This window comes from Acomys russatus, chromosome 18 (genome assembly GCF_903995435.1).
Source record: "Acomys russatus chromosome 18, mAcoRus1.1, whole genome shotgun sequence".
Taxonomy (NCBI): domain Eukaryota; kingdom Metazoa; phylum Chordata; class Mammalia; order Rodentia; family Muridae; genus Acomys; species Acomys russatus.
Window position 1 is genome coordinate 10470846 of NC_067154.1, and position 144179 is coordinate 10615024.

General features: G+C 43.7%; 4 protein-coding genes across 4 annotated transcripts in view; 2 read left to right on the forward strand and 2 right to left on the reverse strand.

Moving 5' to 3' along the window:
- Positions 1–4660: 4660 nt before the first annotated feature.
- Cdca2 (cell division cycle associated 2) lies at positions 4661–44115 on the reverse strand. The gene is made up of 15 exons (XM_051160757.1): positions 44005–44115; positions 43704–43767; positions 43441–43614; positions 41727–41881; positions 35390–35543; positions 33520–33707; positions 31753–31828; positions 27530–27717; positions 26075–26147; positions 25278–25510; positions 24211–24286; positions 22591–22676; positions 21356–21493; positions 8226–8397; positions 4661–6328 (listed from the first exon to the last, which is right to left on the reverse strand). The coding sequence occupies exons 2-15, from the start codon at positions 43765–43767 to the stop codon at positions 5169–5171; spliced, it is 2937 nt and encodes a 978-aa protein (XP_051016714.1). The 5' UTR covers positions 44005–44115; the 3' UTR covers positions 4661–5168.
- A 1003-nt stretch (positions 44116–45118) lies between these two features.
- Kctd9 (potassium channel tetramerization domain containing 9) lies at positions 45119–73977 on the forward strand. The gene is made up of 12 exons (XM_051160759.1): positions 45119–45167; positions 54990–55111; positions 56855–56898; positions 59221–59317; positions 59929–59987; positions 60181–60309; positions 66034–66101; positions 66192–66287; positions 67032–67181; positions 70499–70604; positions 71229–71362; positions 73208–73977. The coding sequence occupies exons 1-12, from the start codon at positions 45120–45122 to the stop codon at positions 73322–73324; spliced, it is 1170 nt and encodes a 389-aa protein (XP_051016716.1). The 5' UTR covers position 45119; the 3' UTR covers positions 73325–73977.
- A 3785-nt stretch (positions 73978–77762) lies between these two features.
- Gnrh1 (gonadotropin releasing hormone 1) lies at positions 77763–81545 on the forward strand. Its single transcript, XM_051160760.1, has 3 exons — positions 77763–78568; positions 80061–80156; positions 81455–81545. Exons 1-3 carry the CDS (start codon positions 78428–78430, stop codon positions 81494–81496), a joined length of 279 nt encoding a protein of 92 aa, XP_051016717.1. The 5' UTR covers positions 77763–78427; the 3' UTR covers positions 81497–81545.
- Positions 81546–88233: 6688 nt separating this feature from the next.
- The window catches only part of Dock5 (dedicator of cytokinesis 5), a 186693-nt gene continuing 130747 nt past the window's right edge, over positions 88234–144179 (reverse strand). Inside the window, 29 exon segments of the mRNA XM_051160588.1 lie at positions 88234–88680; positions 89266–89366; positions 90370–90508; positions 91434–91602; positions 95484–95650; positions 96525–96662; positions 97475–97558; positions 99110–99286; positions 102682–102768; positions 103516–103600; positions 104217–104298; positions 105566–105707; positions 107120–107224; positions 109175–109264; positions 111763–111882; positions 116225–116315; positions 116880–116920; positions 118520–118679; positions 121175–121260; positions 122318–122472; positions 122862–122920; positions 125885–125985; positions 127802–127880; positions 129413–129507; positions 133000–133098; positions 137295–137390; positions 139945–140081; positions 142731–142837; positions 143389–143459. Coding sequence (XP_051016545.1) covers positions 88576–88680; positions 89266–89366; positions 90370–90508; positions 91434–91602; positions 95484–95650; positions 96525–96662; positions 97475–97558; positions 99110–99286; positions 102682–102768; positions 103516–103600; positions 104217–104298; positions 105566–105707; positions 107120–107224; positions 109175–109264; positions 111763–111882; positions 116225–116315; positions 116880–116920; positions 118520–118679; positions 121175–121260; positions 122318–122472; positions 122862–122920; positions 125885–125985; positions 127802–127880; positions 129413–129507; positions 133000–133098; positions 137295–137390; positions 139945–140081; positions 142731–142837; positions 143389–143459 — 3168 coding nt within the window. The 3' untranslated portion in view covers positions 88234–88575.

Genomic DNA, 144179 nt, shown 5'->3' on the forward strand with positions numbered 1-144179 from the left:
CCTGAGAGCTGAACTCTGCTGCCAATTTGAGAGAAACACACATCCAGGTTTAGGGAATCTGTTGTGTTTGTTTTGGCTATGACATAGGGCAGAACGGTTTCCATCCCATTCGAATGCATTCAAGAGAGTTTGAAATATTGCACAATAAAAGCCATTCATTATATCTGTCTCCTTTCCCTTCCAAAAACAAAAATGGCTGCCCAGTTCCAAATCGACACAGGGGGCAGGAAGGAGGAGGCAGAGGGTCACTGGAAACCACCCAAGACTAACACCAGGTTTTCAGGTTTGAATCGGGGGAATATTCTTAAAGCTTTCATTCTCAGTTTTTAACTTTAAAACAAGACAATTCTGGCACGAACGACGGAAAATAGACATGCAGTATTTGCTCAAATGTCAGGTAGAAAACCATACAGCTTACCTTCTGGAAAAAAAAAAAAAGCCATTCGCTCAGTTTCTGTTAGGAAACTTCAACTGTCTGATGTCAGTTTTATACTGAAAAAATTATTCCACTATTTGAGACAGACATTTGGAAGAATGGTTTTGTAAACACCTAAGGTACCTTCAGAGAAGGAAATGCCATTTAGCTTTGTTTACCAACAGATACCCAGGATATCAGAACACTGGAGATGCAGTGAGGGTTTTAAATGATTGTGCCCGATCAAAGCTGGTAAGATTATGAAATATCACAAAGCAGCAGAAAAACTTAAAGTATATTTAAGTAGGGTGACTAAGACTACAAAAATCAACGACTAGTAGCTTCTTTGAAATTCCAGAGATCAAAACCTTAGGTTTACACATAAGGCCTTGGAAATCTCAACTGTCCTTTACCTTTTCATATGTCATCATGCTTAACATACTAAAACACAGAAACTTCCAGAAAATACCTAAATCCCAATCTCTTCTCTAATACATTTTTGGAGTCTGACCTCAGTTGAAGAGGTAGAAAAAAATGTTCATTCAATGACAGGAATTATTCATCTCTTTAATTCAGCAATTAGGCTACTGCTGAATCAAAAAAAAAAAAAAAAGGATTAAAAAATGCCCACTGGACACACTTGAAGGTGTTAGGCCCTAGCATGCTATAGTCAGTCTATACAGCCAAATCAAAGCCATGCATGCAATTCTCCAGTGATTTTAAGAAAAATTCTGCTCTGTGCTCGTGCACAATTACTTATTTGAATTTAACAGCAACTTCACTTGCTCTAGGCCTTCAAACCCAGCAAGAAAGAATAAGACCGCCTGAGACAGAGCGCAGGCAGCAGGAGACTTACAAGGTGTATGAAGTCGAGTCATGCCTTTACATGTTTGTTATGCTCAAATCAGTACTAGCAGCAAGCGCAGAAACGTGTGCCTATAACCCCAGCACTCAGGGAGGCAGGTGCAGGCACATCTCTAAGTTTGAGACCAGCTTGGTTTACAAAGTGAGTCTAGGACAGCCACAGCTACAGAGAAATCCTGTCTTGAAAAACCAACCAACCAACCAACCGACCGACCAACCAACCAACCAAGCAAGCAACCAACCAACCAAATCCCAACAATTCAGTACTAGTCTTTCAAATTTATGCCTCACCAAGAGGTACTCACTGGTTAAAGCATAACAGAAGGGGGAAAAAAATACACAACACACACCTACAGGTGATGAAGCCACCTACACACACAGCTTCCAACCACTGAGAGTGAAAGGGCATTTGTACAGAATGTGCCTTTTCAAGACCTCCTGGGAAGCACAGCAGCCTTGCCCCATGGAGACTGACTTGGGGATTGCCTTTACCAGCCTGCCCTACATCGTCAATATGCTTCTCAGAGAAACAGAGCATCCAAATACTTAGAAACAATGTCTGCATACAGTAGTTGCTGAATAAATGGCTGGTCAGTGATTAATAGTTTTCCTACCTGGATGATTTGGTGCAGAGAAATTTGCCTATGTTAAGAAACAATTCTCAAGTCTTGGGGTTACATTTTGAGCCCGGAAAGACAGTTTTATAGTCAAGCACAGCAAACTTTCACTGGGCTCAGGAACTGACCCAGGGCAGTTGGCCTCCCACCCTTTCCCTGGATGCTTTTACTGCTGCCTCATGTCTCCAAAAGGGAGCATGCTTTGGGTAAGGTGAAGGCCCCAGAGAGATTTGGTTAACCCTTTGCTTCAGATGGCTTCTAGTCTGTCCCCATCCCCATAAGGAACCGGTGATAAAATTCACAGCCAAAAGGGAAGAGCCTTCAAAATGTAGTGACGCTGGGGACCAACAGACCCAGATACAGACTCATACGATTTCAACAAAGGTATCAACACAAGTCAATGAATAAAATAGGCTTTTCAACAGACGATGCTGGCTGACTTCCACTTAAAACAAACAAAAGGCCACTGAACCTCTATGGCACACAGAAACTAACTCCAAGTAGATGGAAAATTGAATCAAGAAATATAACCATGAAAAGTCTAGAAAATCTTTGAGCCTGGGAAATATTTTTTCTTTTGGCTCTTTGAGACAGATCAGAAAAACCTGGATCTCACTAAATGTCCTAGGCTGCCTTTGAACCCACAAAAATCCTCCTGACTCTGCCTCCCCAGTGATGGTATTATAGACGTGAAACACCAGGCCAGGCTACCCCTAGCATACAAAAGCCATGAGCCATTGAAGAAAAGAAAAAGTTAACTCTAGTAAGTTGTTTTACTTTAATAAACTGAACTTTAAAAAATAATGCTTTCAATATAAAGTGTGAATCAGGCATTATCGACCACACTGTCCTTGCCCTGCCGACTCAGAGCTGCGCCCTCGTCCTGACGCTCCAGTCAGAGCAGACGAGTAAGGAAGAATACGCACAGAGTGTATCATGTGGGATGGGAGAAAATGAAAGGCCAAGATGCCAGCTGTATATCAGAGGAACTTTCCAGAATCCACACAAGAGGACACGGCCATAGATATACAAATATATAATTCCACAAAGGGCTGAAAGGCCGAGCCTAGGGCTGTCTGCAGTGAGACTGACAGTCATGGACTCTGTAGCACAGATGCTGCAGAATGGTCTAGGTATCAACCACACCTGCACAGCAATCTAGAAGCACGGCAGCTGAGTTTCTCTATACAGAATACTGCTTATACTTCATCTCAATGTGCTCTCTGCTTTCTCCACATACCCTCATAAATTCCGGATAAGAACTCAGTAAAAATATTGGGAAGTTCAAGCAACAGCAGGTACAAGTAACCCTGGGCCACAGGGTTGCACGTGGAAGGAAAACCGTAGGAACCACACTGCCATCTTCTGGAAGAAATGAGAATCTGCAAGGACAGAAGCAAGGAAGACATTCCAAGTTAAACATCCAGGGTTAGATTTCTAGAAAAAAAAGAGTAAGGCAGGAAAGTGCTTTTCATTTTACCATTGATGAAAAGAAGCAGGAGAGGGGTAGAGGCAGCAAGCATAATCAAACACAGAAGTGAACTTTACAATAAGCCTCTGATACAGGTGAGACATAGATTATGTCTAAGGCTCTCAATCTGTGGGTCATGACCCCTCTGAGAGGGAACCACCTTTTCACAGGGTCACCTAAAGCCACTAGAAAACACATATTTATGATTTATAACTAGCAAAATTAGTTATAAAGTCACAACAAAAATAATTTTATGCTTGGGGCAGTCATTACAACACGAGGAACTATATTAAAGGGTTGCAGCATTAGGAAGGTTGAGAGCCACTGTTCTAAGGGATGCCTATAAACACCAAGCATTTATAACCACACATTTTGGAACGAATCTAATTTTAGGTTTAATGTAGAAAATTAGGTTTAATGTAGAAAATGAGACCAAGTATTCATTAACACATGAATCAATCAGCCCGCACTTTATGAGAACTCGGTGTGTAAACAGTTGTCCATCAGATGCAGCTCAGTTAGCGATCAATAGCTTTCGCGCTTTATCTCAAACAAGAGCAAAATAAACCCAAGACCATTTAACATGGTTCTAAGCTTGTGTGTTTGGGCCTCCCTCCTCCCCCTTAAAAAGTTACCCAACCTGAAAAGTTTCCAAACTAGTTAATTCTTCATCTTTTTGGTCAGTGGTACTGACCTAGTGATCACATACATGGGAAAGAAAAGTCCACAAATGATTTACATGTAGAGATAAAAGAAGTTTTGGACAATTCACCATTGAGCAGAAGAAATTGGGGATCACTTTGCCTGTTAATGTAAAATACATCAGTCCTTCTCAGCGGGGTCTCCAGACCTGGCGGTGCCAAGGCGGTAACAAATAGCTCCACCTCTGAGGGGGAAATGGGCCGCCCAGCAGGAGCTTTCTCCCCTGGTGGGTTATTTATAGGGAGCTCTATTTGTTAACATGTTTCTGCTATCAGGCTGAAGGACAGCTAGTGATTTAAAGGATTTCTGGGACCATTGTTTAATGATAAGACGATTTATGTCCATTTGCAGATTCCATAAAATGGTGGTTTAGATTTTTAAATAGTGGCCACCAGGACTAGGGGGCTGCTAAGGCTTAGCTCAAAGGGACCAGGCAAGCGACAATATTCAACTGCTGGAAAGTGCTCTTAAATCAGTGACCAACACCATGATTTATGTTGGTAAACAAATTTTCTACAACACTTCTAAGTTTCTACTTTTCAAAAATAAATTTAATAGGACCATGAATTAAATTCTAAATTACCTGTGACTCGTTTGAACAACCCGAGAGAATGATTACAAAGTTATTTCTAAGTACATACTCATTTATAACAACGGATCTGGTCACTGAAGAAAATTTTCAATGTAGGGCCTCACTTTCCTTTAATTACCAAAGGAAAATTTTGATTTGAGGTAGACGACCAAGTCATCAAAGTGGGTCTTCAATTTAACCTAAAGAAAAGAAAAAGTCGTTCTAAAGGATGAGTTCCAGAACAGTCAGCCTTCAGTGGTAAATGGGTACTTACAACAAAGAAAAATGTAGAAAACACACTGTTGGGTCTAGAAATGAATGCTCTAACAAGAGACTAATAAACATACTAAGCATTTGGAGGGAGAAGAGACGAAACTCACAACTCAAATGATTTTTATTAGAAACGTGCAGGGCAGTGCAGTTGAATAGGATGGACAAAGCAAGGAGGAAGCTGGGATCCCTTCCTCTAAGGACCAATGCCAGGTCAAATTGTCAGTTCTTGCCTTGGTTCTCCTGTGCCCAGGTCCCTCAGGGTAATTGACAGCTTTCTCCCTTCTTGAGAGAGGGTCTTCTTTTGCAGCGTGGTAGCTGTGTTGTACTCTCAGTGTCTGTGAGTGTCGGCACACAGAAGCTCTTCCTCCTCTTCCCAGGCAGCGTGGAAGAAGCAACACCCTGGCTCTCACTGCCTGAGATGGATGGCAGGGCACCTGGCTTCTGTTCTGAGGATACTGTCTCTTCTGTGGAGGATGTACTTTCAAGTCCTCTGCTGTCAGAGGTACAAATCGTCATTCTCCTTTTGGTTTTCTGGAGAATGGGAGGACTTGGAGTCAGCCATACAAGGCCTGTACTTTCCAGGTCTTTCTGGAGTCTCATGCTGCGCCTCACTTTGGCTTGCCCGCTTGTTCTCTGAAAGCTCTGCTCTATGGTGTCAGGCAGATCGTCAATCAGTTGGGAGCTTTCTGAATGTATTTCTACAGACTTTCCCCCACCATAGAAAGATGAAGGGGTTCCGCTTTGTTCCAGGCCTGAACTCTGACCCTCACAACAATACATAGTGTGTCTTCTTCGTTTCCTTTCTCTACCACTCATGACGCTGTCATTTTCTGTACATTTTCTCCCTACATTCTCACTGTGGCTTGTGGATGCTTTTATATTTTCAACTTGGATATCTTCTGAACAATTATGTTCCCTTTGTGAGTCAGGTGTGGAAGGGCTGCACTGTGGACTCCCCTTTGGAGCCACGTATTCACTCTCCTCTTCACACATTATATTCACACTCTCTAGAGCTGCAAGGGTCTCACAAGAATTTTCTACATTTTCACCAGCCTTGAAAACATCCTGGAACTGAGGACTGCATGGAGGCTCCGGATCACTGGACACGGTGTGTTCTTGGGTCTCAGAAGCACAAGGCACAAGGCTGCTTTCGGTCTTGCTCTCAATTTTTGGCTCCTTTGCACTTTCTACTCTGGTGCTATTGTCACTGCCTGTGTCCCTGGCACTGGCATTCGGCCCTCCCTCAGAAGCAGCAGTGAATGGCAACGGGCAGCTGCACAGTTCAGACACTCGAGGCTGAGCCAAAGCTGGATCCAGCTCAGGGGCATCCTCCTTCTGCGGTATCAGTCTCTTTCTTTTCACAGGAATTCCAAGAGAGAGCGCTTCTTCCAGCTCACCACTTCCGCTGATGTCATCTATGGGCATATAAACACACGTAAATTCAATTATGAAGGAACAGTGCAGGAGCACTAAGTAAGCACTGTTTGGCTTATATAAATGTGCTCTCTGAATACTGTCTTTTAAGCTTTCAGAACTTACACGGCCTACAATTCACACTGGTCTTGTTGTCATCTGTCATTCTTTGTCCTTGTTTCTGCCCCAGTCCATAGGTTAAGAAAACAAGTGTTCAACGTATGAATTAATAAAGCGCACAACTGCAGACTACAAAAGTGAGACTGCTGTCTTAAAACAGTTTCCTTTTCTCTAATGCGCTTCCTATACGACAAAGTCTAATAGCGTGAGACATTTCCTATTCAGCTGAAAAGATGCACATCACACTTTCCAAATTCTATCAATGATTTCCTGAAACAAGGTGATAAAAATAAGAATTCTGGGTAATTTGAAGTGTGTAGCTGTCACGTTTTCTAAGAATTCCCATATAATATATTGCAGACAGAGTCTAGCCCTTGGCCCTCCTTTCTGACTAAGTAAGCTTCATCCTCCAGGCAAGAACATCACATGTAGCTTTGTGTGTTTACAGTACTTCACAGGTGAGCAAATCACTAGTAAGGTTTGAGCTCGACAAGGAGCATGCTCTAGATCAGTAGTTCTCAACCTTCCTAATGCTGTGACCTTTTAATACAGTTCCTCATGTTGTGGTGACCCCCAACCGTACAATTATATTTGTTGCTACTTCCTAACTGTAATTTTGCTGGTCATGAATTGTAATATAATTATCTGTTTTCTGATGGTCTTAGGCAACCCACATGAAACAGTCATTTGACCCCCAAGGGGGTTGTGACTCACAGGTTAAAAACCACTGTTCTAGAGGAATTCAGTCCTTATAATTCTAAGTCAATGCTGTTAGATTCCATCTCTCCTATTACCCAAGATAATGTTTTTAGTTGGTCATTCAAGTGACATGTTTTAAATTAGGTCAAAGCTGAAAGATACATATAAAACATAGCTAAGCCTAAAGTTAAAAAAGTCTAGGGCAGCCAAGACTACACAGAGAAACCCTGTCTCACAAAAACAAAACAAAACAAAACAAAACAAAAAAACAAACAACAACAAAAAAAACCTTAGACATTATAGGGGCTGAAGATGGCTCAGTGCTTAAGAACACTTGGTGCTCTTGCAGATGTTTGGTTTCCAACACCCTATCACAGCTCACAACCATCTGTAACTCCAGTTCTGGGGATCTGATGCCTTCTGGCCACAGCAGGTGCCAGGTATACATATGGGTCACATACATACATGCAAGCAAAACATCCACACATAAAATGAGTAAATCTTAGGGTATAATCAACCTGGTCTTGGCTTGTTAAAGCAACTTTTAAGATACTCCAGCTCAACTCATAAATGTTTCTAGATTACAATCCTGAGGAAACGTTACAAGGCAATGCTTTCTGCTTTGCCATCTCTGGTGTTAACTCTTCGACTCTACATATTAATAAGCAAGCATTTATCCGCTTTCTGTGTACAACCAAATATAAGTCACTGTGACAAAATGCTTTAAGGACCAAAAAGTAGATGAACAGAAATCATCTTCCCAAGTTACATGCAAATCTTATGTCTGAATTTGTCTGACAAAAATGATGAGAATTTTATCAGATTCTGAGCGTCTACACCCCTCACAGGCTACAGACTACCAGTCCTTTACTGGCAGCAAATTCATAAATTTATAAAAACGAATGGGAAAAGGGAAGAGAAAAAGAGTACAGTGGTAACAAAAGGGGTGAAAGAGAGAATAAGCTAGAGGTATGTGTGTGTGTGAGAGAGATAGAGGGGGGCGAAGGAGGGAGGGGGGAGGGAGGGAGGGAGAGAGAGAGAGAGAGAGAGAGAGAGAGAGAGAGAGAGTGTGTGAGTTACCTGAACATGTCCTCTGTGTGCAGTCATTCAGAGGTGTTATTTCAGAGACTTCAGGCAACTCAGGAATAGGGCTCAGGAGTGGCTTCTTGGATGCAATGTCTCTTTGCCCATATAAGCATTTATCAACACCTTTTCCTGCCCTTCTTTTCTTTTTTCTGTACTTTTTAAAAACCTGAGAAGATATGTATTAAGATATTGTAACTTGAGATTGATGTTAGGTTAGGCCCATTCATGTCTAAGTTAAACGTTTTTTTAAAGTTTGTGGTTTTATTTTTAACAACAAACTTTAAAATCAGTTACTCCATTTAAAAAATTACTCAAATGCCAGAAAGGTAACTTATATAAAGTCAGATAAAATATGAATCCAAACTCAATAAAGTACAGAATTTATTTCCATTGAGAATTTGCTGAAATAAAATGGCAGACTAGATGCTATGGAGTTGGATAAAGCCAATTAATGAGATTTGTAACCAGGCATGATAACCCAAGAGTAATCTAGCATAGAGGGGCTCAGGAGATAGCTCAGAGATTAAGAGCCCAAGCTGCTCTTCTCTGAGTAACGCTCTTAAATTCCCAACATCCATGGTGGCTTCAGTCCCAGGGTGTCCAATGGCACCAGGCACACATGTAGTCATACAAACAGGCAAAACACTTATGGGGGCCGGGGGGGGGGGTTGATCTAGCATGACTGTCTACTCAAGTGCTATGGGAGGCTGCGCTCTCCTACGCCCACTGAGGAGACAACAGGTGCCTACCCAACACTGAAAGGGAACAGAAATCTGAATGAACTAATACAAACAATACACAAATTAGTCATGATTAAAGAGATCACATAGGCTTAGGATGGATACAGCATGCAAAAGGCTTTATTTAGGTTTGAGCTCTAGTACTGTAAAAGAGGCCACTCCCAGCACTTGGGAGGCAGAGGCAGGTGAATCTCTGTGAGTTCCAGGCCAGCCTGAACTACAAAGGGAGTCCCAGGACAGCCCGAGCTACACATAGAGAAACCCTGTCGTGCAAAACCAAAAAAGAAAGAAAAAAGGCAAAAAGGCTACAATAAGACAGTAGACTTATAAAAAATGTTAATATCCATAAAAACTTTAAAAAGTGGCCTAACAACTTATGGAATGCAGGATTATATTTAATTCTGAATGCCCTACCAGCACTGAGAAGTAGTTTTGTTTAAAAATGTTCCACATGGAAAAAAAACTTTAGGCAAATTAAAACATTATACTGAAACTCAAGCAAGCTGCTTACTAACAATAGGAATGAAAGATACTCGCAGACTTTCAATAGAAAACATGTTTTGAGCTGGGTGGTGGTGGCGCATGCCTTTAATGCCAGAACTTGGGAGGGAGAGGCAGGTGGATCTCTGAGTTTGAGGACAGCCTTGTCTACAAAAGCAAGTCCAGGACAGCCAGGGCTGGTACACAGAGAAACCCTGTCTTGAAGAAAACAAACAAAACAAAAATGTTTGACAATTAATACTTCCAGAAAGTGAATTCATGTGAAGCCAGTTGATAACGTGCTGTGAGAACTAAGAGTAACCAAGATGTGGTCTTTAAGGACTCCAGGCTTAAAAGCAAGCTGTCACCACAGCAGACAGCACATCCGACTGCAGGCACAGAGAAGACAGCATCCTGCTGACAAGCCTTCAAGACAAAATGCACAGAGAGCACAATGCTCCACACTAGCCTCGTAGTGAAAGGAGCAGTATTTGCAGGTACTCAATATAGACCCTCGGTGGCCACTGACATATGCAGCCCTGCGAGAAGAGCAGCTAACACGGGCCTTGGATAAGACAGGGGATCCAGTAAAAGCAGTGCTTCCTGCATGCTAAGGCTAGCAGACACACCTGTGACCATACCCTGACGAGCCTACAAGAATTAGGTGAAATTAATGGTATAAAGGATGAGACTCAAAAACGCAGAAGTGGTACAAAACTGTGTGTTTTTGAGATATCTATAGATAACTTGTAAAAACAAAACCAAATACAACATTCCATGCAAAAATAATTTTAGAATGCTACAAGATGAATGTTTCCCTTGGCAATATGCAATATACATCGAGCATATAATTTGGTGAGAAGCTTTCAGCATAAATACTCTCTAAGCACATAAGGAAAGTGCTGGGTTAAATATTTTTCCATTAAACTTCCTTTTTTATGGAACATCTGTTGACAGTTCACGGACTAGATGAGGAAATGCTGGCTTGGTCAGTGGATGTAGAAGCCAAGAGAAAAGAAATATTTTAAGGTGGGGTTCACAGATGTGTTGCAGAAGAGAAACATTTGGCCTCTGGGTTCAAATTCTATCATTTAACTGCCAAGTAATGTCAACTGAATACCCCATTGTCCTCTTGTGCAGAGTGGGAGTCACTGTAGGGTACCCCAAATAAGGCTACAGTTATCAAGACAGAGCCCACAAAACCTGCAGGAGTTTAAGCCAGCAAACATCTCAGCATGAAGGAGGGAAAGTGGGCAAGTCCCACCTCTAGGCAGGAAGCTGTTTGTAACTGACCAGTCGTGGGGGAGGGAAAGTCAGTTTTCTTTAAGGACAGTGGGTGTTTAAACCACAAGGGAGGCCTCATGTTCAGATGCAGAGGAACAGCACAAATCAGACTCTGTGTTTTTAGTGGCTTTTTCTTTTCTTCTTTTTTTTTTAAATTTAAGATTTAAAATTGAGAGAAAAATTCTCAAAGAATAAATAGTAAGAGGAGCTCAAATGCGAATTGAGCCATACCCAGAGCTAGGTGCTGGCTATTCTAATTCTTCCAAACTCCGATTATTTTGAGAGAGGAAAAGTATTATTGTAAGGAAAATTTAAATTGTTAAATAAATAAAGTTATCTATGGTTTATGTTTTGATAACGTATATTGTATGGTATGGCTCCGTCAAGCTAATTAGCTGATCCATGACCTCATATATTTTAAAAACATCAATGTCAAAGAAGATAAACTCGTTGAGCTTACCTTAAATCTGCTCAGTGTGAACATACTGGCTAGCTTTATGTCAGCTTGACACAAACTTAAGTCATCTGAGAGGAGGGAGCTTCAGTTAAGAAAATGCTTTTGGAAGAGGCAAGCTGTAAGGCATTTTCTTAGTGATCGATGGGGGAAAGCCAAACCCACTGTGGGTGGTATCATTCCTGGGCTGGTGGTCCTGGGATCTATGAAAAAGCAGGCTGAGCAAGCCATATGGAGCATGGCAGTAAGCAGCACCGCTCTGTGACCTCTGCATCAGCGCCTGCCTCCAGGTTCCTGCCCTGCATGAATTCCTGTCCTGACTTCCTTTGATGATGAACAGTGACGTGGAAGTGTAAGCCCAGTGAATCTTTTCCTTTCCAAGCTACTTTTTGATCATGGTTTCATCATAATAGAAATCCTAACTAAGACATGTGAGTAAGGCTTACCAGCAAGACGATAAGAGGTCTGTCCTAACAGTGCATCTAAGCAGCTATCTTACCCATGAGATCACCTGATCTAAAAACTGGCCCCAAATTGGAATCTACTTAAATATATATGTGTGCATATGCCTTCCTTATAGCACAGGAACGAAAATGTACCCAACCCTGGGGGAAGCCATGTGACCTGGGAACAGCAAGGTTGGTTCAGCTTCTAGGCTCCTGGCTGCATTCACATACTGGCTGTTCTTTTATTAGTTTTTGTCAAGAGTCCTCATTAAGGAGAACTAGATCCTTGGGACCCTTCCTTATTCCTTACAACAGCGTGTTTCTAAAAGTAATCTCAAAGTTAAATACCCACAGCTTAGCAGTTTTCCCTGTCTCCTTCGTTTGAACTTCTCTAGCTGGTCGTCACTACATACCCTCCTACTGCTGCTCAATTTAGGGTCCCAATCAAGCCTAAATACAACCTACTTGGTAAAGCTCTGAGTTTCTCTTACTCTGTTGGGTTCTGGTGGAAGGACCTTAAAATACCACTTATTTGAGAGTAAGTCTCATAGAAGTATCTGAAGTCTGGATTTCGGTGACTGTGGTCATGGTGTCTATGGTCACAAGGTCCCCGAAGACTGATTAGACTAAGTTTTGACAAGCATTAACAGGTACAATCTGTGTAACTGACAAATTAAAACCACACTTTTTTTTTTTTGGTTTTTCGAGACAGGGTTTCTCTGTGTAGCCTTGGCTGTCCTGGACTTGTTTTGTACACCAGGTTGGCCTCGAACTCAGTGATCCACTTGCCTCTGCCTCTCAACTGCACCACCACGCCCAGCTACAATGTAATTTTTTGACATATACATCCATATTGGGGCTGAGTCTGGTGCTATGCACTCTGATGCTATTACTGGCCCCCAAGATGTGGCTGCTGTCCAGACAAGCACATTCTCAAGTATGTCTGTCTTTGCTGTATGAACCCTTGCTCTACCTATTTAAAGCTGATTGGTTAACTATAAATGTAGAAGCTTGGAATTTTGCAGGAGAGAGAGAGAGAGAGAGAGAGAGAGAGAGAGAGAGAGAGAGAGAGAGAGAGAGAGAGAGATATTGAGGTTAGAGGGTTAGAGGGCTTTGGAGACAGGAAGCTCTTGTGAAAGAGACAGGTACAGGCAGAGAAACCAGGAAGAGGAGGTCAAGATGCGTTAGCATGGAGAGAAGCACATGGCCGGATCGGCTTGGATGGAGAAAAGCAGCCCAGATGAAGAACATTACCAAGTATTTTGGGATTACGGACGGGAAGTAGCACAGATAGGAATGATTAAAGCAGATGGCCTGGGATGGGGGCTGGGAGTGATAAGGGTGGTTTAGAGGGTTACTCTCTGCTTAGTCCCAGGTCAAATGAGGCTATTCTACAGTAAAACAGGTGTGTCTTTTATTGTTTGATAGGGGTTAGGTAATGCTGCTGTAATAATTACAGACTATTTTTATAGTAAGCAGTATTAGATAGATTTTCTATTTTCTACTGCACATATATCTTACAACGATTAAATCAAACTAACAGATCTGTTACATACTTTCTTTGTTGAGAACATTTAAGCTGTGATCAGGAATTTCCAAGTTGCTCTTTACCATGGAAACCTTGTGTGGTTTACTTCAGAAGACACTCCTACTTCCTTTCAGATTGGACCTCAGTATAGTTGTGGCAATCTCCGTGCCTCAGTCCAAGTGCTGGGATTAGAAGTATGTTTCGCTATGCCTGGTAAACAGTGCCCAGTCGACACTAACTAAACTACAGCCTTCACACACAGCACCATTTGACTCACTACTTCTGATTCGGATCTTTTAAAATCCCATGCTAGACACTGCAATAGTTTCTCTGTGTCTGGCTAATCTCAATTAGCACAACATCACACAGGCTCAACGCATGCTGCTGCAAACAACAGCAGCTCGTGAGCAGACAGTATTGCATGGTGTCCAAATACATCTTCTTTCTCACCCGTCCTTCCAGGTATACGAAGGCTAACTACATGTTGGCCATTATGACAAAACATAAACTTGGAAGCACAGCTATCCCCTTGACAAGCTGACTTTATTTCTTAGAATCAGAAGCAGGACTGCTGGGCCACATGTCTTCCACAATGGCTACCTTTCTTTAGATTCTCAACAGAACCCACTGTCACTCTACAACACCCAGGCCAACAGGTGTGATGTGGCAGCTCATCATTTTGAGTACCCTCTCCCTGACAATTAGTACTACTGGGCACCATTTCATGTATCAGTTGGCTGTTTGTGTACACTCTTGTGGGACGCAGTATCCAGGTCCTTTGCCCATTTTTAAAGTTGGGCTTATTTCTTGCTTTTGGGTTCCTTAAATATTTTGCGGATCCTTTATCATATGTAGTCTGAATATATTTTTTCCTACTCTACAACACCTCATCTGTTGCTGAATCTTGCTTTTGCTGTCCCATCAATTTATGTAATTATTTTAGCAGGTCTCATGACCATTTCTCACTCATGAGGTAAAAACTCAACTATTTTATTTACCTGAAGTGGAGCTTAGGCTTTATTCTCCATTTCCAGAAAAGTGAACTGGAATGACAGTGCACTTCTAAGACAACACATTATTACACATGTACACAATTCTCCCTACCTTGCCCTTGTGTTTCAGCGTTCTGTAAGAACAGTCTTCTTTAATAAGGCCCCAGTTGTATGAGCTTCCTTGACTGCACTTGAGTACAGACCCAGGCTCACTTTCTACATGTTGCTGTCACTTTGAGAATCCTTTTCTCCATGGGACTCAAGTCTCTTTTAACTGGCAGGTAGGCATGGCAGTGGGGGCAGGGATACTTGGTCTTCTTGATTATCAATGGGAAGGGCTAGAAAATTCTTTTCAATAACAAATATCAATGAAATCATACTGATACTTCAACTTCAAATTTTCTACCCTACTCCCCCAGACAGGGTCTCTGTGTAGCCCTGGCTGTCCTGAAACTTGCTTGATAGACCAGGCTGTCCTGAAACTCAGAGATCTGCTTGCCTCTGCCTCCAGAGTGAAAAGTGTGTGCTGCTGCCACCACCACCGGGCTCCAAATTTAGTTTTAAAAGCTCTGATCTACAATCTTTTGTCTTATAGAGAAGTTTCAGTTCTTAGTGACAATAAATATTGTTTATACTTATCAATGAATATTTCAAAGTTTCTTTATAATTACTGTTACTCTTTAAGTATATAGTAACATATTCAAATTTCTAGCTTTAAAAGCTTTTTAAGGAGGTTAAGCCACAAAGCTGATACAGCAAAATTGCTTCATTTTGATTGTAATTTTTAAAGAATTCTCTTGATTGTAGCCATGTATAAAACGTGCATAGTTCCAAAGTCAAAACTAAAAATTAACATGCATTTTCCTATCCCAGTTACCAGTCTCTATAGGATAGAGAGCTTACTTTTTTTTTTTTTTTTTTTGAGACAGTGTAGCCTGGGCTGTCCTAGACTTTGTAGACCAGGCTGGCTTTGAACTTAGAGATCTGCCTGCCTCTGCCTCCCCATGCCTAGCTCATTTGTTTCTTTTAAATTAGAGAGAGAGAGAGAGAGAGAGAGAGAGAGAGAGAGAGAGAGAGAGAGAGAGAGAGAGAGAGAGAGAGTGTGTGAGTGTGTGTGTGTGTGTGTAGGCTAACAGACCACTCTGAGGGGATTGATTTTTGTCTTCCCCAGGTCCCAGAGTGTGGTGACAAATGCTTTCATCCAGATAATTTGTTTTTGATTTTTTTTTTAAAAGAAATTAACACTTTGTTTTGCATGTTTACATAAATATATACACGTTCTTGTTTTTTTAGATAACTGTTAGAACCAACCTACCAAAGTTACCAAAGGCTGAGTGGTATACAGGCTTAATAGGAATGGCCCCCATAGACTCATGTGTTGGAATGCTAGGCGCATGGGGAGTGACGCTATTAGGAGGTGTGGTCTTGCTAGAGTAGCCATGGCTTGTGGGAGAAAGTGTGTCACTGCCAGGATGTGCTTTGAGCTCTCAGGTGCTTAAGCCCAGGCTCAGTAGCAGACAGTGCTTTTCCTACTATCTGCAGATTAGATGTAGACCTCTCAGCTACTCCAGCACCTTGTCTGCCTGCACGCTGCCATGCTTCTAATAGACTAAACCTCTGAAACTGTAAGCCAGTCCCAATTAAATGTTTTCCTTTATAAAAGATGCCATAGCCATGGCGTCTTTTCACAGCAATGGAAATCCTGACTAAGACAGCTAGCTAACTTTATTTTTGCTATTTTGGAAGCTTGGAATTCGAGATGAAGGTGCTGGCTGGTTTATCCTAACTCTCTGCTTTGCAGATGGCCTCCTGAGTCCTCACATAGTCTTTCCTTTGTGCACAAGCATCACTGGTGTTATATCCAAATTTTTATTTCTCATAAAAACAAGTTAGATTGATTAGAGCCCATCCTCAATGACCTCATTTTGACTTAATCTCCTCTATGAGACCATTTCAAATGCTACTTGAAAATGTGACTTCAACAGAGAAGCAATAGCTATTTCTTATACACAGTTTATAACTTACCTTTTGTGCTAAGTATGTGAGTATATTCTGGCATCACTCCATAGCAGCATATGGAAGTTTTCTTCACTATTTTCTACAGCTTTGTCATATTACTTACTCGTGGACAGTCTACTTTATCAGTCAAGCCTCATATTGGATGACACTGGGTTTCTGCCTTACAGTGATATGATAAATGACCTTGGACACATACCTTTTTGTATTTTTGTCCTTGGATCTTTGAGACATTCCTAAAACCAGGAATGCTAAGTTAAAGGGTAAATGAATATTAGATTCAGCCAGATCTTCTCAAATTCACCTCTGCACAGATCTGCATCACCCAGAGAAAACTGAGTGCACCTTTTTGTCCCATTAGCAACGTATGCTACCAATTTCTAAATCTCTGTTGACTCCTGCCACAGAGAGACATTTTATTTTTTATTTTTTTTTAAATTATGATGATCAGGTGGTCCCTGTAAGTACAGAATGAGTATCCTTCCATGCCCAAGGAACATTTTAATTTCTGAGAAATCTGATGTCACTTGAACTGTCTCTTTCTAAGCAAAGCCCACTCTTCTTTCCTATACTCTTTAGTTTCACACTGACATCCCCGTGCCCTGCCTTTCTAATGTACCAGGTTTGGTTATTTGAATGAAATGTCTCTTGTAAGTCTCAGATTTTGAATACATAGTCCCCTGTTGGTGGCTGTTTAGGGAGGATTAGGAGGTTAGGCCTTACTGGAGAAAGAATGTCACTGGGGGTAGGTTTTGATGTTAAAAGGACACACATCCTTTGGACTTAGCTCTCTCTGCTTCCTGCTTGCAGATGGAGATGTGAACTCTTGGTCTCTAACTGCCTGCCACCTTGCCTTCACTCCACCATCTATCTTAAATTCTAACCCCCTGGAACCTAGGACCAATAAAGCATTTTCCTAAGTTACCCTGGTCACGGTGTTTTATCACAGCAACTGAGGAGGAACTAAGACAGTACGTAGTCTCAGGCTCCTTCAGTTTGAAAAGCCCTCTCTTCAATTTTGAGAAGTGTTATCTATATTTCTTCTATTAAAATTTCCTCCTTTCTTTCTGAGCTCTAGTGAAATCTCTTGGATTGATTATCCAACTCTCCTATGATAAGTTTTTCTTGTACTCTATTTTTTGGAAATTCCTTTATTCTCCAGTCTAACTACAGTTATATATTGCACATGTGCACTTACATATATGTGGGGGAGGAGTGTGGTGGAAACGGATTTGATCTTTAAAGTAAACAACTCCAGAATGGGTTTTTCTCAACCAATGATGACCAATGAACAATGAAACAAGCACAAAAACATACTGATGTATTCCCACAACCTGCCACCTACCATTGTAGATATAATGGACAGGACTCAACAACTACAAAGCCTTTCTCCCTATTACTTTTCTGCTGTTGCTCTTTTAAAAAGCCAGATCAGAGTGCAGACACCCATTAAACCATCTGAGATGTACCATGATGGGTTTGAGATGTGGCTCCTGGACATTATAATGAGAGACAGTAACATGAAGACCTGTATCAGAAGATGCCACTGTAGCCAACCCTGGTGTCAGGAGTCAAGGCAGAAGACATGAATTCTCCCTTTTTTAATGCCTTCTATAGTGATTCTTTGTTGCTTTCCTTTAGATGTAGTCTTTTAGATTTTTTTCCCCTTCTTTAATAGCTATTTCCTATTTGCTATATGATGGCACAGTCATTGCACTAGACTAGCCCCCAATTAAGGCTCAAATGTGAACAAAATGAAAAGGGAACATGACTTAAATGAGGAAAGACAGAACAAGAAGTCATGGTATCACTCTTACGAGGACTCTGTGGCCAAGTTTGGAATTCTACAAGCATTTTGCTTGAGAAAAGGTCAAGGACTCAAGCACCACCTGTATCTTTGCGCCCAATACTTGCTGGACAGTTGCTCTCAAGGCTGGCATGTTTGTGTTCCACCCAGCCTGATATCACATGCCAGGTTCCTTACTGGAACCCCATTAAGGCTTTTTCCAGACAGCTGTTCCTGAGCTTACCAATGATCTGCAGGCCAATCGCAATGGGCTTCTTCTACGTTAGGGGACTCCAAAGCTCATCAGCTAGATGCAGATTTTCACAGATGCAAGCCCTTAAGAGGCCTAAGAGCCCACAAAACCAGAAATTGTTTTTGCTGATAGCACTGGCTGTGGTGGTTTGCATGAAAATGGCTCCTACAGGGAGTGGCACTGTTTGAAAGTAGTAGGCCCCTTGGCCTTGTTGGAGGAAGTGTGTTCCTGGGGGTGGGCTATGAGGTGTCAAAAGCTCGAGCAAGGTCCAGTGTCTAGCTATTCCTGCTGCCTGCTGCCCCGGATGTAGAACTCCTAGCTATTCTGAAGTACCATGTCTGCGTATCTGCTGCCATTCTCTTGTCATGATAATGGACTAAGCCTCTGAAACTATAAGCCAGCCTCGATCAAATGCTTTCTTTTATAAGAGTTGTCTTGGTCATGGTGTCTCTTCACAGCAACAACAGAGACTAAAGCAAAGCCCATCCTCTTGACCCTGAGGAAACAGTGCCTTTACCTGTAGTTGGGAATCTGCCTGCTGGAAGTATACAAATGTATCAGGACTAAGATGCAGCATTCCCCTGAGTTGACAGCATTCCATGCAACACTGGAGGGGCTGTTCTAAATCTAGGGGAATGCCAGCATGTCTGCTGTGGCGTGGGTGACACACAGTGAGCATTGTGGCCATTTGTTTTCTTACAAGGCCAAGGTATAGACCCCTTGTGGAGATCAGTAGCTCAGTAGGGCCATGAGAAGTCAGATTAAGACTGAGCACCACTTGCAACCCCTTACATTTCCACTTTTACAATTATTCTTTCTGTTCTCTTTTTATAGAATCCGTTCCTTAATTTCTCAAATCTAACCAAGTATATGTATTTCTTCTAGTCCATAACTGACTTCTCCGAGGCCAGGTTTTCGTTTTGTTTGTAACTTATTAGTATTGCAGTAATAATAATAATCTTATAATCCGATTCTTAATTAACAGACAGATTGATGATATCAGTTTCCTGTATGCTCTAGCTCAGTCTCCTTGCTGGATGGAAATTTTCCTTGAGAACTTCATGTGTGGTCAGGTGGGGTGGGGCAGGGCAAGGCTGTGCAGTGTTAAGAGTCTCAGTTGTTAGGCTTTGTGTTAGGACAAGAGACGGCTGTCAAGATTGTGGGAATTTACAAATGCCAGAATGGGGTTTAACCTAGATGGCAACATCTGGTCTGAACATCAGGCTGGGAAAGGGGGATAGCATGCCAACTGGTGCAGACTGTTCCATGTATAAGACTTCAATTAATCTTTTTTTCAGTACTGCTCCTCACGCTTCTCATCCATTGTACCTGCCAATTCTGGGCCAGAGTCTCTTGGGATTCCCACAAGCAGGCTGGTTCCCAGATCCCTCTAGTTCCTTCCCTAGCACATTCTGAACTGTAAATCTTTCCACCTCTTCTACCCGTCAACATGTTCCCATCTGCCTCGTCTTCTAGAAATTCATTGAAGGCTGTCATCTGTTGCTTAACACCCTTCCTTCCTCATTGCTATTCTACCTCTATTGCTTATATTATATCAATTACATTAATCAAGTAGGGTCTTGGAAGGGATTAGGGCAATCTAATGTTGAGACCTTCCTGAATGTTCTGGCCGCTGATTTGCTAGGAAGATATATATATATATATATATATGCATTACTTATAACTGTGCTTCTTAAAGCTATAGGTATAGGTAAAAAAAATTTTTTTCAACAAATGATATGCATACCTTTGAACACAAATATACTTTTAAAGCAAGATAATCTTTCATCCTTTCTCTAAGTCTTAGAAAATAAATCAGGAAAACTTACAATGTCTTCTGAATTTCATAACTTAGTGGTATTTGTGCCAATTAAGGAAAAGTAGCCCTTTTTGTTTTGTGGAATAAGAAAGAAGTTCCTGGAATGTTTTATGTGGGTTTCCTTAGGGGTGAAACTGACTAACTTTGGAAATGTTGACTTAAAGGGTTTTAGAAGATATGTCCAATAGGCAGATGGATAAACTTACAAGTCAAGAAGACTTGGTTTTAAAACTTGGTCATTAATAACCATGGTGCTTATGAAGTCACCAGAAAGCATATTATTTAAAAGAGCAGAGTGTAGAATTCTAGGGACTATATATGCTAAGATGTGTGGCTAGCTAACTGGTTAACTGTATGCTAAGCCCACAGTGACACACCTGAGGGAGTGGCTTTCAGTCTTTTCTTTAGACACAGAGACGAGACTCTGTGGCAAGAAGTCCACTAGCAGCTGGCTCACCCATCATCCCTCTACGAGATGACCATTTGCAAGCAGAGTTCAAGGACGCAGGGGCTGAAGGCACCCTCTGTGTCAGGCTGCTAGCATCATGCTGGCAAGGTACAGCTGTAAACTCTGGAGCAGCTCCGAGCGCAGGAAGCATGTGGACTCCTCCATAGAAGATTAGTCCTGCAGCCATTTATTTCTGACAGCCATTTTGTCATCATTACAAATAACAGGCAAAGTTTGGTGAATGTTTGCTTAACAGATTGGCTAGTATGGCTGGACCTGACCTGCGAGAACTAATAAAGCAACCAGAGTGAAAACAAATAAATTGTTGGTATTGAATAGTTATCGGTTAACCAAGCCTAGAACCCATGCCTGAAAGAGACCTACAGCTGAAGATGGAGCCATCCTGTGTTTTGGATCATGGCTCTCACAATGACAAAACAAGATACCCATGCAACTTTCTTCTCAGAATCATAAGCATTAATAAAAAAGGTATGAATATCCATGAAGGATTTTAAGAGTTGGGCATGACACTTAAATTCCCAGCACGGGGAGACTGAGGGACAAGATGGTGAATCCAAGGCCAACCTGGGCTACATAGTGAAACACGGGGGAAAAGGGGATAAAGGAGAGAAAAGAAAAAAGGTAGACTACTTCAGATGAGAAGCAGTTCCAGGTGTCTATTGTGTACTGAGCTGGGTGCACATTAAAGATGAAGCAGAGGCAGGCCTAGCCTCAGCTAATTAGGAGAGCAGAGCTCCTCCTATGTTCCTCTGACCACACAAAGAAGACACGGACATATCACTACTTCCACGCTTCCTTACCACACACTGAGGAAACAGGGCACACCATGTATATTACACTGTGAAAATCAGCCTTACCTGTTTCTTTTTAGGAGGTGCTTTGCTTGTACACTTTCGTTCTTGACATTTCCTCCTGTTCGAGTTCTTCTCTTTACAGGGCTTAGCTCCTGCAGCATATGAGTTGCAAATGTCCTCTTCTGCAGAGCTCATCAGCTGCTATGAAGGAAATCAAAGCAAGGACACATAAAGCATGGTAGTCCCCTTGCATTCCACAGCCCAGGTTTCACTTTAGCCTTTCTTCCTAGGATAGGCCCTTCCTGCCTGGCCCCACCTTTAGCGCTCAGTGTTAACAGCCAGATAGTGCCTGTTCTATCACTGAGCCACACCACCTACCTACTTATACATGTTCCATTAGAGGTACATTAACCCAAATTAAAAGAGGGAATTATCACTGCTCAACTTATCAAGCATAGATTCAGAAGGATATTGTATTAGGAAGGTAAGTGATTTAAGAACTAGTAGCTTATTAATTCATCAGGCATTTACTTAACTGTTACTACCTTATAACAAGTCATGGACAATAACTTAGGCTAGAATACAGGATTTTCATCCACTCAGCCAGGTGAATGCCCAACAGTATACGTATGCTGACATACAAAGCAATAGACAAAAATCCAATTACATGTAACTTAATAAACAAAACAAAAGAGCTGTAGTCAATGGAAGTGATACAATTTAAGTTGAATGCCACCACTGAACACAAACTAAAGCATGGTTCAAGAAAGCTTGTACTAGCTGGGCGGGGGTGGTGCAGGCCATTAATCCTAGCCCTCAGGAGGCAGAGGCAGGTGAGTTCAAGGCCAACCTGGTCTACAGAGTGAGTTCCAAGACAGCCAGGGTTATACAGAGAAAGCCTGTCTTAAACAAACAAACAAACAAACAAACAAACAAAACAAGACCAAAAACAAAAAAAAAACAAAAAACAAAAAACAAACACACACAAAAAGAGAAGGCATGTACTTTGTTACTTTTTGGCTCTTAATTATATGCACATCTTTTCCACATTTACAATAAAATTCAGCCATATAGATCCAAAACTAAGTTAACAAAGTAGCTTGCCTTCCATAGTAACACAATTCTGAAGAGAAGCTCTTGTTCTAGTGGATGTCCTTCTAGTAGAATTAAAATCAAACCAGCAAGACATGACTCTGGGTTACACCCAAGTAAGACAAAGTATTAATTCTTAAAGGCACTCATCAGAGCAAGATTTTTCTCCATTACCATGAACATGAAAAATTAATATAAGTACTTACCTGTCTTTTGTGAGAAGTCTGTGTTGGTCTACCAACACCACAGTTTTTTTCTTTGTGGTTATTTAAAGTACTGCATGTGTCAGTGCCTAATAACCAAGAAACAAGCAAAATTAGGGTCTTGGTACAAAACTAACACAAATCACATGGTTAAAGACTGCATACTGTTTTTTAAGTCACTGTTGCTTTTAAATATAATTAGATAAAATTAACAAGAGCAATGAATCCAGAGCAATGTTTAGAAGACTTCACATTACTAAATATAACAAAATGAGTACAATAATAGAATAAACACTAAGGAAACAAGTGTACCTTAGACATGTCTTGACGTTTTTAGTGACACAAATGAAGGGCAGTGTAATATGTTCAGAATTTAGAACATGGTAGACTACTGTAACTCAATAATTTACAGCTTTAGATTCTATGCTCACAGACCCAGGCTGTACCAATAGGAAGACATCAAAGGGTCTCAGAAGGGAGGACACATGAATAAAAGTTCATAATCCACGTACTCACACTATGGCTTTGTCAGCTTAGTCTGGTATGTCACAAAAATCAGGAAAAAAAAATCTTTGTCGTATCATGATTGTAAAAAACATATACTTGGGAGGTATATGCACTGCAAAGGCAAGGTAATGGTGGGTAAAACTTGTAGCCATTTAGGAATGGTCCTTACAATCCAAATTATGTCAGTTGTGCAAATATAGATAGAACTCTATTATTGATCCTTAACACGCTAAAAGATCAACAGCACTGTGTGTATCAACTTGAAGGAGAGAAAACCAAGTTAAATGTGGGTGATTATCAAGTATGAGGCTTGCAACAGAAAGAAGTGGTAATTTCTCACATAATACTATTTGGTTTTCTTAAAATCAAGAACATATGGTTACACCACATATAAAAATGTAAGAATGAAGAGATTAAGTGTTATGTGCGAAAAACAAGAATTAAGGGGCTAGGAAGGTAGCTCAGTGGTAAAGTGCTCATTGAGCATGAGGACCTGAATTTGGTCTCCAGAACCCATAGAAAAAAGCCAAATATTGGGGGTGGAGAAATGGCTCAGCAATTAAGAATATTTGCTGCTCTTACAGGGAACCCAAGTTCAGTCCTTAGCACCCACATTGGAAGGCTTACAGCTGCCTGCCCAGGGGGAATCTGCCATCCTCTTCTGAGCTCTGCAAGTACAGCATGCATGTGGTATACATATATAAACACAGGCACATATATATAAAATAAGTAAATCTAATGTAAAAATAAAAAGAACAAGTTTTAAAAGAGATATAATGCCAGTGCTAGGAGGCAGAGCTAAACAGATTCCTAGAGTTTGCCAGACAACTATCTTAGCTTAAGGAGCAAGCTCTATACTAATGACAAATGTCTCAAAAAAGCAAAGTAAACTCTAGGCAAGGCTGTGCGCATGCCTATAATCTCAATGCTATGGGAGAGTGGAGGCAGGAGGATTACTAGGGCTTTCTGGACACCAGCCTAGCTTCAGATTCAGTAAGAGATCCTGTTTCAAAGGAGTAACGACAGAGAGTGACAGCACAGGACAGATAATGTCTTCTCATCCCCTGCGCGCGCACGCACACACACACACCAACAAAATGTAAGCACAAATAATACCTGGAAGAGTATCAGAGAATGAAGGTTTAGAAGGACTCAGAGTTGCAATCGGTGTCTGAGGTGGTTCTATGTTTTCCTAAGCAAAGGAAAAAGGACAAATTAGATACCCTTAAATCCAATGAATATGTAAATGATGTGTCCTCTTTTTTTAGGAGGAATTTTAGCATAAAATGAAAATAAAATCAATAGAAAATGAAAAGGTCTAAGAAACAAAGATAACTTTCTAGCACTGAATGGTCACAATGCAAACATATTTGCCAATTGCAGCCAGCCCCAGTAAGGGGTCATACTAACCACTGACAAACTACTTTCAGCTTATTTAAAATCCCACTGTCTACAAAGCAAATTAAAGAAAATCGTCAAGAAACACCATCTAGTTATTACGATGTTTTTCAATGAAATTTATGGTAAGATGACAAAACAAGTAAGATTTCAAAGCCTTCCTACATAATCGGCAGGGAGATAGCAACTACTGTTCATTCACAGAAAAAAATGACCATTTGAGGAAATTGCCTCTTCTTACCCATTTGCCCACACTTTATTGGAACAAATGCATTCCTGCTTGACTGATGGTTGGTGGTCTTTGTGTTTCAAAGATTGTATCTGGTTTTTCTGAGCTGCTAAAATGACAGCATGAGTTGTTGATGAGGCACTACTGTCCTTGAACACGTTTCAGTAAATGGTAATGTTATCTCTCCTTACTGACTCTGGTCATTTTTCATTCTCTTTTTTTTTTTTTTTAATTAATGTGTTTGAAGGTTTACTAAAACGTGTCTACCCCTGTGTGTTTTTTTCCCCAATCTTACAAATACATTATTTCATTTCCAAGATTGCTAATTTTCATACATTAATGTCTTAGACAGCTGAGCATTTTTAGTGATACAAAAAGTTATATCTTACAGCCAACAGCGCTAAGAGCCCATGAAAGTACTAAATGTAATTGATAAAAAAATCTTTTTTAATGTACATGAGATTGAAACGTGCTATGTCCTCTGGCCTACCTCATAATTTCAAGTAACAATTTTCATGTAAATACTGTGAACCGTACTGGAAACAGAAGCACTTACAAGATTCTCCTCCTGGTCATCAAAGTTCGGCTGCAGTAACTGCAAACCAACTGGTGACTGCAGGGGACTAGGAGCATTTACGCTTCTTTGCCGGGCAGGTGTTCCTCCTTTACACAGCGGTGTATTGGGTGGTAAGGATTCATCAAACACTTCAGGGCTTAAATCCTCTCCAAAAGTAACTCTCTTCCTCTTCCTCTGACTCAGATAATCTGGTGTTTTAGAGTTTTCCTTACCTATAAACAATAAATGAGAAAATGTTAAAAACAACAAACAAAAAAGCAAAACAAAACAAAACAAAAACCAAAACCTAAGCTGTTATTCTTATCAAGAAGGCATTTACTAGCATGTTTGAATATGGGATATTCAGCTGCTATTTGTATAATAACGAAACTTGTAGAGAATATTCAAATGGAAGAAAACCACACTCTCAACTAAAACAGTACTGACTTTGTTAATAAAATCGGAGCATCTGAAGTTCTCTTCAAGTTGCTGTTGAGTAAAACTTCGCAGGCAAAAAGACATCACTTCTCTCTGTGGCTGTGTGGTGCTGGGGGTTAAACCTAGGCAGGACCCCATCCATGTCAGGGAGTTCATCTACCACTGAGTCACACACTCAGCCCCAAATCAATCATGAGCCTCTCCAAGGACACCTGCCCACCTCCTTACCCTCTTTCCACTGCCAAGGAATCTCAGAAGCAGTGAAGCAACAGCAGACCGGCAGGAACCCGATGCACTATATATGGCTTCCGAGAACAAAATAATACCCTTAGCTTAAAAACAAACCCAAAGTAACACACCTGTTCCTTGTTCTTCACAGTAGCTGGAAGGACTTGGGAGTAGACGAGCCCCACCGTCGCAGAGGTTGTGTTCCTAATCAAAATAATCACCAGTCAAAGATTTTCCTTTTTTCATAATACACAAAGTCACTAAAAAGAATAAGACTGCTGAAAACGTTTTTATAGAGTACCTTTATTTTCTTAATTGTTTTGGTTTAGAACACCATGCTGAAAAGGCCCAAGGGAAAAAAACCAGGTTCTCTCATCTTTTATTATTTCTTAAAATATTTATTTTTATTTTAAGTGTATGAATGTTTTGCCCGTGTGTATATACGTGTACCACGTGTGTCAGCTGTCTACTGGACCCCCTGGAGCTGCCACATAGGTGCTGAGAACTGGATTTAAGTCCTCTTTAAGAATAGGACGTGCTCTTAACTGTTGAGCCATCTCTCCAGCCCCAGCTTGTAGATTTTAATAAACAGTATTGTAGGGAAAAATTCAAGAAATCTCTGAGTATGGGTGAAAGTCACCTAATGTTTGAGCTAAGAAAGATTCAAGTACTAAATTTCTACTGTATTTTATCAGGTGGCAGATCAGGCCCGAGCCTGAGGACTGCACTAACATAAAAAGAACACGAAGTAAATGATATGAACCAGGGGCTTTGCCTGAAGTATGAGACCAGCCCCTTTAATAAGCATGGACATTCCTGCCTAGTGACCATATTCTTGAGGAAGAACTAAGAAGGAAGTCTGTGTCTGTGTATATCCAAAAGACTACAGAGGACACAGTACAGAGAAGGGATGGGATAAACTCATACCTGGCAAGAGAGGCAGGCCTGCAGTGGATCTAAGTGCTCTGTAGTCACCGCCTACACTCCAGCCTCACGCAGAGCCCCTTGCCAGGCCGTGGTGTTGAGCCCGCTCAGATTCCACACTATAACTACCCCAAGAACTGCTCTGAGTAGCTCTGCCCCAAACAAGCCTCCTAATCAGCACCTAATCACAGAGTTGGTCTTCCCTCCAGGGAAACACACATTCCCTCGCCAGAAGGGTGGATATGGACAACAAACAACACACTATTACTGTCTACATGCCAAAGGTACTGAGGAAGCACTCAAGCAGGCCACCCAGCAGCCCCCTCTTGTCTTGGGTTGCAGCACTCACAGAAAGATGGCTGGTTCAAGAGAGGAGTTAGACTTAAGTGTTTGGAACAGATAGGTCACAGGCTGAGGCACTCATCACAAACTAATTTGGTAATGCAGTTAATTATACTTTACATGAACTTTTAGACTTGTATCATCTCCCTACATTGAATTCTGAATACTACTATAACAGTACATGAAAATAGGACCAATCCCAGAATAGTACCGTGAGTAATGCATGTTCCTGTACACACTGTGATGGTGAGTCTCAACTACTGGTCTAAAGCAAACAAAAAGGACTCTGCACTCTTTACTTTAGGAAATGGAACTCTTACCTTTCTGTTCTCTGGGAACAGCTTACCAGGTTTCTTCAACACAGAACGAAGAACAAAGGTCTTAGCAGAGGGGCTCCCTGGAGACCTGGTGACAGGGGCTGGGTCTGAGCTCAGCTCTGCTGCAGGTGTGTCAAGTGGAACAGTGACAACTGATCTTGTGCCCTCTACACAGTCAGCCACTCCAAGTCCTTCAGGGGAAACAAGAGCGGAAAACTCAGAAATTTGCTTCTTCTAGGCACAAGATACTCAGCACACTGGCAGAGATTGACGCACGGAATTTAGAAAGCCTACCAGTAAGCCCGGTGCTCAGGAGACGGAGGCAGAGGATGGACAATTTAAGGCAGCTGAGGCTACACAGTGAGACCCTGTGTCACAAAACCAAGCACTAGTTGTAGAGCTCAGTGGTAGAGCACTTTCCTAACGGTTCAAACCCTAGCAATAGAAACTGAAGGAGAAAGAAATTCAGTCCTAACACTCCCTGCTCAGACACCTCATCTGGTCATGAACAGACGACAGAGAAGTAGCACTGGCCACACATTTTAGTACATGTCTATCGCAAGTAGAGAGGATAAGAGGTACTGGCTCCCACAGTAATCTGGGTCAGAGGGTGGGGAAAAAAGGTCAGGAGTGAGCCTTGTACTGCTAGCATACCTATTACTTGCAACATGAAACTAACCTAAGCCAAACCCTGATAAAGAGCCATTTTATTATTCAAGATGGACACAGTGGGCAAGAGAGGAAGGGGCGGGGGGAAGGAGAGAGGATCAGCTCACACAGAAGCTGCCCCCCTGAATGTGCAGGCTCCACATTGGCAAATGCAAGGAGTCTAATTAAATACGAACTCTACCCAACAGTGAAGCAGGCACATCTGACCATAAAGGGAAAACCCTGTGTGGCGCACACACCAAGACATCCTTTGTGCTGTAGAAACATGCTCTAACCACCTACATCAGTGGTTCACAGCCTTCCTGATGCTGCGACCCTTCAATATAGTTCTTCAAGTTGTGAGGACCCCCAATCACACAATTATTTGTGTTGCTATCTTAGACTGTAATTTTGCTACTGTTAAGACTGGCAAGGGAAGAAGATGTGTTGCAGCCTGATTGATAAGGGGAGGTGCTGGTGTGGAGTGACTAAGTGGCAGCGCCACCTAGCATGGAGGACAGAGAGCTACTTAACAGGACTTTCAGCCAGAGGGTCAAGATGCAGGAAGTGGGGAAATCAAGGAAAACAGGTGCATCATATAGGCTGCTTCTTTTTTAAAAAGATTGTTTAAATTTGTGTTTGTGTCTATGTGTGTAAGTGCACATACGTGTAGGGGTTTGCAGAGCCAGGAAGTGCCAGACTGCCTTGAAATTCAAGTTATAGGCAGCTGTGACCTACTCAATATGGTGCAAGGAACCATTGGAGCCTCTGTTAGATCAGCAATCGTTCTTACTGGCTGAGCCACCGTACCAGTACCTAACAAAGGGCCTTCTAACCCATCTGACCCATGGGTAGGTTTATCAGATGACCAGGCAGTTTAAAATAGTAGACTACATTAGCAAAATACCATTGCTCACAGCATCCCCTTCCCCCCAGTTCACCCCAGCACTTCTGGGCAGGTCAAACACAGTGCTTCAAAGGAACATTGGTCCTTATTATGGTGCTACCACTTCAGACGGACTGTAGAGTAGGGCATCACGAAGCCTCATGATCACTGGGCAGATAACAGCCAAGAAGGTGGTGGTACCTTGTTTTATCTAGGTGGCAAACATGTAATCTGGCCCTGTGCCTTATCTGTCTAAGCAGAAATCTACCCGTCCACCTTAGAATCAAAATTAAAATCCAGGAGAGATATTCACTACAAGAAAGGCAAAAGAGTTCATTTTGAAGGCCAGAGAGAAATTTAAATCATTAAGAATATAAACAAACAAAAAATGAGAGAACAGAGTAGAAATAGCTGTATATGTTCAGTAAATATAAAAACCACTTCTTCTTAACTTAAATGAAATGTTTGATGGCTTAAAGCAAAAATGGTAACAGGCAAGGGGTTACAACCACTGTAAAAGTCACAGGAAGGAAGAGAGGACACCAAGCCACAAGATATGCAAACCTGTGTTTTATGTACTGCTGTACATATGGCCACTCAAAGGACTGAGAAGAACATGTGCTGGAATCCCCGAGCAAGCGAACAGGGGAGAATGAGGTATAGCTTTAAAGATAGCAAATACTATAGATTTTTATATAAATGTGTTAGTTCGTAAGTGTGTTCTTTTATAACTCCAAATCTACTGCATGGCATGCATGGCCACAGTACTGTACACACACACCCACATACACGCACAGACACACACACACACCCACAGAATATATATGCCCTGATATAGTTTGAATAAATGTGTCAAAAGTCTGGCGATAGGGTGGTGCTCTTGTGATGTTCTTAAAGGTGGTTTTACCTTTGAGAAGTAGGGTCTGATAACCTTTAGGAAATGGGGGCACCATTTAGAAGGATATTAGAGGACCTGACTCTTAAGTCTCCACTCTCTGACACATGTGAGTACTTTTCTCTGCCAGACATTTCCACTGGAACATGCCTCTGTCAGTAGACACCCAAACAATGGGGCGTCTGGACCTTGGCAAGAAGTGAGAGTGCACAAAAATAAATCTTTTCCCTTCCTTAAAAAAAGCAAACAAAACATTATTCTTAAACAAATGAAAAGAATGCATTTGACAGAATAGTAGATATAAATCAAGCCCTATCAATAGTTACTTGAAACCTTAATGGCCTGAAACAAGGCGATCCCACACCTGTGTCACAATACTTATAAGGTAGAGGCTAGACAGTGAGTTGAAAGCCAAACTGGTCTACACAAGACTATCTGAAAATGAATAAATAAATAAACCCCACACAGATTGTATGCAGTGTTATTTCTAACAAAATATGCTTGCTAGTAATCATAGGCCCTACTCCTCTCCCTCCCATCCCTGCCCTACTGTGACAGGATTTCCTTGTTTCCCATGCCAGCCGGAAACTCTCAAATCTCCAGCCTCAGCCTCCTGGGTGCAGGGATTACAGGCGTGCGCCACATGCCTTGCTGGCCATAGCCGTGTATTACTATCATAGTAATACATATTATTTTATTAGTATCATACTATTATTTCACCAATTTGGAAAGGCATCACTGATTTTACTGTAAAAATTACAAAGTGCTTATTGGTTTATTTTATGTGATTTTCTGAAGCCTGGGGTGCATATGGGTGCATGTGGACGTTAGGGGAGAGTTCATGAGCATCGGTTCTCTTCTACCACGTAAGGCTCTAGGGACTGAGCTCAGGGCGTCAGCAGGCACCCTCTGAAGCCATCTAGCCCACCTAATTCTTCGTGACAGCAGTAAAAATAAAGGACAGTCCTAATGGCCAGAAAGCCAAAGGAAGTTACCACTGTGAAAGTCAAAGCATTTATTGTAACTTTAACTGGCAATCTCTCAAGTTCTGGTGGCTGTTGGTGTGTGACAGCGAAGGTGTCTGATGGTACTGCCTATCTAGATGTAGACTTTATAGATGAGATACTTACCAGCATGATAGGGTATTCAGTATCAGAAATGAAACAGTTAAAAAAGGACCCTCCTAAATATCAAAGATTCCTAGAGGGGTTACAAAAATGTCAGCGAGATCTGATAGATTTGTGCTGCCTAATGACCATTTCATTTAATCCTTCTTTATGTAAAGCCATGGTACTGGAACTGCAAGATGTTGGCTTGGAACATCTTGAGAACCTAAGGAAGCGGTTGAATAAATAATTTACCAAAATACTGTTGGAGCACACTTTAAAACAGGCAAATGTTTGGAATCAAAATCTTAGTTTTTGGAAGTCTATAGAAGAAAAGAAAAAAGCTTCAGAGCTTAAAAATGGGTGAAAAGTCTCAGTGCTGAAAGGGCTTTCAAGTGTCAAGCCTGCTGAGCCGAGTTTGACCCCCTGCTCCCTTGTGGCTGACAGAGAGAACTGACTCCCAGGATCTGTTGTCAGTCCTCCCCACATGTAGCATGGGACACACACACTAAATGACATTTTAAAATAAAGATAATTTAATCAGAAAAAAATAAAATAAAATAAAGGACAGTCATAGCACAGCGATCCCAAACACTCCCACAACCCCGGTAACACAAGAACTACTTTCACTTATTCCAACTGTCTATGAATGGGGCAACCTGTGTTTGCATAAAGGAAAATACATACTTACCACGTGAAGCTTCCGTGAGCTCTGGAAGGGGAGCAGCCATACATCCAGGCTGGGCTGAACCGATGTCAGATGACTTCTGGGAGAAAAGAAGAAAGAACAACAAAAGCACAGCATCTATTACGAACAGCACTGCTGGTGACACCTTTATGGAGATTTGAACAAGCACTGCGGATGACTAAAAATCTCTTGTTCAATTGGTCTCTTTATTAGCCAGCAAGGGCAAAGAACACAGGGAACTAGCAACAAGAGTATGCATCACAGTTGCCTCCTGAACACGCCACAAAAGGATGTTCAATCCCAAAGGAAAGTTTATGGAATTTACTTTTGTTGCCCATTAAAGCCTAGACAGCACATCAGAATTAATTGAGAAATCATTTATCCTTTGTGACTGATGTCCAATGCATCTAAGTTCTGGACAGAAACAATTTCTATTGCTCCTGCCACACAATTATTTTGTATTAGCTTGAATAAAGCCGCAGGAGCCGGGACTATAAGCCAATCTACAACACAAATGGTTCTTGTGTTACCGGGGTTGTGGGAGTGTTTGGGATCGCTGTGCTATGACTGTCCTTTATTTTTACTGCTGTCACGAAGAATTAGGTGGGCTAGATGGCTTAGCAGGTGCCTGATGACGACCTGAGCTCAGTCTCTAGAGCCTACATGGTTGGAGAGAGCAGATGCTCATGAACTTTCCTCTGGCCTTCAAATGCACTCCATCAACTCACTAAAACTAAGGAGTCTGGAGCGACCAGTCAACATACACTAGCTCAGGCATACGCTGCATCTGAGCAGCAGAGATGGCACAGGCTAGACTCCAGCTGTTGGCCTGGCAAGACGGCTCAGAAGGCAAAAGCATTTGTTCAGCAAGCCTGATGACTGAATGCAGTCCTCAGAGCCCAAAGTAGATGAAGAACCAACTCCTGAGAGTCGTCCTCTGACCACCACGTGTGCACCCACGTCACTTCTTTACTCCTCCTCACTCGCAAGCAGTAAACTAGTTGCGGCTGCAATGGTGTCAGGTACCCCCTTCTCAGGAATAAATGAAAACCCTCTGATCACCATAGGAAGACACAAAGCAAGAAGAAAGGGTCATGTGATTGGCTTTGCATCCACAGCTGCATAAAGGTCACCAATTCCAGAAGCAGACTTTGTCTTACTTTAGTGTGAAATTCATGTATGTTTGTCTGTGCCTTTTCAGAATCCTGACAGACTTTAGGTTGTCACAATCCATAAAAATTCCTAATGCTACTTGAGACTAGCAGAGGAGCAAAGATGAACTGCAAGAAAAGCCTGTTTCCAAGGCAGTCTTAGACAGGCTAGGTAGGCAAGGGAAATGCAGGGTGGACAGACCTGGGCAGGTAGGGACCCCCTGTCCCCCGCCCCCACATACCCTAGTTTCAGCAACTGATACTGTAGTTCTTATCTAAATAATCTGCTAAGGGACCTGTGTTCCCTGAATGGACAAAGAGCTATCTCAGGGCACAACTGAGACCTGCAGTCAAACCATCACCATGTAGAACACCTTATACAGAAGACCCTTGCACTGTATATTCTCATGAAAGTAGTCAAAAACATTCCAACAGCATCCCAAACAGATTCCAAACCAATGGACAACACAAGTCACACAATTACCCACAGGACCCACACTCTCCTTTAAGGACCACAGCAACAGTATGGTAGACTAGGGACTAATATGACGTGTCCTGACAATCTTCAAACTGCCTGTGCGGGAAGCCACAGCTCTGTTTCTGTGTGAAAAGCAATCACCTCAGCAACATCTATGGAGGCGCCCCCAGCACACACTTGGTCAGCGAACACCTGCTCATGCGCCACTTTCTCTTTGGCACCGCTGAGATGGTCATCGGGGCTGTCGTGGGAGGATATTCTCCGTCGCTTTGAAGATGAGTTTACAGGGAACCCAGACTGCTGATATTCAACAAGACCTTCTCTTTTGGCTATATGCAAAAAACAAAAACAGAAACAAAATGACATGGCAACAAATATTTTCTCTTATATTTTATCATTAAAAATATCATCTGTTATAACAACATAATGCCAATTTAGTGTTTGTATGTATATAATCAATGAAAACAAAATTCTGCTACTCAATTTCACTAAAAAAGGGAAACTCAAAGACTGGTGTGGTGGCACAGACATGTAGTGCTGGCACAAGGGAGACCGAGAAGAGAGACCAGAAAGTGTAAGGCCAGCCTGGTCTATAATGCAGACAGGAGACCGGCCAGGGCTGCACAGTGAGAGCCAGACAGGGCTGTGAGGAAAGAGGTGCTGCTTTTACCTGCCCCTCTTCACCCTCCCTGATGACTGCAGCTACTGGGTTGATGTACCCTCTGTAAGTGCCATGAGAACCAGCTTCCTCAGCTTCCCAACTTGGACTGAAGACCAAGGTCTCCTCCAGGAATCCCCTAGGCCTTCAGCTCCACAGTGGTACTGACAAGGCAGGCAGACTTGTGGACTGAGCAGCCATTGGGTTCTCAACTAACAGGGTGCAGCCAGCAACTGCTGTTATCCAGCCCGGAACACGCGGCCCGCCTAACTAGTCCCCACTGCAACAGCTACTCCTCCCACTGGCTCTGTTCCTCTAGAGACACCTTGGTGCATCTGGCCTGCAAACCACATGCAGGCAAAACCTGAAAGACACAGCTATGTTCTAGTTTTGTTCTAATTGGACTGCACTTGGTTTTTGTGGAAAACAAAACACACACATTCAAACTCAGAAAACAAACCCCACAAAAAACCAAAAGAAAACACAACTGCAATGTGTTTGGTTATTTCTATGTACAAAAGGATTTCAGTGACATTGTAATTATAATAATGAGATTAAAAAAAATTTAAAACAATTTAATAGCTAAGTTACAAGGTGCAAACTAGGATATCTCAGTGGGTCCTGTGGTGTGGAGCAGATAGACTTGGCTCTGCTGGGTAACTATGGCAGACTGTATGAAGTACCAGAGAAACAGGACTGCAGGAGACCCAATGTTTTGTCAAGTTCTGGTGTTTAAAGTACTCTATGAATGAAATGGGCAGAAATGACTAAAAAATAACCAAGTGGGTTATATGGACAGTGAGGAAGAACACAGCAGACCATCAAGACATTAATCAGACTGGAAAAACTCAGGGTTAACATCTGGGCTGGATATTTACTATTCACATACATCTTTGCAAAGGTTTAACAATAATTCTATAAAAATTAACACAAACCTAAATTTGCCACAAGCCCTACTCAAAGCCTGAATCGAGCTAATTCGCCCCGGCCTTTTAAAAACTCAAAGCAATTCTAACTACGGAAATAAAGGTATAGGCTTCTCAACAGGAACTGCAGGGCCTGGGTGTGACATAGCTGTAAAGCATTTGTCTATGACATTGGAGGCCCCAGGCTTAACCCTTAGCAACACCAAAATAAAGCAGATAAAACTACAAACAAACAAACCAAAACCCTGAAACCAGAAATCCAGATTTCTGTGTGAAATACTGGAAATTTTAGATATTACTCTCTACTTATAGAAATAATTATGCTCTGAAATTGTTGCTTTCACCTTGTGGAAAAGAATCTTTTTCTTATCATAGCAGCTTATCTTTATAGACAGAAAAGTCAGCCCGGTGACTCCCTTCCACTCACTCCAATCTGATGTCTGAGACGCTGCTCCATCTGCCTCTGAGGCTGCGGGACCACCGACCATCTTCTCAGTTTCCTGTATGGAGTGAAAAGCTGACCGAAAAGCAGCCATTCGTTCTCTTAAAGCACTGGCATTCGGTTTTAGCCCTGGGCTACCCTGTGAATGTCGAAAACACAGAGACATTATAAATCAGCTTCTTAGCTGGGCCTGTCACCAGAGACTCCAACACAAAGCATGCGAAAAACTTATGAAGGCAAGCCAGTGATCGAGCCTCCATTCCTCAGAATTACATATACTCTGTCTTAATATTTGTTGTGCTGTCACCATCTCAGTGCTCCTCTGTCCCTGTTTTTTAAAATCTGAGTAAAGAAGATTAGCTAATGGCCAATCACAGATGTACACTAATATGCTGGCCATGCTGAGCCAGACTAACAGAAACCTAAAATGCTAGGAAGGGTTTTTAGAGAGGTTCCAGACCAAATGCACCCCAACGTATTTTTGGTGGGGTGGAGAGTGAAAGTCACTGAAAAGGATTCTAAGGGCTTAAGAAGAACCTTGGCAGCCACCCCAACACTGTCAATAAGCTGCTATGAAAGGGAATGAGAAAGAAGTTCAGAATGAACATGTATAAGTGCAGCTGACCTCAGAGCTGGAGAGCAAGGAAGAAAAAGGCAGAGGGAGCCTGGCAATCTGAAAATCTGACAAAGGCTGCATGGAATAGCCAATGGAAGTTACCAGCTTGATCACCACACTGCCTCCAATGTACCCACCATACTCTGTGCCTGGACAAGGATGCCTCCTACTAGTTCCAATACACAAGTTTCTCATTACTCCTGACTTCCTGGCTAACTTCCTAGTTCTGTAAGATCTGGAGGACATTTTCTTCTTTAAGGCTGAAAGCCACAGAAATAAGTAAGATGAATCTATACTACCAGAAAAAGGTAAAATGACATAAACATAACTACTGATCAAGCACTTTATCTAGGTGTTTTCTTTTATCTTGGTCCAATAACATTTTCCCCAATAATGAACCTGTGGCAATGTTAACATTCTAACCAATGGGCTAAAGGAAAGAAACAAAACAAAGCAAGAAAAAAAAAATCTACCTCCCTTGATGATAACATGGAGACAAAGCTGTTAAAATCCTGAAGTCTGAAGTCATGTTTGATGATCTGTTCTTATATTTGATTCTATTCCCAGTTAAGCACATTTGTAAGACAAACTGTTTACTACACAATGGTGGAACATTTAAAGTGAAATGCACTTGATGATGTAAACCTTTATGACATAAACAGCATACAATATTACCAACAGGCTTGTAGGCAACTCATCTATGTGACAAAGATCACCTTAAAGTCACACAAGGTATTTTGAATGTGCATTTTGAATAGCCAGGGCTGGTTTAATCAGAACACTTGGAAACACATAAGCTAAGTTTCCCTAAGTACACCTATTTTTGATGGAGGAAGAGAGCACTGTTCCTGAACAAAGTAATGAGAGCGATGCTTTTGTCCCATGAGTTGTTTGGTGACGCTACATTCGCTCTATGAACAGAAACTGTTCCAGGTGCTGAAGGTCTGGGGGGAGCGTGAGAGTGCGGCAATACCCCAGAGCCAAGTTTAAGACCATACTAAGATGGTATAGAGAAAACACCACTGTGGCTGAGCTTTGGCTATTTAGGAAAGAAAAATTCAACTGGCATTTGAATCAAAACCACACTGAGAAGTGGTCTGACACCAGGCGAACAAGGCATACAACAAAACCAGAGGCAAAATCCTCTCAGGGAGGGCGGGTTGGACAATCAGAAGGAAGCAAGCCTGTGTCCCCACTGACTGAAGCAAGGTAGGCATGAGGCCACAGGCATCCGGACAGGGCTCAGACCAGGGGAACAAAGATAGAGTCTTAAAAAAAAAAAAAGGTGGGTTTCAATAGGAAACACGGGCGGGTTAAAGCAGCAGAGGCAATGCTGTGATCCATTCTAAAATACTTCTCTTTGATCTGTGTAATGGTGGGTGGATTGGGGAAAAGAAAAGGAGACCAGTTGAAGACTCTGGCAAGAAGGATATGAAGAATTTCTCACAGGCCTTTGAAACGCAGCCTCAAGGAGCTGGATGGGCACTAGGACCAAGAGAGACTAAGAGGCATTTGGCCTGAGTGGGCTGGATAAGGTCCTGAGAAATACAAACCTACTGTTTAGCCTTAGCTACTATGAAGACTGATCCTGACTGGCAACCTGCGAGGACTGGCACCATGGAGAAGACAAACTTCTGAGTGTGTCTGGGAGGGTGTTTTCACAGTGGAAGGAAGGCCTACCTTCAGTGTGGGTTGTGCCACGCCATGGACAGGGACCCGGACTAAACCAAGAGAAAGGAAGCGGAAGTCTAGCACTCACTGCTCTCTTGTTTCCTGACTGTGGAAACAATGTGACCTCAAGCTACCTCCACAAAAACGCCATTCCCACCACCATGGACTGTGCTCTAAAACGGCGGACCACAGGTGCTCAGTTCTTAAGCAGCTTCTCTCATGTGTTTTGTGACAGCCAGAGAATGCTGGAAACAGTTAACTCAGAGTGACTCCCCAGGCAGCTGCCATCTATGTCTGGAGCTCTGAGGATCTCTGTGCTGTAGACATTTCAGAGTCATCAGTGCACTAATGGTGTCCAAGGCAGAGAGCAGTAGAGAGATCTAGGCATGTCAGGATTTCTGAGGGAAAAAGTGGGAGGAATCAACAAACGCAACAGAAATAAGCAATGACATAGGAAGAAAACTGGGCCAAGGTGCAGTCAATCCTGTGACCCAAATGAGAAAGTGTCTCAATGACCTCAAACATAGCCAAAGCAAGCAAGGGTAAAGTGGCTGGCAACAGTGAGAGGACTGCCGGGAGCAGGCACACGCCCGCAACCACAGCAAATGGAGGTTTGAGGCAGGAGAACTGAGTTCCAACAAGCCTGAATTATGTTCAGACCCTGTCTCAGTGTGCCCCCAAAAGGAAGGAACGGCAAGGAGGGAAAGGAGTGAGGCAAAGCAGATGAGACAGGTAGAAGAAGTCTAGCGATGGGGCTCTAAAAAGGAACGTGGTGGTTTAAATGAGCAGTGCTCCCCATAGGCTTAAGGAGTGAACTTGGTCTCCAGCGGTGGCACTGTGTGGGGAAGTTATGGCACCTTTGGGAGGTGCAGGCTTGCTGGAGGATGCTCAGGGAGGAACCAGCTCTGAGCGCTTACAGCCGTGTCCAGCTTCACACTCGCTTTCATCGCCTTCTATTGTGAATAAAGACACGCTCGCTCAGCTGCCGTGCCTCCCCATTATGGACTCTTGCTCTGGAATAAGAAGCTGCTTTGATCACGGCATTTTACCATAGCAATGAAGAGTAACTAATACAGAGAGGGAGGGCACAGCGATCTGGAGACCCCAAGGAAAAGGGAGTACTCTAAGTCAAAAGAGAACCCATCTCAGAATAGCACACAGCACCATAATAACGCAACCACGTGAATGCTGATATAACCAAACTACTGGGAAGTGGGAGAAAAAGGGCAGCATGTGAGGGAAGAGGGCTAACTCTGCACTGTGCACTGTAGGAAGCAAACACTCAACACAGAGGTGAACAGTAAGAGACTATTTGTTAAGACATTAGAGGCAGGGGGTGACTAGAGAGATGGCTCAGTACCGGCTGTCCTTTCAGAGGATATAGGCCCAGTTCCTAGCACTCACAAGCCACAGCTCACTGTCCTGTAACTCCAGTTCCAGGTGAACTTTGTAGATACATGTGGCGCACAAACATGCATTTTTCTTTTTTAAATACAATCTCTAAGAAATCCGTGGGGCTGGTTCAGTGAGCAAAGAGCTTGCAGCGTGAGCAAGAGTAGCAGAGTGCAGATTCCCCAAATCATGTAAAAGCTAGGCATGATGGCACATGTCTGTAACCCCAATGCTGGGGGCGTGACACAGAGACAGGCACAGCCTAGAGACCTGCTGGCTAGCCTGTGCAGCGAAGATGACAAGCTTCAGTGAAGAGACTGTCTCAAAAAATAAAGTGGAGGGCAATAGAGGACCAAACCTGATGTGCATATGTAAGGCTCTCTCTCTCAGCCAGCCTGGGAAGGTGACCCAGGCAAGCTTGGGAAAATGACCCAAAAAGAATTGAAGGCCAGCTCAGCTTCAGTTTCTGAGATCAAAGTGGCCAACCGAGATAAACAATTTCAACTAAGATAAACAATTTTCAAAAAGGTACCATCTGCAAATTCTGGAAACTCCCCAACACCCCTCCCTGCCAAGAATAGCCCCCAAGACCAACGACCCCGGCAATAGCCAATAACATTTACACAAACACCCCTAGCGACCACCAAGGCCAATCCTAACATAGGGTTTTAACCTTTTAAAAAAAGTCTGTGACAGTGACTCGGGGTGCGCCTCCTCCCTCGCTCCCGAGTGAGTGCTGAGGCCCCCTGATGCGCATCAGCAATAAACCTTGTGCTTTTGCATCAACACTGTGGTCCTCGAGTGGTCTCTCACGATGACCCCCTATTACCCGAGTGGACTCTAGGGTCCAACACATACATATACACTTAGAACCACCACCACCCCCCGCCACCAAATCTGTCAGTCTACCCTGCAGTGTGGGACATCTACCTATAAGGTTTTGTCACTACATGCACCGATCATTCGGGAAATACTCATTTTCTGTCATTTACACTTCCCCAAAAGTGGTTCGTTTCAGTTAGGAGGTTGTTGAGTGCAGTCATGGTATATGTTTTCTAAAATCTTAATTTCCTCTTACAAATGTAACCCTCCATACTGATTAAAACAACATTCAGTTTCTGTGGTAGATTCACTGCCTATTTAATATTTATAAGCCTGACAAACCACAATTTTCCCATCAGTTGTTCCATCAAGTAAAAATGATGTGAAAAAGTAGCCAGTTCAGACAACACAACACAATCATAAACATTTCTAGAAACCTCTGAAGTGCTTGGTGCAGACTTCCAACTTTATTGTATAAGATAACCAAGAAATGGGATATAGTGACGTGTATCCTCTTTAGTGCTTCAACGATATCTAATTAAACTAATACTTGTTGGGGGATAGTTTTGTGCTCTGTGTATTTAGATGCTGATTTCTATGCCCATATGTCCAGATGTGGGCACTGTCATTATTATTGAGGAATCACCTGTCTCAGTGTTGCGTAAAAATTGTTCTTCATCATCTCCTGATTGGCAGGAGAGGAGAGTTGAGGTGGGACTTCTGACCCCATTTAAGGAGTCCCAGGTGGGGAGAGAAAAGAGGGTGGAGAAGACTGTCATGAGGACAAAGATGGAACAGGAGTAGCCAGGGTGAGACTAGGTGACAGATAACAGGGCACATGGCTGGGACGTAAGCCAGGTCAGTATGGTTGGGTTAGTATAGCTGAGAATCTGCCCAGCTATAGTGCTTAGTATATTTAAGTGCTTAATATATAAATTAATAAATTTAGTAAGTCTCTGTGTCATTATATGAGAGCTAGAGCAGGCACAGAAAAACTCCTACTATTATTTTTATAAATACTATTTCCTGTGAATGCCCAGCAAGGCCCAACCTGATAGATTGATGTCATTACCATGGCCCATGCTAAGAGGGCAGTAACCTCTCTCATCACTAGTTTTGCTTCCTGAGTATAAATACCAACATATTACAGCAGGAGAGGCAAATAATATTTAGTGAAACTAGAAAATCAGTTTGATTCGTGGACCTCTGGAAGGTTCGGTTTTACTACATGAGCAAGAAACTGTCTCAAGCACAGACACGTCGCAGAGAAGAAGAGTGAAGGGCAAACCACACAAGTGAACTATTCCAGTGTAAGAAGGCCAACGTCATTAACTACCGCCCTTTGCACAGCGCTAAGTGGGGCCTGCATCTTTCATAATAAGCCCTCAGCGATTTGGCCAGTTAGGTGCATGCATTAATTTGATAAAATCTGAAAAACAAAGAGCTAAGATAAGCTATTTGTTCCTTTTTCTCCTTCGCTGCCCAACCAGCAGTTATGAAAACACTAGAAACACAGAGAAACCACAGAAAGTAAAGCACCAGGGGGAGGGGGGGAAGAGTTCCTTCACATCCTATGAAGTTTACAAAATAGAAATCCCCCCACACACCCCAGAAAGGCATTTCTGTAAAGATCCGCTAAAGCAGGTAGCTATGCTGGGCATCATCAGAATGAATGCTCCCTGCACAGTCCCTGCAGGACATGGAAAGCAACCTCCTCCAAGATGCTAACAGAGAGGAAGTGCTAATAAGCAGAACCCCTGAGCCCTGTGAAAACGTTTCCTTCACGAAATTCATGAGCAGGAGGGGGGTGGGCAAACACACCTGAAAGGGGGACTTGTGTGCCAGGGGCGACCTCACAGCCTTCTTTAGCTTTTGCTGTTGAGCAATGAAGCGGATCAGGCAATTTGTTTCTGGAGAGCCCCGGACACCGACCGTGGACAGCCGCCTGGCCTTCCGAAGGGAAGATGGTGTCTTTCCTGCAACAAAACGCTCTCACAAGTCAGAATGAAGCTTGACCATGGTCAGCTCGATGCTGGTGATAAACCGCCATGGGTGAGTAAACAGGAGTAAACACGTGTTACAGGAAACTAAAGAACTACCGGCCAAGAAGTTCATGCACAAACAGTTGGAGAGACTGTCACCTGATTTAACTCCTGTTTCTACATCAGCACTTGGCACACAGGTCACGAATACTTCTCGAGTTTTCATCTGGGCCCCATAGCCCTAATCCACAGAGAGGGCAGGGGCTAACAGCTTGATGCTGAGAGACTCTCTCTGTTTATAACAACCACCATGTACAGTGCACTGTGGTTTCACTTACTGTGGTCATCCAACCTCTGAAAATATTACATGGGAACATTCTATAGCAATTCACAAACTTTAAACTGCCACTCATTGTAAGTAGCATACAATCCACTGTGCAGACACATCTAGCCCAGGACCTGAATCATCCTTCTGAACATGGTACCCGTGTTGCACATTTGCATACCTAAGGTCACTCTCTGGCTATCGGGGCTGTTCATGATAGTAATTACATTCAAGTAAGCATTACTTACTTAGGCTAGCCCCTGCCTCAAGAGCAGTGATGCCAGCAATTGCTAAGCTAAGAAGTGACCATAAAGTATCTAAGCAGAGAGAGGGCAGTTTGTGATGGTTAAGCTTGGTTCTAAACTCAACTAGCCTGAGGGCATCTTGGCTAGGGCAGGCTCTGGCAGCCTATTCATAGGCACATCTCTTCCTGAGGCTAATTTATAAATTAAGCACAATGACTGGCAAGCACGCACAGCAAAAATCATTTTAGTTTTTTGTTTACCTAGTTTAGGTTTTATTCCTATCTTCGGTTCTAAAAACTTACCAGGGCCCTTGGAACAGAGCCCCCATGTGGGTGGGGCTGGTGAGATCCTTCTGTATTCTGCTCTTATTTTTCCAAAATAATTCCTTTACTCTAAGACAAGCTACATACTCAACTTTCAGCATACTATCCTGAATTTTGCTCACTCACCTAAGCACAGAAAAATGGATCTAGTCTTTTATGTGATAATTCTGAGCAAAGCAGTCTGATTGCCTAATTCTCACCTTACACAGCATGATGTCATTGGTTCCCCCCAGTGCCTCCTGCCTTTTACAATTGATGTTCTATAACCCAAAGAACTTTACTGCCATATTTCCTTTTCCATCAGATTTCACAGGTGAATTTCACTCCTGAGGTTGAAGAAAATCAATTTTCTGTTTGAGATTTTTGAATGAGGTACACAGCCTGTCAGTTTTATCCATTCTTAATTGCCTTTCATATACACCGTTTTCTAGGGTGGGCACAAAACACAAATGACTTAGAAACACTGTCATATTGGGAGCCCTGGGATCCTTTGCTATATTTGCTGAGCTGTGCTGAGCACAGAAGTCTCTTCAAACAAGTCTGCGGGGTCAGTATAAATACTCATAGCCAGAAAGTCAGTCAGTATAGACACGCACAGTTGGGGCCTACTGTAGTTATTTTTAAAATCGAAAGACCATGCTATACAAAAACTTCTCTTACCTGAAGGAGTCCTAACGAAACTTTCAGGTGTAATTCCCAACTGCTCTACGGTTATTGTGGAGAAGTCCAAAGGTGACTTAAAGGTGTCAGAGGTGCAAAGATTAGGAGTCACATCTGCTACATGTTTCTGCGGGGTCATAAGCTTCCCGGTTCCCAAGATAAAAAGCGCATTTTCTGAAAACGGGAAACACGATGCAGGGCTAAGCAACACAATCAAGGGACTCAAACCTTCCATCTTACGAGGGCCACAAGTCACCACGTACCAGAATTATTAACGACACACTCCTTGGGTTCGGAGAGAGGCCTGTCGCATGAACTTGTATCCATCTGGAAGATGAAGTTAAAGACAAGAATAAAATGTGAAAAATAATCCTACTGCAAGCCAAAAAAAAAAAAAATGTGACGGGACTCTAACGCAATCCGTACCAGAGGGACATGCTGGGAGAGAATTCCGGGCGTTCTGATTAAAGAAACGGCGGGAGGTGTTATTAACTAAACAAAGCCGACCGACCTGAAAACGTCCGGGTTTTTCATTCCAGGACCCCGATCGGATAGCAGGCCTACCTCTCGCGCCCGGGTCCCGCGCGTTCCTTCAGACGTCTACAAGGGTCGGGCTGGCTCCGCTTTACCGAGTAAGAAATCCGGGTTGGCTTCCTTCCTGCCGGCCGCTGCACAATCGGTGTGTCTGGGAGAAGAGAAGACGCCTCGCAGCCCGCCAGCAGATTCAAACTGGGGCCACGCCCCCCCCCCCCACGCGGAGGGATATCCGTACGGGGACCCACGTGTGAGCGCGCACCCCTCTGCCTCCAGGCCTCACCCCCGAGCTCTCGGACGCGGCAGACGCCTCCGTGTATCCCGGGAGAACCACGGCTAGCCCAGACTAAGCAACCCCCTGGCGAGACACAGATATGGCAAAATGGTGCCCTCAAGACTACCTGTGAGTTCCGCGGAGCAACACTTCAGTTAAGCCACAAACCCCGCCTCTAACTTTGGGATTGGCTGCCGCAAACTTCGAAAATGAATCATTAGACCAATCGTGACGGAACCGCAGGATGGCTAGTTTAACCCATTAACCAATCCCGACACCAGCCGTTACCTCGGTGGGTGGGGTTGTAGGAGGGGTCAAAGGCAAACGAGGCGCTGACTGGTAGATGGAACTTCAGCCTCCCGCCTTTTTCTTAGACTCCGCCTCTTTATGCAAATGAATCTCCCTTTACTCCGGCGTGCGCCTGCTCAGTAACGTTTAGCACCGCCCCTTGCTAGTAGCTTCTCCTCTGATTCGCTGATACTCCTATCCGTCAACCAGGCTTCAGCCTCTCTTTCCTCCCTCCGCCGACTAGTGCTCGTCTGAGTCCACCCCCCTCTCGAATTCCGATTGGCTGAACGCTGGCCGGCTCCGCGCGTTGATTGGTGCATCTCAGCGTCCGTCTAGATGCGGATGGGGGAAGGGCCGCAAGCGGGCTGAGGAGCCTAGGGGCGGGGTGGGAAGGAGGATCGGCCAACCCCGGGGTGTGGGACTTGAGAGTGCGTGCGTGAGGAGTGTGGGGCTGACCAGGAAGGTGGCGAAGGGCGGAGAGTCCGGGTGGGAGGCGGGAGGGGTCTCGCGGGCACGGAGCGCGGCGGGTGGCGGGCCGGGGGCGAGGGTGGCGGCTCCCTCAGGACCCGGCGCGGGCGGCGCGATGCGGCGGGTCACGTTGTTTTTGAACGGCAGCCCGAGGAACGGCAAGGTAAGCGGCGGAGAGGGCGAGACCCGGGGGACAACCCCCACCCCACCCCACCCCTCAGCTCCTGACAACCCGGGGCGTCTCGGCCACCGGAGCCCCGAGGTGCCGCTGTCACCTGAGCAGCGGGCCGAGGTCCCCTCCCACCTTCCCGCGGCGCCCTCCTGTCCGGATCCGTGCTGAGTAATGCTCAGCCCTGGGGAGGAGGCGGAGATCACCAAGGAGGGTGACCCTGGCCAGGTCCGGGAGAAGGACACTCCAGGGGACAGTTGAGTGACATCCTCAGAATGGGGACCTGATCTGGAATGCTTAACTCCTCTTCCAAGGTGCCCCGGGCCCCCTTGCCCCGCCACTGTGCAAACTTTTGTTTTGTGTTTTACTGTGTATTTATTGTTTTGATTCCTCGGAGGACGGTGACAGCGGACCAGAGTGACTTGATTTGACAGCAGCCTCAGCTGCCTTTAGGCCTCCGTGGAGGGCGTGGTGCTAAATATTTTTCCGATGTTGCAGCAGCCGCTTGCCCCACCCTTGAAAGTTATTCTTTGGAAAAAATGTTGGCTGTTTCTGGCACACTAGTAATGCGAGGTTAAGTGACGGCCCCACACATAACTAAGAATGCTTAAAGTCTCAGAAGTTACGAAGCCTTTTAAAGTTTCAATTCAAGGTTCATTGGCCCCACTCTATTCTTAATGGGCCAGAATATTTTTATTTTTACACTTATACGTAGCAGCACTATTCAAGGGGGTTGAGGAGGTGTGTGGGTGGGTAGCTTTTTTAACCACTCTGCAGTTTTGAATAAACAAGACTCTGGAAATCTGAACCACAGTGAGGTTTGTGCTCTGCGACTTTGTTTTCTTAAAGATTTGATATTCATACAAAAATAGTCTTAACATAGCTCAACCAGTGCTTCAGAAATACGTGCCTGCCGGAAAAGCGCTGTCAGGGCTGATCATTAACTTCTCCTCACCGCACTTTGTTGTTGGCTAGTATTCAGAACCTCAAGTCTGTGTGGCTACTGAGAGGCTTAGTATGTCCAGTTGCAGTTGTATTGATATGTGTTCTCACCAGTGTTAACTATGTTGTGTTTCTCCATGACGTCAGAGTGGCTAGAGTTCCTCATAAATCCTTAACTCTGCTCTAAATCTGTTTTATTGTCCAAAACTTGAGTGGGGTTTTTTGTGTATTATTTACATTTTTTTTAAAAAGTCTAAAAAGTTAAACTTTAGTTTTGATTGTGAGTTTCCTGGTTAATTTTAAAGAGTCTCAGAAGATTGGGGAAAGTGTATCTCAAAGAATTATGTATACATATTCACAAACAAATATAACAAAAGACTAAACTGAAAAATACTAACATTTAATATTTAAAAGAAACTATGCCCCAATCCTTTCTGCTAAGCTAGAGAATATTTGCTCTCAAGCTGTTTCCTCTCTTTCCCTCTGATTAAAAAAAAAAATTTTTTTTAACCCTCTTATTTGAAAAGATCACAATACATAGCACCTGCATTTATGTATATAGATATATAATATATACATAGCCACTATATTTAATCAGGGTTGGTGTAACCATGACGTGGATGCTCATTAAAATATTCCTAAATGAAATGCTACTCTGAAATAGTTTGGTTTCCTGTCTATAAAATAGAATATATCATTTAGATTGTCTCCTTACTTACCTGGTTTTTATTTTTAATCCCCTAGTCATGAGAATAATCCTCTCTACCCCCTACCCCACCCCCACCGCACACCCCAGTGTGTTTCCCTCTTGCAGCTTGCCCTGTGGCTGTTCCACTGTGAGCTGTGAGGTAGATGTCATCAACATGCGTTTTCTGTTTTTGTAACTGATAAATGCTTTTAATGTTGATGAAAGAGCTGGGTTTGTTTGTTTGTTTTTTTTTTTTTTTTTTTCCTAAGTGAAATGAAATACCATGAAGGGTGTAAGGTGACCCATTGGGATTTAGGAAGGAATGTATATTGTTTATATTCTTATTTTAAAACAAAATAATTTAAAAACTTGGGTTTTCTAATCTCGAAAAACATGGGAGCCTCCAGTCACTGAACTTGTCAACTGGGCTTGTTTTCTTCCGGATTAGAAGCCTTTCACATAGGTTGATAGCCAGCACCTTACTCATAGCTGGCTCTCTTTGACATGCGGTATACAGAAGCCTACAAGCACTGCAGAGTCTTAGCTGATTTAGCCATCAACTCAGTGCCTAGCAGCTTGACAAGCTTACCTCAAAAAACCTACAGATCGAAGCTGGTATTAATGACGTAAGCACAGGAAATATCGAGAGACTGGCAACGCTAACTGTTCTTCCTAGCATCGGCTGTAAAGTTAAAATATAAAATACAGGCCTCAGAAGAGTGCCATGTTTTAAGAAAATTATTTGAGGTTTTTGTTTAATAATTGCTATAGTTAAGTTCTTCTTGGGTATATTGTTCTTTGAACTATTAGTCAGTGGTATGATGAGGTCATTCTAATTACCAAGCCATGAAAAAGTTTTTTCTGTACATGCAGTCAAATGGTCTTGGGGTTTTTTTCCTTCGCTTTAGTTTTTAAAATCTTTTTGGGTTAGGGAGCTGGCTCAGGGGTTAAATGTAGTACACAAGCAGCAAGTGTGAGGAGCTGAGTTGGGATCCTGAGAAGCAGCGATTGGGTAGATAAAGCAGTCCACCAGTAGTTCCAGGCCCCGAGGCAAAGATGAGGAATCCCAGGAGGAAGCTGGCTCTCTAGCTTGACTGTGTTAGCAAGCTCCGGGGTCAGTTGGGAGACCCTGCCTCAGTGAATAAGGTACAAAGCTCTGGAAGAAGGCTCCTTAAATCAACCTTGGGCCTCTACCTGCATGTGCACACAGGTACACACACACCTGAACACACACGCGTGTGCATACACACACACAAACACAAGAAAAAAACAACCCTTTATATTTTAAAGGCAATCTTATATTTAGCAGAGTCTCACTAAATTTAAAGATAAATGTTCAGAAGATTCTTGCTGGCCAGTTTGTAATCTGGGTAAATAAAAGTTCTATTGCCATGACAGTGGCACACAGTTTACAACTAAATAAACACACAACTGATTGAGCACAAACCCAGAACCATTCTACTGATAGGCTTTCAAGATTATGGTCCTGTAACATTTATGTGTTTTAATTATGGGAGAAAAGGGAGTTATTATTGGCTCCAGAAAGGTCAGTTGTGTCTACACCTTTCATCTTTTCTCCATACGCCTCCCCGTCTCCTTTGATCTCTTTGCTATTCCATGTACAGGTTAGTATTAACAGTATGAAATGCGGATTCAGACATCTAAATAAAACGTGTGATTCTGAACGGCCCCGTGTTAGCGCCATCAAGAACAACTTGGGCATATCCTAGGCTTTTTGTGTGCAGTACTCATTCAGCTACCACCTAATAAGAACTGTTTGAGTGTGAGCCTCCGTGCCAAACGCTGCAGACACAGCAGGCGAGGAAATATCTGTATTCTGGACTGACCTTTGCATCCTTAGTCTAGGACATTCCTTTTCTTCCAATTTTGATATTAGGTCGGAAATATGTTATTGGTATCATATAGTCAGACATGAACTCATTACATTATTAGAAGTGAAAATCTGAATCTAAACCTTAGTAAGAACTTGGTGTTCTTTTAGTTTGTTTGTTTCTTAATATATTTGATGTGTATAGAAGCCTGCAGTATAAAATAGTGATGGTACATCAGAATGAAAGGAACATACTAAAAGTCATTTTCATTAATTTTCTTTCTCGTGTTGTTTTCTTAGTCCTTACAAACTTGACATTTTTTCTTTAATATTTCTAACATTTAGTAATAATATCTGCATTTTCAATACTTTAGTGAAATATGTAGTATTTATGTAAATATTACATATACTTTATATAAATATTTCAAATATATTATATATTTATATAAATATATTTTAAAAATATAAAAACACTACCACAATTTATCCATTCTCTCGCCAACACACTTGTGTCGCATACACTACTCTATGTGTACTCTAGCGTAAAGAGCAAGACTTCCCTAGAGTGCATTATGGGAGTACTTAAAAACAGTGGTGTCCTCTAACCCCAGTAGGTCTGAGTGAAACTGGGGTGTATAATTCTATCACACTTCTGGTAATTTTTATATTACAGGCTTTGGGCTGTAATTTGAGGACCACCCCCACCTCCACCTCCTGCTCCCTCTCCAGTGAGATGGCTCAGGAATACTTAGTGCCTGTTGAGGACTGAAGTTTGAATCCCAGCGCCCACATCAGGTAGCTCACAACTACCTATAACTTGAGCTCCAGGGCATCATATATCCCTGGTTTTCACAGACACCTGCACTCACAGCCCACCTCCATCCCCCAGATATATAATTTTAAAAAGTAACCCCCTGAGTTCAATTAGTGCTTCTCATATGCATGTGGGTATGGAACCATCCACTTGAATATGGACAACCTACAACAAACCATGTTTGAAAAGGAAAAGTGCCAGCCTCAACTGGCAATAGCTGCTCCACCAATGCCTTACCTTAGGCCCTCTCCCCAACTCATGTTGAGAGTTTCCTGGCTTGATATGGTAGTACAGCTCTTTCCCAGGGTAGTAACTATAGTGCTTGTGGGTTGATGTATTCAACAGTCGCATCCAGAAGTCAGCGTTTCTCTGCTCTCCTCATCTGCTGGCTCTTATATTCTTTCTGTCCACTCTTCCCAGATGCTTCCTGAGACTTGGCTAGGGGAGGTTAATATAGATGATTCCGTCACAGCTGAGCACTCACGGTCACTTGGTCCTTGCACTTTGACCAGCTTTGGTTCTCTCTCCACTAACTGTTACCCACTGCAAAAAGAAGCTTCCTTGACTAAAGTTTAGCAACATTCATCTATGAGGATAAACAAATACTTAGCAGGAAGGTTGACAGCGTGACAGTTTAACATAGCAGCAGTAGATTCCTCCTAAGGCCTGGGAGCTTTCAACTAGGTTTATAGGACCAGGCACGAAATTTCTCCTCAGAGCAGGCCTCATAGCCAATCAGAAAGTGCTTGGATATAGCTGTAACGGTCACACTGCTATTACACCAGTGGCACATCCTACCAGGAAAGTCTGAATATCGTAGGCTCCAGTACTGACTTAAGACCATTGATGTCTTTTTTCCTCCAACATCCCCCATAGCACCCGTTGGCACTTTGTAAGCTAGACAGTAGGGAGAGAGCTTCTCTGTCAGTCGAGGTTGATTTCTCTTACATTCTGTATCTGACATGAGTAGTATCTTCAGCAGTGGGGTCTTACCATCTAGTTATGGTGGATAAGCAAGAGTGGTGGCAACAGCCTGTGGTGGTTTCAGTTACCTCTGGGGCCTCCCTGAGGCCCAGATAACTGGTGGGTAACTATACCACGCCTGACACTGAGATTTGTATTTAATGGCCCATGTCTTCTGGAGCAGCATTGTCCACCCATGCAGGATGCTCTATATCCATGTATGTATAAACATACATATATGTGATTTTAAAAATTTAACTTATAAACTAGCAGGCTTCTATAAGACCCCTGTAACCAGAGTATGCCACTCTTGTTCTTTCATTTTGCCTATGTACTATTCACGCTGATTATACTTTTTACTTAGGTTGTAAGATCATAGCTTTCCATATAGCTATTTCATAAACTCTTAATTTTGCCTTAATTTTGGTTAAGTCTTCCCCCAGCTCCTTATTTCCTCACTTCCTATCAGGTATCCAGTTTTATAAGGTAATTGCAGATTGTTTTTTGAAGGCATTGTGGGTACTTATAGTCCCACCAGTAGTTCCTAAATCTTCCCATTGATTTTATTCTTTCCAACATTTAATATTGTCAGAATTTTCTTTTCTTTTCTTCTTTTTTTCTCTCTTTCAAGACAGGATTTCTCTGTGTAGCCCTGATGGTCCTGGAACTTGCTCTGTAGACCAGGCTGGCCTAGAACTCAGAGGTTGGCCTGCCTCTGTCTCCCGAATGCTGGGGTTAAAGGTGTGCACCACAATTGCCTAGCTAGAATTTTCCATTTTTAATATTGTCCTTCTTGACCTCAGGAGTAGTTAGAGCATTTTTTGAAATAAAATCATTTTTACTTTTGAACTCAATTACAATTGAAGATAGAATGAATTGAGCGCTCCGTGTTAGATAGGAATTGTTATTGGAGCCCAGCGAGGTGGTGCACACCTGTGTTCCTGGCTATGGGGGAGGCAGAGGTAGGTGGGTCTCTGAGTTCTAGGCCAGCCTGGTCTATAGGACAGCTGAGGCTACACAGAGAAACAGTCTTGGGTTCATTTAGTCAGCATGCATAATCTAACCATTTCATACTGTTAGTGTGTTATGTAAAATGTCCTGAGAATGTTAGACATTTCTCTAATTGATGACCTTTTTGTTGTCAATATCATGAATTATTAGATTGTCAACTACAGATTTTATTTCTAAAACTAGTGTTGATAGCATGGAGACAAAAACTTCCCAGTCCCTCTGTAAGTAGTGCAGTTTCTTTATAATATCTTTGGAAAACAAAATTTAAAAATTATGACTTTAATCCCAGCACTTGGGAAGCAGAGGTAGGCAGGTCTCTCTAAGTTCAAGGCCAGCCTTGTCTACAATGTGAGTACAGGACAGCCAAGGCTACACAGAAAAACCCTATCTTGAAAACAAAACAAAACCCCCAAAAAACAGTAGTCAGTTTCATTATGCAAAGATGGTCACTTTCAGTCCTTTTATTAATAGCACTTTCAAATTGCAATTAAACCATTAACTTCATCTTCCAATGTAAATTTCAACAAAAGATGTAGATTAACTTATGTACACAGAAAAAGTGTAACCTAGCTAAAATCCCTGAAATCAATGTCATCTCACTCAATATTCAAGAAATATTTGGAGCTTACCATAAGTAATCTAACATTTAGCCTAGTAGAATCTTCCATTTCAAATGCAGAACTCATTTTCTTAATTTTAAAATTAGGGTGACATTTCTTTTATTTTTTTAATATAGGGTTTCACTGTGTAGTCTAGCCTGGCCTCAAACTCAGTCTTTCAGCCTCATGGTATCTGGGCCTTTGCCCTGTTACATGGTTTTGTTGTTATTTGGTTGGTTTTTGCTTTTAGCTCAGCTTATCAGCTATAACAACAATAGTTGGTTGGTATTCACAGAATAAATAGCAACTTTTGACACATTGACTTTGCCATTGAAACTTTAAAGTTTAAGTAGAAAAGTTAGAAAATAAGCACCTGGAAAGATTGATCTGAGTTTGAAGCCAGCTTGAGCTACGTAGTAAATTTCAAGACACACTGGGTTATATATAGTGTGAGAACCTGTTTCAGGCAAACAAAAAGAAAGAGAAAATATTTGATAAAATTATAAACTATGATGCTGTTTTGTTCAAACTGATTTTTTTGATACTAAAAGTCAAACTCAGTTTATACCTTGATTGCTTAGTTTTCCAGCCAACATAAGTGCCCATCAAGTTTTGACCATATTGTGTATAGGATTTACCAGTCATTGTGTGGAAGTTTCTGTCATATGTTCAATGATGACTTCATGGAAAGTTGAAAACAGGGAACATGTTACCCTGATTACTTTTCTCTTGCTGTGATTAGACACCACGAACTTATAAAAGAAGGTACTTATTTGGGGCTTAGTTTCAGAGGGTTAGCATGTATGACCTTCATGGCAGAGAGCATGGTACCAGTCAGCCAGATCTGATGCCAGAGTAGTGACTAGAAGCTTACATCTTGAGATGCAACCAAGAGGCACAGAGAGGCACACTGGAAACGTCACGGACTTTTGAAATCTCAAAGGCCACCTCCAAATGGCTCACCACCTCCAACAAGGTCACACCTCCTAATGCTTCCCAAACAGTTCCACCCACTGGTAACTAATTATTGAAATACATGAGCCTATAGGGGCCACTGTAATTCGAACCACCACATACTGCAGTAATCCATCCTCACTTAGTTACTACTGGTGCGGTTCCCTGGGTAAAAATAGGTGTTTCAGCATTGTTTGCTTTCTCCTATTGCTTAGAATAGCACTGTTTAGAACTGTATTGGTAGAAAGTTAACATGTGTGCATGAGCCTGTGGGGCAGTTAAGCTGCCTTTTTAAAACTTTTAATTAAGTTTTCTGAGTTAAAACTTAAGTATCCTCATGTGGTCAGTGTAGCACCAGAGTGTGATGGGTGGCCTTTCTGTTTATTAGAAAACAACCAAGGCAGGGGAAAACAACTTAGTTGAGTCGAAGTAGACAACAGTTTAATTTGATAGATTTTGAAAAATATGTTATATAAAGTCTTAACATCTCACATTTAAGTTGGGAGCTTACTGTAAGTAGATATGTTTGTCTCACATCCACTTTATAGTATAGCCCGCAGAAATGAAAGAACTGCTGCGCGAAGGGTGATATGAAGCCAAGGAGAGGATGCCAGGCAAAACAGCCATGCAGAATACACAGAGAAGGAGGAAGGGTATCCCTGGGCAGGAGGTGCTCTTGCCCCCAACCCCAGGCATTTCGCATGCTGTGGTTGTCTTTGCCCTTTTGTGCTGCATTTGTGCTTTTTATTCCTAACTTCCAGTGATCCTGGATGACAGACAGTGCTGCCCACAGGAGTTATCTCAGCTGCTGAGAAGCCAGTTACCGCAGCTCAGAAGGCAGGGTCCACGTGGGGACCGATTCTTAACCCCCTGCTAATGCAGCTGCCTGCGTCATTATATATTAGACTCTGCCTGACTCACTGCAGGCCAGGCCAGTTTATTATACAACCCAGCAGTGTTGTGTTTAGAATGCCAGATGCTCAAATCTGGATTTCATAAAATATAAATAGTTTTTGAAAAATTAATGAAGTGGGAAGTTGTTACCGTCTCTATGATAGTTGACGCAGCAGAAAACCGTTGCTAGTCCAAAACACCAGCCGCTCCTACAAAGGAATAACATAAGAGCAACATAAGAAGGACTTAAGTTCTTAGGAACTTTGCTAAGCTGCGGGCATCAGCTCATCTTCTCATAAAACTGACGTAGATGCCACTGTTTTCTTCATTACTAGTTAAAGTAACAACGCGTAGAGTTTGTCACAAATTAACAGGTAGAAAATGCTAATCTACAGTTGAGTTCAGGTCTATCTTCAGAATTAGTGTTGAACATTAAGATTCTAGATTAGTTTTGGTTGGCCACACTTTATTGTTGTTGTTGTTGTTGTTGAAAATATTCATTTCCTATACAATACATCCCAGCCGTTTTTCTCCCCCTGCACTGCCCCCAACTTTCCCTCCTCTCCTCTTACCCACATCCACTCCCCTCTGTTTCCCTTCAGAAAGGAGCAGGCCTCCAGAGACAACAACCTAACATGACAAAACAAGATACAAATAGACAAGGCAAACACCTTCATATTGAGGCTGGACAAGGCAACCCAATAGGAAGAAAAGAGTCCTAATCCTAAGAGCAGGCAAACGAGTCTGAGACACACCCACTCCCACTGATAGGAGTCCCACAAAACCACCAAGCCAACAGCCACAACACAGACGCAGACGACCTGTGTAGACCCATGCAGGCACAGTGCTTGCACTTTAGTCTCTGTGAGCCCTGCTTAGTTGATTCTGTGGGCCATGCTCTCCTGGTGTCCTCCATCCCCTGGAACTCTTAGTCTTTCCTCCCTCTCTTCTGTGGGGTTTTTATTATCTTAGTTTTGAGTTTCTACAGTAGGAAGCACAAAATAACTATGTATCAGACAGTGTTTAGAATCTCCTACATGATCTTTTTATGTTTTAATCTGTAATGTCAGTGGTGAAATTCGTTGTATATGTTGTTCAAATTGATCTGGTATGTTCACAGGTTGTTGCTGTATATGGAACTTTGTCTGATTTGCTTTCAGTGGCCAGCAGTAAACTCGGCATAAAAGCCACCAGTGTATATAATGGAAAAGGTGGACTGATTGATGATATTGCTTTGATCAGGTAACCTTCACTTTTTAAGCTGTCAGTAATGTATCCTTGGAGTCTTGGTGCTGTGTGTCTCACTTATGCAGTAGTTTCATTGCTGTTGTGAAAGCTGTTTTTTGGCAAGTGATTGTCTCGACTTAGCTGTTTGAAGTTTAAATCACTTGGACTCAGTCTGTTGATCAGCTAGAGAACCTTTACTTAAACTTCAGTATATTGATAGTTTGCATCAGTCATACATGGCACCAAGAATTTCTTCTTTGTAGTAATTTTTTAAAAAATTTTTAAATCTCTTACATGAACTTGTTTATTATTAAACTCCTTGTTTTACATTTTATAAACATCACAAAGAACTGATGCTAAACACTACAAAATTCTAACTAGAAATATCATAAGGGGTTTACCACAGTACTGCTTTTTAAAGCTCCTTTTTGTGGTTTTTAGTGTCCCACGTAGATTATCGCTGGAAACAGGTGTCAAGTTCTCTTCACAAAGGATGAGACAGTTTGGGGGCAAGAAAGTAGTTTAGCAGAAAGATGATAAAGGAGACGCTGTTTAGGTAGAAACCACACCAGCAATATGGTTGCTTTGCTTGAGTTGCCTCATTTGATTGGCAAGGAGTGGGTATCTTAATTGATGATGTAAAGACTGATGCTTTAAATGACATTGTATATGAAGATTAATCTACACTCAAATCCAGGGCAGACTAACCCTCCAGTAGAAGAGACTTCCTCTGAAAGCCATTGGTTCTAGTCTCTTTGTTTTAAGCAGAGAGACCAAGCAAGCTTCTGAGATGTGAAGGGTCTTACCCTGGGCAGAGTGTTTAGCTGTTGATTTGAATTTTGTCTGTGAGGACAAAAACTTTCATACTAATCTAGAAATGTTAACTGGCAAACTGAGCAAGGAGAAAATATAAATTGAAACACAAATCTAAATAAATTAGAATTTCTTAGTTTTTTTTTTCTTTATTTTAGCATCTTTGGATAGTTGACCTACATCTCTGAATGTTATATACCAACCTAATTTTCAACCAGAAAGTCTATTCCCAAGAAGAACTCAATGTAGCCTATGTTGATCCACAAAATAATCTCTGTAGGTCAAATGGATATGACTGTGTCAGAATTTGAGGCTCGCACAGTGTTTTCTGGTTCACAGTAGTGTCAGTGTCTCTGATCATTGAGTTACACTAATGGTACAGGGGTGGTCAGGGAGGAGAGTAAACTGCTAATCCAAGAGAGTAGGTCATCTGAAATGTTTCAGTGTGGTCATGGTAGATGTGTAATGAGTAGGTGCTTACAGCAAAGTTGCTTAGGGTGTCATTTTTCCAGGATTTAATTTGACAGTTTGTTTTAATTTCTAAAGTTCTCAGCTGCTAATTATGTGAGAAATCACTCCAATAATTCATTTAGGGGTAAAGAATTAAAATAAAAACAACTTGCCTATGGTTTTAGTCATGTCCTTTGGATGTAAGATTGCATGTTCTTCAGTAAATATAAGGCCAAATTCATAAATTTGCTGGTGAGAGGTTTTTTTTGTTTTTTTTTCCTTTCATTTTAAAAGTACTTTGCTATAGAAGATCGATCGTGTTTGCATTTAGATCTAGTCAGGGCTAAACAGAGTCCCACAGACAGTTTCCTTGTAGGTAGATAGGTGACAAAGCTTGTCATCTGTGAAATTCTAAGGAAGAGTTCAGATAGTCATTAGCTAAGTAATATGCTGTCTAGATTTTAATTGTGGCTTTTTAAATTTTGGTTTTCCCAGGGATGATGATGTGTTGTTTGTATGTGAAGGAGAACCATTTATTGGTAAGTAACTTTTTAACTACTAAATTTCTTTGTCACAGTAAAAAACCTGAAATGGTAAATATTTTACAAGAAGCTATATTATTTAACTATGAAAAAATTATGATGACTAAACTCAGATTTTCATAGTCATTTTTATTCATTGGATTTATGTCAAATTATACTCATTTGAATTATAATTATATTCTAGTCTATATTGTTTCCTCTTTTACATGCCTTGAGATGCACTAGGTTCATACAATTGTGACCTATGACATAATAAAGTAATTTTTGATTTTAGAAACATTTTCTTTGATAGTGATTGCTAGAACTTCTCTTAGTACTATATTACTTACTTGTAGCCATGTATTCTTTGCATAGTGTGTCACAGTCCTTTACTGCTGATCGAATCTTAACAATGAAAACATGGCTTGGCTTCAGCCACTATCCTTTCATTTGGAAGAAAACATATATAGTTGAGTATCTCAAAAGAAAAGACCTAATACATAAGTAAGCAAATATTCTTTAACAGATACTTAATTTTGTCCCTTATAGTCACACATACGTGTGTGTTTAAGTGTTTTTGAGCATTACTGCCATTGCGTTTGATGTGTAGAGGGCATTCTCAGAGTCGTGCTTCAGGCAGTAGCCACATTAAAGTAAGTGTGTGCGCTGGGCGTGTAGCTGCCTGCCTTTGATGCTATTTAAGAAGCAGAGGTAAGTAGAACTCTATGAGTTCCAGGACAGCTTGATATACATAGTGAGCTCCAGGCCAGCCAAGTCTACATTGTAAGACTCTTGTCTCAATAAAACCAACAACAAAATAAATGTATAGCCTCTTCTGTCTCCAGCTTAAATTATGAACAAATCTTTTTCCATCATCCTGTATCCATTGGTCTGACCGAAAGTCGTTTTTCTATTGATTCATTGCAGGCTAGCCATAAAGGGTCATTCACTGAGTATGAATAGTTAGACTGGGATTTTAATTCAGTCGTAGAACCAGTGTCTGCTATGAATAGAGGCCTGAGTTCAATCACCTAAAGCTCCTCCACCACGAAAAGTAACAAAAAATTCTACTAGGATTTCTGTTTGTTCCTGTGACTTGTTAGACTTCAGAATATTTGATAGGGTTCCATCCTCTACTTATATTGATGCCCCAAGTGTCTCATCTGATCATTAGTTTTTCAAGGTTTCTTTGCTCTCCAGTATAATAAAGTGTTAATTTATCTTACTCTCTTGTCACAGACATGGAACATCATTGTTATGATTTAATGTCATGTTCAAGATGTCGTCTGGGTTATAATTGTTAAAAGTCCTTTTGATGACTAGAGTTGGGTGTATATAGGTATCTAGAGATAGTTTACATGTTATGCTATGTAACATATTCCATGAAGTTTATCATATATCACAAGATGAGATGTTTATGTTATATAATATAATATATCCTGTGGGTTCATGCTGAATCTTTCAGATACATTCAGGGTTATAAGGCTTTTACTTACCGTCTTCTGTCTTAACTTTGTCTCCTTTCTTCTATATCAGTCACCCTGATTTTCCAAGAATGCAGAGTGACGCATTTACAATGTCAAGTTATTATCCATCCACTTCATCCCACTCAAAAATCACATAAAAATTTTAGAGGAATAAGCAATATTTTTAATACCAATAGGGTCTGCCAACAGCTTAACATGTTTTGTATAGCCTCCAGCCTTCACCTGTTTGTTAAAAATTGTTGTGTTTCCACATTGTCAGAAGGTACATGCAGTGTCTCCTGTCTTTTCTTCCTAAGCTGCATTGATGTTGCCTTTCCTGGGTGCACTTAATGCTGTCTTCAGTGTTTGCTTAAGCCATTCTCTCCAGTGCTTGTCTGCCTGAAACTTGCTCTGATAGATTCTCCCCAGAGGCTCTGAGACCAGCTTTCTCCAGTGTCTTGCAACATATAAGAGTTTATGGCTCGGTACTTGAAAGTCAGATGTGGAATAAGGTCAAAATTTGTCAAATTATTAACTTTAAATGTGTACATTATGTCAGTTTTACAATGAAGCCTTTGAAAAAATTATTGGTCCACACTTTCCTTATTTGGGTATTGTAAGTAAGTTACTTCACTTTGTTCTGACACAAAGGGTGGCAGCAGAAAATCTGGTCTTAAGTGGCTATTCTTGATCACCCAAAGGACTTTTCTTCCCTTATTCTAGCAGTTTAGCGGACTCTTTCTTGGGTTACATTGTTCGGGTTGTCTGGGTACTTTGATAGATTCTTACGGGTTTTGCTTTGAAAAATTATTTCATTGTCTTCCCGGAATCTTTAATCTTACTATTGATATTATTTTTTACATGTTATCTGTAGATCCTCAGACAGATTCTAAACCACCTGGGGGATTACTAGGACCGCACACAGACTGGCTGACATTAAATGTTGGGGGACGATACTTTACAACAACAAGGTAGGTTGTGTGTGTGTGTGTGTATGTGTGGTGTGTGTGTCCGTCCCTCCGTCTGTGTATCTGTCTGTCTGTCTTAAAGAGCATGGCAATGAAGGGACTGTGTACATTTTCTTTCAGCTAACTGACTTCCTTACAAAATTTCAAATGCTTCTTAAAAAATATCTGATGTGAAACCATTTTTAGAAAATTCCTTAAGAAAAAATTTAAAAGAAATTAACCTCTCATTCTGAGAAAGCATAAATAAAGCATCAATTCATTCAGCTTTAAGGTTTGCTCTTTAGGTATAGTAATAAACAGAGATCACACATATAAATTAGCAGCATTTCTAGAAACAACTTAAAGCTGTCAGGTACTAGAAGATCAAAAATACTGTGTAAAATGTGTTGCTAGTGTGTAAATAAGAAGATATTAATGCAGCATTAAATCAAAGGAATTGCCAGGTTAGAAGAGATTTTGGCAACTTACTGCGCATTTTTGTTCCCAGCATTGCCCTACCAGGTTGTAACATGCATCTCTTTGAGAGAACAGCTGAACTCAAGTGTACTCTTGACTTAAATATGTTTGTTTATAAAGACACATGGAGAAATCCATTTTTTTCCCTGAATTCTTAGGAGCACTTTAGTGAATAAAGAGCCCGACAGTATGCTGGCACACATGTTCAAGGACAAAGGTGAGTAGAACCCAGTTTCATTTTTTTGTGGTCCAGTTTTATTTGAGCTGACCTCATAACTCTAGAGTGGGATAAAATAATTTTTATATGAGTAAAGACTTGATGGAATATTATGTGATTTTTGTTTTTCTTCCACAAGTTCTGACTTTATTTTTGTTTGTGGGGGCATTTCTTCATTAAAATGATACCACAGGTGTGTGGGGAAATAAGCAAGATCATAGAGGAGCTTTCTTGATTGACCGAAGTCCTGAGTACTTTGAGCCCATTTTGAACTACTTACGTCATGGACAGCTCATTGTAAATGATGGCATTAACTTATTGGGTAAGTTTTCACACATGCACAAGTACTGTAAGTATGGGAGTGTAGGGATCAGTACAGATAGGTGTCTTTCTGCCTGGTTATCTTTGCTTATATTCATATATTTAGCACACACAATGGTCATATCTTTATTCTGAATAGAGAGACCAGGGGTCCCACAATTCCTTTTGGGAGTATGGCTCCAGTGACTTAAGGACCTGTCATTAATGCCTCACTTTTTATGGGTCTATACCATACCCTGATACTAGCAACCCTGAGGCTAGTCCTTTACCTGTGGATCTGTGGGGAGCATTCATCTTCCACGCCATAGCATTCCCCAAGTGGATGAATTTGGTCTTGTGCCAGTCACTACTTCCAGTATTGTGGGGAGCATGACAGGCTGGGGGCCATACGACAACTCATCTGCATGATTATTTTTCCATACTTATAATTAAATGTCTGGGTAGATACCTTGTTACAATTTGAGTATAAGATGTCTCCCACAGCCTCATGTTGGACACTTGGATCCTATCTAGTGATACTGATTTAGGAGGCTGTGGAATCTTAGGGATATATAGACTAGCTAGTGAGCATAGGGCTTACATTTGAGAGTGCGGCCCAGCTCTGCTTCCTGTCTGCTACTGAGATATAAGCAAGTCATACTGCAAGCTTCTATTGCCATGGACCCAGATGCTCCTCCAGTCCTGTAAACTTCCTACATAATTGATTATATTCTTTTTTTTTTTTTAAGATTTATTTATTATATATGAGTGCTTTATCTGAAGAAGAGGGCATCAGATCACATTATAGATGGTTTTGATCCACCATGTGGTTGCTGGGAATTGAACTCAGGTCCTCTGGAAGAGCAGGCGGTGCTCTTAACCACTGAGCCACCTCTCCAGCCAATTGATTATATTCTTGCAAATGTGAGCCGAAATAATTATCTCCTCTCCTTGGATTGCTTCTGTCTAGTATTTGGACACAACAGTGACAGGAATGACTAGTGCATGATTTAAAAAGTTTCATTTTGGCTCACAGTTTCAGAGGGTTCAGTCCATAGTTGCTTCGTTCCATGTGGTTTAGCAGGACATAAAGAGAGTAGGAGCATATACTAAAAGATGTTCTTAAGTCTCATGGCAGACAAGAAGCAGAGCGTAAGGAGGGCCTGGGGACCAGGTCTCTTGTAAAGCCATACTTCACTGACTTATTTCCTCCAACAAGGTCCCACTTCCTAAGTTTTCAGAATGTCCCCAGATACTAGCACCAACAGCAGACCAAACATTCATGCCTTGTGCCTGTGGGATCCTTTCATATTTAAACTATAACATTCTGCCCCTGGTCCTCAAAGGCTTATTACTATCTCATAGTGCAGAACTCATTGTCCAACTTCACAACTTCCCATAGTCTCATCAGTTGCAACATTGTCCAAAAGTGGAGAGCCCCAGCTGAGATTGCAAACAGTCTCTTAGTTATAAGCTCCTGGAAGAACAAGTAGAAAGCCGCATGCTTTCAAGATGTAGCGGCAGAGAATAACCCTCCTTTTCTCAGAGAGAAGAATTGGAGCATAGAAAGGAGGAGTGGGGCTTTTTGGCTACTCTGTTATTGCTGCGGTAAAGTACCATGACCAAGGCAACTAGAAAAGGAAGGAAGAGTTGATTTGGGCTTACATTTCCAGAGACAAGTCCATCATGGCAGGGAGACACAGCAGCAGGATACTAGAGCAGGAAGCTGGGAGATCACGTCTTTAACCACAAACACGAAGCAGAGAGTGTACTGGAAACGAGACCAGACAGACTATAAACTCTCAAAGCCTTCTCCCGCAAGGCTCCATCTTCAAAGGGCTCTACTGGCTCTTAAACAGCACCACCAGCTGGGGAACAAGTGTTCAAATACTTGAGCCTGTGGGACATTCCTCATTCAAACCATCACAGGGACTAAATGAAGTAGGACCAAATCAAACAAGGCAGGCATTAAATGCTCTAGCTTTGTGACTGGCAGCATCTAGGGCATATAATGTAAGCTTCTCAATGGTTTAAGCACCCCTCCTGTACTTGGCTATTTGTATTGCTGTGGTCTCCTTCTTAGCTGACTTTGCTCGCCCCCTGCAGCTTTTCCTTGTCAGGCAATTCCATGTTCCTGGTATCTCTAACTGTCTGCTTTTGAAATCTGTATAGAAACCTCTGACCCTAGAATCCATGCATTTTCTATTCATGCAAAAACAGCATTATATGGATGTCTACAGCCAGCTGAAATGTTAGCTGGGTCCCCTTAGACCAGTAGTTCTCAACTTGTGGGTCACAACCCCTTTGGGGGTCAAATGACCCTTCATAGGGGTCACCTAAGGCCATCTGTGTATCAGTTATATAACGATTCATAACAGTAGCAAAATTACAGATATGAAGTAGCAATGAGAATAATTGTATCGTTGGGGTCACCACAACATGAGGGTTGCAGCATTAGGAAGGCTGAGAAGCACTGCCTTAGGGTACGGCATGGAGGGGTGCTGATTCCCTGCACGGTTGGATCTGGAAAACAAAACAAAACAAAAACCACTGTGCTAACTCCCCATTTGTCTTCTCAAAGCAAAATCTTTCAAATGAATTCAGACCTTCATACCCTTGATCCTGTGGTGGGTCAGGTCTGGTCAGTTCTTGAGATGCTCACTATCACAGTACTTGATCTCTTTGAGATGGTGCTAATCTCTTCAATAAGCTGCCCTTCTAATCCACAAAGTTATACACATACCAATTCTGGCCAGAATACTTGTTTTTCCAATCTTCCTTTCCTGTTTTATGATTCCAGTTCACATGTAAGCCAGGCTAAGAGGAGCTACCAGCGTATGCTACAGCCTTGATGTTCTACTGTTCCCCTCCACCAGGCTAATTAGTCCCCTTAATTAATATATTTATTTATTTACTCATTCATTCATCAACTTTACATCCTGGTGGTAGCTCCATCCCTCTTCACCTCCCTCACTCCATCCCTCTTCTCCACCCCCCATCCGCTATTACTCAGAAAAGGGGACTCCCCCTACCGACCCACCCCAGCTCATCAAATTGCATTAGGACTGAGCATGTTCTCTTCTCCTGTGGCCTGGCAAGGCAGTTCTGCCATGGGGGAGTAGTTGAAAAGCTGGCAAGGGAGTCAATGCCAGAGACAGCCCCACTTCCCTCAATAGAGGACCCATCAGCTACATCTTTGTAGGGGATGTATATCCAGTTCATGCAAGGTCCTCACTCAGTCTCAGCAGGCCCTTCTGGGCCCCAGTCAGTGTAGTCCATTATTTTTAAATTCAGCTTCACTCAAATGCTTGGGTTATAGACAGAATATTAAAAAAAAAATTTTTTTTTGCCAGGATATACTATATTTTAATCCTACTAGACTGATGTTCCAATCTGAAGTCTGTTGAGCCTGGCCTTCACTGTGTACATTCCTCCTGGTCTGGTCTTCTGAGCTTACAGCAATAATGCCTATTAAATTCACCTACAGGGTTTTAAGCTTTTTCTGCCCTGCTTTTCCAAATATCTAGATTCTTCCCACAAACTAGTTCCAAAAGCTTAGATCCTTGTGATCAGTTGTTGTCACAGTAGTCACTCTGCTTCTCTGGTATCAGTGTTCTATGCTGGTCATCTTTTCATGTCTGTGAGTGAAGGAGCTCTCTTGGATTCATTTTATACATCATTTTTAATAAGTATAGTTTCCATCCAAACAAGTTTCCCTCAAGACATCTAATACTTTATCCAATATTCTGTTTACACCTGTCAGATCTCATTACAGAAGGTTGTGAGCCACCATGTGGTTGCTGGGAGTTGAACTCAGGACCTTTGGAAGAACAGCCAGTGCTCTTACCCTCTGAGCCACCTCTCCAGCCCGACATCTAATACTTTAAAAACAATCTACAGTAGTTCTTCTGAGACTGGAATGGAGTGCTGGGGCTAGAGTACAATTCCAGGTGTTACTAGTAGAAAATAGACTAAATAGCCTTCCAACTGTCCCTGTCTGGGATTTTATAAATACAAAGCTTTTCTGGATGTCTTAAAGTTTAATTCTAAGCCTATAATTAGAAAGGCAGCCATACCACATTCCCCAGAGGCTCTGATTTACACAAAAGGCCTTGGTAAACTGAGAGTGAGGCCCAAGCGAACCTCTTTACTCCAGGTTTCTATAGAGGGTGATACTTGTGCTGCCTCTTGGGAGGGATGCAGAGAAGGAGTCCTGAGGCTGGCAGGGACCGTGTGATTCTGAGTGTGTGCCTGAGGCTGGGCAGAGTGCGCCCCTCTGAGATTTTCTTCTCAGCGGGATGGCTGGCAGTGGAGATTGACTTTTACAGGAAAGACTTTTTTTCCCTCCCAGCTAACTGTTTGGCCTTTGTTATTATCTTAGACTTAGGGAGGGGTCATGTCTGTTGATTTTGTAATTCCTGAGTCAGTTTAGCCAACCAAATAACTGAGTCCTCTTTTGGAACATAGAACTTACCTTACTCGTGCTCACATGCAGATGTGTGCTTATTTATCCAAGGTGAGCAAAGCCAGTCATAGATAAAATCCCTTTACCACTTAGAAGTAAGAACGCCTCAGTGTCTGAATTACACTTCTGAGCTATTTTTGTGGACTTGACTTAAACTGTTACTCATTTTTATCATTTTCTGACTCATTAAGACATTGATAGCAAATGTAACAGTTTATTTACTCCGTTAATAAAGTAAATGAATTGTTAAGATTAAATGAACTAATTGTTTTTAATTGGATTTGCAGTAAAATCACTACTGAATTGGCTGTTTTAGGATATATAGTGTTTTTGTCTGTCTGTTTCTTTGTTTATTTGCTCAACCAGGCATGGTGGCTTATGTCTGTAATCCCAGCACTCAGGGAGGCAGAGGTAGGCAGATCTCCATGAGTTCAAGGCCAGCCTGGTCTACAAAGCAAGTCTAGGACAAGGCTACACAGAGAAACTTTGTCTCAAAAAAAAAAAAACCAAAAAACAAACAAACAAACAAAAAGTTTTCTTTTGCTCATGGCCTATTTAACTACCAACATAATCTAGAAATATGCCAAGCTTTTGTTATAATTTATTAGTTTTCTATTTTTTCTTTTGTGGAAAAACCTGTTGGGTTTTCTGCCTCAGAGTCTCACTGTGTAACCCAGACGTACTAGAAAACTATAGTTTTCTAGTGTTTCCCAGACTTGCCCACCCTCAGTATCCCAAGTGATGAGATTAAATCTGGCTCAGAAAATAACAACAAAAATGTGTTTTCAAAATATGTTTCAACATTCTGTAGAAGCACTCTAAACCACGGTTGCTTGTTGCTACTGACCAAGCCTCTACCTTCTGGGCCTAGGGAGACTTCTGAGTCGGTAAAGGGCTTGCCTCATAAGTGTCAGGGCCTGAGTTTGGTTAACTGGAGTGGGTTAAGGACCTAATTAAGAAGCTGGGCATGGCAGCCTGAGCGTGTAATCCCAGCAAGGCTGAGACAGGAGGGAGGGAGGATCCCTGAAAGCTCACTGCAGAAGCTATCCCAGCTGACTGGGTGAAGTTCCAGGCAGATGGGAGACAAACGAAAGGTGGTCAAGCAATCAGCACCTGAGGAATGACACTTGAAGTTGTCCTCTGGTTTTCACCCACCTGTACACACAAGCACACACATAAATAAATAAGCAAACAAGCCTAGTTGAGTTTAACAGAAAAAAATTATATAAAAACCAAAACGACTTGTTCTGTGTAAAAGTCACATGCTTTGTATTTTGATAGGTGTGCTAGAAGAAGCCAGGTTTTTTGGTATTGACTCCCTGATTGAACACCTAGAAGTGGCCATAAAGGTGAGGCAGTTTTTATCTTGATCAGTATTACACTCATCTTAAGTATCACACCAAAGACCCCATTGGGTTTTTTAAAATATTTTTTTCAAGAATTCCCAACCACCAGAGGATCATTCACCGATATCACGAAAGGAATTTGTCCGATTTCTGCTGGCCACTCCAACCAAGTCAGAGCTGCGCTGCCAGGTAACTGAAGCTGAGCACTCACTGCATGACCTGTGTGTATCAGCAAATCTAAGAGCACTTCTGCATCCTTCTAGGGGTTTGGTTTTGTCTATTTTTCTTTTCTTTTCTTTTTTTTTTTATGCAAGATACAGCTTAATTACTAGCCATGGCTTTGATTTAATTTTAAAGAGGCTAGTGCAGATGAGATGGAATAGCTTTCTTCACTGTCTAATTTTGCTTTATGCAGCAATTCTTGAGTAACATGGAAATTACAGCAACTTTTAAATTTATGTGCACAGAGACAGTGTGTGTGTGGCTGGTCAGTGGCAGAAACTTTTGTGTGTTAGAACATTATAGATTTTGGAGACCATAATATGCATCAACACAGATAATTGACCCTGTGGCTTATTTTTTCTGCTTAAATAAGAGGATTAGACTTATTAGAATTAATAAAATAACTGTTACCCAGTTAATTACAGTGAAGGCTGTCAGCAGGTGTGTAACTAACTGTCGTCCCTGTTTAGGACGTCCAGCTCTCCGTGTAATGTAGCCATCTCTATCCTGATATGTGGAGATAGTTTCTTTTATGGGAACCCATGAAAGCCACGGACGCCATGTATTCTCAGCTCCATTTGCTTATGCTGATAATAAACATGGATGGAAAGGCCAATGGCTTTTGAAAATCTCGGTGCTTAGTTACAGTAATTAAACTCAGTTCAGACAGATGGTTCCAGCATCATGACAGTCTGTGCTTTTTAATTCCAGGGTTTAAACTTCAGTGGTGCTGATCTTTCCCGTTTGGACCTTCGATACATTAACTTCAAAATGGCCAATTTAAGCCGCTGCAACCTCGCACATGCAAATCTCTGCTGTGCTAATCTTGAACGAGCTGATCTTTCTGGATCAGTGCTCGACGTAAGAATCGTTCTTTAGTCATAAGGAAAATCACAATTTAGGCTGCTGAGTGTTCTCAAAAGTGGGAATTGTATGTTTCTTATAGAGTGTTTTACTTCAACACAGATAATTGACCATGTGGCCAGCACTGGAGGGTCTAAAAGTGTAATGAGTTTGTTTTGTGACTTTCATATCCTTTGTGAAATGTAGACCTAAAAGGTTAAATCCTGAAATGAAGTCCTGAGTTCCCTGAAGTAGTAGACTAAACTTGGCAGACTTACCAACTCACATATAAAGCTGAAACAAACATGTAATCCATTGAACCTCGTTTGTGAGTGGGACAAGTGGTGACTGGAAGTATCTAGAGGACGGGTCTGAAGTGGATGGGGAAGACATCATTCTGGAAGGCAGCATCTCGATGGTGCTCTTCCTCTCTGTGCACATTTGTGAGAATATGTCATGTAGATATCTTTATGCATATGTATGTATGTAGTAGTTACCTGGGTTATTCTGGGATCAGAAGATACATATAGTATAGAGCCAATAATAAATTAAGTTCTTTATGCTAGGGTGCTAGTCTATATTTTATTAATCAGTTGCACCAGGTATAGCACTTTGCTCTTATTTGTATAACTAAATAGTCATCTGTTGAGTTATTATAATTTTGGTTTTATTCATCAGTTCAGCCTGTTTAGCACAACTTTTATATGAAATCTAGTTTTTAAAAAACCAACCAGTACACATTTTAGATAACTGCCACTCACTCTATTCTATCTCAGGATGAAGGGTCCAGTCAGGTTCAAAATTAGGCAAAAGACAGTCTAACAAGAGCGTAAGAACACATTTGAAAGGCTGAGCCTTCTTTGAAATGTTGGAAGACTGCTTGGTTTGGGTAGGGACAGAGAAAGATAAAGAGGTTGAATCATTTCAGAACAACTTTTTTTTAGATCTATTTAATTGAGGAGGTGTTTTTGTGAACTGAGCCATAATGGTCTCTGTACACTAGGACTCATGATTCTTGTTCTGCCTACCTTAAATGGTGGGTGTTAAGATCAAAACAAATTCCTGATAAGGTAAAATGTTATAGGACTATAAGTTAATTACTGCTAATAAACTTGGCTTATATTGAGGAATAATGCTGAGTGGTAAGCTGTGAGGGTCAAAGCCAGTCTCTCATTGCCTTTCATATGTGAAGGTGACTGTTGATTAGTAGCCATGTGTATTGCAGTGTCCACAGCACAGGATGTGTTTTACACATTGTGCCACAACAGATATCCCCATGGCTCCCATCTTTTGCTGAACTTCTTACCCAGTTTATAGTTTTGCTTCTTTCCATCACAGCCCCTGAACCTTTGTGCAGAAATCCTCCGCCTTGACTGTAAATCAAGAGTGGTCCCTGTTGCCATCACTGTTGGCTAGTCCACATACCCCGCAGCGTGCTAGGGTGTTTCTTCTGTGTGCCTTGCCTGCTTTTGACTTATCTTGCTGCACAGAGGCTGATGACTCACCTCTTGTCTCCACTGCATAGTCTCAGTCCAGCCTTATGGACCGGTAGGAGTGCCAAGAACTGGACGGCTTGCTTAGTTCACCCTTGTTTTATAGGCTGATAATCTGCAGCCTAGAGGCTTGCCAAAGGCCAGATGCCAGTTATTAGAACAGGAACTAGAATCTAAAGTGCATTTTCTTTAGATTCAGGGTGAGTGTTTTTTTTTTTTTTTTTTTTTTAAAAGGACTGTTTCATTTGGAAAATATCAAATATTTATAAAAATATAATAATGTAGTGAACCCCATCTTATCTTGTCCATTAGCCTCAGCAAATATCAGCAAGTAGTCAGTTTTCTTTTATTTGTACCTTAGCACAGAATATGTTGTATAGCACATTACTTCAAAATATGTACATATATTGTTCAAAATATATACATTTTTACTTCTTAAAAGTGTCATTTAAGAAACATAATATCATTATAGGTGTTTTAAACACAGAAAATGACCTAGCTGCTTTCATCAAAACACATTGCCTCTAGGTAATGCAAGACAGTGCTTATAACTGTGGTATTGGTCCTACTAGCTAAATTGCACATTCTCAATTGAGAGAGTGAAGCGCTTTGCGTGGTTACAGTCTGAAGCTCTTCCTACAGTTGCTCCTGTGTTTCCTTCTTCATGAGATCCCAGAGGACAGCCTTCAGTGTAGACCTTTCCCTGTACAAGTACCTAGGAAATCTGGGTAAATTTCATGTGTCTTATTGAAGAGAATTGATAGGAAAGGCGGGGACAGTGACATTTAGTTGCACAAGGCAACTTCCTGTCTTGTTATATTTTCAAGTACAAAGATGTAGTCATCCTTTAGTTGTTACTTTGGTCTCTTAATGTCCTTATTACATCATCTACTTTGGTAGACCTTCTGTACTCCCTCATTAGGTCCCAGGCGTGGGAAGATGGGAATAAGCAAGCATTTAACCACTGGCTGTCAGTGATAGCCTCTCTCTTGTCTGCTTTTACTGGAAGTAACATAAAGCTGAGTAAAACTGCACCAATAAACCAGAGATCTTCCTTGATAAGTATAGTTGTAACATAACTTGATCAGGCTTAGGATTTTAGACAGTTATAGTTATCATATCATATATATTCTACCATGTAAATATTAGCAGACTCAGCTTCTGTTCAGTCACAATTGTGAAGAAGTATATTAATGTCAGTGTTACAGAGACACTTAATCATTTTAATATCTCACAGAGTTCAGGCCTTGAAGACATTGTATCACATTTGAAGACTTAAAACTCATACATGAATTTTCTAATTTTCTATTTCCTTCATTATGCATTGTGCTCAGGGTTGGCAGTGCCACATAGCAGTGTTTGATTGTGCTGTATAGATAAATGACAAGGCTAATGGTGGCGTTAGTGTCCATGCTGCTCAAGAACTGGGACATCAGGAACTTCATTTCTGGATTCCTTTCATGACCGTAAAGAAAACCCATTTCCTGAGTTTATGCCCTCCTCCTTTTGCTTACATTTTTAACACGATTTTTGTGATGTCCAGGGTTATTTATAATGATAGAAACAGGCTGTCCTAGTTCAGATGTGCATAGCTTCTTTATCTGAACTCATGTTCTATGTAAAGTGGAGATACCGTTGTTATTTTGGTGCTTATTTCTTTTCATGTAGTTCTTCCAAAAGTGCTCAGTTCTTACTGGGTTTCATAAAAGACATCTTCAAGATAAACAGAAAATAACTAATTGCAAATGTGTTTAATTGGGCCTTTCCTATTAATTTCTTTCTTATTGCTTGCACAGATATTACCAAGTTTAACCCCTACAGCCAGGACTCTTCTGTTCACAGTGTGCAAATCTCCAGGGAGTCAAGATGCTCTGTTCAAATGCAGAAGGTGCATCCCTGAGGCTCTGTAATTTTGAGGATCCTTCCGGTCTTAAAGCCAACTTGGAGGGTAAGAGCCTATCTGCCTATTCTCACTTGGAAGGAAACCATTTAGTAAAAGTTGTTAGAGGTCAAACAGGAAGGTTGTGGGCGGAGTTTCCTCTGATGTCAGAACTGGAGAGTCACTTTGTTTTGGCCTCAGTCATAGGCTAGGCAACACCCAGAACTCAGGAAATAATGCCTCAGATGTTTAGTTGAAAACTTAAATATCAACTGCTTAACTTTCAAAGAGAATAAAGTATTCTTATGTTGACAAAAATTTTAGTTTACCCTACAGTGTTTTGTCAGGTTTTAATACTGCAGTAGATGTTGTTTGTGAATTGAACACCTCATTTATTTGGATTCAGGTGATATGGTGCTTGTGTGTCTTCCTTATCATGAATTTGTAGAGGCATATTGTAAACATGCTAACTATCAAAGGACAATGTTGATATCTATTCTCTACAAGTATTCTTGAAACATTTTAAAATTATGTAATAAGAAAATAAATTACCACCATGGAAATCTATATTGCAAGTTTATTTCCAAAAGTTGCAGGGTCTTGTCTCATTACCCTCTGCTAAATCATCTCACACTTTTGTTTGGTTAACTGTAAATATTTTTAGGTTAAACTCCAAAAACTTGCTTCTTGCAGGTGCTAATCTGAAAGGCGTGGATATGGAAGGAAGTCAGATGACAGGAATTAACCTCAGAGTTGCCACCTTAAAAAATGCAAAACTGAAGAACTGTAATCTCAGAGGAGCAACTCTGGCAGGAACTGACTTAGAGGTAAGCTTCTAGTTTCTGAAGAGTTTTAATGAAGAGAATTACTGGTGGGATTGTGCAAGCTGGCTGAAACTCTAAGCAGAACAGTTGCCTGTGGAGCTCCACTTAGCATGGCTGGGCAGTGGGTGGGAAGGCTGTTGCCCTTTCAATTGCTTGTTCAGAGGAGGGCATGGAGACTCGCAGCTTAATCCCAGCTGAGTGTGAGGACTGGGATTGCGAGCCTAGACAGGAATAAACAGTGAGGCCCTGAACCCGTTTCCCCTCCAAGAAATGGGGCATGGAGTCCCATTTGCTTGTTGAATGACTTTCAGTTCCAGAGGTAGATCTGCTCTATTCCCTAAGTTATATGTGCCAGTCCCAGATGTGGAGAGAGACTAATGTGCTTCTCTCTCGATCTTGACTTCATTCATCTCCATTTTCTTGGAGCTTGCTCAAGCATATACTGCAATTTTAATAAAATTTAATTCCAAACAGAATTAACAGGCCAGATTATTTCTTGAACTACTTGAGAAATTTAAGTGACTTGTGCCTTTAAGATTAGGTTCAGGAAAATCTAATTTTAACTTGGCATCATGCTGAGTTTGAATCTCAGATTAAGATTTTAAATTTTGTTTATTACTTTTCATAAGACCTGTATTATATTCTATATTGATTTGTGTATTGGGTAACTTGTTTGTTTGCACATAAGAATGCATTATATAGCAAAGCCTGGCTTTAAACTTCTGGTTTTCTTTTCTCAGCTCCTACAAGTGCTAGAATCATAGGTGTGTGCTACTGTGCCTGGCTCAGTGGCTGGGGTCTACATAAGCCTGCCAAATGCTACTACCTGCACTGAGTGATGTGTTGCATATCTGTGCTGTTTAGTACAATGGCTAACAACCACTTAGTTTTGGACCTTTGAGCTTGGTACAACTGAGACACCATTCTAAAAACAAAACTTACTTCGCTTTAATTCAAACTTAAATAGCTACATGTTATATTGAACAATGTGGCATGTGGCACAGAATTGTATATGAAAATTTAGCTTACTGTTGACTTTTTGTCTTGTTTTATCTTGATCTCTTAGTAGTTCTTAGAAGCACAGCAGCAATTCAAAAGGAACTGACTTTGCACCATTAATATAGCCCTTTCAATTCTTTTTATGTATGTTTATAAGTATCTGCCTGCTATGTATGCCATGTGCATGCCTGGCGCCACAGAGGTCAGAAGAGGGCATTCAGTGGATCCCTTAGAATCTGAGTTGCAGATCACTGTAAGGTGCCATGAGTACTAAGAAAAGCACCTACCTGGGGACTTGCTTATACTTTCAGAGGCTTAGAAAGTATGGTGGCAGAGAGGCATTGTACTGGAGAAGTCACTGAGAGCTACATCCTGATCCACAAGCAGAGAGAGAGAGACAGACAGACAGACAGACAGAGACAGAGAGAGGGAGGGAGGGAGGGAGGGAAGAGAGAAGATGCAGGAGGAGGAAGAGGAGGAAGAGGAGAAGAGAGACATACAGAGAGAGACAGATTGATTGACTGGGCCTGGCATGAGTGTTTCAAATCTCAAAGTCCATCCCCAGTGCCACACTTTGTCTAACAAAGCCACACCTACTCCAATCAGGCCATACATACTTCTTAATCCTTCTAATCCTTTCAAACAGTTCTACTCCCCAGTGACTAAATATTCAAATATGTGAGCCTATGAGGAACATTTTATTTAAATCACTACAATGCTTTAGTAGAAGTGTTCCAAAAATAGGAATACTTGGGAATATTGTCCAGCTATGTCCAGAAATCATTTCATGAGGAAACCAATTCAGATCCTAAATCACTTGAGCTCTAAGAGTCTTTTTTTGTCTTACAGAACTGTGATTTATCCGGGTGTGACCTCCAGGAAGCCAACCTGAGAGGTTCCAACGTAAAGGGTGCCATATTTGAAGAGATGCTGACACCATTACATATGTCCCAGAGTGTCAGATGAGAGTGGCAAGAACTGGAGGAAGATGTCCCAGATGAAAACGTTTCCTTATTTTCTTTCTCCATCCATCGAGTTGTCTAGAGGAGATAACTTTGTAAGGGAATTAGAGGCATAACTTGTTCCCAGAGGTGCATAAGGGGAAACAATTGAATTTCTCCACATTGTGACTGCAGCAGAACACTCTGTTCATAGGTATAGGGACAGCAGATCATGCTGCTGCATTTTGAGTGGAGTTGGGGCATTTGTCTGCTTTCTGGCCAGGGGTAGTACCTATTACATTTGCTTCTATATAGGCATCGTGTGGAAGTACCATCTTGGTTTAAGATGCATTGAGAATTCTAATTTATGAAAAGCACAATATATGCAAATATATTTATTGAACACCTAGATTCAGTAAGGATGTTTAAATGGTTAAACATCTTGAAAACTCTGAAGAGTTGTTCAGGTTTATAAATAGCTTTAGTGATGCCTTCACTCTTCAAATACCTGTCCATCATGTGAGTGTGGTGAGGTTAAGACTCCCTGTGACTCTTTTCAGATTCATTTTGATAATGTTTACTTTTTAAGGAAAAAAACTTGTTAAATTTGAGTCATATCTGTTCTCACATTTTGGGACAGAATGGAAGGAAAGACCTTGCATATTATTCTGCAGGAGAAGGAAGGAGTTAGCTGTTACTGCAGCTGTCCAGCGAGCACGCCTCAGCTTCAGTACGGGGGAGGTCCATGCTGGGTGAGGAGAAGTGGCTCTGTCCATCCACTAGCCCAGTTCTCATGCTCAGTTAGCACAAGCACAGGAACACACTTCAGAACCAGAACACCAAGCTCTGTCCTTACCACACTTCAGAACCAGAACACCAAGCTCTGTCCTCACCACAGTTCACGTAATACCAATTAGTTTATACAGGACCAGCTTAGAATAGCATTCAGTTGAAATCTACTGCAGTGGAGTTATAAAGCATGAGCAAATCCTGCAGTGTCACCTATGAGAAGGCAACATCAGATAATTACAGCTAAACCCTACAGTGCGGACTAAGAAAATCTTAACTGATGCTTTGATTATAGCCAATGAAAAATTGATAAATAAAAATTAAGCATTTGACTAGTATAAGCTGTATTATCAGTCAGTCAGTCAGTACCTATAGCTCTTTATTTTAAAAAGATATATTTTCTGTTGTTTGTCTTGTTTTTGGATGAAATTGTAGTCCAGTTTTCTTGAGTTATTACCTGTGCAACACAGCAGTAGGACCTTTCCTAGTGGGTGTCCCAGTGTCTTTCTGTGTTTCCCAAGAGCAGGGATATAAGCTGTGTCCAAATGGGTTCTAAGTCCTACAGACTGGTCAGCTAGAGACAGTGAATCATTACAGATTCCTTGCCTCCTTCAGGAGAGTGGCATGTCTTCATATTCTGTAGCTTATTCCTCTATCTCCATATGCAAAGCTTTCCTTCACAGTAAAGGGCTTACATGGGGAGGAGAGCGCTCCTTTACAGGGAAAGGAGAGCAATTTTGAAAATGAATTATTTTCTTTGTGTTATTATTTTTACCAAGACAGAGAAGTATTGTATTGAGAGATACCTATTTTCATAATCAATATGTGCCTAAATTATATTTAACTCATTTCATTGCACTCTATTTTCAATAATTATAGACTGTGTTCATTTGCTGAATGGTCCTCTGCAGACAGACCTGGGACTGCAGAAGGGGCAGGAAGATGTAAACACAGTGTGCTTGGGAACTGCAGGGTTCAGATCTGATGTAAAGCGCATTAATAAACGGTGTGGAACGCTGACAGGCTGTCTCTGCTCTTGCTTTTCAAAGTCAGCACTTCCTGCATTTCCCACAGTTCTTCACAATGGTGCCATGCAGCAGCAGACCGCTTAGTGCTCTTAATGGAGTAGTTTTGTTGAAAAAGCCATTAAAGCAAAGTCACTTCTCTGGTATGGTTTCCTGATTGTCTTTTCAGAGACCACCAAGCTACACACTTTGGGTGTGAATTGCCGTGCTCTATTGTTGATGAACATCGCTGTTCATTTGCTATCTTGAGTAAGAAAATGTAGGAGAGGGATTTCTAAGAAAGGGAGAGCGTTCCAGATAGTAAGACTTGTATTGTCTCTAACCATGAGCGTGTGCATAGAAGTTAAAATAGAACCTCCTAGGAGGTCTGCAGAAAGGTTAAATCAGTTAGATGATTTCTGTTGATAAAATTCAGTTCAGTACTTGAGTAACTGTCTAAGACAATACATGTCAGGTTCCGATGTAGTCAAGTTCTTCACCAACCCTTTGAAGGGATTTTGAGCAAGAAATGCTGTAAAGTCATTATTATGATGGCTTCCATTATTAATCAAGACCTATTTTCTTTAGTTCATTTAATGACTCGTATTATGTCATAAGTGTGCCCCATGTCAACTTTAAATCATCTTTTATACATGAAAAACTCTAGAATTGTCTTAAATTCCCCAAGGAAATTCTACAAAGGAAAAATTCTACAAAGGAAAAGTGGTTGCATTATTTCAGGATAAAGCATGCTCCCCATGTTGTCAGGACTTTCGCTGTCTGCCTGCCTGAGCAGTGTGAGCTACAGTTAGCCCCACCGTTCTCCTGCTGGGATTTTACATTAGGGCAGGCAGAGGTTGTTCACCTGTCGTTCAGTAAGGTTTTACAAAGGCGTCATTGCAGTCATTTTAAGCTATTTGATGTTCAAACTGAAGTAGTTTTCTCTCTATAAAACCATTCTTTCAAATTTAGAAAAGAAAAAATTGACAGTTATAAAGTGCAATTATTAAAACCCAATTTATCAATTTCAGGTCTTTGGTAAATTGGCCTAAGCATGCAATCATGGGAGATCTAAAAGCCGACCAGTAAGCCTCAAGACCTCACTGATTGCATAAAGGCTTAAGAGCCTATTTAATGCTGTAGAAAGTAAGACAGATTTGGTTTCTATCCCTGGGCTCTGTGTGACCTAAAACAAGAGTTCTGAGGTCAGTGCATAGGTAGTATTTTCAGTCTGGAATGCTGTGTTCATAAGCATTTTGAAATGTTAAAAAAAATTTTCTTTTAATCAATACAGAAACATTGAGGTAAGTAGTTCACTGATAACAGGACTCACACGCCTTCCTCATTCTGTTAGTCGTAGCCAGATACCACGCTGCTTTTCCTGAGTGTCATTTAGAAGCACATCCCTAACAGAGCACAGTGGACAGTTTGAACCAAAGTTGTTTGAGAAATCACCTTACCTGCATATTCTAGTGAGACGACGTTCCAGTCTTTGTGTCAGAGTAACATGGTAGTGAAGGGATCTAAATGGAAATGATTCCATCGCTGGAGGTTCCCTCCTCCTTACCCTGTGAGAAGGACTGAGCAGAGATGGCCTGGGAAGCCAGTGCTTCTTATTTGGGTCTGATACTACTGCTCTTTACTTGAAACCCTTGGAAATGGAATGATTTCAGAGAACACTGGGCAATGTCTGATGGAGTTGGCATCCTACCAGTGATGCTGCTAGCCTCACCTTTAAAAAGATCAAATGCCAGGTCATTTTAAAGGATTTTACAGCCTAGCTAGTGTGACAGATCTTTACAATGTGTTGTACATAGAAGTTTTATTCTGTTCTTTTTATTAATTCATTCATATTACATCTCAATTGTTATCCCATCCCTTGTATCCTCCCATTGCTCCCTCCCTCCCGGTTACCCCCTATTCTACTCCCCTATGACTGTGACTAGGGGGGGACCTGCTCCCCCTGTATATGCTTCTAGGGTATCAAGTCCCTCCTTGGTAGCCTGCTATCCTTCCTCTGAGTGCCACCAGGCCTCCCTATCAAGGGGACGTGGTCAAATATGGTGCACCGGAGTTTGTATGAAAGTCAGTACCCACTCTCTACTCTCCACTCAGCTGTGGAGACTGTCCTCTCCATTGGTTAGATCTGGTTCGGGGTTCGATGTTTACTTCACATATTGTCCTTGGCTGGTACCATAGTTTGAACAGAACCCCTGGGCCCAAATCCGCCCATCATAATGATGTTCTTGTATCTGGTAAAGTATTTTTGAGGCTGAAATAGAGGCAGCATTTGACAAACCTGGTAAAAGGCCCTTGATTAATTCAGTGACTCATTGAAACTATCTGTATTGCATGATGACTACATTCAAAGAGCTATCAAAAGGTAGATAGCATAGAACTGACTTTCATGAATTATAGACAGGGTAAAGAGAAACATTTTCAGAGGCAGGTGGATCACTTGAGTTCAAGGCCAGCCTGGTCTACAGAGTGAGTTTCAAGACATTGAAAGCTACACAGATGTAGCCTGTCTCAAAAAACAAAAGCAAAATAAGATAGAAAATGTTTTTATTGCTTTCGTGTGCATGTGTGTGTGCGTGCGTGTGTGCGCACACACATGGAGGTCAGAGGAACTCTTGAGAGAATCAGTTTTCTCATTCCACCTTGTGGGACTTCTTAGATTAGTAACAACCCTATGATCGCCTGATTTATATGGTTCCTTTTACAGAGTCACAGGTGCTAAGACTGGCTCCCAGGCACTCTGCCTCAGCTTTCTGTATTTACCGTCTAACTTCCCTGAGAAAGTTTTCATGTGTATGCTTAGCTTCATCTAACCCAAGACATCAATTTTCCTTGAACTCTGTATAGGGCTACCAGCTTCCTCAGGGGAAGGCAACATGGCTGGATTTTAATCCGCTAGAATGGTGGCTTCAGCTGTGAAAGTTTTAGCTAAGATTTTAATGACCAGGTTTAAGTAAATGTAACAGACAGATCAGCAGGTGTTCCAGTTACATTCTCCATTAAAAGGCTTTTTGTGAGGGTTTAAAAGATAAAAATTAAAACTGCGGTCTGCACTGCACTGTGCCTGGGCCTCGTCATTTCACCAGCGGGGAAGACTTCAGTGTCCTAGAAAAAAAAGTCATATAAAAAGGAAAGAAAGTAGGAGAACAGAAGCATTGCAGCACCCCACCCATCAGAGGAAGCTTGATAGCGCTTTGGCTTTCAGATTCGAACAGGTAAAATTCTTTCCATTTCTGGCACTAGTCTCATGTTGCATTCTTCATTTTCACTCACTGAAAGTCTGGGTCTGTCATGGTTGTGTCTTGGCACCCCTTAGAATGAAGATGAACCCCAAACTTACAGCTGCTGTTGTTCTGCTGACTCTGTGCTTGGAAGGCTGCTCCAGTCAGCACTGGTCCTATGGATTGCGCCCTGGAGGAAAGAGAAACGCTGAACACTTGGTTGATACTTTCCAAGAGGTAAGCTCCCAGCACTAACTCGCTCCTGACTGCATAAGGCACCCAGTGCAAGCCCCAGTAGCACTACTGTGAGCACACCCTAGATACCGACTCTAGCGAGACAAGACTTCACGGAGTGGACGCCGCCTCCTTCCTTGCACTTTTGACAGAGACTAAGAAAGCAAACAGCTGGAAAGATAGGAAGAGCGTGGAACACCAAGTGCACCACAGAGCACCATGCTCTCAAATATCTATGATACTAAATCAATACTCTTGTATAATTCAACAGTAAGTATCTGTATCAAGGGCATGAGTGCTGTTATTTCTTGTCACTACTAGAGACATTTAAGCAAAGGACGTAGAGAATGTTTATCTCTATGAATTATCAATTTAACATTGTGAGGTGGAAAGCGTATTAGATTTAATTTCCTCCAGAGTAGGTTACGGCTCCAGCATTAATGTGGGACGCTTCACTTCTTGAGGGTGGGAGGATTACATGAGAAAAACCATTTGCGTTAGCTGAGACCGGGAAATGTAGCTGAGCAACTTAAAGCCAAGGCATTGTCTGATTCTGAAGATGCAATGAAGCCCCGCTCTGAAGATTATTTACGAAGCAAATTTCATGGAACTAGGATGTAGTGAAAACTAGAAATAAATCCTGCCTAGCTGGGTGTGGTGCTCACACCTGTAGTCACAGTGCTTCAGAGGCTAAAAGGGAAGATTTCTGTCCCAGTTTCATTTCGGTTGTGATGAAAAAGTAATGCAGGGGAAATGGATTATGAAGCTTACAGTTCTAGAGAGTCCATCATTGTGGGAACTAGAAGCCAGGAGCTCAGAACAGCTGGTTAGCGCCATAGTCAAGAACAGAGAAAGACTAGTGTGCACATGCCCAGTACTCAGCCTTCCTGCCAGGACTCAAACCCTGGGAATGTGCTGCTCACAGTGGGCTCACCCAGTCAGTCCCCTCTCCCTTCCCATAGTCTCCCTAGACATGCACACAGGCCAGCCTGACCTAGACAGAATCTGCTCCCAGTCGATTCCACATTGTGTCAAGGTGACTGTTGAAAGCAACCATCACAACTCCACCCCTTGTCAGTTTGATACATGAAGCCTCCACTTCAAGCTAGTTCAAAGCTGGACCACGATACACAATGAGTCTCAGAGCACTCTGGGACAGAGTAAACTCTTGTCTGACATAAAATGAAAGAACAGCAGCAACAAAAACAATGTAATGAACAAAATCCCAGCTCTACTACTACTGGAAAACTCTGTGCATGAGGCTTGGGGCACTTGGCTCTTGTTGTCTTTTGCTGTCGCCATCACCTCCTGAACTTCAGCTCATTCTTTAAAAGTGCATCCTTCAAATCCCCAGACCCTCCAACCTGCCAAGCCCCCCACTCATCCTTACAGCCCCCAGCCCTCACTCTCCACAGACAAATCTTGGTACAAATAGAAAACTCGGTTTTGTTTCTTTATTTTCAACATCTTTGAGAATGTCATTCTTTATCTCCAGATGGGCAAAGAGGTGGATCAAATGGCAGAACCCGAGCACTTTGAATGCACTGTCCATTGGCCCCGTTCACCCCTCAGGGACCTGCGAGGAGCTCTGGTGAGTTACAGTGGTCACCATAGAGTTAGAGACCTAAAGGACTTTGGATGCAGTGACCTCTCAGCAGCACAGAGCTCCCCGAGAGCACTTGGCTTGGAAACTGTTTCTCTTAAATTGATTGAAATGTGTATATAACCTTTCCATACTAAGCCCAGAGTCAGCCTTTGGAATGAGCAGCAGATTTCCTCTCACTGTAATTCTCCAATTCTTAAAGGATAGTCAGCCCCTCACTACTCATGTCTGAGCTGATTCTTACCCTCTGCTTGGTTCAGCCATTGCTTCTAGGACCCTGGGAATGGCAGACAGCAAGAACAAGGCTCTAGGGCATTCCCCCTATTTTGGATTACAATATTCAAAACTTAGAAAGGTTATAACTCAGAACCATAGATTTGACTTCCAAGTTGGTTAGGCCTAAATGCCCACCATAAATGAAATGTATTGGTCTAATAGAGGACGCATTCTCGTTCTCTCCCCTCTCCTCTGCATTACTGGGTACTGATCCGAGATATGATCATATGCTGGCAAGCACTGTACCGCTGGATTCTGTCTGTAGCCCTTCTCCTCTTCTTCTTCCTCCTCCTATTATTATTATTATTATTATTATTATTATTATTATTATTATTATTCTCTCATTATATATGAAGTGAGACAGAGTCTCACTAAGTTTCTCAGGCTGGCTTCAGACTAGCTGTGCAGCGCAAGTTGGACTCAAATTTTGAGGTTTCTTCTTTCAGCCTCAAGAGAAGCTTCAATCACAGGCCTATGTGACCACACTGGCTGTAATTCAGGTTGTTCATGAGAACAGAAGTATGAAACAAACTGAATGGGATAGTGAACCTAAACTTGAGTGTCAAGTGTTCCTTGAGCTGCCTTCCCATTTATTCCTGGCAGTCAGGAAACATACAGCCAACCACTAGTTAGTTACTTGGAGGAGCAGGAAGGTCCTCAGGAGACCATGTGTGAAGGTAAGGATAGTTTTTAAGGTTTTTCTCAAGCAACTTCTATTTCCAAGCCCAATGAACAAAACTGAAAGTGGACAGATTTCTAGTCTTGCTTACAGCCCAATCAAGAGAAACAAGCACTGAGAGTCCCCAGGCATGGCATCACGAAGCACTCCTAAGCTGATTTGACTCAATCCTTTCTCACAATGCCATACGTTAAGTGATGAATGTAGATTTTATGTTAACAGCTCTATAAGATAGTGTCGGCTGTGTTTTTAGTTTTAGAAGATAAAATGTCAGAAGCAATGAAATTCAGCTAGTCAGTGCAACATTGATATGCATGTTATGTATTTTCAGGAAAGTTTGATTGAAGAGGAAACCAGACAGAAGAAGATGTAAATGAGTTGGCCCAGAAGGATCCACAGCACTTGAGTATAACATTGACATTGAGATTTGTGACCTGTTACAGACATGTAATTGGGTAGCATCAGCATTTTTATACCCAGCAGCATGGATTTCATAATAAAGTGATATTGTAGATCAAGTTCTGTCATGCTTTGTAGACCAGGCTGACCTTGAACTCACAGAGATCTGCCTGCCTCTACCTCCCAAGTGCTGGGATTAAAGGCGTGCGCCACCACACCTGGCTTGGGTGCAGCTCTTTAAATGAAGACATGTGGTGGATGGGAGAAAAAAACACAATGACATTTAGCGTCTTGTTGACCAGGAGACACAGTCCATGGTTCACATCCACCCTGCATTCACAAAGAGAGTGTTCACATACTGATTGAGGGCAGAGGAAGCTAGCTTACCTGGTTTCTAGATTTATACTGTATCTTTGACCTCTAAAGGTCAGATACACCCATGGCCATGGCTTCCTGATGCTGGGAAAGAACTCTTCTCCCTCTGCCTTTCAAAGTCAGGTAGATTCCCATTGAAACAGACAGGAGGCAGAGCCTTCTGGCTCCATAGAGTCTTGCTCTTGTGGTATGAGTTTCAGAAGCGTTTCTGTTTCTCTTTCTTTCTGTCTTTCTTTCTCTTTCCTCCTCCTCCTCTTCTTGTCTTGTTGAGACAAGGTTTCACTATGTAGCTTTGGCTGTCCTGAACTCACTTGTAGACCAGGCTGGCCTCCCAGAGTGCTGGGATTACAGGCTTCCATCACCATGCCCCACAGTTTTCTTATGCTACAGCATAATCTCTGAGGCAAGGTACTTGATAAAGAAAGGTAGTTCCTTTTGGTTCATAGTTTTGGAGGTGGAATAGTCCATGCTGTGAAGTCATATCTTATATGGTCTATCATAATTGGGCAGACAGTATCATGTCATGGCACCACTTACCACAGTGGTATAGGATATTCACAGATGCCAAATGGTCTCACTTTATAACGACCTACTCTCATAGTAATCGATTCAATCTCACAGGACCTCACTCACTTTCTTGAGACAAGCTAAGGGTACTTTCACCATGACCCAAAGACCCAGTTCTTCATAAAGGTTTGACAGCCTTGGGAAGAGACTTCCAGAATGTGAATCTTTAAAACATAGACTACATCCAAAGCACAGCAGGGACCACAGCTCAAGACTACTTTCCTTCTGGAGAATTTTTGTATTTTGCTGAGGAAACAAGTATAGACCATTCACTGGATACAGGACTGGTGTTCCCAGGTCTCCTGGCACTTTTCATCCTCTAGGACAAAGTCAGACTTCATGCTAGCTCTGTATGCATAAATCTTCACGCAAGATGGGAACAACCATGCCTGTCTTCACTTCAAAGTGAGACCACTGAGTTCTGCTGGATCTGTCCTTACCACTCCCTAAGCTGCACTGCAAAGAATAGCCAATAAAGCCAGATGCTTGAGACACAGAGAGGTTGCTTATAGGAACTACAACAGGAAATTGGGACTCATAGTCAACTTAGTTGTACCATGACCACATTATGAGGTCTTAGACAAGATGACACAACTCTCACATATTCCCAAAACTTGCAGATCGCTGTAGGATCACTGGGAAAAAAACTCAAATTTCAACAAAAGCCCAATGAAATACTGTAAATTTGATTTTTTAAAAAAGTGTGATTGGCCAGTGGAAGCCTACCATCTTTGATGAATGTTTCAGTTTGCTTTACAGTCACATGTTGCTCAAACTGGCCTTGAATTTGCTATTGACAAACGTCTTTTTAAAAAGCAACAAACTTTAATTTATACATTATATTTGGATCATGAGGTTTCTGCTATCAAACACCATCTCTGGGGACATTTTTTTGGAGCTAGTAATGGATTCTCTGAATGGGATAAAAAGGTGTTCATACAGTGGCTGCTGCTGTTACAGACTTGAGAGCACACAGGCCGTCTGCAAGCTTATTGGTCCACTTAATCTACAAATGGCCCGAAAGACCAATGGGGATGAAGAGTAGTAAAAACATTACCTTTACTACATGTCAAATGTTTCCCTCCATCTGAAAACTTTACCTTTCAGTGTAACTTAAAAAGAATCACACACACACAGTGTCTAAGTGGAAGAACACACAGAGACGCTGATAGCAGACAGAAGTAGACGTTCTTAGTTGAAATGTACCAAGCCTAGACATTGACTAATGCCTTGGAGCAGATTTCACCTATATTTTTAATAAACACATAGGGCAGTGGTCCTCAACCTTCCCAACGCTGGAGCCCTTTAATATCATTTCACATGTTGTGGTGGCCCCAACCATAAAATTATTCTGTTGCTACTTCATAACTGTAATTTTGCTATTTTGAATCATAATGTAAAAATCTGATGTGACCTCTGTGGGGGTCATGACCCACAGATTGAGAACCACTGACACAGGGTAATCCTTAGACACCCAGATAATAGTACATTATTAAATTTTAAAATTAATACATTAACTGGGTCAGCTTAGATACTCTTATTTTATTTAATCACTTACCCGTACCTACTTGGCCATAAAGAATGCACAAAAAAACTGCATACATGAAATTAATTCCCATCAGAAAACTTTCAGCTCAGACAACAAAGGCATGGTTGGGCAGGGTAAAAAGAAATGAACAGACTGCAGAGTTTTATTAGCTCTGTGTAAGACAGACACCAGGGTAGTGTAGTAGGTGTTCCAACAGGGTCTTGTAATGAAATGAGTGAGCCAGAGGGGCCCTGAGGGTGAAGTGTCTTGAAGGAGCTGTCAACAGGGAAAAACCATAAAGTCCATGATCTTACTTTATTAATCTTAAGAATAACAAGCTAAACACAGAATAAACTTTAAAATACATTTCCATTTTAATTTACAAAATAAATAACAGCAAATATGAACAAACTCTTCAACACACATCTTCCTAACTGTCCATGTATGAAACCCAATCAGTCATAAAATCATGGTGAAGGAATTTTGACAGGACTCTAGGTGAGCACCTCACAAGAGGTAACTGAGAAATGAGCTTGAGCATGTGTGTGGGAGACCACCTCCAACTGGGTGTGAAGAGTCAGCCAGAAGGAAACTCCCCAACCGGAAAACCATCTCCCACACAGGTAACAACTGCTGGCTTGACTCTGAACCCACCCAAAGAGAAGCTTCCCTTTCTCCAGTTTTTAACTCGTATTCCCTCTGCTGTACTGGGACTAGAACCCAGGACCTCAGGGGAGCTGGGTGCAAGAGAGCTACATCTTCAGCACTTCCCGTCTACAATTCTAGACAACATACTTACGGAGGAATGAAAATGTCCAAGAAAACAGTAGTCGTCCACTGCCCAAAGTACACATGGAAAGTCTGAATCATAATGAGGACCTGGCCATCTAGGCTGAGCAGGCCAGGTTAGTGATTCTGAAGACTACTATTCACAAGCTGCTGTGAGAATTAGAACAAGTTGTACCGAGATGTCAAAAAATAGATGTTAGACTCATTAATATTCACAAATATTTTGATCAGAATAGCCAGGCATAGGAGGCTCAAAGCACCAGTAGGGAAACAGAAATGTGGATTCCAGTTCAGAAAGCAAATGCCTTTGGACAGAAATCTCACTTCATTTGGTTTCCTCAGAATAAAGAAAGCCAAGGCAGAGAAGACCTGACCAAGTCCATGCAGTCTCAAATATGTAACAGAAACAGAAATGGACTTATGATATGGAACCATCTCTGTTGTCTTATGTTGATGGGTTGGGTCCTATCCCCTTTCATTATACCTGAGAAGCATGAGGGATGAAGGCACAAACTCAGTGGGACCTCCCAAGTACATTTCACAGAATGGTACCACTGGCACTCAGGCACCTTCTGGGATCCGGGAGATGTCTGAGAACAGGTCGGGTGGATACATAGCTATCTAGTGATGCCTCTGCGTGTCTGTCATCTGGGAACTCACTGTTTATAAGCTGCATTTGAGTGGCAAAATGACAACGTGCCCCTCAATCCGGGAGCAACTGAAAAGCAACTTGGAAAGCAGTGACAAGCTGGTTACCGTCACGTCTCAGCTCCTGTGACACAGCTTGTTTTATCCAAGGGATCTGCAGTGTGGCCAAGTGTACAAGTGTCCTTGGCTGGAGAAGTGACATCTCAAGAGTCAAGCAAGGGGTGCAGACAGAGGGAGGAGGCAGCCCACTGCCGAGCAGCCTTACCTCAGCCTTCCTTTTCATATAGTGCCGGCCTTCTGATCCTACAGCACACTAGAGTGAACTGCACAGCAGGCTGTTTCTATGGAGTACACTGAGAAACCAGAACTGTGCCAGGCCTTCAGCAAGTGCATACTGAATGAAATCTTTAAAAAAAAAAAAAAAAAAAAAAAAAAAATCAAGGCAAGACAAGTCACCATGGCAGAGAGAAATTAAAAAAAAAAAGAAAAAAAGGTGGTGCAACAGCACCACAAACTCACAAGCCATCAATCAATATTCATTCATAAAGACTGTGACAATCTCAGGGCTGGTTTCAGTGTCTTTGATACCTCAGAGATCTTTGCAAGGGCAATACAAACTGGTTCTTCCTACCGTCTGCTTCTCCTGCTCCCTCCCCCGCCACCACCCCATGTTAAACAACATTGCAGTCTTCAAGTTTAGGACAGATGATTTTTCTTTTAATCAAATTAACTCCTTTGTGCCTAGCTTCTGTGACATCTAGTTTTTATGTCAACTTGATACACGCTAATCATAGCAATAAAAACCCCAAGACACCCTCCCAAAGAGGTCTATTTCCCAGTGCCCTGTAAACCAGTACCTATTATATCCACCCAGAGTCCTTTGTGTCGAGGCAGTAGAAAGCTATTATTTTCATTAATGTGGAAAGGGAACTATAGAAAAATGCCTTACAAAAAAATAAGGAGGTTGGTCCATCTGGGCACTGACAGGTCCAGCTCTGCTCAGAGGCCAAGCTGAGAACCTCCTTCTGCTGGATTTGCTCTTGCCTTCCCCACCATTTCTGTTTGAATGGGAGCCTGCAAAGCACAGCAACATCTTCAAATCCTTCTTAGCCAGTCTGCTAGGGCTTTTCTTGGAACTCCCAGGCTCCATGGAAGCCCTCTAACGCCCTTCTGGTGTCTCCTGCTTCTCCACACAGCCTGGTTCTTTTCACTTAAAAAAAAATTTTTTTTTCAACCCTTCCGTGCAAATGATGCCCAAGGCCACCATCTCTTTAGGAAAGAGCTGCATCCCTGAATTCACCCTCAAATATCTTGAAAAAAAAAAAAAAAAAAAAAAAAAAAAAAAAAAGAACAGTATTGGGTCTTACCCAGGTTTAGTAGATAAAAGAAATCACTGATTGCATGACCCATTCTACCTTACTGGCACCCCATAACCACTTGTTTGGAAGGTATTATCCTTGAAAAAGTGAGAAAGCGAACACTCAAATCCAATGTTAACGGTGACACCTGGGACTCCAGACCAAAGTAGCTTAAGTGGACTTCAGAGCCTGTGTGTTTTCCATGATTGCATGTGGGTGCTCCTTGATAGAAGTAAAGAATACAGTTCTTAATGGCATTACTAGGCATTTCTATGTACACAAGCTTCACCAGCACTGTGCCAGGCGTGTCTCTAGGTCTTGCTGCTTTGATCCCCGTGATGACCCAGGTGTATCTCTCTTAACAAAGGCAGTGGTGAAAGGAACCATGCACAGAGGCAGGTGGGCAAATGCAAATTCTCACAGCTGAAATCCCGCTGCCCACTTGAACTTGGAAGAAAAGATTCAGGGTAAGGTCACTAAGAGATCGTAGGATTTCCAGGGTATACCCAAGCTAGGGCCAGAAAGCTTTCAGTTTTGCAGTCCACACCCAAGTCGGATAGAACTATCTGGGGCCTTTCAAATACCATTCTCACCGGGGCTCGGCACTTGAAGACCTTGTCAGAGATGGTTTTTGGATCTACATATTATCTTGGGTACATCCTATATAAGCAAGCTGGACTGTGAAACCTCAATTTTCTTATGTACAAAATGCAATGAGTGAGTGAGAGAGAGAGAGAGAGAGAGAGAGAGAGAGAAAGAGAGAGAGAGAGAGAGAGAGAGAGAGAGAGAGAGAGAGAGAGAGAGAGAATGAATTTTAAAACCCATGTAATGCAAAACATCTATACATCTTGTGGTCATTGACATAAACATAATATTTGGACATCCAAGTCACCCTAATTTTTCCTTCTGAAAGGAGTATGGACATTAGTACCATCAGCAATTAAGTCTATGATCAAGAGGAATAAATAATAAAAGGGAATATTGCACTGTATTCTCCAGGGTAAAATCAAGTAGCAGGCAGGGACCACCTCATAAGTCCAACAGGGTCCGGAAATGTAGCTGGTAGAACCAGGGCTCCTAGGTCCCCCGGAGCCCAGGATTTTGAGCTCGGAGAAGGAAGATCAGAAACCGAGGGCAAAAGAGCTTCAAAGGAATCCAAGGCACAAGTGACTGCTGCGGTGCGCGCTGAGGGCCACTCATCAGGAGAGTGCCAGAATATGAGTCTGCAGTATCTTAAGAGAAAGCACCCACACCTGAGAGCGGCCCACCTCCGCTACGCACATGTGCTCTTTCCCTCAAAGGACACAGTAGACATCAGCGAAAGAGAACCGTGACAGCTGTTGGAGTGCACTTGGTATCTGGCTCTTTCAGGAGGTTATACACGCTAGGGATGCAGACAGGAGAGAAGGAAGCCTTGAGCACAGATGTTCAGAAGCTAACTGAGAACTCCAAGAGGAGTCGTCAGTTGCTGGGGCTGTTCTCCACTCTACTGTCCTGTGTCACTGCAGGAGAGCTGGCAGAGGCATCTGCGGATCGAGCAAGTCAGTGGTTGAGGCCAACATGCCATCAGGGGAAAAGGAGAACATTTTTCATGCAGACAGATGGCCAGTTCTGGAAGTTTCATGGGCTAGAGGGGATGGGGCACAGGCTTCAGGTGGACCAGACAGTTCTGAGTTGGGGCATCGTCTAAGTGCAGGAAGCAGTGTTGGCAGAGAGCCCTGCATGGTAGGCCATTCTCAGACAGCGTTGGTCCAAGGCCCTCGGAGGTGCAGAGCCAGGGTGACATCCTCACTGAGTGCCTGGCTCTGAAGAAAGGATGCCTGATTTTCTAGCCTTTGGAGGGGGAGGAGGTGGGGCTTTGGCTTCTCTCCGGACAGGCAGTGGGGGTGCAATCTGAGGAGAAGACACATGGAATTAGAAACCATCCCTTCCCATACCCAATTCATCCTTCTCCAATTCCACACATCTGTTTTATTGTCAAGTTGATGCGCATTTACTTATACAAAAAAGAAATGATATTTAATTGTCCTTGCTCTCTTGAGCTGAAATTCTCCCCTCCCCCCCCCCCCCCCCCCACCACCCAACACCTCTCATGGTTACATCACCAATGCTTGGGTTCCTGGCATATATTTAAGAAGTACTTAGTAACTATTTACTGGAAGGAGGACCAGTCCCATCTAAGTCTACTGTAGAGCCGCCGCCTGTCATTCAGAAGTGATGCTTTGGTGTGAACTTGAACTAACTTATCTTACCACCAGCATGGCAAGCAGAGAACATGCTTCCTCCAGTCACATGACCGTACGAAGTGGGCTTCTGGCATATTTCCCTTCCCATCTCCTGAGGCTTCAGAAGTGAACCAAGCACTGGCTACAGTGTCACATGTGTGGGAAATCCTCTCTTTACAGTATGGACAACCTAGTGTTGACTTTCCAGGGTGCTGCTTGGTGGCCACACTGCCAGCAACCTGCAGGTTCCTACCTCAGCCGAGTTCCTCTGGCTGCTCTCATAGGGCTTGCTTTTGGGGGGAGGTGGAGGAGGGACAGGAGCCATCAGCCCATCTGTCTGCAAAGATGGGGAGCCTGAGAATGACACAAAAGAGACAGAGCAAGGATTTACTCAGACACCTCATGAAAGTAACGCTTGTCACCAGAGCACCTTCCCAGCCTCATACACATTGCTGCCTCCATTTCTGAGGTTTCTATGGAAAGAATGGAGAAGACCTCGTGGCCCATATGACCACAGGTGCTCTTTAATTCAGTATGTGGAATTCTTTTCCCCTTTTTAAAATTATAATTTACTCAGATTTCATGTGGAATTCTGAAGCATAAATGCCAGTGTTTACTAAGCTGAGGATGAAAACATTTTCTAACGTTAGGAAACTGCTCTCTGATATACCTCTGTGTTTAGGGAAATATATACACACAGCAGGAGGCCTTACCTGGCTGTATACATGCTCAGTAGGAGGTCTCACCTGGCTGTACCTAACTCTTGGCCATTGGCCTTATTGGGCACTGGCAGACGGATCCTCCCTATGCCTATGGGAACCTTTGCTGCATATGGCTGGTCTCAGTTTGACAGCAGCGTATGGGGTGGAACTATATTGTCCCTGAACAGGTCTACCTACTCAATGGGAACTCTGTAAGTGACCTATGGTTGGAAAGGGTCAGTCAGACCCTTATGATTGCCATTGATATAAGCACAGCCCCAAACTCCAGTCCTTTGAGATTCCAATGGCCACTGGATAGAATCAGCTCTGTAACAACCTCATGCTATTTGGCTGCTTCGATTAAGAATTGCCCTGGTGGGCTGGAAAGATGGCTCAGAGGTTAAGCACACTGACCGTTCTTCCAGAGGTCCTGAGTTCAATTCCCAGCAACCACATGGTGGCTCACAACCATCTATAATGTGATCTAATACCCTCTTCTGGCATGCAGGAAGAGTACTGTATACATAATAATAAATAAATAAATCTATTTAAAAAAAAAGAGAGGACACTCATATTTTTAAAAAAATGCCCTGGTTTATTCATAGCCATACTCCACTTCCTAGCAGAATGAATCTAGGAGACATGAGAAAACTCACTTAGGGTCCTTGCAGCTTTGGGAGTGAGTGGAGGCGGACTCAAGACTGTAGACTGTGGAGGTGAAGAACTGTGGAAAGGCGTCAGCCGGCTGTCTACCAACTGAAGACTCTTTGGCCTCTGTGATTTTTTGCCTGGGCTCTGGAGACAAAGAGGGAAACCAAAAACATTAAACCTTCATGGTGGACTTTGCTGACCTCAATGATACCCAGAACAGCCTTGAATGCTGGACAGAAACTAAAAGAAGGGCTTAATGCCAAGGGCCATTTTTCTTTCTGTTCTCTGGTGTGTTTGGGTGCATGTGCATGAGATGACAAGGCTTTCTTGGTTATCTAACTCTATTCCTCTCCAGTAGATAGCTGAGCCCAATGCTCCATGTTTGAGCTAGTTTAGCCATGCACTGAAATTGCATGCAAGCTGTCACACCCACCCAATCCTCACACTTGCTGTGTCAAGTGCTTTACCTGCTGACCCAGCTCCCTACCCTCTGCAACTGTCACTTGTTATAAGGCAGATACTTGGCAGAGATACTTGCTAGGAATGACACCAAAACACAGATAACTTCTGGTCAGGCCACTGGCTTCATACTAACCACACACTGTGTCATCTCAACTGGAAATAAGCTACCTTTGACCCTCGGCAAAAGTTGGTCTTGCAAACACTTAACAACTTGACATAGCTTACGAAAGAGGAGAAAGCGTCTGCTTTTAAGATGACAATGTTTGTGCTGACTCACGGCACAACAGTGGCAAGAGCCACAATTCCAAGTGCACCCCACGTGTTTACGCTGCGGGTATGTGATCTTGTGCCAATATTGACTTGGAGACTTGAAACTCTCCATGTAAGCTTTTCTGCCTGCCATCTGTGATTTGACACCACCGCAGGCTGCTGTGTCCCGAGACCAGCTGCAGCCAGGCGTCTATCTGTGACTCACTGCTGTGCAGTGAGTGAGGAAGGGGCCTGCAGAGGAGCAGGCAGTCGTACCCAGCCCGTGTTTGCTTGCACTTGTCCGTTCTCTCATTCTCATATTCTCCCCCGCCCCCACGTGCCCGCCCTCTTTCTCTACCATCATATCAGGTTCTGGAGGTTTCTCTGCAATGACTTGCGACTTGCTCAGACTCCAGTCTTTTCTCTTGAACTTGCTAATCCGGTTCTCACTGTCTTCTTTGGGTGGCAGATCTTCCACTCTGGCACCCGACGAAGCTCTGCGTTCGAACAGTGGTTCCAGGATGGACCTGTCAGCCAGGAAGGACAGAGCATTGACCCCAGAATGATGAGACTTCACTCCAAAGCACCAGCAAGACCCTCAACTCCATTTTCATCCCACTTCTCAGGTGCTCAGAGCCTAATGATCAAACGAGCAACTCAGGGTAAAAAAAAATGTACAGAAATGACATACATTATCATATGAAAAGGGAGAGAATATTAGTGATTGTTTATCACACTCTGATGCTGTGTGTTAAATATTTGTTCTCCTGTGGAAATGTGCATGTGTGTGCAGGTCACGTGCAGGCATGCAAGCATGCATGTGAAGGTCAGAGGTCAATATTAAATGTCTTCCTCTATCCTTTTCTACCTTATTTTTCAAGACAAGGCCTCTCTTTGAAGCAAGAGCTTGCTGATTTGGCTCAATTGGCTAGCCAATGAGCTGTCAGAATTTCCATTCAGCTCTGGCACTGGAGCTAAATATGCAGGCTGTCACGTCTGGCTTTGACGTGGATGTTATGGAGTCAAGCCCACGTCCTCATGTTCTATGCTTGGGCAGTCGGCACTTTGCTGACAGAACCATCTCCTCAGGCCCCATTAAGAGTTACTCTACTCTGGGAAGAGATGAAGACAGAACCCATGGAGGAAGTGGCCCAGCTCTCCGTACTCTGTCGCGGGTCACACAGCCCGTGTTCTAGCTGCAGAGCCCCCAGCAGTTCTACCCACATTTACTTGCTGGGTAGCCTGAGTACAATCTTAGTTTCCTTATCCACAAACATGGGACTATGTTTGGCACCAACGAGTGTTTGAGAAGTGTCCAGTGGGCATGATGATAGAGTTCCAAGCCCAACATGAAAACTGTCCACTCAAGAGTCGTGATCAAGTACTGCACATAGAGGGGAGAGCTGAAGACATAACGTTTAGATGAAGGCAGGTATCTTTAGCGTTCAAAAATAGAAAGAGTAGCTTAATTCAAAAAAGTTAAAATGTAAGTGGGTATTTCACGAAAAACAAAGTCCACATTTTTTAAACCTTTGGCGCCACTTATTACTAAATAAGTGAAAATAAGATATTTGAAGCTGAGGATGATGACTTATGCCTCTAGTCACAGCTACTCAGTAGCCTGAGGCAGGAGGATGACTCAAGTCCAAGGGGTTGGAAATAGACTGGACAAAAGTACAGTTTATAATAGGGTACACACAGGCACACACACAGACAGACACACACACAGACAGACAGACAGAGACAGACAGACAGACACACACAAACACACACACACACACACACACACACACCTGGATAATAAGCTCCCTGCCATCAACAATGATCAAGTCCAAGCCAGTCTTGTTTAGTCTACATACCAAACTAAAGGAAGGCCTCACCCTTCACTACATGCCTTGGGGGAGGGGTTGCCTGGTGTCATATCCACCATATTTCCAAGGTCTCGTTTTCATAACCACAGTGCCATCCCCACGCTTAAGACTGAATCTTGCCCTAACCTCATCAAACATGCGATCGTCACATTTCCCAATTCTCTTGCAATGGTTTTGTTTGTTTGTTTTTGTTATGTGTTTTTCGAGACAGGGTTTCTCTGTGTAGCCATGGCTGTCCTGGACTCGCTTTGTAGACCAGGCTGGCCTCGAACTCACAGCGATCCGCCTGCCTCTGCCTCCCGAGTGCTGGGATTAAAGGCATGCGCCACCACACCCGGCTTCTTGCAATGTTTAAAACAGGTGGCCTGACTGAATTAGGGCCCGATCAATACCTCTGTATTAGCTGACATACTGGGTGGTCCCTTTAAGCCTTTAATAACCGACACCTCCCTTTCTCAAGCCCAGGATTAAGTGTTTCTGTCTGCCTGAGGCAGCACTGGCATGGCTGTGCTTGTGCCTTTCAGACTCCGAGTTCTTCTTGGTGGGCATCTTTATTGTTGTTGTTGCTTTTAGTCAGGGTATCACGCTATAGCTGTGTTGATTTCCATAAAAACGTCCCACACAGGCTCAGGCATTTGAAGTGTTACTCATAAGGGAGCGGCACTGTTTGAGAAGCGTTGGAAGGTGTGCTCTCGTCAGAACAAGTGTGCCACTGGGCATGGGCTTCTTTCAAAAGTCCACACCCAGCGTGGTCTGTCTGTCTGTCTCTGTCTCTCTTCCTCCCTCTCTCGCCTGCCCTCCTCCTCCTCCTCCTTCTCATTCCTGCCCCCTGTGCCACCATGGCCCCCACCATGTCCCAGCCATGATGGTAACGAACTAACCCTCTGAAACTGTAAAGAGGCCCTCAATTAAATGTTTTCTTTATAAGATTTGCCTTAATTGTGGTGTCACAATTCACAGCAATAGAATAGGAAGAGTAGCCCTGGAATTTCAGAAATTGTTCTCTCAGCCTTTTGAGTGCTGGGATTGTAGGCATGAGCTATGACACTTGGCTGAAAGTTCTTTATGTTATTTCAAAAACTTTTAAAAATTCTACCCAAATATCTATCTATCTATCTATCTATCTATCTATCTATCTACCATCACATATTAGCAATATCTGCCATCTATCTAATCTAATCTATCAATCTCTCTATCATCTTTCTCTACCATTTTATCATATGTCAGCAATATCCGTCTATCTGCCTGCCTCCTTACCCACTTACCTACCTCTCTATTTAATACTGCATATGCCTAAATCTTTTCTCAGGGTACTTTCCAGTTGTTATAGTTTTCATCTAAACTATTTCCTTATAGTGCGTTTCCTATTTGTTCAGTAATTCACTTGCTGGACAAACTTTAGTTTGGTTTTGTAATTTAATAGCATACCTTAATCTTTTCATCCCTACAGAATAAACCTCTAGCTTTTACTGTTCTAAACTGACCAAAAAAAAAACAAAAAAACAAAAAAAAACCAAAAAAACCAAAAAACCAATCAATCAACTGTTGAGTGACACTCAATATTTATCTTAGAGCTGTATCGTCATTTGAAAAAGCACTGAAGACCTGAATTCAGTCTGCTGGCCACTGGTGGAGGAGGATATGGTACAGATACCCACCGGGCTGTCTGCAGCTAAAGGGGGTGCAGCTGAGACACAGTGGTCTTTAAGGCACCGCAGACGAAAAGACCCACGTACACAAGCACAGAAAAGAACATGCACTCAGGTGCTTGACTTCCTATAGAGCTACCCCAGGGGGGTACTAGTGGTTAGGAGCCAGGGATTAAGAGGAGATTTGGGACGCTGGAAAGATGTCTTAGTGCATAAAGTACTTGTGCAATCGTGAGAGCCTGAGTTCAGGTCCACAGCACCAATGCGGAACCAGCTGGGCAAAGCAGCGTGCCCCTGTCACCTCAGCACTGCAAGCAATGATGGAGACCCTGGGCTCACTGGCCGCCAGCTCTGATCCCAGAGGAAGCTTCAGGCTCAGCGAGAGATGCCACCTCAAAGACCAGGTGGGAGAGTAACTGAGGAAGATACCCTGACACCAATCTCTGGTGTGTATGCAAGCACGCACGCACGCACGCACGCACGCACGGAAACTGTCTACTGATGTTTCTAATGAACTGAATGTTAAAAACTCAGAGAGGTTTTGTGTGTATGCCTGTTACCATTTTCTACCTTTGATTGTTTCCTGACTAACTGACAAAGCAAAGGACGTTTGAAATTGTTTTTAAAATGATACATGTGACGAGAAGTTAAGCTGTGCCTAGGAGGCAACTGTGTTCAGTAGGTGGCAAAATATGAATTTTTTTCATTTTTCTATTTTTTAGTCCCAGCATTGTCAGCGATGTTCCTCACGAAGAAAACGAGAAGTGAACGAGGCCCACGACCATGAGTTACTCTCCTCAAAGGAGTGGTGTGCGAACACACCAAGTCTCACCTTGGCGCCCAAAGCTAACGTCCTACCTCCCCCCCAAGAGCAACAATCAGCCTTACCCATCAGATCCTGGCCTGGAGGGCGCATTATCAGAGGAGTTGGAGGAGGTGGAGACCACTGAGGAGGCCACGGAGGTGACAGACAGCCTGCGCAGTGTGGAGGACAGGATGTAGGGCAGCACCATGGAGCCTGCACGGCTCGGCTTCCTCTCCGTCATGCTTGGTGGCTGAAACACATGCAGCCCCGCCCCAGACTTAGCAGCCTGCGATGCAGCCCGCACAGTGTGGGGGCAGACACCTTGTTGGCCTTCTGGAAATACGGAATGTTGACCTAAGAGCAAACTCTAAGGAGGCTGAGCAGGGTGAGTCTCCAGAAACCCAGGATGTCGCCCTTTCACAGCAAATGTCACCAAGGAATCACCATCCCCATGTGGTATCCTATTAAATTTGCTTCCTAACATTGGCTGGGTTCTAGCAACAGTGGAGGACGATGGGTTAGAGGAAAGTTCAGTCTTATGGTTTAGGAGCATGGGTGCAATAGACACACATGTGCCTGGTCATCATGGGGGGAGGGAAAGCATCAGGAAGAAGACTGAACTGGGCACTTTAGGTGGTGGGGAGTGGCCAAATCTCGATATGTAGCTCAACCTGGCCTCCAACTCACAGCCATCCTTCTGCCTCAGCCTCCTGGGTGCTGAAATTACGGGTGCACACCACCACACTTGGCAGGACTCTGTACACTGACGACTGAGAGAGGTAGTGGGAAAGGCCCTCTGGGGGAAACTCTAGCGGGGAGATGCACAGAGCTCTGACTTCAAGAAAGAATTTGCAAGTCAAGAGTTCACAACAAGGCTATTAGAGAGGGCAAGGTGAACGCAAGGGCAAAAGATCAAGGCAATGAAGCAGAACCAAGGACACCGTCAATTGTGAGAGAGGACAGGCTAGCAGCAAGCTTCCTCTCAGCTTTTGGGGTGGGGGGCGGGAGGTGCACACTCTCTCCTGTCTCCTGCCATTTGTGCACCGTACCTACGCTGCTGAAGCCCTGAGCGATGCCCTCAGAGAGACCAGGGAAAGCCTGAGGGCCATTCGGACGAAGCTTACCAGAGTGATGACCCCGTAGAGCTTCTCCACTTTCTCCTTGAGTTCCCGAAAGCATGACGACAGACGGTCATGCAGCGGCTTGAGCTGCTCCGTCAGCTTCTCCCCGTGAATGCGCATCCCTTCCGTGAGCAGAGGTACCTGGAGGAAGTGGCATGAGAGGAGGAAAGAGGCACGGTTTGGCAAGAGGGGCAATTTAGATTTGGAGGCAATGGGGGGTTGGAGATGGAGAGGCTGACTGGCAGGCGCAGAATTAGCTAATGAAACTGACAGTCACGGGCCTGGGAACTGTCTGAGGAACAGAGACTATCCGAAGACTGTAGAGAGAGGCCAACTGGCAAGGCAGACACTGGTCTTAGACTGAGTTTGATGGCCACTTTTCTAGCAGTATTTACTGAAATGATTTTTAAAAAGCGAGACCTGTATGTTTCAGCAAGAAACACAAGCTAGTAAACTAGATTACAGAGTTTCTGTGTGTGCCTGTGTATGTGTGTGTATGTATGTGTGTGTGTCTGTCTGTCTGTCTGTCTCTCTCTGTGTGTGTGTACGTGTACGTATAAACGTGTGCATGTACAGGTGGAGGTCATGGGACAACCTCTGCTGTCATTTCCAGATGCCATCCACCTTATTTTTATTTATTCATTTTTTTTAAAGAAAAGGTCTTTCCCTGGCCTGGAATTCACCAACTAGGCTAGGATGTCTGGTCAGTAAGCCCATGAAATCTGCCTTCTTCACCTCCCCAACACTACAAGTACCACACTCAGGTTCTTTCTCTCTCTTTTTTTTTTCTCTCTCACACAGAGAGAGGAGGGGGAGACAGACAGTTAGACAGACAGACAGACAGACAATCCCAGGAAGTGGCCTGTAGCTTCTGGAGGCTGTCTTAGGGCCCAGTGCGGTAGACACTCATGACTACTGTACACAGCTGGCTAAACGCTCCCCTGGCTACCTACCTGTAAAGCAATCAGTCGCTTGAGGAGCTCTACTTTCTCCTGGTCCTCAGGATGCTCTTGTAAGTACTTTTCTGTAAAAAAAGCCTAAGAGAAGAGCACATGCAGGCATTACTTGTGACACAGTCCTGATCCTAGCAGAGAAGCAGACAGTGTCAGAAGAGAGAATCTCTCATGTAATGACAAACTGGGAAGATCTACCTGAAAATCCATCCCTTTCACAGGACCACCTTTATCACATAGTGAATAACTCAGAAATGTCTATTAAAAGCACTCCTGTCTCTCTCTATAGGACAGTTCCCTTACCCCCAAACCCATCCCACAGGCTGGAAAGTTCAGTCATTTTGCAGATACCCTAGAGAGGTGACACCCGTGTCCGAGAGCATATGGTGGTCAGTAGGAAGCCAGAATGAGGTCACAGGAGCGACAGGCCACAAAGCCGTCACTCTTCTGGGATACTGTGTACAAATGGAAATTTGTACCAGCCAACATGTCACTCTTCCAGGCTCCTTCTCTTTCCACCCTTCTGCCTCATCAAAGGGGATTTCTGGCCACATGTTTCTTTATATTCAAGAGGAGGTCTCCCAAAGTAGTCAGCACTGAGCATGTACCGTCACAGCTATTCCTGTCTCTAACAACTGTCCTTTACCTAGACAGAGCTCATGGCCTCCAATGTAAATGGCACTCTAGCCAAACTCTACTCAGTGGTCAGTACGCCTCTTAATGCCTTTTCAGAGTAACAGGTGCAACATCGGGTTAGACAAACCTATGGTGAAGCTGTGTGGCAGTTTGAGTGAGCAATGTCAGCCAAAGGCTCGCGTACTTGAACACTTAGCCCCCAGCTGATGGTGCTCACTGGGGAGGATTACAGAACCTTTAGGGGGAGGAGCCTTGCTGGAGGAAGTCACCACTGGGCTGAGACTTGAGAGTTCAGTCTCACTCCATTTCCTGTGCACGGATGAAAATGTGATCAACTAGCTTCCAGCTCCTAGCACTGGTGCATGCGACCCCTTCCCCGCCACGATGGATTCTATGTCTCTGGTGCCATAAGCCAAATAAAGTCTTTCTTCCTTAGGCTGCTTTTGGCCACGGTATTTCATTACAGCAGCAGAGAAGTAACTAATACTAACTGAAACTGTCTTCTGCGCATACAACGTGGCTCAACTTGGGCTGGAGATGCATGCAAACTCTGTTAACATGGAGCATCTCTGTTCTCCCTAAAAGTGGCCTCACCAGGTGCTGGGCGTGGTGGTGCATGCCTTTAATCCCAGCACTTGTGAGGCAGAGGCACGTGGACTGCTGTGAGTTTAAGGCCAGCCTGGTCTATAAAGTGAATCCAGGACAGCCAAGGCTACACAGAGAAACCCTGTCTTGAACCTCCCCCCCAAAAAAGTGGCCTCACCAGAAGTGCATCCTGGGCTCTGGGACCACCCTGAGCTGTCTTTCTCCCAGAGGACAGAATAGTGGGCACAAGTGCCAGAGGCGCCAGGGGTTGTCACTCTTTCACCGAGGCTTCACAGGTCAATGTGAGGCCAGGGACAATCCTTGTGTAATTCCACATGCCTGGTCAGAGAGGAGAGTGGCACACAACATAGAGGGAAGCCTTTTCGTCTCGTGAGATTCAAGAGGCGGGCTTACCTTTTCATAGTTGGCGAATCCCCCCATGACCGCTGGATCCACAATGCCACTGAGTAGCATGGAGAGTGGATGCACAGAGAGAGAACGGTCCCAGGCATGCTGCTGTACACAGTTGCTGACCCTCTCATTGGTCAGCTCCATGGTCTCTATGGCATTCTCCAAAGGGCTGATCTCCTCCTGAGGGATAAAGCACACGGAGAAGGGACCCACTTTGACCTTCGGGGCAAAGACTGAAACAAACTTGATCATTCTTCTCAAGGGAGGGAAATCATCCACGGTCTCGAGGGAACTTTTGTTAAACTATTAGGACTCTATTTATCAGGGCCCCATGTATTTTTTTTCCTGTTAGTCAATTACAAAATCAGCTATTGAAAAATCTTATTAGGAAGTGGGAAAATATGGGCTGTGGAAATGAGTGTTTCTCAGAGCAAAATATGTATACAACAATGTGAGAAGAAAAAAATCTAGAGCCCTAACAGCATTGTCTCTCAGGCAAACGCACCGCAGGGGCTCTCAGATGGTTGCTGGCTAGGGGACCTGAGACTCTTCTGTGTCACTGAAAATGGAAAGCATCCCCTGGAAAATCCAGGTGCCTCCTTGGTGAGAAAAAGCAAGTGATCTTGGGATTCCTATATCCAGACCCATGCCTCATCACCTTAGGGTTGAGTACGGACAGGATGACCAAGAAGCCACCCTGAGTTTTGGATGAAAAAAGCAATTACAGGGACTAAATCCCTCTGAGAAATTCCTCTTCAAAACTGTATTCCCCCAAAGCCAGCATCTTCACTTTACCCACTACCAGCCACATGCCCTCTTAGGCCAGATTCTACGCCTAAGCTCTCTCCCCAGAAAGCATGCCACACTTAAGTAATGAGACTTATCACTGGTACTGAGGGATACATCACATCTCAGGCCATAATGGCTAAGCCATAGTTTTCTCTTCCTCTCTCTTTTCTACCCTACCCTTTCTTTGTACTCGGCAGGGTCTTGCTACATTGCCCTGAGTGTCCTCTATCTAATCCATGCCAAGGACCAGACTAGCCTCAGACCAGCATTGATCTTCTTGATTAAAGCTAGTACAGGCACATGCCACCGTGCCCAGCTACAAGAAATGCCTGGCTCCCAGGATACCCCTTTTCCTCTTCTCCCTTCTCCTGAGTATGAAAATGTGTGTTTGTGCATGTTAAGTTGTGCTGGGCATTGACTGTGCATAACCAGTCACAGATTATTTTTCAAATACCTACTCTATGCTAAGTGCACAGGTTATAAAAGGGATGAAAATACACAGCCAGCTCAGAGAGATGTAAGAGGACTGGTTCTTGGATTCTCGAGGGCACCAAAATCTAAAGATGCACGGATGCTTTGGTTCCAACGTGATGTAGTATTTCCATATAATCTATAGATATCTTTCCACATAACTAATTAATTTATTGGAGACAAGATCTCACTGTGTGCCCCCTGGTTGTCCTAGAACTCACTACCTAGACCAGGCTGGCCTTGAACTCACAGAGACCTACCAGCCTTTTCCTCTTGGGTGCTGGGATTAAAGATCTGTGCCACAACATCTAGCTTTGGATGACTAGTAGGACCCAGGGTCATAGTGGTGGGTGTTATACATACATTACCTAGGGAGTAAGGCAAGGGATGCGTCTGTATATATTTAGAATAGAGGTAGCTGTCCTAGACATAAATACACAGTATACAAGCCACAGGCTGGTGAAACCCATGGCTGGTTGAGTTGCTGAGAGTGGAACTACACACTCTGCAGGTCTACTGTAATTCAACGCTGGTAGGAGCATCTAATTTCGTAGGAACTCAGAAACCAATGCCTGGCCTAACCTGAGACCTACCCCATGGGAGAGAGCCAACCCCTGACACTATTAATGATACTCAGCTATGCTTGCAGAGGAGTCTAGCATAGCTGTCCTTTGAGAGGCTCCACCCAGCATAGGATCAAAACAGATGCAGAAACTCACAGCCAAACATTGGGCAAAGCATAGTGGAAGTCTTGTGGAAAAGCTAGGGGGGATGGATAGAAGGCCACAGAGGTGACAAGAGCTCCACAAGAAGACCAACAGAGCCAACTAACCAGGGCCCAGAGGGGCTTGCAGAAACTGAAGCACCAACCAAGGACCATGAATGGACTGGACCTAGGCCGCCTACAAAGATGTAGCCAAAGGGCAGCTCAGGCTTCTTGTGGGTCCCCTAGTAAGGGGAGTAGGGACTGTTTCCGACATGGACTCAGTTGCCTGCTTTTTGATCACTTCTCCCTGGCGGGGCTGTCTTGCCAGGCCACAGGGGAAGAAGACGCACTCGATCCTGATGCAACTTGATGAGCTGGGATGGGTGGGTAGAGAGGCGGGGATGCCTTTTCTGAGGAATAGGGGAGGGGGAGGGGGAAGAGAGAAGGAAAGAAGGGAAGGGGTACTATCGGGATGTAAAGTGAATAAAATAAAATAAAATAAAATAAAAAATAAAAAGATTTCCAAATAGGGTGGGTTAGAAACACGCCTGGAATGGTAGAAGCACAGAGACCACAAAGGATATCCACCTGCTTTTGGGTGCTCCAGAGCTGGCAGCATGGAGGTGGTGAATCCCACCCTTAACTTCATGGGAATAACACTGGGCAGTGGTAAGAGGGTATTGAGCGCCCCGCCTCCCCAGAATGGCCCCACGTCATTAACTACTTAAGTCTACCAATGTTGTAGTGCGAACGGATTTTTTCTCAGAGATGGAAAGAGATGGTTGAAGTGGACAGAGGGGGAAGGAGAGAGGCAGTGGTGGATCGGGGCTGAAGAGGGCCACAGGCAGGGGCACACAGACATGAAAGGAGGGGGAGCACAGATGGGTGTGGCAGTGAGGGGAAATAAATGGAGGCAGGCAGAGATGGACGGAGGGAATTGAGAACGGGCTCTGCAGTGCAGGCACTGGGAAGCCACAGGGGGCCTTGCCCACAAGAACCCATGAACTATAGTCGAGTTTGCTCAGTGGGATCCATACTCTGAAGTAGTGAGGAGCAATGGCTGAAAAGACCAAGGCAGAGAGGCAACAGGAGACCTTTTTAAGAGGTAGCAGTCTGGGATGACAAGCAAGGCAACAATCCTGGGGAACAGAGCGCAGACAGATCAGATGAGCATGATAAAGGCTAAACGGCAGCTTTAAAAAGCAGCATGGCTGGAGCTGCAGCAACAGGGATGGGACAAGCTGGGAATGAGAGGGGCTCCGGGAAATATGACGTGGCAGGCGGGCAACTCTCCAGAGGCATCCTGGCAATGTTTCTGGGCACTGGCAGCATTGTAGGATAGGGGACCATGCTCCTTAGGCCATGAAAGAGCCGTTCTCCGAGTGTGACCTTTCGGGTCCATGTTGTAACATCAGTTTTACAAAGCGACCCTATTAGACAACTGCGCTTTTTATTTCTCCTTTAAAAAGAGGAGGCAAGCCAAGCTGGTGCAGGCTGCAGTGGAACTGAACAAAAGCTGTTATTATTTCTGCAGACAGAAAGGCTCCCAACACACACACACACACACACACACACACACCCGCCAGAGTTACAACTTCAAATGACTCACTGTTGAAATCTGTTTGACTTCAAACCACTTGAGAATCCCAGGGAAGGTATAGGCCGTGGTGTATGTGGTCCTTTCAATCCACATGGTCTGGTGCAAGAAAGACAACAGAAAATGAGACACTGGCCAGTTCCCAAGTCACAACTGACCCCAAGCTAAGTGAAACTCCATTCTCACATGTCTTCTGGGGAATGGAATACAATTTTTTATTACTCAAGGCTCTGAGTCTGCACGAGGTCAGTCTTGTTGGGCCCTTTCATTCTAAAGATGGAAACTAGAGGTCTGGGAGGTGTGAGTGTGACTCGCCCAGGGTCGTATCAACAGTAGGACCGGAAGCAGAGGCCAGATCTGAGGCCCTCAATCTAGAGGTTTCCACTGAGAGGACAGCTTGCTTGTCAGTAATGAACAGGTGAAGGCTCTCCCAGAGGGGAAGCTTTAACCTGCTGTGTGCCCTGATGACAGGAAAGTCACTGTACCTCACTAGAAGGCACGCAGGGGCTGGAGAGACAGCTCAGGTGGAGGAGTGCTTGCTGAGCAAGCCTAAGGACCTGAGATCCATCCCCAGCACTCGGGTACAAAGCCAGGGGTGGTGGCCCAAGCTTTACAGTCCTAGTGTTTGGGAGGAGAGATGGAGAAAGATGCCCCAGGGGTTCACTCCAGCCAAGCCAGGCTAGTAAGCTGCAGTCCCTAGCAGAGTCCCACTGTCAAAATAACAATGTAGGATCCTCCTGAGGAAGGACACCCAAGGTTGACTTCTGGCCTCCTAATGCCCAATGTGCAACTGCCACGCCCCTACCCAACCCCCACACACAGAGAAGGCAAACCAGGTGGACTCACGGCAAACTCATTTTCTGGGTCTTTTTCTCCTTTCCGGAACGGCCGGGAATACCTGAACTGTTGCACTTCATTGGCTCTGTAGTAGCTGGGAGAGGACAGAGCAGATGCCTTGGACCTCATAGAACCAGCCTACAACCACATGTGTGGCACACCCGACACTGACTTTTACCCCTATGGCCAACAGGGCTACACTGACCTCCTGGGACAGCACATTCCTGGGGTTTCATACATTGCATTTTTCGGTACTTGAGAGTTTGTTTTACAGCTCGACAGTTTTAGAAGGTACTAACACCAACAATGTTTATGATGTCATTTGCATAGCTTTGCCATAGTGCTGTCAATCAATCTCCCTAGCTTGTTAGCTTCTCTAGAGCCAGGAAGCAACTTCAAACACTGGGACTGGCTGGTCCTCAGTGATACTTGAGTGGTTCTAAGGGCTGAAGGATTCTGTGCCTAAGTGAAGTGCTCCCTCTGTCTCAAAGATAAACCCCATGTCTCTTTAACGTGATAAGCTTTCAGTAAGTAGTAGGCCTTCCAAGCTGTAATGACTGAAAAAGGCCTTTGCTTTTGACACATTCCAAATAAAGCTGTGCTATGTAGCCCAGACTGGCCTTGACCTTGCTTTCCCTTTCTCTCCATGGCTATGACAGCTGGAGTGTGGCGTGCCCTGCCTGAATGTTTTCTTTTTAAGAACCACCTACTTCAAGATTTGCTCTGGAACAGGCTTGTCCTTGTAGCTGGGCGGCAAGCTCATCACCGGCTTTACGGTGAAGCACTGCAGGTCTGAGGGCTTATTAAGGAAAAGGCTGGCCTTGCAGGTACCACAGGCAGGCAGTGAGGGCCCTGTTCCCATCACCCATCGCCTTCCAGCCTGTGCCAGCTCTGCACTGAAACGCACTGCCTCATGCTGAGTCACAATGCGGGATTGTCAGAGGACACTTCATGTGGCCAGACACCTGGCAAATATCCTTGCCACATGAAATAAGTGTCGAGACAGTATGTGGAAACAGATAGCCAGAAAGGCTTTTAAATGATTTCTATTGCATATGCATTCTCCTGAAACAGCCAGACTCCAGAGGCCAGGGAACCAGAATTGCTATCTTTTGGTGTTACTGCTGATGGAAAGTCCCTTCATGGGGACTAAGTGTCCTGAATGTGTCTTCCAAACACACGGCAAACCTACAAGGCAGGCCCATTCTCTTTCAGCAGAGGAGTACTTGGAGGCCAAGAGAAGTTAAAACTCAAGATTCCACAATCGGGAAGTGAAGTCAGTCCCCCCACCCCCCAAAACCAGTGTGGGGTAAGGGAATCTTGCTTGGATGGAATGAAAAGTCCCAGAACGGCTTCTCCTGGCACCCTTACCAGGGCAGACATAGCCCCTCCTCTGTAGTACAGGTTCTGAACCCAAAGACAATAATTAAGCAAGTGAGGACTTTCTTGTATACTGATTCGATACACACTTTCCTCCTAAATGATACAGTGTGACAATGTTTAAAGACCATTTGCTGTATCTGGGACTCCAAGTCAATTAGGAGGGGCTGGGGACATAGGACAGTTGGTAAAGTGCTTGCCGTATAAGCGGGAAGGCCTGAGTTCTGATCCCCAGGACACAGCTACACACACACACACGTCCCACAGTATTTGGGAGAGTGTACACAGGCTATATGCATGTGCAATGTCATATACATGACTTGAAAAGCTACAGATTTTGGTATCCATAGGGTGGCAGAAGGGGCAGCCTGGGAGGGTGTCCTGGAGCCACTGGCTTGGGAGCGTATCAAGAGTGCAGCTAGAATGCTGCAACAGAATCCTGAACTTTCCTTCAGCTCCTCATGTGACTATAAAGTTAGATCCTGTCACACTCAACACTTATTAATGTCTTCCCTCAAGGCCAAAAAGAATTTTTACACCGAATGGTTGAAGCTGTGGTCTAAAGGCTTGGAGTACATCTGCCTGCAGGGAGAGAGTTGCAACCCGTAGTTCCTTTGGCTTGGCCTGGCCCATCCCAGGGTAAAGAGCCCCTGGGCCGCTGTCCCCATGGCAAGGATACACTGCTTTGGGGATGACTTGATGTCTTCTCCTGGCGGCGTGGTACTGGTCGTCATCTCGGCGTTGGGGAACTGGGTCAGCAACCTCAAGCTGAAGTCTTCTCGCCTCTCGTACTCCTTACCCCGGTAGATGAAGATTTTGTTCTGCAGGGCAGGGAAGCCAAAGGAAGCCATTAGCGAGGAAGGCTGAAGGGTACCTGGAGCTGAAGATAGAGAAGGCTGCTGTGCTCTTCTACTGAAGCTAAACCCACCACCATGTAAGTGCTCAGTGACCAGCCTCCACATGCCCAGCAGGCAGCGAGCGGCGTCTACTGGGTGGGTACTAGCTTATCCCTCCTTTCTCCACGTGATGGACGTGTGAGTCGGGCATAGACTTTGCTGGTTATGGTTAAGGCTGCCATCTCTACAGTGTTTTGGAACGATTCAATTTCTATTCACTGAGTAAATACTGCCTGGTTACAAGCTTTTTCAACATGGGCTATTTTCCTTGGTCAGAGTTTAAAATTTACATTCATATGTTAATATTTAACTCCCCACCTGGACCCCATTAGCTGGTAAAATCCCTGAGAGCAGAGAGATGTCCGAGTAACTTCAGGACATTTCTGCATCTTCCCAGGGGCCTGGCACAGAGTAAACAATCAAGAGACACTGACTGAATGAGGATCCGTTGCTTTCAAACTAAGCACTGTAAGGAATGCAAATGGCTCCCTTTTACCATTTTTTATTGTTATTGTTTGTTTGTTTGTTTGTTTTGCAGCAGAGTCTCATGTAGCCCAGGCTGACCTCTAATTCACTATGTAGCTGAGGATTTCCCGAACTTCTGATTTTGCCTACACCTCAAGTGTTACGATCAAAGGCATATAGAAACATACCCAGTTTACGTGGTTCTAAGAATCAAACTCAGGGTTTTATGCATGTGAAGGCAAGCGCTCAACCAACTGGGCTACATCTCCATCCTACTCTATGATTTTTACAATTAGGAGTATGAGAAATAACATATATCTAAACAAAGCTCAGGTCTCAAAAAACTCTTGCTTCTTAAACTCTAAAGTCACTGTGACAGTATATGTGTGTGTGTGCACGTGCATATACATACATACATACATACATACATACATACATACATACATACATATTTGAGAAGGAGGAGAAGGGTCTGTCACAGTTGTCACTACTACAAAAACTGCTTTTACTTTGGGGCCATGTTTGTTGTCTTGGTCTTGGGGTATCTGATTTCATAGTAGCCATGACTGGACATAAAATAAGCAATAAAACATGTTTGTCTGCACTCTTCCAAGTTTGGCCTGTGGAGGAGGCCAATTCTGCTTTTCCTTCTCTCCTTGCACCTGGAGAAGCCATTGCACAAGGGGTCTGCCAGAACACCAGTGGTGTCAGGAGCGTGGGGTAAAGAGGCCAGCATTCAGGAAGAGGTCTCTTTCTTTGACCCGACCTCCCACAGCAGGAACATAGGCCAGCAGCTGCTACCGCCCATCTGGAAGAGAAATAAGTCTCCCCTCTCTCCTGAACCCCACTACTAATGGCTCTGGGATCCTTACCCTCAGGAAGGAAGGGAAGCCTTGTCCGTAGTATCCCACAGCAAAGTATTCAGGCTGGGGCCTCATGGCCTTAATGATGTTCTCATAAAACGAGGCTCTTTTTTTCTGAAAAACAAAACAACACATTCCGCCTGGAGGTTACCAGGAAGCTGTCAGGGCGAGCAAATAAAAAGGAAAAAAAGGCAGCCCTTTTGCTTTGTTTTCTCATGTAACAGATAATGGAAAGTCTTTGGAGACCACCTTGTAGGCCGCAGGGTGAGCCGGCCCTGGAATCTGATGTTTGGGACTTGGGTCGACCTTGGAGCCCTCCTAATACTTTCTGAGACCCACAGGCAGTACCTAGCGTGGCCAGGCATGTGAGGGAGTTTCTGCCCTGAGTCCGTGGTTTGATGGCCACTTTGGGCTTGCCTGAGGACCACCCATTCGCTCTTTAGTCTCCAGTACCACCACCTCTTTTGATGCTTTACGATGAATTCTTTGAGACAGGGTCATCGTTAGCTCAGGCTAGCCTCCCACTTTCCATAGGTACCTTAGGCTAGCCTCACACTCCCCATGTACCCAAGGATAACTGTGAACTCCTGATCCTCCTGCCTCTGCTACCGAGGTGCTGGGATCACAGAAATGCACCCTGATGCCTGGTTTTATGCGGAAGCAGGGATTGAACCACAGGGCTTTACGCATGCTAGGCCAAGTGCTCTACCACGGGGTTCCATCCTTGGCTCTCTTTTTCCTTTGTATTTTGAGGTAGAACCTCACAGAGCCTCCAGGCTGTTGTAACTTGTTCTACAGGCCAGGCAGGACTTGAACTCTCTAAGCCCCAAGCAGCGAGGTTGTCATCTTGTATTGCACTCAGCCCCACCAGAGTTGATATAAGTCTGTTGACCGCTCTAAGCGCACGGCTGTCAGAATCACGCTTTCTGAGTTTGTTGCCTGGTGGCCAGCATCTCAACTCAGGCTGGCTCATGAAATTATTGAGCGCATTTCCGGCCTCCCAGTGGTAGAAGCTGGTAATATGCACGAGTCCAGTTTTCACTAAATGCTCTTGATAAATAGATCCTTAGGGAAAAGATCGTTCTGTGATAGTGACTCCCCTAACCTTCAAGGCTCTTTCTGTAAAAGTTCTCCCCACCACCAAGCAGTGGGCACGTGGCTGCACATGTGTGTTTTTGTTTGTAAGAGCTGAACTGTGCCTGCAGCTGGGCTTAATCCACAGGCTCAGGGAAATGTCAGTGCTGAGCCTTCCCAAGAGAGGAAAAAAAAAAAAGATGGAAAAAAGCACTTAGATTCTGGCACATTCGCAGCTTGTTCTGGCAGTCTTGGAAGAAGCAAAGCCAGCCTCAAGGATGGGCTGCCCTCTCACTGTAAAATTGTATTTTATTTAGTGTGAGTGTGTGTGTGTAAGCACACATATGTCATGGCCCATGGTCTGAGGACTACTTGTGAGAGTCTGTTCTCTCCTTCCAACATGTGGAATGTGGGGATTGAAGTCAGCTTGGCAGGCTTGGCAGCAAGTGCCTTTACCCACGGACTTAGCTCATTGACCTAAGACAAGTGAATGTTTTGCTTTAAAGATTTATTTATTTATTATGTATACAATGTTCTGCCTGTACGTGTGCCTGCTCACCAGAAGAGGACATCAGATCTCATTATAGATGGTTGTGAGCCACCATGTGGTTGCTGGGAATTGAACTCAGGACCTCTGGAAGAGCAGACAGTGCTCTTAACCTCTGAGCCATCCTCCCAGCCCAAGACAAGTGAATTTGGATGAACAGATGATGCCCCGCAGTAGCCAGGATGGGGCATGATCACCCAGGCTCCATGCTCCACCTTCCCTCTAGGACAGTCCTCTTTCCCAATCCCAGGGGACCTTGGCGGGCAGGGGACAACCCGGAGAACAATGGCCAAAGCTTTTGGGAATCACACATCTTTCATTTTAAAGTCAAATAAGGTTTACTTTTTCCACTGGAAAGAGTACCCTTGACCCTGACTTTTCACCCACATACCAAGCTGTTCTCACAAGGGCCCACTTTAGCCGCCCTGCTGGCCCACACTTACCAGGAGACTGCCCAGGCCCTCATAGTCAAATACTTTGCTCTCGTAGGTCTCAGCCAACTCTTTGCTCAGTTTGATGGCTTTCTCCCACATCTTCAGAAGAAGAAAAGCAGGGTGACAAGTGGAAGACACAGCAGCCACAGTCCTCAGCAGGTGTTACCCCGCCCTAGACAATCCCTGGGACTAAGCAGTCAGCAGGCTGAACATCTTTCTGTAAGGGACCCTGACTTGCGACGCCTTTGATGGGCTAACTCTTTCTTTCCTTATGTTGTAAGAATACTTCAGGTTGAGTAGTCCTTATCTGAAATGCCTGGGGCTACCAGTGTTTCCAGTTTGGATCTTCCCCGCCCCCCTCCCGGATCATTTCCATAGACATTACTGGTTAGGTGTCCCTTAATCCAAAACGCTCAAAAATATGAAACTTTCTTCAGGCCATGTTGGTACCTCACAGTTTTAGAGCTCAGAACATTTTTCGTGCTGGATTAGAGGTGCCCAACCTGTGTATGTATCTTGGGTGCACTGTTCTCTGGACAATCTGCCAGAAGATAAAGAATACGAATCTCCATCGAAGGAGTTTGGAGTTTAAAGAGCAAAGCACCGACAGCAATGCAAAGGAGTGAGAAGAAGCCATTCCTAGGATCCATGAGTGAGGAAACGTGGCTGGACAGGAAAGGTGGCCAGTGTGACACTGCTCTGCAGTGTGTATGTGGGTGTGTACACTCTCCTGCAGGTGAGCTGTTTGCAGTGACCAGAAAGGGCCAAATGGCACGTGGTGTGGAAATTTAGCACACTTTTCCCACAGAGGAGTCAATTCCAGTTATAGCCCCGTTTAACAATTCTGCATCTGAGGCTAGCACAACCAGCACCCAAATGCAGCCTTCTCATCTTTCTGGTATTGTGTGGAGCATCTCTTAGATGGGCACTATCCCAAAATACTCACCGCTTATTTCATCTGTTTATTTTCCCTGCAATAAATAATCAGAATTCAAAGACAAACATGGACTAGTAAGACCAGGAGGCGGTGCATGTAACGTAATAAAGAACTGGTCTACTCTGTCCAAAGGAAATGAAAATCTATACTAATCCTTATGGATCCCTTGTAGGCTCCAAAATCCATGCTAAAGAGGTGATTAGCGATAGCCCTCCCTGCTCTGAGTTTATGTTAATGAAGCAACTCAAGGGCACTCTTCAGATAGAGTCAGGAAGAAGGCTAGCCATGCGACTGAAGAGTTAAACCTGGGCACTGTGGCTTACCCTGGAATCCCAGCACTCTGGAGGCAGAGGCAGGAAGACTACAAATTCAAGGTCAGCCTGAACAATATAGAGAAATTATGTCTCAAAAACACAAAATGGAGGTTTGAGCTACATATTATCAGCCCGGATTCAGGGTAGGCAAAGGGAACTAGAGGTTGAGTTCAATCACTTCTGTGTTATGACAAAATCTGTACAATTCAAATACATCGGTTTTTCTTTTAAGGAAGCTTCTGCTATATTGCCCCAGACTGCTCTTAATTTCTGAGCACAAGCAGTCATCCTGCCTCAGCCTCCTGAGTGGCTGGAATTATAGGTGCATAATATTCCATTTAGTGGACACTTCACTACACTAGAGAGGTGGAGGACACTGGGCCTCTAAGACCCCTGCAGACCCCACCTGTATATTTCACCATATGGCTGGCTCTGACTTGTACCCTTTACAACAACACTATAGCAATTAGATCTAGCAGTTTCCTGACTGTTACAAAGCCTGAGGGGGCTACCCTTGGCTACTCAAAATTTCTCTAGTTCATCACAAGTGTGAAAGATCTGGAGGCCCTCACACTATGACTACCATCAGAAGTGAGTGAAGATAGATACTGTACATACTTTTTAGTTGTATATGTGAGTATGTGTATGTGCGTAAGTATGTATGTTGGGTATACACGTGTACACATACATACATGTTAGTGTGTGTGTGTGTGTGTGTGTGTGTGTGTAGCCTAGAGAGCAATGTTAAGATGCCATTCAAAAATTATTGTTTTTGTTGTTTTATTTTCTAGACAGGGTTTCTGTGTGTAGCCCTGGCAGTCCTGGAACTCACTCACTCTGTAGATCAGGCTGGCCTGGAACTCAGAGATCAGCCTGCCTCTGCCTCCCAAGACTAGGACTAAAGGTGTGCGCTACCATGCACAGCTCCAAAATCACCTTTGTACCTTTTGTGGGGGTGGCGGCAGGGTCTCTCACTAAACCTGAAGCTCACCATTTTGGCTGGTCTGGCTGGCCAGCAAGCCCTAGAAAAGTTACTAACTGTCTTCTCCTCCTCCCAATACTGGGGTTTCAGGCATATGCCCCCCCAGAGGCTACTCTTATATGTATGTGCTGGGAATTGGAACACAGCAAGCATTTACACAGTGACCCATCTCCCAAGCCCATGTCATTCTGTGGGAGGCAATGTCCTTACCCTGTGTGCTCTGTGCCGACTCAGCACTCAGCATTAGAAAGGTATTCAATATAATCTTTTTTCTCTTTCCAGTAGTACAAAAAAACCAAACCAAACAAACAACAAAACAAAACCAAAACAACAACACACACACACACAGAACCCTCGAACTCACTTTGCCTTTGTCAAAATAGGATATGATCTCTTGATACAGTTTCTCTTTAAGTTCCTGCTGGGTGTAAACATAGTAACTGTCCCTCTGGAGCAAATGGGGCACACAGGGCTTGTCCGACCACTATGAAGGAAAAAAAGTAGCATGGGGGTTAGTGAAGCAACATTTCAGACCCAAAAGTCAGAAAGCGACTTGCTTGCCTGCAGCTAACTTGTCCATATTGTGTTTTAAGTTATTTACCAAACACAAAATTACATCCACACGGAGGCCCATATGTCAGCTCCGTTCCAAAACAAGCATCATGCCAAATGGCCAGGCACCTGCAGTATTCCCCGGAAAGGGAGGGATGGAGCGAGGACGCTGAACCAGCGCAATACAGTATGGAAGGCATCCCAAACACAGTGGAATGAGAGAAACACGCTAGATCTATAACCACGTGGGAGAAGGTAAAACGACCACCGCCTGCAGGCATTTCCTCTCCATAGTACAGGGCAGTGTGGGGCAAAGTCACAGACACAACGCTGGAAACTAAGAAGCAGAGGAAAAAACAAAAACAAAAACAAAAAAACGGATGGGGATGGACCTTCGCCACAAAGACATCAGCCACAGAGAACACAGTTCATCAGAATGACGCCTGGGGATAACTTTGACATCACCAGGATTATTACACGCAGGGAGCCTGGCCAGGCCTTGAACGGCAGCCCCAAGGAAAGGGAAACTCACCCCACGCTTTGGGCAGAGAGCACTATTTCATAAACACGTGAATTCTCACTAGAGCCCTCCCCCAGTCCCACCGCCCTTCTTTGGTGGTCCTGTGAATTGAATCTGGGACACTGCAGATGCTAGGAAGGTGCTCTGCAAGTGAGCTACACCCCAGCCTTATCTTCGCAGTTCTATATTTTTGAGACAAGGGGGTCTCACTGAGTTGCTCAGGTAGGATCCTCTACCCTCAGACTCCTCCCTACCAGCTGGCATTACAGGTTTATCCTCCTAGGCCCTGCAAGGTTAGTTTCTTTTCCTCCCTATCCTCCCCTTCTCTTTCTGTTCTCCTCCCCTTTCCTTTCTATTCTCCTCCCGTCCCTCCCCCCCACTTCTCCCTTCTTCTAGAGCCTGAAAGTACAGGTATGGACATGCCACGTGAGGGCTCTACTGCTGAGCTATACCCCGAGGATCAAGTCATTTGAAATTCGAAGATTCAAAAGGCCAGATGGACAAATACAAAGGAACAGGAAGCAATAGCAGCACAGAAGAGGCTTTGAGGAGCAGCTACCCCAGATGATAACACACGGGAAGGAACTAATCACAACAATGTAGCACTAGTGCATGGACAGAGAGGTCCACGTGCAAGGAGAGAGCAGAACAAGACCTCCTCCGACAGAGAGATAAAGCTGAGATCTTATGCCAGCGAATAAAATCCAGACTGTATTTAACAAATCCCATCTCTGCTGAGTAGCAAGTTGGGAAGAAAAGCTGAATCCACACTTGACACCTTGCACCAGATTAGGACAAGTTACTTTTCTACTGCTTTTCGATTTTTTGAGAGGCTTTCCCTATGAATAGCAGGCTGTCCTTGAATTCTTGATCCCCTGTCTAGGCTTTCTAAGTGCTGAAATTACAGGCATGCACTACCATGGCCAGCCTGAGAGTTTAATTTTCTGGGCAGCACAAATAAAAAGACCTTCAGGGCTTGTCACTGGGGACCATTCTCTGGTGATATCCATGGGCAGCAAACCTCACAGATGCAGAAATCCTGTAGTGTTCCAACCTTGACCATGGGCTGTGGATTTCCTTGGGAAATGGAAAGGAAGGGAACTCCTGTGTTTAGCTGCTGAGAATGATGCCCGAGTATCATCTTAGAATCAAACCAAATCAAACTCTAGGAGAAAATTAACTGTTGATCCTAACAATGGAAGCCAAAAAGTCTAGTGAGAGGCCACTATAGTGCTTCAGGTAGAGATGCCAGGACACAGATGGCATCAAGAGACTATCATCATCATCATCGTCGTCATCATCCTCAGTAATAGTAGCAGTATTTAAAGAAGCTAGATTTATAACAGGTCATAGACAGTGGAGAATGTAGAAGGTAGTGACCAAAAGAGAAGAACTAAATGTGACTATGTGGTTATCACCTAAGCTACCGGGTAGATGGGGTGGTCAGAAAGAGAAGGGGAGGAACTAAGGGTGAGAAAAAAAGTTTGTGTTTTTGACATGTTGAGTTTGAGTTACTATCCATCTGAAGATTGATGCTTATGCAGGATCCGAAGAGGACAGAGCTTCATGTAATTACCTGGGGTTTGAGACAAACACTGATGCCATGTCCCACTGTAATTTTATTTAGAGGATAAATGGGAGATACAGGAAAGTACTTCTTCCAAGGAGTTTATTCATTTATAAGTCATCTCTTTATAGTTCCACTAATCTCTTTACACATAATCAATGTGTGCTTATTTAATTAGAATGGCAATCAGAATGTCAATCACAGAGGCTGCTATGCTGGGCCCTGCTTCCGGACACTGACATTGGATCAGACCTGACAGGATTCATTCCTCTCAGCATGCTGGACACTAATAGCCTGCATCCTTCATGTTCCAGCATTCCAAGTACCTCAGTCGCTGTTCCTCACCAGAACAAGACAGCTCCCAGGACACCTTTGAAGAAAGCTTCCAATCCCAATTGGTCCAGCATTTCAGACTGTCCCACACAAGACTCTAATTAAGCCTGGAATTTCTCCACATTTAGAAACTGGATGACAAATATTATTCCTAGCTTGTTTTTAACCATTTCCTCAATTTTATTTGGGCCCCTGCAAAGGTATTATTCATCCCAAATCAGCTGGAAGAAACCTTAAGAGAATGATGCCCCATTTCCTTTAAGGGGCGTTCGATAGGTTTTTGGTTGCTTTCTTGGGTTGGTTAAAAGTTATTATTGGTCTTATCTAGAAAGAAAACAAGGTTGGACTCAGAGATGTCTCTCTTTTTCCTTTATCTCCCATTCTTAGGTTTGGAGATATGGGTTGAAAAGAAGGAAGGGGGATATAGAAATATATAGGGCAAAAAGTCGATTAGTGAATCTACTCCTCAACTTAATTGTCACTAATAAGATTATTCTTAATTCACTGGTATATAATTTTGTATATAGATGCAAAATAAGTTTAATTTTAGATACAGTGGTATAGAATTGAAATGTAAGATTATTCTTCACACAAATTATATATATTTCTACTCTAATATGAGGTATTGTGCCCATATAACTCAATTATAATACAAGGTTTACTTCCAATACTTTGAAAGTGCTATTATAGGCTGTTTAGGATAAATAAGTTATACAAGTTAATTGTTAGTTGATCAAATCATGGTCATGTCAACTACTAGTCTTTTTATCACAAGAATATACATCTTAGGTGCAACAGATAGATATGATTCTATAGAAAAGGTAAGGTAATATAGTTAGATAAGGTCTTCAAAAACCTCAGAGACATGCAGAATATGACATTTGAAAATGTTTGTATTATTTTAAAGATTCACTGACAACGAGACAGGTTAACTCCTGGCAATACACAGCCTATCTCAAAGATGGTGATGAGCATCAAAGAAGCTCCTTATGGAGATGGCTTCAATGTGGCAAACAAGCCACTGGGCAAAATGTCCTCGTTTCTATCACAGACAGAATTCTGCCTCAAAAAGGGCAAGCTTGGATGCAGGCAGAGTCAACGGCCAAACTTTGCCAAGACAGGGTAAGCAAGTCCTCAATAGTTCCTGCCTTGCAAATATGTCTGTCAGATATATTGGGCCAGAAGGCTGAAGATGATGCTCCAACATTACAGAGAGTTTCGGGTGACTGTTCAGGTAGAAAACTGTCTCTGTCATCTTCTCATTTGGAAAACTACTAACCTGCACTCCCTGTATACTCAGGTAATTAATTTTATTCCTTCTCAAGTCTCTGATGGGGTTGAAGACCAGATAGTTTAGTTTTACAATTAAGCTTAGTTGTTCAGGGGTTAAGATGTTTTTAGGTGTAGATAGATGTTTTAAGTTGATAATGACAAGATATGATAGACTTCATTTACATTCACAATTTTAGACACACCAAGATAGGAAAGATGTTTTCTTCAAGGCTGCCAAATACAAATAGCCAAAACACTAAGAATGTAACATTTATGTAATTCCTGATTGTGTCATGGTTCTTCTTGTAGTTTATTGTATATGTGTGTAATAATATAAATGTATATGTAAGAAATAAAAATATTTAATAAAAAATAAAAAAAGACATTAAAAAAAGACAAATGATTATCTTCCCAGTGATTTGAAACCTGACCCTGTTTACCCAGAATGCACTAACACATTCCAAGATAAACTGTATCCCTCGAAGAAGGTTCTTTCCTTCCTGAATCATGGTTCATAGAATTTAGTCCCAAAGGACTGAACACATGGCATATAGCATGGGCATTCCACACAGGACCATTTACCTGCAGAAGCTCGGCGTGTAAGAGGAGTGTATAGGCAGCTTCTGTGTAGTTCTCACAGTCTCTGTGCAAATCTCGAAGCTTGTACAAATACCTGGTAGGAGGGGAGAGAAGAAGCCCTTTGTCACCAGGGATGTGAGCCAGCACTCAGAGCATTCTCCAGCCTGGCCCCAGCCTGCATAGACTTCTGCTTCTAACAGGAACACCTCCCTTCTTTTAGGCAACAGACTCACCACCTATTTCTCTAGCCCATGGTGGCACTTCCTGCCCTGTGGGTTTCCTAGTCCTCCTATTTTGTCTTCCTAATTTAATTCTTTATTATTGTTTTGATGATGATGAGATGATGTTATATTGATCCTCTTTGGGATGTGAGGTAAAGCTTTGGAAATTATGTCAATGACAAGTTGCCGTCATGGTCAGAGACTCATGGCCATCTAACTGCCACCGTGGGTTATTTCTCCATCTGTCCCTTTGAGTCTCTACTATCCCTCCTTGAATGCTGATGTGACTCTATTGCACACTCCCTCAAATTGTACTTGTCTCCAGCTCTGTCTAGAGCACTCACTCTCTGAGGCAGGCTGCGCACATCCTGTATTTCTAAAAATATACCACAAACCCACGGCACGAATAGCAAAACCAAGGCATTTCCTTCACCTACCTTATGTATATGTCCTCTCGCTTCTTTTCTTTATAAAAATTCTGCCAAAAAGAAGGTCACAAAACACCAACATAAATTAAAGGCTATTGATGAACTTGACACAAATAGCCAAAGTATAATTTTTTAAATGTGTGTGTGTGTGTGTGTGTGTGTGTGTGTGTGTGTGTGTGTGTGTGTGATTGCCCTCAGAGGCCAGAGGAGGACATCAGATCATCTGGAGCTGGAGTTACAGGCGGTTATGAGCAACTGACATGGTGCTGAGAAGCACTTATGTCTTCTGGAAGAGCAGCACACACTTGAACCATGAAGCAACCTCTTTCCCCCAGCTGCTTCTTTTCCAAAGAGACATCATTATCTCATTGTCACCTTTAAGAATCTTAAAACAAGGAAATCTTGAAATTTGCAGGCAAACTGATACAACTAGAAATGATCGTCCTGTGTGAGTTAACCCAGACCCAGAAAGATACACATGGTATAGACTCACTTATAATTGGACACTAGCCCAACATGGATGTCCTCTGAGAGTCTTCACTCAGCCGGGGATTGGGATAGATGCTGGGACTTGCTACTGGGACTCCAGATCAGAGTGGTATAGGAGAATAGGGAAATAGAAGGACCCAGAGGGTCTAGGAACCTTACAAAAAAGACCAGCAAGGCCAGCAGATCTGGATCTGGGGGGTGGGGGGGCCTGCACAAACTGCTGTGCCAACCAAGGACAATGCATGAAGAAAACCTAGACCCCCCCTATTCAGATCTAGCCAATGGACAGCACATTCACCATAATTGTATGGAGAGCAGGACTAATTCTGACATGAACTCTGGTGCCCACTATCTGACCACTTCCCCTTGGTGGGGAGGCCTGGTGGCACTCAGAGGAAGGGGAAGCAGGCTATCCAGATGAGACCTGATAGGCTGTGTTAGTATGGTGGGGGAGGAGGTTCCCTTCTGTCACAGGTGTAGGGGAGGGGAATAGGGTGAAAGAGGGAGGGAGAGGGGATACAAGAGAGGGGATAACAATCGGGGTGTAATCTGAATAAATTATTTTTAAAAATACAAAAAAAATCTTTTCTGTAAGAATTGAAATCAATGGGCTATAAAAAAGTGGGGAAACGAAGACCACACCCCTGAGAATGTAAGAGATTTGTCTATGTGAACAGCATGTGTTTGGCTTATCCTGAAGCCACCAGGATGCTTATTTCTCAGGCAGTCAGGGAGGTGGGATGTCCTTGGTTTAAATTAAGTAGAGGAATGCACAACAGCCTAAACCTCAGATGTCTGTAGTCCCAAGAAGACGGAAGACTAGGGTCTTACTCAAGAGAACTGAACAGACCAACTTGTTTCATAGCATGGGTGTCTGTGTGCTACGTCACAACAGGGAAGCAAGCACGTGTAAGAAAGACCAAGAGCCAGGCTGAGGTGGTCTCTGGGAAAGACCAAAGTGTCAAGATTGCACTTTTTGCACCCATTTCCAAATACCTGAAGGTCTCTGTGGTCTCTGTGAGTCTGACCCAGTAGGACGTGGGCTCCGTAACGATGCTCCAGGGTGGCTGGGCATCTGCACTGCTGACTTAGAGCCGAGTTGGTGGAAGATGGGTGGACTTAGCTGTGCCCACCCACAGGCCCCGGGACCAGGCGCTTACCAGAACGTTTACTGTACAGCTCATGCGGTTCTCCCTGCTCTCGTCATGCATGATGATGGTTCTGTAGTCCAGCAAGTTCTCTAAGAGGCTGCTGACCAGGAGGGCAAAGACCTCCCCAGAGCTTGAGAGGTATTTATGTTTCCGGCAGTGTTCTAAGAGTCTGGAGTGGGAAAGAGAAAAATCTCCATGGTTCACCGGGCAACTTTGGCACTGTCTGTGAGCTTTAACCAAATCCTAGCAGGAAGAGGCTCAAGACTTTTAATATGCATCCCTCTGTGGAAACCAGGGTGCTCTAGACTTTTAACGTGGCCCAGATTGGACCTACTATTTTCTCAAGTCTTACTGTTTCTTGGGGGATCCAGTCAATTACCATTATCTTTCGGCCCACGATGTCCTCTGAGCATTAGCTGACCAACAGTTTCTTTGGTGGACATTGCAGAAATGAGAATGCTTGCCTACAGTGCTCACACACCCTCACCATTCTAACTCAGCTGTATGCAAACACCTGTGCTGAGTCTTGGTCCTTCTCTAGAGCCTGGCTTTGAACAGGCAGTCTGAAAACCCAGGTTGGAGCCAAGCCCAGAAGATGGCTTGGGTCTTCAGATAGAAAGGCAGAGCAGTGAGCAGGCCGACTGAGGCTACACTTCAGACCCTGCCCTCTCCTTTTGGGGTCATAGGTAACTATGGGGTTTCTTAGGTAACTAAAAGAAAATTCAGTAACGGAAATGGGTCTAAAGAATCAGTCTAGACTTGGGACTGGAGAGATGGCTCAGTGGTTAAGAGCATACACTGTTTTCTGCAGAGAATCTAGGTTTGGTTATTCAGTATCCCTGTTAGGTAGCTCCCAACCACCTGTAACATAGTTCTGGAGGAGCTGCTGTCTTCTTTAGAAGGCACCTGCACTCATGACCCCCATCCCACATGAACGCACACATGCACTTCACAATACTAAAGAAAAATAATTAGCCCAGATTCTAGGAGTATTTTTAGGTGCTGGAATTGAAGCAGTCATACTTTTCTGAGCCAAGGATCCAGAAAGAACGAAGGAAACCAAGTACGATCTCTTGGTATGAAGGTGAAGGGATCTTTTAAAATGAGCTTTTCGTGTGTGTTTGTGTGTGTGTGCGCGCGCACACAGGCACTCGACTGCTGAGCTGTATCTCAACAGATTTTTTTAAAAGCAAGATTCACACTAGGCAGCCCTGGCTGTCCTGGAACTCACTATGTAGACCAGGCTGACTTGAAACTCACAGAGATTCTCCAACCTCTGCCTCCAGGGTGCTGGGAGCAGGTGCCACTGTGCCCAACTATCCCCAAATCTAATGTCTGCTTCTTTCTGTGCATAAATTGAGACAAATCTGGAATCTCAAAAGCTATAAGCTAGGAGAGTTTAAAGCTCATGAGCCCTTACAGAAAAAGTAATAGAAAGATCACTTTTTTCTCTCTATAAACAGAACAAAGGCATCTGGTTCTTTAAAATGGAGGTGATTCCTCTGGCCTGTTTCACCACCGCCTGTTCAGTATGCTGGGTCCTTCTCAGAGAATGTTTAAGAGACAAGATCAAAGTTGGCGGTCCCTACATTCACCCTCAGACTGGTCCAAAAAATTTGCCCAGAACAGGAGACTAACCAAGTGACATAGAGGAGACACAGGTGTGACAGAGGTGGCTGGTTACTAAACTTCAGAGGACATTAGAAAGCAACGTGCACAGTGGTGTGTTTAGACGTTAATAATGGCAGTCAAGTTTTAAAACAAAACAAGGCTTTGTGTGCCTGTGTGTGGAAAGGTCCGTGTTACAGCCCATGTGTGGTGATGAGAGGACAACCTCAGGAGCTGGCTCTCCTCTTCTACCACATGCGTCTCAGGGATGGAGCTCAGGCTGTCAAGTTCCTCCGCTGGCTGAGCCGCCCTGCCTCACCCAGCAGTCAAGTTGTTTAAAGCATGACCTCTGCAGGGGACACTATGTTGACACATGGCCTCACTAAGTCATAACAGGGAGACTAAAAAGCAGCTACCACTCTCCTAGATGGGAGGCGGGGTGGGGAGGTTGTAGGTGGTAGGATGACTCATCGGCTGCAAAGACGAGATCCGAGAATGTGGCACAAAGTGGGTTTGTGCTTATCCCTGCCTGTCCCAATACCTGAAGCCTTTAACCACACCACACGACCCAAGAAATGGTTGAGTGCGCAGAGGCTGAGCAGAGGAGGCAGCAGATGAGGAGACTACGCGGGCTTAGGTGGAAGGGAATGATAGAGTCCAGCAGCCAAGCTGGTTTGAGAGACAACTGCTCCGCTCGCAGGGTTCTCTGATAGCGTGTGAGGTATTTTTAAATATAAAGTCAACCTAGACTTCCTTTAAACGGCTGCTTTGAAGCCACAGTGAGAGGTGCCCCACTTTTGCTCAAGTTCGTAATTAAGACACCGGGCAGGATGCCACTGTCGCGTTTGTCTCCCTCACTCACCCATCTGCTATGTCCTCCCGGGCAGGGCTGGCTGGCAAACACAAGCATGGACTCCCATGGGGGGTGGGGGGGGACTATCAGCAGTGTGCATTCCATCCACTGAGGACCACTCAGTGACGACCCACGGCTGGTGGACAGCCGAGGCTCGGTTTCTGGTCCTCCGGCCTGAGGCGCTGCTGCTTTGAGATACTCACAGCTTTTCCAGAAGAATCTTGTACTGCTCATCGCCTCGGCCACCTTCGACTTCCTGATCCAGCTTTGTGATCAACTCATTCTCAAACTGGAAGAGAAGACCGAAGTTCACAGGGGAACATCACGTCCTGAGAAGTGGCCAGATTTTCCAGATCTGGCTCAGCCCCTCTCCAATGGCAAACTGTTCCCAAAGCAGATGGGGGACTATGCTATGCCTCGCCGACTCAAACAGTACATCATGGCCTACCAATACGTCTGTTAGTCCCTGGCTTTACACTTGCAAACACACCTGTAAAGTTATTTCACGTTACTGCTCCACATATAAGATAAATTCATAACCACTGTCCCCTTCATACTTGACACGGGGCTTTGTTATGTAGGCCTATCTGCCTGGAAAATCATGACAATGCTCCTGCCTCAGACTCCTAAGTGCTGGGGCTACAGGTACTCCTAAGTGCTGGGACTACAGGTATATGTCACAACCCTGGGCTTCTATCTTATTTTTGTTTTCTTTGCTTGAGTCTTGGTGATGGGATGGCTTTTGCTTAGTGTCATAGCTACAAAGTCTTCCTTTCTGTAGGTGCTTTGGATGTGAAACCAAAGTCACATTGGCCGTTAGTTTGGCTCTATCTGGGATCAGCGAGGAGAAAAGCCTCCAGGCAAGTCTATGAGGGTACAAGCCAGGAACACTCTCCCGGAGACTGGGCAGCTGGATGTAAAAAGCTGTATCTTTTGACTGCTGCTGCTCCTGCTGGCGAGTGCATCTACCCTCCGGCTGCCTTCAGTATAAGCAAACTAAAGCTCTTAAAGGGAAGCAGGGATGGATGGGAGCTGGACCCAGAGCGTCCTTCTTCCAGCTGGCCACACAGCTGCACATTCCGCTCTGGAGCAAGACGTACCAAGGCCAACGTTTCATCTTTTTTTGCCAGTGCTGACTTAGTGAAGTCACAGAGCGCAGAGATGGCCTCTAGCCTCTGGGCCAGGAGACCCAACCACACGTCTAATTCTTTTACACAGTGAAATGTAAAAAGTAAATTTTAAAGTGCATTTTTTTTTCATTGAAGCTGCTGCCCCTCCATTTAGAGAGCCGGTGAACAAGAACTAACTTTAACATGACAATAAGCGCAGCATCTGTGCCTCCTTACCATATGGAAGTTGCCATTTCCACTTAAATTGAACTCACACTGCATCATATCAAAGAAAATGGGGATTGTGGCTTTCCGGAGCTCCACTTCAGGGGTCAGAGTGACTTCCAGAATGGGACCCACCATGGATGGGATGAATTTGATTTTGTGAGGCCCTGAAATGAAAGCAGGTGAGGATATTTAAAAACCTGCATCGCCGTTAAGTCCCACGTTAACGATCTTTCTCCACAGGGCTCATAAGAGAAGAAAAAGTTCATGCAGACACACTGTGTCAATCAAGGCACGACGGCAGAATGTTGCCGATAGTGTGCAGATGACATGATGTCAGAGGGCTCACTGTCAATGTCCCAGATGAGACAGTATCAACCCCCAAGTCCATGTTACTTCCAGACATTCATAAAAGCAAACTTCAGGGCTACGTGAATTAATGTTAAGAATCCATCGTGGATGTGTGTCTTTAATGCAACCTGTGCTGAGAAATCTTTCCTTTGGAACAAAAAATGAAAAACAAAGAATTCATGGAGGGGCCCATTCAGACACTCACCCAGATTATACCACATGTCCCGGATCCTAAAGCCGATTTCCTTTCTCATGTCCCCATATCTAGGAAGAATATAGTAAGAAAAAGATTTGCAGTGGAACCGTGTTGCAGGCAATACAGTCATCCGTCAGCATCACATGCTGCCCTTGCCTTCAGCTGGCCCTAAGCTTCCCCAGACCCCCAGGTCTGTTCAAGGGATTTGGCACATAAGCTGGGCACAGCCTCCCTTGCACGTCAAATCATCTTATTTCGATGACTCAGAGTACCTAATACAAAAGACTTGGGATGCTCCCTATTGGCAGAGTATGTGCCGACCATGTGCAAGGTCTTGACTTTGATTCCCAGCACCACAAAGACTGCCATGTAAGAATGCTTTCCAGATAGGACAGGACACATGAACTCACAGCCGCTAGGACTGCGTACGGAAGATCTTCACAAGATCAAGCCAGCCCAAATGCCAGAGCAATGGGAGGAGGGGGTCACCACCAAGGGCTACCCCTAGCAGAGGACTCGTGGGCTCAGGAGGTTTTAAGAAGCACATGAAGAAGGGAGGGAAAAGTGCATTGTGGGGGGTACATGGGAGGAACTGGAGAGACTGGGGATGGATTTGATCTAAACACATTAAATGTGCGTATGAAATTCTCCAACTGTAAGTTTAAAAAAAGGAAGTACCTGATGCAACATAAATGTTACATAAATATGTATTATATCATATTCACGGACATAATGACAAGGAACATGTCTGTACACACATGATGTAAGATGCCGTTCCTCCCAGGTATTTTGGCCCGTTTGGGTACTGTAGTGGATGCAGGGTTTGCTGGTGTGGAGGGGCAAGTACACAGTGAAGAGAGTAAAAATAGACTAGTCCCCATCCCTCCAGGTCACAGGTTAAGGCTGGGGCTCTTGTAAGAGCAAAGGTCAGCACCCAGAAAGACTTCAGAAGGGAACTGAGTCACATGGAGGACAGGGGGCTTTGGGAACAGGAGGGACCAAATACAATGCTGAAAGAGACCCGAGAAGGTGTTGTCAACTGACGCCCAATGGAGAAAAGTGAGAGAGGCACCGGTCTCCACAAAGCAAAGAGACAGACAGCTAAGTGAGGAGATAAGTGAGGTCTGTGACAGGGAGTCACCGTGACCGATGGGACTGGCTGGGCTGTGTACTGACGCCCTGGCTAAGGTTTAAGTCCACACCAGAGTCTTTTGTCACAGATCTCACAGGGGCAGGTCTAGACCGTGTGTTCTCAGTTGGGACAATATAACCTATCGTAAGTTTTAAAGCTAGCTTTGTGGCTGTGGGCATGTATGCCTGTACCCTCAGCACTGGAGAGACTGAGGCAGGAGGATGGGGAGTTTAAAGCCAGAATCAACTATAGAACAAGGACCCTGCCCTGTGTAAGGGGCAGCTCGTCAAGTGCAAGTGCTTCTGGGAAACTAACACAGGCCTCACAGCCCACGATCCCCACTCTGTACTATTCCCCTCAGGCTAGGGATCTCCTAAACATTATTTTTTCAAAGTCTTCATTGGAAATAGCTTCCTTAGCCAGATTTTTTTCAATCATGTTTTAAAATTCCCTTACCATGCCATTTAAATAACCATGCTTAACTTAATTTCATTATTAATATCAGATAATCCTAGGCAATTAAAATCTGATACCTAAAACCAACAAGCAACAACCATGTTTATTCAATAGCATACAGTATGTTGAGTTCTACTAAAACCAGGCATGAGGAAATCCTCTCATTAACACCTCTATAACTATAATTGATTAGTTTTACTTCTCAAATTTTATTTCTGCTCTCACACACACATACTTCTTTTCTTTTTTTTTCGGGGGGTTTCGAGATAGGGTTCCTCTATGTTATCTTGGCCATCCTAGACAGGCTGGCCTCGAACTCACAGTGATCTGCTTGCCTCTGCTTCCCGAGTGCCGGGATTAAAGGCGTGTGCCGCCACCACCCGGCTTGCACACATATTTCATACATGGGTTTTATTCATAGTCTATTTTTCTTTGACAAAACCCACAAATGATCCTTAACTAGGATTATTTTTTTTTAAGACAGCTTCATGTTACCAGAGGTGGCATAGAATTCCTGAATTCCCAAGGCTAGCCTTGACTCCCTGATCCTCTTGTCTATCTTGAGTAGGGCATTACCGGCTTGTGCCACCATGGCCCGGTCCCCACCATCCCTCGGCTCTCTCTGCCTCTCTTTCTCTCCTCTTCCTCCCTTCCCCCTCCCATCTGATTTCTAACCAGTTATCGTTATTTGTAGCTGCATAATCAGCACCAGATCGCCCCTTCAAAGATCTATTGCTACTTAAGATGTTTTAAAGCAGGAGATCAAAGGATCCTTCTTAAAAGAACAAGCATCTCTCATTACTTACCCATTAGGGAAATCTACAAAACAGGCCAGACACTGTGTCTTTCTCTAAATCTTAGGTTATCAGTCAGGGAATTTTTAGGGAGGAGCCACCGGCTAGGGAATGTTAAACAATATGCCCAGTTTCCCACATATCACAGCGAGGGGAAACGGAGCTAAAATTGCAAAGTCTTCAATAAACTCAGCCGGCTTTCCCATGACAGCCTTTGAGCTTCCAGGCTCCCAACAAACTCTGAAACAGACCTGTGAGAATGCAGTGCAACCTGTAACCAACTTCTTGTTGTTCCTGAATATAATTCCATTTTGAATTCCACGCCATGAATCTAGAGTTTTAGATTATATTGACGTTTTCTTGGGTCTTTGCAAAAACTAAAAAGGCACTATGCCTGCAATTTTGGTGAACTGACAGCAGGTGGCAGGAGATCCCAGGCAAGGACACAGATGCCCATCAAAAGCATGGAGTGAGGGACCAGGGGCTAGAGGTACCTTAAGAAAAACAGTATGAGCCTGGAGGAATTTCAGGTCTATTGAGGGATAACACATAAAACCCACATCATCCACAACATGAGCAAGCCCATGCCATTTCTAGGACAACGTACTATTTGTTGAACATAAACAGACGGATCACCAAATCACACTTACTTTTTCACAATTTTGTTGCGCTTGGCTTCTGAGAAAGTTTCAAGCTGGAGGGACTCATGGGTGAGAAAAGCTACAGCCAAATGGAAGTAATTGTTCCAGAGCTTCACAGGGTGCATCGAGTGGTCAAGGGAAAACAGAAAACCACAGCGGTGAGGACGCAGAGAAAACATCCGCGTGTGGGAGAGCCGCGCTGTAACAAACCCGAATGAAACCCACAGGACTTCTTGTTCCTTCTGGGGTTTCAATTATTCACTGCTGAAAGTTTTTGAGACTTAATATTAACCTTCAGAAAAACAATCCAAACTTTAAAATTTTTCTTTACCCTGGGGGCACAGGAAAAGTACTGCCAAGAAATGTACCTATTTATAGCAGGTGGCAATACGTAGGGAGAGACCTCCAGTTCCTCCAAACCTTTGAACTGGTAAATGCTTTCTTTTTTTCCCCCTCTGGCTAGTTAAAAACGTTTCAACCAGAGAAGGTCTTCAAAGATATTTAATATAAGAAAGGAAGGAAGAAAGAAAGAGGGAAGGAAGGAGAGAAGGAAGAAAGAAAGGAAGGAAGGAAGGAGGGAAGGATGGAAGGAAGGATGGATGGAAGGAAGGACAGAATCCGAATGCTAAGAATTTACTTGCTACATCACAGGCCAGCAGTGTAATGGACCATATTTAGCCATTAAAATATTATTCAGATGTTTGACATCATTGGAAAAAAGTCATAGGTTGTGGAGAAAATAAAGAAAGTAGACAAATGGACCATTAAAGAGTTACAGGGTTCATTTCTATTTTGGTTTGTGTATATACATGTGTATAATATATCAATGCATATATATATATTTTTTTAAACACATTCTTTAGATACAACTCTCCAGCTTAAAGGGTTGAGATCAAAACAAAAGGCTCACAACAGAGAAATCACATCACCAAGAAAAGTTGCCTGAACTTAAACCCCCAAGAGCTGGGGCTTGGTGTACCTTCACCAGGAACTGCTGGGTGCACACAGAATTATCCTTCTATTTATCACATGAGAATGCAGCTGCCAGTCACCTGGGTTTGTTTGGCTTTGTTATTGTATACAGACAGGGTCAGCCCCGACTGACCTAGAACTCACTTTGTAGACCAGGCTGGCCTTGGATTTGTAGAGATTTCCCTGTCTCTGCCTCCTGAGAGCTGTAGTTACAGGTGTGTGCCACCCTACCCCCACCCCAGCTGTTACCTGTTTTGTAGGTAGTCACATAAGAGTGACAGTGCGCTTATGAAACTGCTTGTCTGTACACTCATGTCTGTGTGGACGGACTCAACACAAAGTCTTAACCCTAAAGGCGAGGACAAGAGAAGCTCCCTCATTCGTGGCTTTGCTTCCTGCGGTCTCAGGACTGGCGGTCTGCAGTGGTCTGAAACCATTAGCATTTCCTTGACTCTGGTTCACAGTAATGCTCACTACCCTGCTGTAACTGTTCCACTGACTCTACCTCACGTTAACCTTCACTATTCTGCTGCATGGTTCTGTTTTGCTGTTCGTCGTCAGTGCTGTGCCAAACGCACAAATCACACATCACCATAGGTCCACGAGCCCAGGAGCACAGTTAACGAGAGGGCTTGGCACTGGCTGAAGAGCCAGGCTTCCACTGGTGCTCCTTGACTGAGTCTCTGAGGGTCAGGGGAAACACTGCATATGTTCTGTTCACTTGGCTATCCTCTCTGACAGCATTGCTCACGTTTCCTTTTATGTGCATTACTTTTGTGAGATGAAAACCAAACCATTTTACTGTGCTTTAGGGACATGCGCTTGAGGAAATCGGCAGACGCCCTGAAAGCCCTCTTTATTTGACAGTGATTTAAGTCTGAAGTGACACTTTCTGAGCTGGCGTAGCCTCTTGCTCTGTATAACCGAAGGCCTTCCAGATGGGAGGATGCTTACCTGAAGTTCAAAGCCTGCCTGGTCCATGAATTTCTTCGTGAGAACTTCAGCAAACTGATTGATGGCACGGAGGAAAACTCTGGGGAAGAGTGAGCAGATGAAGAAGGCGACCTTGTGCCCCTGGAGATGTTTCCCCGCCTACGCTGGACGTGAAGCCAAGTGCTCCTGGACTTGGCTGGGAAAGTCAACCTAGCCTAACAGTGTCCTCAGAAGCCAGCTACAGCGCACATTCTACAGAAGGAGGCATAGAAACTCAAATTCTTTCAAGGTCTCTAAGAGTTTGGCGGCTATACCACAAGTCAGCTGAGGATGAAGCTGAGCCTGCAAGTCCAGGCTCTTGGAGCCCCAGGAGACAGGTGGTTTACACTTTGCTGTGACGCTTACCTTCACAGGTCAGCACTCTCATGAAATTCTCCTTGAATCTGTTATCTAATTGGGAAGGGTCTTTCTGACTATCGGCACCATGGAAAGCTGACAACGCTTATGCTGACTTGGCTAATGTGGCTCACTGGCAACCTTCTAAAGCTAGACCATATTGAAATGCGATGTTATGCATATTCAGTTCATCTTATGTCTGGTGAGCATTTGTGGCTAGGTTACAATTCTAAGGCACTGACATAAGGCACCATGCCCAAAACCTAAGATCTGCAGTCCAGGAAGGGAGTCCCGTGAGGAGAATTCTGAGTGCTTGTGTGAACACTCCAAGAAGATAAAGACAAGAGTCTTGTGGCCTCAGTTTCTTTAAAAAAACCAGAATTGTTCTTGGCATGTGTTTTTGTGCCCCTCCCAGCTGTGTTGGATAAGAGTGAGTTTGCTTCAGATTACTCAGTATCGCTGCCATTGTTACTCAATTAAATGTTTAACCTATCCTTTATATGCCTCTACGGGGGGGGGGGGGGGGGGGGGGGGGCATGTTTTTGCCACCTGCGGCTTGTCCTTGGTGATTGTATGCAGCTTGAACTCATGAGAGCTTGAGTCGCATGCCCTTAGCCCTCAGAGTGTAACGTGTCTGATGCTCTGAAATAAAGTTGGCCATGGGAAAAGACTTTAGTCCACCTCATTAACAGGCTCCATTCCCCCAGGTACCACTGCCATGGAGCAGTGACAGCTGGGGACAGAGGTTTCCGGTGGAGGTGACGTTTCAGAAGAAGAAATCTGTGTGTGGAAGAATGATTGACTTCCGGTGCGGATGGAGAAGGCATGGCGGGCAGAGGCAGCAGCGTCAGACAGAGGACACGTTCAGGGAACGGAAGTCTGATTGGTGCTCGGGTTACATGCTTAGGGAGGGCATGGCTGGAAAGGCAGGTGAGACTTTGAACATCAAGCCAAGGAGTTCACATGGAGACACCAGGAGGGCAGGCAGAGCGATGACCAGTGGGGACTGGGAGTGACCCGAGGATGGTGAGAGCACTAACCCAGGCAAGCAGAGACAGCAAATGGGAAGACATTAGCAGCTTAGCGAAGGGGAGTTTCCAAGCGCACACATCGGGGTCAGGAAGAGGGGGGGAAGGACCTCTTTCCAAGTGCCAGGTTTGCGGCAGAAAGATTTAACAGCACTTCAAGTATGCATAGCAGGACAGCACACGCGAGAACGTCCACGCGCTCTCTCACCTGCTCTGTGTCATATTCATGACCATCCAATCTTTGGCATACACATTCTTTCCAATCAGATCCTTAAACATAATGAAGGTTTCCATGAGAAAGTCCTGTGGAGAACAACAGAGGGACGACTTGGAAAACAGGCTCATGCATAGCCATTCTCTCAGCAAGTGGACAGAAGGGCCCCCGGGTTGGGGTAACACATAGTTGTGGCCTTTCCCATAAAGTCCATATGGACAACGCATTCCTCTGTTTGTTCTGGGTTTTTTGTTTGCTTGTTTGCTTGTTTGTGAGACAGGGTTATTCTGTGTAGCCTTGGCTGTCCTGACCTTGCTTTTTTTGCTTTGTAGATGAGGCTGGCCTCGAACTGTACAAAGGTCCACCTGCCTCTGGCTCCCTGAGTGCTGGAATTAAAGGCACGAACCATCATGCCCGGCTGGACAATGCATTCTTATAAATAATTGCTGTGTAATTTGATTTAGCATTTGTTTTGGTATCATGAGACAAGGTGTAATCTAAACTTGGCCTCCTGCCTCAGTTTCCCCAGTTTTGCGATTCCTGGTGATCAGCGTCACCCCTGGCCTATGGTTTGATTCTTCTGTTTCGTAGCATGATTCGATAAGTAAAACAGGGACACAATATTAATCTTATTTCGTAAATGGTTTCACAAGGCTGAGGAAAATGAAATGGCCATTGAAAATAGGAAAGCAAGATTGAGGGTCATGGACGCCATGTTCACAACCCTAATCTCTTTAGTCCTCCCTGTGTGCTCTCTGAATACATCTCTCAAACTTCCAACGTGGTTACCGATCATTTTAATTAAAACCCCTTTATTTCCTGTGTATGGATGTTTTGCCTGCATGTATACCTGTATACCATATGTATGCCTAGTGCCCACGGAAGCCAAAAGCTGGTGTTAGATCCCCTAGAATTAGAGGAACAGATGGTTGTTTTATGAACCATGTGGACGTTGGGAATCAAACCTGAGTTCTCTGCAAGACCAGTCAATGTTATCTCTCCAGCCCCAAGTCATCTGTTCTGTTCTGTTTAGTTTTTTTTTTTTTTTTTTTAAACAGATCTTAGTTCAAATCTTCCTGACTACTTAGAAGAAAAGTGCCACATAAGCAGGAGCACCATAAGCTTGCAGGAAAGGCTGCATCACAGCGGCTTGTGAGAGCTGCAATAAGGAATAACACAAGTGCACAGAGCACAGGGAAGTAAAAAGGACTGGTCTCATCCAAAGCAGGATGTGAGCTAAAAGCAACTCAAATATAGAATGGTCAGGCTAAAAAAAAAAAAAACCAACAAAACAAAACCTAAAAGGTTTTGAAACCATTTTTGCTACTTGGTTAAATTTAGACTTTTCCCACTGGGATTGCTGGAAAGAAAATCTAGTGGTTTACTTCTCAAACTCTGCAGAAGAGTCCCATGAAAAAAAAGGACATTGAAAAAAAAAAAAAAAAAAAAAAAAAAAAAAAAAAAGGAAAAAAAAGGACATTGTGTAGTACTAGGAACACAGTACAGGAAAGACAGCATGCACCCTTCATCTATCTACCCGTCCATCTGTCCGTCCGTCCGTCCATCTGTCTGTCATCTCTCTATATATGTGTGTATGTATATATGTATATATATGGATGTATAAATGATGAGATATATACATACATATATGCACATCATCAATTTTCAGACAGAGTCTCATGAACTAGTGTTGAACCAGGTTACACAGCACAGGATAACCTTGAATTGTGGACCAAACTATCCGTGAGCTCAGAACATCCTTACTTTACCTGCTTTCCACAGGAAGCTTAAAAAAACAAAAAACAACCAAAAAAACAACAACAACAACTGTCATTTTCTCATTGCGGAAGCTGCTTACCTGCACTTCCTGTCTACTCAGATAATTAATTTTATTCCTTCTCAAGTCTCTGATGGGGTTGAAGACCAGATAGTTGTTCTAGGGTTAAGATGTTTTTAGGTCTAGATAGATGCTTTAAGTTGATAATGACAAGATATGACAGAGATTGATTTGCATTCAGAATTTTAGATGCACCAAGATAGGAAAGATGTTCTCTTCAAGGCTGCCAAACAGAAATAGCCAAAACACTATGAATGTAACATTTATATAACTCCTGATTGTTTCGTGGTTCTTCTTGCTGTAGGTAGTTTATTGTATATATGTGTAATGATATAAAAGATTATGTTTAAAAAAAAAAAAAAACAAGCAATCACTAGGGTATTTCTGTATAGCCCATAAGAGTGGAATTATTGTTACCAACAGTTGTTCTTCATAGGCTTTGAGTACACACACAGCACAAGGCTAGGCATTTTCATGCATGGATTTAATCAGGGGTCACATTAATCCCCCGTGTAGACAGGATCTTACAGATGAGGAAACTGGTTCAGCCAGTTAAGCAGCTTGTTTCAGATTTCATATAAGAACTCAGAATGGCCGTAGTTCAAGCTTGTGTTATCTGCTATTCCATCTGCCCTAAAGGAGAGAGCACTGCTGCTTCCGGAGCCTACACCACCCCCTTTCCTCTGTCTGGATTCCTTTGCAATCGGTCACTGCAGACACATGCACATACGCCTGCCTCCTGGACCATGCTGTTTCAACTTGCACTCCCCGCTTAAGCCATGTGGACCCAGACGATGAAGGCTGTTACTGGACGAACAATCATACGTTCTCTTCATTTTCTTCCTGTGTCTACTCTGTGGGCCTTGCAGGAAGGAAGCTGGGGGTGACGGGGTGTATCCTACCTTGGCACATCAGCTATACATGCTCAGGATGGTGAGGGTGGAAAGCAGAAAATTCCAGGGTGCAAAGAAGAGTGAGCTACGCATGGATGGTGGGAACCATCTGAGTGGTCAGTTCGCTAATCCGGCCCATGCCTAGCCCACTGCTCAGCACATGGGAGACCGTCTTTGCTGACAGCTTAATTCCATTCACAGTTCCCTGAAGACCTTAGATGCATGCTTATAGAAACTAAGAAAACAAATACTCTTTTTTAAAGCAACAGGAGATCACTTCCCAGTCCCATAAGGGCCGGGAGGGTAACCTTTGCTTTCTTCCTCCAGAAAGAGAGGCGGCTGACCACATTCTGAAGAACCAGCAAGCTCAGCCGGAGAGACTCCACGCATGGTGCATGGAACCAACACCTCCTTAAAAAGGAGATACAAACTTTTCGGGGCAAAAAGATGTCTAAGGGTTTCAGAAGAAGGGCCCACAGTAAGTCCACTCATGATGGTCGTTTGGTGTGGCTGTTGAACTCTTGTTTAAATTCTATCGGGCTGAAGCAAACATCAACTCTCTTTTTTGTGTCCTCTATGGACAGTCATTCTTGCCACAGTGGTTGGGCAGGGAGCCGCGATCTCATGATGCTCCAACTCCAGTTACTGGTCATCAAATGTACAAAATCTTCAGATGGATCCAAAGGTGCTCGGGAGATGGTGCAGAAGGCTCGTGAGTTTGAGTTTGGGCTGGGCTCCTAGACAGGAACTGTCTCAACACGTGCACGTACGCACGCACGCGCACACACACGCGCGCACACACGCACGCACGCGCACGCACGCACTGTTTAGTGTGAAAGCAGACAACTTACCATGACGTCCTGCCTGGTTTTGAAGGTGCTGATGTAGTGACTGTAGTGGCTGTCCTCCATCTGTCGTAAGATGGCGATCATGCAAGCCACAAAGCTGCCCTGCAATGGAAGATGCATAGTCAAGGCCCCTTAGAGTAGTCCATGAAGAAAGACGGCACTTCATGGAGTTTGGGTTTTCCACCCACTGAGCCTTATCTGCAAAGACACTCGGAACTGAAAACACTACTCCCAGAAGTCTAAAGCCATGTGCTCTGCAATTCTGCTTTACGCACATCCTAGAGTGAGTTAAGAAACCTGAAGCCCAGGGCTGGAGAGATGGCTCAAAGGTTAAGAGCACTGGCTGCACTTCCAGAGGTGCCGAGTTCAATTCTCAGCAACCACATGGTGGCTCACAAACCATCTATAATGTGATCGTGTGCCCTCTTCTGGCCTGCAGGTGTACAGGCAGACACAACATTCTATACAAAATAAATAAATCTATAAAAAAAGAAAGAAAGGAAGGAAGGAAGGGAGGGAGAGAGAGAGAGAGAAAGAAAGAAAGAAAGAAAGAAAGAAAGAAAGAAAGAAAGAAAGAAAGAAAGAAAGAAAAAAGAAGCCTGGAGCCCTAGGCATTCACTAACAACCACAACTTCTGGAACCCTTAAGGTATAGAACAGTGTTTCTCAGTCTTCCAAAAGCTGCAACCCCTTAACCCAGTTCCTCATGTTGTGGTGACCCCCACTGCGACTTCTTAACTGTAATTTTGCTACTGTTATAAACCATAACATAAATATATGATATGCAGATGGTCTTAGGCGACCCCTGTGAAAGGGTCACGACCTGCAGGTTGAGAAACGCTAGTTTAGGTGCATTAAGGATTGCAATCGGGTGACCAGTTAAGACAAGCTAGTTCCTGGGTTCTGAGGCCCTGGTTGGGGCACAGCTGAAGAGAAACACTTGGGACAATGTCTGGCATACACAGATGAGTCAAATCTGAAGGCTGAAAGGTGGGTGGAAAACAGAACAAAAACAGAAGGTGTCGGCCAAACCTCTGTCAGGGAACATCTGGAATGCTCTGGGCAGTTTTAGATTTCTGGAGCATTTTGGGTTCAGGGTTTTAAGGGGCTGGAGATGTTCAATCATAAAATCCATGCAAATACTCCAAAATTCCCAACACTCCAACGTTTGAAATTCCTTGGTCCCAATTATTTCCGATAAGGGATATTTAACCTGCAGCAATGCTGAGGAGGATGGAGGGCAGGGTGGGGAGGAGGACAGGAACCCTTGCAAGCCATTTCTCTGACGCCAGAAGTCTTTGGACACTTCCGTCTAGTCTGTGAACCACACAGAACTCTGCATCAGACTCCAAGAAGGGGACGGAGAGAGAGAGACAGAGAGACAGAGAGAGAGACAGAGACAGAGACAGACAGAGACAGAGAGAAGAGAAGAGGAGAGGATGGAGGGATGGAAGAGGAGAGAGAGAGAGAGAGAGAGAGAGAGAGAGAGAGAGAGAGAGAGAGAGAGAGAGAGAGAGAGACACGAGCCCACCACAGTGACGGTAGTGTCTACTCATGTGGTCCAAGTTACACATTTAGGGGTGCTCTTCCCTCAGCTACACAAATTTGGATCACAGACCTCATTTTCTAGCCCAAGTGGACATTGACTACCTTTTGTACTCATGTAAACACAAAAGTCACATGATTTTAAATGAACTTCCCAGAGATGATACAGCATGGCCGTGCTTTAGAGGAAAGGGGCCAGCACTCGCACACTTCCTTCTGAACTTCTGTCTTAGATTCTTTACTGAAAATGCTTTTGCTTTTCCTACCCATAAGGCAGTGCAAACTGTATTAAGCTCGGAACATATTTTACAAATTATCACCATACACTCTGCATTTATAAAATAATCAAATGCTATTTGTGTCTCGGGGCTCTCGCCTACTCGGGAGTTTGAGTTTAATCTCTTTCGTTTAATTTGCACTACTTTTGTTCTGAATTAGACATCTCTTCCCTATGGTTTCGGTCATTTTTACTTTTATGTTCCGTTTTATTCTTATTCTGTTTTCTTTTCTGAGAAAACGGTTGCTGGTAGCCCAGGCTCACCTCCAGTTCCCTACCTAACAGTGGATGCTCTTGAACCTCAGCTCCTCCTGCCCCACCTCCCCAGTGCTGGGTTGCAGGCGTGCACAGCCACACCTTCTGTGCAGGCCAGCATTCCCTCAATAGAGCTATGCCCCATATTCTTTACCTACTCAACTAAAACATTATCTTATTATTGGCTTACAGTGGTCTTCGTATTGTAAGTCTATGAGTGACTTTTCACGCGTGATATGACCTCAACTTCACATACCTATTTTCAGTTATAGGAATTACATTTTTATCAGGAAAAATCTAGGGTTTTTTTTCCCCTTCTTTTTTAATATTTGGAAACTCAAAGATCCTTTTCTTATAGACCAGGTACATATCCATCTATGTTTTCTTTAGGCTGCTCTAGCATTCAATTTTTCACATGGAAATTTTCATTTCACTTAACATTTACTGTAAAGGTACAGAACCAAATGAAAGACAAATAACTTTCTCCAAACTACTCATTTGCTTTTCAATTTATATTAATTCAAAAAATCTTCAGTGTCTTTACAGAAAGGTAAAGGTCTTACCACATAATCAAAGTCCTATCTGTAAATCCCTTGGTTCTGTCTTAGGAATAAAAATACACACACACACATACACACACACACACACACACACACACACACACACACACACACACGTATACACAGATGCACATAACCATATAATAAACACATACACACATACATAGACATATATATATATACACACTAATACTCAATTGCAGGTATCTAATATGGTTTAATTATTCCATTACAATGTGACTGTTATTACTTATACTTAACTGTTCATCCATCTCTATCCCACTTATTTTTGCTGTCATGTTTGTGTGACTCAGGTGCATGAGAATTTTCTTTAAATCTCTAAACAGCTGCTTTCATGACATAAAGGCCACTGAACACACTTATTTTTAAACCACCTAGTTAATAAAGGGCTCGTTAGTCCTATTAGCTTTTGAGCTAACTGTTCAAGTTTCAAAGAAATGCTTGTCATTCCAGCTAAAAATGACAACTATAAAAAATTAGCCAAACACCATTCTGGACACTGAGATGAATGCACAAACACATGATACTGCCTAGACCCTGGCCTGTCTGTTTCAAGTGTTCTCCAAAAAACCTTTTGTTTGGGGCAACCTGCCCAAGACCCTAACTCTGTGCCAGGGAACAGGAATACAGCAAACAGGTTGTTTTAAAAAAAACTTATATCCTCGAGCTGGCAATGTGCTTGTCCCAAGTCTGATGGTCTCAGTTTGATCCCTGGGACCCACATAGTGCAAGGAGAAAAATGACTCCTGAAGGTTGTTCTCTGGTCTCCATATATGTGTGATATGTGGAATACGTATGCCCTTACCCACGCACACCCGCATGCACGCACGCATGCACACATGAAACAAGTAAGTGAAATTTAAAAGAGAAACACTGTGCCCTAAGAACAGCTGGAAAATAAAGTACTCCAGCAGGGATTACTACTGTTCCCCACATACACAGAAATGTCTGCAGGGGGACAAGAAGCAAGAGGCAGCCACAGGAAGCTCAGCCATGGAGAGAAAGCTCGGTTTCTTAGAGAGCTCCAGCTTGACTGTCTCATTTGCCGGCTGCGTGCTGTGGATGCCTGTGAGGCCCCTTTTTGATGTAGCCTTTGTTTGCTCTCTCAGGGGCCCCACTCTAGTCACCCCTGCTGGATGCTGGGAACTCGATTTGCTGACGTTCTTCTGTCTGTCTATCTGCTGCTGCTTCTATCTGCTACTTGCTGTTTATTCTTAACAAGTCAACCCTTTAAATCAAAAGTATGGCCATCATAGACCAGTCTCCGGCCCATATAGAACAGCCCTCTAATTAAAATCTAGCCTCGGCTTTTGGTGTCAGCCTTTTCACTTTAATTATGATACCATTTAGCTTTTCACCATTACTCTGGTCTCAAGTGTGCCCTTTATTGACAACTATTTAGGCATAACGGACAGGACAATGGTCTTTCTAAAAACACACCAATCTCTAATTATTTATGACATTGACATCTGCCCTTTTTCAGTCAACTAAAAAGAGCCTCATAAACTAAAAAGCTCATATAGAAGCTGAGATACGTTTGTAAGTTATAACTGTGACATGGCTGGGCCTACATGGGTTCAGTGTCCAGCCCTTGGAGTGAGACCTTGTGCTGGCAGTGTGGGCTACCAGGAAGAGACTCACGATATGAGGAGACTGGCGGCTCATCCCAATCACAGTCCGGTTGATCCTCCTCAACAGTCTCTCCATGATCATCTGTACATGTGTTGAAGTGGGGCCCTGCAGGAGAAACACAGCTGTGATACCCCCAGCTAATGGTGTTGCTGAGCAGATGAGGGGTACCCAGGACAGCCAGGCCCATGCACAGGACACGACAGGGAAAGTCCAAAGTTCTCGCTACTTCTATACAGGGGCAACAATCACCCCCAAACAACCAAACAACAAGTTCCCTCCCCCTCAAAAATCCAAACTCAAGGTTAGGGTTTTGTTGAGCAATAAATGTTTATGATTCTTTCTCAGTACAAATGTTAAGGCCCTAACAGCCAGTAATATCAGAGGACCTCTGTTAGGGTAATTAAAGTCATGAGGGTGGGGCCCCCATCTGATGGGAATAGTGCCCTTAGTAGAAGAGACGCCGAGGAGCAGGGTGTGCATTTGCTCTTACACTCTCTGTCTCCAGCTTGCGCATTCATGGAGTAGAGACCATGAGACCACACAGGGAGACGGCGGCCATCCACAAACCCTGAAGAGTACCCTCACCAGAGCTCAGCCATACTGACCCGCTCACCTCAGACTCCCAGCTCCTGGAACTTCCAGGAACTAAACTTCTGTTGTTTAAGGCCTCCTACTCTGTGGTGCGGTATAGAAGAATGGGCATCGTCACCACCCCAGGACTTACTGTTCTGGCAGTCGCATGGGACTCGGAGCCATTATTCCCCGTCACCAACCTTTAGCTTTCACCATTGCGAAAGGTAACAGCACTCTCACTGGACTCAACTGAACTAATACAAAAACAGTTCCAAATACACTGTGCACACTCTAATTCCTTCCCTTCCCGTGGTCGGCACAGCATTCACTCAGCTTCCGGGTCGCCATTTTTCCTTTGCCAACAATGTTCTTCACTTGGCCCTCTCAGTTCTGGGACCCTGTCTGGCTTGAAGCTGTACAGGCCTCGTATGCGTTGCCACAGTTAAGAGCTACTTTTAAAAAGAATGCTACGTATATGACATGCCTGGTCACATTTTTTTCTTTTATTCATTACCAAGTTCATGGTTAGGAACCAAATTCCGAATTTCAGCACTATTGGGAAATGTTTTCAACTTCCATCATGTGGTTTCTACAGGTGTCTGTCAGGATAAAAAGGGGAGGGACTATCAACCCAAATAAATATCAAACGAACTGTACAAACAGTACATGAATGATGGGCTCAGGGATATGGAAAGACAAGTTTAATGGGAGAAAACAGTGGTATCTTCAGATGCTTCTGGAGCCAAGGCTGCCATGGAAGAAATACAGGAGTACCCAAGGGAGTGACAAGCTGGGCTACTGAGCCATGGCTGATGCAGCCAAGTAAGAGCTGGTGTGGGGGTGAGGGAGAGAGACAAAGTGGGAGTATTTCTTCTGTCCTTTGGCAGAGTAGAATCTAAAGACACTGCTGAGAAGTACAGGCCAAAAAGCACAGGTGGTTCCCCGGCCTGTGGGAGGCCCTGCCCGTGGCAGCCATGGAGGGATACAGACTGTGTTTAGGGTGAGACTCTTTTTTTTTTTTTCTTTTTTCCTGTACCATCACCGTTCAAGAGAACATGCCTGTGACATTTCCCAGCTTCTCCAATGGGGCCCGAACACCTGGCCCAGGAAATCCAGGCAGGGTCAGCTCCCGTTTTCAAGAGGCAGGGCTGGGGGCTAGTTCATAGAGAATACCAAGAATAAAGCCATTAAAAAAAAAAAAAAAAGAATAAAGCCATTTCTAACGGGCCCCAGGGATGATAAGAATGTCAGAGAGAAGATAAAACCAGAACCCAGGAGCTCTACCGGTTCCTACAGGAAAATCGTCTTAGTGGGTATTAGCAGAAATGAGTTGTTTCTCTCTTTAAGGTTTGGGTATGCGCATGTGCACTTATTTGTGCACGTGTGTGTGGAGGCGCCAGGGCCTTTCTTCTCGATACTTTATTTGCTGAGTTAGGGTCTTCCATTGGATCTACAGTTCACTATTTTGGGTAGACTAGCTGGCTAGTGAACCCTGGGGCTATGCCTGTCTCTACAGAACAGTGCTTGGGTTACACGTATTTATGTCAACCATGCCCAGATTTCACATGTGCCCGAGGGAATGTAAATTCAGGTCCTTATGGTTGCATAGCAAGCTCTCTGCCCAAAGAGCCATCTTCCCACCCCATGAACTTACAGATTTGGTTGGTTGGTTGGTTGGTTTTTGAGATGGGGTCTTAACAAGTACCCTTGGCTGGCCTGGAACTCACCAGGTAGAGCAATCCGACCTCTATCTTAGAGAATTGACTCCCTCTGCCTCTTGAGTACTGGGGTTAAAGTGTGCGTCACCACGTCTCACCAACTTAGAGTCCATAAGAGCACTGTCAACGGCCTCAGTAGTAAGCCAATGAGGAAAACTGGCCCACTGAGGCCCCACCCCAAAACTAAGTCACTTTGTATCTCAACCTGGTGTGAGGCGCAGCAAGTTTAGTGCATTCTGAGAAGGGTACCACTTGCTCTATTTCCTCAGTGCTCTTACACACTGCCTGAGATGAGGACAGCCACAGTTTCCTGCTGGGTGCAAAGGGACCAGCATTGGGCCCAGGCCATAGAGGATGACTGGACTCACCACATCCTTCCTGTCCAGCGCCTCTAGAATGTTGCTTAGAAGCTGTGAGCTGGCCTCGTGGTCGGGTTTGCTTGAGTGGTCGTCCAGCTGGCCACTGAGCTGGTCTGTCAGGAGCGGCAACAGCACCTCCCTGCACTCTGAAAAACAGAAAATGGCTCGCACATGGCTTCCTCCAGACCTGCTTGTTCCCTCTGCCATTCTACTGGCCTCCGAACACCCTGGAGGCAGCCCAGCCAGCAGAGCACAGGGACATAAACAGGCGTGAAGCTAAGACCTTTCCCTGGGGTTCATTTATTGTAGACAGCTGTGATCCAATATATGGTTGCTAGGAATTGAACGCAGGACCTTTGGAAGAGCAGCCAGTGCTCTTAACCTCTGAGCCATCTCTCCAGCCCCCCTGGAGTTCATTTAGTAAGAAACTCCCGCCATAGGCAGATAAGCTGTGAGCACTGACCACGTTCTTTCTTTTCTCAATGCTGGGGATTAAAAGAGGGCTTCTGCCTCTATGGCTGAGACACACACCTTTTTTGTTTTGTTTTATTTTGTTTTTCAAGACATGGTTTCTCTGTGTAGCCTTGGCTGTCCTGGACTCGCTTAGTAGACCAGGCTGGCCTCAAGCGCACAGAGATTCACTTGCCTTTACCTCCTGAGTGCTGGGATTAAAGGAGTGCACCACCATGCCCTGCTTGAGACACACGCTTAAGCCGCAACAGTGTGTAATTTCTGCAACAATCTCTCCAGGTTCTAATTTTCAAAATAGTGAATGTGTGTGCATGTGCGTGCATGCATGTGTATGCATGCACATGCAAGCATGCATGCGTGCTGACTTGGGATCATGTGTAACAAATTCAAGCAGTGGCCCATCCAGGCTAGAAGAAAACATCAGATCTCCTAGAGCTACAGTTACAGATGGTTGTGAGCTGCCACAAGGGTGCTGAGAATTGAGTCTGGGTTCTCCACAAAAGCAGTAAGTGCTCTTAAGTACTTAGCCATCTCTCCTGCCTACCCACTCCCCTTTTTTGTTTAAAAAATTCCATAGTCTGTGGTTTTGGTGCTATGGATTGAAACCATGACTTTATACATGGCAGTCACACGCTCTACACGACCAACTCCTACAGAGTTCTTGTTTGTTTGTTTGTTTGTTTGTTTTAAATGTCACCTTGAGCACTAAGTTACATGAAGCAGATAAAAATAAAGACAGACAGACATGTTCTCAGAAATGTTTTGACCTGACAGACACAATTAACTATCAAATTCCCATGAACAGCAGGCTTCTCTTGCCCAATACCAGCACATTTTACTCCCATCTCCGTGGACATGTGGCCTATGGTGAATCTCACTTCCTATATCCTTCTCCTGGGATCTCCACTAGGACATTTTATTAGGAGGACTCCAAGTTCTCCGGACATCACAAAAGTGACTGTAACCAGTGAGTTTCCTTCCTCCAACTAGAACACTCTAACTGGAAAAGGGCGAGATGGCTCCTGAATCTGATGCCCAGAACACACATAGTGGAAGGAGAGAAGTGACTCCTACCAGTTCCTCTGATCTCTATGTAAAAAGAAAAGAAATGTCTAGCTGGGTGTGGTGGCACGTGCTTACAACCCTAGCACTCAAGGGATAGGTAGGAAGAGCTAGGGCTTGAGGTCAGCCTGGACTGTAAAGAGGAAACTTGTTCAGTAAGAAAGGAAAGAAACAATAATAACTACCAGAGACAGTAAAGCTGGCTGGAGAGACTGCTCAGCAGTTAAAGAGCACTGGCTGCTTTTTCAGAGAACCTGAGTAGCCCCCAGCACCCATATCAGGTGGCTCACATGCATCTGTCACGCTAGCTCCAGGGTATCAGACACCTCCTCAGACCTCCTTGGGCACTTACACACAGAGAGGGGGGAGGGTGGAGAAAGGGGGAGAGAGATTAAACAGACTTCAGCATCTAAAACTGCTGGTCCTTAAGAACCAGCAAATGAGCCTATGCAGTGGTCGTATATTCCTTTAATTCCAGCACTTGGAAGGCAAAGATAGGTGGATTTCTGAATTTAAATACATCCCAATTTATAGAACAAGTCTCAGGACAGCCAGGGCTACACAGAGAAACCGTTTCTCAGACAAACTAGCAAGCAAGCAAACAAATAAAATCAATAAATAAGCAAGTAAAAATTAAAAAGGTAGAGGTAGGTTGATTTCTGAGTTTAAGGCCACCCCAGTCTATATAGCAAGTTTTAGGATAGTCAGGGATATGCAGAAAAACCCTTTCTCTAAATAAATAAATAAGCAAGCAAGCATATAAAATCAGTAAATAAAAAAAAAAAAAAAAAAAAGAAGCAGCAGACAACTAAGGGTATTGCTGGTACCAAACTCAAATCAAATTAAACAAGAAAACAAAACCCAGGCAGGAAGTACAGCCTGTCACAGACATAAGCCTAGCCTGGGAGAGGCTTTGGAATCTCTTTCCTGTTCTTCTTAACAATTCATTTATAAAATTTCATTAATAAGCTTACTATTAATTCCTTTTTCCATTTTTTTGTCTTTTGTGAATACAATAAATGTCACATAGCTATGCTGCAAACACACTGTTGTATTCAATTTAAACAGAGGCTTCACTTGTTAGAAAAAAAACTAGTCTAATCTGAGCCAGAGTGACAAGAGAACAGAAAAATGAAGTACCAGACTTAGGAATGCTCGCTGTACCACCACAGTGAGCCACTCCGGCACATGAGCATGCGGAAGCGGAAGGCGTCTGACTTCTTCTTCTTTCCCAAACGCCACAGGTTCTGAGGGAGACTCACCTGCCTGCTGGAAAAGGCTGCTCTCCACTATCTTGGTCATGCAGTTCAGTTTCTGCCGGACCAACTGGTTGTCGGGAATGCTTTGGATGAACTTGCAGAAGAGCACGCTGGAAGAGAAGCCGCAGGGTCAGAGTGTTCGTTCACTCAGCCGGGCGGCGGGCATCCTTACACACCTCTCCACTCCGAGAGCTGGACAGGAGGAGCGGAGCTGGAAAGCTCACTGATGACCTAAGACTTGATTTGAGGTTTCTGGGGCTCTAATCCCGCTCCCTAGACGGTTCTGCCTTAGACGGTTCTGACTATGCGCCTGGAAGACCCAGCATACCCACACTCGCCAGTTCCCCGCCCCCCCCACCCCCCCTCCGACCTGCCTGTTGCTTCAGCTTTTTTCTAGCCATCTCCTCTCTAAGGGCCACTGTACTTTGCATTGCGAGGCTACTTTTCCTTTGCGTGGCCTCTTTTCTCACAGAGAGCCGTAGTGCAAGTCTATCCCAGGGCCCACTTTCTGTGTCCTGCTTATCTCTTCCACGGGACTGAGCACAAGAAGATGCTCCTTCCCTTAGCATCATAAAGGACAAGAGCAAAGGCAACATCAGGCTCTGCCCAGCACTGGGCTGCTCGGCTACTTTGGAGACACCAGTAGTGTTCTGTTTCTCACCTGAGCTCCATGGGATCAAACACCAGTTTGACATCGTTAATTATGCTGGGAAGGTATTTCAAGGCTGCACCCTGTGAGACACACAAAGGCAGTCAGTGCCAAGGAAGACAGAAACTCTGGCTTTAAATAGGGACCTGGAAGCGGGCGCCCTTGCCGAGAGATGTTGCTAAGAATGACCTCCCCAGCCCTCAAACTTCCTCCTGAAATTGCAAGAGGCCCAGACCCTCCCTGGTCTTCACTACAGAAAGTCTCTGTGCATTTACAGTCCACGTATTGGAGGTTATTCAAATTTCTCCCACCAAGTCACCACTAAAAGCAAGGAGGAAATAGTAATATTTAAACCAGAGCCCTCAAGGATTACATGGCTCACAGTTTGTAAAAACCGTTGCTGCTGTTGCTGACTTTGCACTTGTAGAAGGAGCCAGAGGAGGACAGAGAAGAGAAACGGCCACCTGTGACAGCAGGGGCATCAGTTTGCTAAAATCAAGGGGGGGCAAGCAAGATTTGTAACATCCATTCAAGTGATGCCTAAAGAGGTGACCTGTCTTTGGTGAGATGACGCTTGAACATACAAATGCATACAAAGATTAAAATGCGCATATATTTTCTTTGACTATGTGTTTGGTTTTGGCAGTGCTGTGGCTGGACCTTGGGCCTCACGCGTGCTAGGCAAGCGCTCTATCACAGAGCCACAGCCTCACCCACTTTTCCTCTCCTTCTGCCTGTTCTGCTAAGCGTCTCCCACTCTTCAAGAGCATACTTCATGTTTCCCGTCCTACCACATCACATCT

Bases quoted from the DNA above. Each gene is read 5' to 3' on its own strand.
- Cdca2 (XM_051160757.1), bottom strand. From the start codon at position 43,767: ATGGATACAAGTTCATGCGACAGGCCTCTCTCCGAACCCAAGGAGTGT. The intron at 43,615-43,703 runs GTACGTGGTGAC...TCCCGTTTTCAG, and splicing joins GTGTGTCGTTAATAATTCTG to AAAATGCGCTTTTTATCTTG. The intron at 24,287-25,277 runs GTAAGTGCTTCT...TCCTTTGCTTAG, and splicing joins ATGACCAGGAGGAGAATCTT to GAAAACATAGAACCACCTCA.
- Kctd9 (XM_051160759.1), top strand. From the start codon at position 45,120: ATGCGGCGGGTCACGTTGTTTTTGAACGGCAGCCCGAGGAACGGCAAG. The intron at 60,310-66,033 runs GTAAGTTTTCAC...GTATTTTGATAG, and splicing joins TGATGGCATTAACTTATTGG to GTGTGCTAGAAGAAGCCAGG. The intron at 70,605-71,228 runs GTAAGAGCCTAT...TGCTTCTTGCAG, and splicing joins TCTTAAAGCCAACTTGGAGG to GTGCTAATCTGAAAGGCGTG.
- Gnrh1 (XM_051160760.1), top strand. From the start codon at position 78,428: ATGAAGATGAACCCCAAACTTACAGCTGCTGTTGTTCTGCTGACTCTG. The intron at 78,569-80,060 runs GTAAGCTCCCAG...CTTTATCTCCAG, and splicing joins TGGTTGATACTTTCCAAGAG to ATGGGCAAAGAGGTGGATCA. The intron at 80,157-81,454 runs GTGAGTTACAGT...ATGTATTTTCAG, and splicing joins GGGACCTGCGAGGAGCTCTG to GAAAGTTTGATTGAAGAGGA.